This window comes from Chelonia mydas, chromosome 27 (genome assembly GCF_015237465.2).
Source record: "Chelonia mydas isolate rCheMyd1 chromosome 27, rCheMyd1.pri.v2, whole genome shotgun sequence".
NCBI classification, from domain to species: Eukaryota; Metazoa; Chordata; order Testudines; family Cheloniidae; genus Chelonia; species Chelonia mydas.
In genome coordinates, this window is record NC_057860.1 from 10,035,453 (window position 1) to 10,150,745 (window position 115,293).

The 115,293-nt window shown below is 42.7% G+C and overlaps 6 protein-coding genes and 1 long non-coding RNA gene across 11 annotated transcripts; 6 read left to right on the top strand and 1 right to left on the bottom strand.

Annotated features, from left to right (window-relative positions):
* Window positions 1–1,305: 1,305 nt before the first annotated feature.
* On the top strand, window positions 1,306–62,111 carry HOXB3 (homeobox B3). 5 transcript variants are annotated; one of them, XM_027824389.3, is made up of 5 exons: window positions 1,306–1,766; window positions 34,052–34,277; window positions 50,750–50,812; window positions 56,175–56,729; window positions 57,846–62,111. In XM_027824389.3, the coding sequence occupies exons 4-5, from the start codon at window positions 56,294–56,296 to the stop codon at window positions 58,607–58,609; spliced, it is 1,200 nt and encodes a 399-aa protein (XP_027680190.1). In that variant the 5' UTR covers window positions 1,306–1,766; window positions 34,052–34,277; window positions 50,750–50,812; window positions 56,175–56,293; the 3' UTR covers window positions 58,610–62,111. The 5 variants fall into 5 exon arrangements, with proteins under 5 accessions (XP_027680190.1, XP_043392599.1, XP_043392598.1 ...); XM_043536664.1 differs by lacking the exon at window positions 1,306–1,766 and adding an exon at window positions 16,567–16,711 and having other exon boundaries at window positions 57,846–60,217; XM_043536663.1 differs by lacking the exon at window positions 1,306–1,766 and adding an exon at window positions 26,060–26,489 and having other exon boundaries at window positions 57,846–60,217.
* Window positions 6,205–16,717, bottom strand: LOC119564516. The gene is made up of 2 exons (XR_005223480.2): window positions 16,230–16,717; window positions 6,205–6,296 (listed from the first exon to the last, which is right to left on the bottom strand). It is a non-coding gene; the product is annotated as an uncharacterized LOC119564516 (long non-coding RNA).
* Window positions 6,290–10,803, top strand: HOXB6 (homeobox B6). The gene is made up of 2 exons (XM_007061929.4): window positions 6,290–8,564; window positions 9,869–10,803. Exons 1-2 carry the CDS (start codon window positions 8,153–8,155, stop codon window positions 10,126–10,128), a joined length of 672 nt encoding a protein of 223 aa, XP_007061991.1. The 5' UTR covers window positions 6,290–8,152; the 3' UTR covers window positions 10,129–10,803.
* HOXB5 (homeobox B5) lies at window positions 12,435–15,447 on the top strand. The gene is made up of 2 exons (XM_007061928.4): window positions 12,435–13,528; window positions 14,314–15,447. Exons 1-2 carry the CDS (start codon window positions 12,979–12,981, stop codon window positions 14,559–14,561), a joined length of 798 nt encoding a protein of 265 aa, XP_007061990.1. The 5' UTR covers window positions 12,435–12,978; the 3' UTR covers window positions 14,562–15,447.
* On the top strand, window positions 28,364–32,419 carry HOXB4 (homeobox B4). The gene is made up of 2 exons (XM_007061927.4): window positions 28,364–30,441; window positions 31,143–32,419. Exons 1-2 carry the CDS (start codon window positions 30,018–30,020, stop codon window positions 31,454–31,456), a joined length of 738 nt encoding a protein of 245 aa, XP_007061989.1. The 5' UTR covers window positions 28,364–30,017; the 3' UTR covers window positions 31,457–32,419.
* Window positions 62,112–62,627: 516 nt separating the features above from the next.
* On the top strand, window positions 62,628–66,485 carry HOXB2 (homeobox B2). The gene is made up of 2 exons (XM_007061933.4): window positions 62,628–64,109; window positions 65,289–66,485. The coding sequence occupies exons 1-2, from the start codon at window positions 63,731–63,733 to the stop codon at window positions 65,918–65,920; spliced, it is 1,011 nt and encodes a 336-aa protein (XP_007061995.2). The 5' UTR covers window positions 62,628–63,730; the 3' UTR covers window positions 65,921–66,485.
* A 10,012-nt stretch (window positions 66,486–76,497) lies between these two features.
* On the top strand, window positions 76,498–78,309 carry HOXB1 (homeobox B1). The gene is made up of 2 exons (XM_007061934.3): window positions 76,498–77,163; window positions 77,905–78,309. Exons 1-2 carry the CDS (start codon window positions 76,545–76,547, stop codon window positions 78,228–78,230), a joined length of 945 nt encoding a protein of 314 aa, XP_007061996.2. The 5' UTR covers window positions 76,498–76,544; the 3' UTR covers window positions 78,231–78,309.
* The last annotated feature ends 36,984 nt before the right edge of the window (window positions 78,310–115,293 follow it).

Sequence of the window (115,293 nt, forward strand, 5' to 3'; positions counted from 1 at the left end):
TCTCTCTTTCTCTCCCTCTTTTTAACATTTCCAGTGTACGCAATAAACGAACGTATTCTTCAAGTAGGAGATGTACGCAGTTCTAGAAATGTGTGTGTAATAGGAATACGAATATAGCAGACCGCGTGGAATTAGGTGTAGCTGTTAAATGGCTTCTTTCTTTCTTTCTTTCTTTCTTTCTTTCTTTCTTTTCTTTCTCACGGAAGCTGAAAACATTTAATAAAATATCTTTCTTTCATTTTACCCCCAATACACAACACGTGATTTCCACCTATTAATACAGAAGCGTGGGATGCCGAAATAAGAATATTAAAGCTTTTAGATAAAATAATGTAACACATTACTAAAAAAAAAAAAATCACGTTAGGCCACTTATTATGTGGATCATATATTATGGCGTTTACACAGAAATCCCACTTGATCAGAGAATAAAAGGTGAAAACTAAATGTTCCCTTATCAAACCCCCCCATTGTCATGTGTTTTCATACACACTCTTTCCAGAGCGAAAACTGGGTTCCAGAAAATTCCTATTGCTCGTGAAAGGGGTCTTGCGGTATTGGGCCAGATCTATTGTCCCTGGGACATGTACCTCTACAGCGACGGGCATCTCTGAATTAAGGATTTTTTTTAAAAATATTTATTATGCTCAATCTATTGAAGCACATCTTATCAGCGTAGTATCAAATCTTACAGCCCGCCGGTGATTTCCGCACACGAAAATTACCTAGTGTCAGGGTTTCCAATTAACGTTCTGAGTGCGTGGTGTGTTGGATCCTAAATACGTAGTGACACATAAATACATAGGGTTAGATTATGTTCTAGATACAGACAGCATTTCTCTTTCAATATATTTATCTTGCTCTATTTCCAAATTCTCCGACGCCCGCAATGGTTCGTTTTCTGTTTTAGCAGAAGGATTCACAATTACACAGCTAAATAAGGTTAAAATAAAACCCGCTGCTTGAATATCGCCTGTCCTTTAAAAATCTTTTTTTAGCCTTCTGTGTAAGGTCTGATTCTGGCACCTCCATTAAATCCCCCACCAGGGAAAAAAAGAAAAAAAAAAGATCTTTGCATATTCTTATATTTTTGTTTAAAAAATAAAAGATGGCGTCTAAGAAAAAGACTGCCGGTAAAGCAGTCATGAAGAAATGCAATAAATTCCTTGTTGTTTTATGAAAATTTACAACTTTGTGATAGAACTTTATGAGTGGCTGGGTTCTGGGATTGGCCAGAGCCGGTCATGTGGACTGCTAACCGTGAACATGAACTTTTTATGATTTCCCATGTGGTTATATTGCACCATTCTTTTGGCCGCTGTACCTTGGGTCGGATCAGTGTCCTCTATAGGGCTCTTGCTTCTTTACATTGTTTTACTTTCGTGTATAAACTCGAAAGGGCTAAAAGGGGGAGGAGGTGGTGGAGGGGGGTAAACACAAGACACACGCACTCTCACCCCCCAAAAGAGAGCGAGAGAGAGTTAAAAGGTTTTTTTTATTTTAATTCCTGTGTTAATTTGCCTGCTGATTTTGGAGTCTCAGTAGTAATGGAGGGGAAGTGGAGATTCTGTGCCGAGTGGAGGCTGATATTTTTCAAGGAGGGAAGTTACTCCATTTTCTGTGCAAATGACAGCAATGCAAGAAGCTATCACAAGTCAGAGAGACAATCGACGGCTATCAGGTTGGGACAATATTTGTCAGCTAAAAGATAAACAAACGCTACTTGCTTAAAAAAAAACTTATACCACAGAAATGGACGTCAAAAGGTAAGGGAATAAGATATGTTTCTCTTCATTTGATTTTTTTTTTTTTTTTTTTTTTGCTTTGAGAAAATGCAATTATAAAACTCCCTCTCTCCTCCCCCACCCCAAGAAAGAAAGAAAGAAAGATTAACAGAGACAGTAAGACAGTAATATCACCTGGATATACTGTCGTAGATATCTGACTTGGAAACAAGGCTGCTGTGGACTTCGGTGACGGGGTCTTTTAGATACTGCCTTAAAAAAAAAAAAAAAAAAAAAACAGCCAAACCCTACTTGGTTTATTGCCTGGGATATGTTTTATTTTTTACCCCTCCCGAGCAGAATTATCTTGCCATTTTGCCTGTCTTCAGGCGAGCCCAGTAATTTGGCGAAGTTTGCATTGAAGCCAGTTGGGTTTTGTTTTGCTCTCCGGGGTCATTATTACGTGGGTGGTTTCTTCAAAGAGGGCAGTCCACCGCAGTCCTGTAGAATAAGGTTCTGGAAACTAGAAAACATAATGAGAATAAGAGCAACTACAGGGCTGCAACGTTATGATTACGTTTATTTTTAAAGTGAAAGTTCCAAATGAAGGAGGATGCTGGGAGGGAATGAGGATGGGTGGGTTTCATTGCGTTCTGCAATGCTCCTGCAAATGTAACACGTCTGTGGAGCTGTAAATCCCTAAATATCGTTTATTGTTTATTTCTGTCTTCCTTTTCCTCCGCTTGCTACCGTGCGGTGTGAAAACATCCTTGTATTTGAATAGCTTCTCCTCTGAACGAAATGGTTGCTTTGGTTTTAAGAAAATACTTCTTCGTTGAGGCACGTCATTTTGAATGTTCCTTTTCATTATTGCAGGACTAAAAAAAAAAAGACACATGGCTCCTGTTTTCTGATGCTTTTCAAATAACACAGTATCCGAGGTTTATGCATGGCAAGGGATATTGATTAAGGAAGGCACCCATGAGTTAAAACCATTAAAAATAGATGACCAGGCGACTTATATCACCCGGCTTGACTATTCCTGCATATTGTAGGGGCAAGAGTAAATGATAGCAACGGTGGAAATAGCAAACAAAAATTAATTTTCAAAAGATATTTTTGAAGGAGCTATTACGTGTTGATACATAACAGGGGAAAATAAAAGCCAGCTGACGGGCTTTTCCTTTTAAGTCCATAAATGTTATAGAATCCGTGGTTACTGCTGTTCTTTAAAAATAAAAGGGGGGCAAATGATTATTTCATTTCATTTAAGTAACATAATTCCAGAATCTATGTCTGCTGATGTTTTTAAATGCTGTGTGAGAAACCACTTGTAGAAACCAAGAGATAAATGTCACTCCAAGTAAGTCTTTTTAATCACTTTACCCCGGGCACCCTTTAATGTCTGATTGTCTATGAAATCTAAATGTTTTCGCTAGACCATAGATAAGTTGCTAATTAAGGAATTCCTGTAGTTTAAACATCACCTAGCTGTTTATTTTTAAAAACGGAAGGTCTATTTCTCTTTATGTCTTTTCTGTTATAAATTGCTTTCCAGCCCATTTTATGCGGTCTGCTGCCATCTACCGTCCAATGCAAGAAAACTTCGGTTTGCTTAAATATTTCTCGGTGATTAATATCCCTTGAAACTGGTTAACAAATTCCATTTTCTACATTTTTGTTCGAGTAGTGGATTATAAGTGCATTGCAAGTTTGTATATCTCCTGGAAATGGAACAAATGTGACCTCCCATTTGGTACAGGAACCTCAGACCAGATCCATTTTTATTCTGAGGCCTGCTACATTGCCGAGGATTTCAAGTTATATACGTTCATTATCTATACGTTATCTATTATGTAGTACAAAACCAAAAGAGGAAAGAAAGCTGGTTATTTCTTGACAGTACACACAGCAAGTGAGCTTGTGAAATGAGAGCCATAATTAGATGAGGAGACAAGAAGGCAGGAGATTTGAGCTAATTATAAAGTCAATGAACTATTTATTTGTTTGTTCGCTTATTGTTTCGAATGATCATTTTGGAGTGGTCTGTAAAAGGTAGGTCTAGTGGTGTGCACTACACTGAGGTGATGGTTGGGGTTGGGAGCAGAGGGTGAGAGCGTAAGAGGAATCCCTTTTAAGATACAGTAGGCTTTGAAAGGACAATGCAAGCCTGTTATTTTAAAAGCTCTCTCTCTCTCTTTCTCCCTCGTTTTCTCCTACTACCACACAGTTTCCTGGCAACTGTTTATGTCTAGACTAGGGACATTCCCCTATATGCAAGTGAGATGCCCAGAGACTATGTTAAAATAAATAAAAAGTTTCTCCTTTTGACTAATAACAGCCATGATTAACTTGTTCCATTCTGTAACTGCTCACACTCTGTAGCATTCTCCAAGCAACCTACATGCTTCATGCTTTGATTTCTCTTCCACCCGTTTCTGTTCCCCTATTTTTAGTTTCCCTAGCAAGATTTCTTTCCCCTTAACCCTCCCAGGGTTTCCTTTAGCGGAAATAAGGTAATATGGATACATTTTTACTACCCCAAGGTCCTTCCCTCAACCCCTCCTCTCACTTTTTTTTTTTTGTTAATTATTAGCTGCACTGTTTAATGGAACAATGGTAGATTATTATTGCTTCTTTTCAAAGATCCCATTAACGAGGTTATTATGCACTGCACGGGAAGTCAGGTAAATTAAACTTAAATTGCTGGAAATTAAGTTTCAAATGGTTATGTGCGGATGGAGAGAGAATTATTTTTTAAACACCTTCAGGGGTCATTGTTTTAAATATGCCAACAATGTAGAAAAAAATCCTTGTGCCGTTTTTCTAATAGGAATTTGAGCGAGGTTGAGAGCAATCTCCTCCTCTGTTAATAGCTTTATATGTCTAAATACAGTAACAAGGCTTTTCAAATGTTGTCTTAGTGTTAGCTTGACTTTATGGCTGCAATAAGTCCCCTGATTGGGAAGGTCCTGCTGTGTTGTCACTTCAGAAGGCTTGAGAATCCCAACTCGACAGGAAAAAAAAAGGGACCCGTTTTTTACTGGGACCAGCTCCTCTTAACTTTCCACAAAGTTCTTAACTAGCTTAGCTTTTACACAAGCCATGCTCTGTTCTGTTTGCATTTCGAAATATTTGTGTGCTGTTTGAATCCCCTCATTTATCTGCCTCTCTCTCTGCTTTGTGGAGTTGGCATTTGCTAGCAGAAGAGCAAAAAATGGAGAAAAAAGCCCAGCCAGCACTCTCTGAGCCAGAGAGCTGCGAATGTACATGCCGTAAATAAATCCCTTTAATCTTTATTTATACCCTGCCAGTCGAGTTATGTCAATCAGTAGGGAAAGATGGATTCTCAGTGCTAAATGAAACATTTTATTCCTCCTTATGTTGTCTCTTGCAACTACACCGACTAGTGGTTTCTTTTCTTTTTAATAAAACCAAAGACTTCTTAAGTAAACGAGGCCCCGTTCTGAATGAAAATATGCAAAGAAAATACGGTGGAAGACACAGTGACCACACTGCAAGCTGTATCAGCAACCGATATGTTAAGGTCTCTATGTTCCACTCCCCATGCCTGGTTGCCTTTAGAAACATCCTTAGGCAAAATATTTTCCATAAGAAACCCCGCATAGATTTATCTTAAAAGTTTAGCAAGCAACTCAGGGTATAGCCCAAGCATCTTTCCAAACAAAATTAAGGTACCTTTTGAAAAAAGCTATTCAGATGATATTAGAGACCAACTTGACACTAAACACACAATTCTAGCTAGTGATCGAATGCATTCTGAATACTCTGCCGCATGTTACAGATGGTAAACTTGCCATCTTGCAGGTCTGAGTATATGGATGATGGACACTTTAAGATCTCTATATTTTTTTCCAAAATGGAACAAAAGCTTAATTCATGTTTTATACCAAGTTTTCTTCTTTTATATTTCTACCACTAAAAGTCCATAAATATTAAGTGAAGCGCTATCTTCCTTTAGCAGGGCGCGGCATATTATTCCAGCCTAAATAACATCTCTAAATAATCAACAATAAGCAATTAGCGCGAGGCGAGTTTCAATTAGTGAATTTTATTTTTTTTCTTTCACAATAAAAATAAAAATTACTACAGACAAAAGGTAGGACAAGATAGCCTTAGCCACAAGCATGCTAAATTGAGCTGTGTTTCATAGAAACGCTACATCACCATGTGTGGGGGAAACAGTCTTTAAACATGCTTAGGGAAGAACATTTTCACAACTATCATCATTAAAAAGAAGTAAAGAAAACGTTTTCAGCGATTTTACTCACTCATTTAATTATCAGGAATTCATACTTCATAGCCCAGATTCCGCATGCTGTGCAAATCATCCCAGATGTTCCTGATTTTACTCTTACATAAATTTTGCGTAACTTTCTAATCAAATGCCTGAGCGTTTGCCTCCTGCAAAGCAACTAACTTCATTGTGTTCAATGGAGGTTGTTTTTTTCTCCCCAACAGACAGTCAAGTTTCTCTTTTAATCTCATGTTCCCATGCCAATAAAACAGATCTGCGTAGGTTTGGGTCCACTCCATACACAAAGGAAAACTCTGTAAGAACAAATATAATAGATATCAGTCAGAAAGGAGGGGAGAAAAACTACTTCCTTTACATGTTATTTCCTTGAATTATAAAGATTACGCTCAGTCGAGTGCCCATTGCAGTGATGGCATGAAGTAGCCTTAGCTTTACAGCTGAAAACATGATGTTTAAAATAAATTAGCTCCTAATAAGATAACAGTTTCCTAAACACTTAACCCCCATCAGGGAGAATAGGCATTGGCAGTTCTGCAGTGATCATGTAATTATGTGTAATTCTAGACCAGGAGCATACACAAACGTGTATTCATACATACAGGTGTGTACCTTGTGTGGTGTATAAAATTCATTGCATATGATAGATAGGTAGATACATAGTGGGGTGTGTATGGGGATAGATAGATAGATAGATAGATAGATAGATAGATAGAAGTTTAGAAATGCACCTTAAACCAATCAATTTTCAATTTTATTGTTGAGGAAGTTTCTGAAGGACATGACAATTTCCCACAGCTAAAATGCATAGCAAAATATTTAAATCCAACCAGATCTTCCGCGTACAGAAATCTGAAGAGGAGGTGACTAGCCATTGAGAAACACACCTACAGCTAATGAATAAAAGCAGAAACATGAGCCTCCAGCCCAGACCAAACTCATTTCATTTGGTCTTTCGCCCCAGTTTGAGAAAAAAAACCCCGGAATTTCGAGGTTATTCCTTAAGAGGTTTAAACTTTTTTTTAAAAAAAAAAATAGGGACCTTGTAGTGGGGCCAGACACAAATGGAAAGGGTGATAAAATATGAAAGCAGGATCATCGCTCACCTTATAGGCAATAGACACGCCAAACAACAGCCTTTAAAAAAAAAAAATCTTGATCAGTGACAATCAATAAAGACACTTCTTGACCGTAACCGAATGCTGCCTTTAACTGCAAAGGGTCGCACAAAGATTTGGTATTAACAATAAAACGCAAGAGGGCACAATTCAGTACATATATCTATATCTCTATAAGTATTTAGTCCGGAATAAAGGTAATACTTCGATTCCCATCCATCTCATAGATTTGTAGCTCTTTCACAAAATAAATACGAAGCATAGAATTTGATGAGGCAGGCGAGTGATACTTTAAAAGGAAGCCTCTTCTCTGTCAATCTATGATAATTAGATAACCATGAGAAATAAGTTACCAACATTGACTTCTCTTCTCTCCCCCCCGCCCCCCCGCGCCACCACAAACACACTTCCCATCCGAAACCCAGGCTAATTAAACAAATGAGACCTATTTACCCCACCCTCAATAACACCCCCCCCCCAAAAAAAAAACACCTAAAAGTTTTTTTTATGCCAAAAAAAAATATCCTAGCAATATTACCCCAATGGTCTGCAATCAATAACAGGCACCGGGGTTAAACTTTTCAGAATAAAGGGATTTAACTTTTTTCTCTGTGTGTATATATCTCTATATCCACATCTATCGCTCTGTCTGTGTGTGTGTGTGTTTGGTCTATTTTTTAATTATTGTTTTAAAGACTCCAAACGTTTGGGGATTTATCTTTCACAGATGATACGTATTTGGTTAAGGGGGTGAGTTCTGTTGTTTAAAAGCCAGGAAAAAGAGGGGCTGGGTGGTTTGTTCTGGGGGTCCCCAGTGCAATGCAAGCCCCTCGTGGGTGCTATTTTGTAATCTCAGGCTCTTGCTATTGGTCAGTCCATGATCAGATGGTTCTATTTCCTTGTGTCCCTCGCTGGCACCCAGCCATCCCCCTTCAGCTAAAACCCAATCTCCGATATAGTACTAATAGCTAAACCACTTGGACTATAAAACACAACAAATCATAAAGCCAGGAAAGGACGGCTGCCTCCTCCCAATGAGTTCTTATTTTGTCAACTCTACCTTCCCGGTGAGCCTGGCTGCTGGGCAGGAGCCCTTCCTGGGACAAATCCCGTTATATGCCTCAGGATATGCGGATCCTTTAAGACACTACCCCGCTACCTATGGAGCCACTAGCGTCCAAGATAAGGGTTATCCCTCCTCTTCTTATTACCAGCAAGCTAACGGAGCTTACAGCCGGACCACAGCCTGTGACTATGGGTCAGCTGGTTTTTACAGAGAGAAGGACCCTGTCTGTGCCACCTCAAACCTAGATGACCAGGTTCAGTTTGCCCCAGATCAGCGGAAGACAGACTGCGCACAGAACAAAACTGTTTTCGGGGAAAGCGACGACCAGAAGTGCTCCACTCCCGTCTACCCCTGGATGCAGCGGATGAACTCTTGCAATAGTGAGTTACTCTTTTTTTAAAAAATCTCTCTTTATTTATTTATTTCCCGCCCCCACCCCCCCCACCCCCCTTCCCCCTTTTCTTCTTTGCAAAAGAAACAGGAAAAGCTTAGTTGAGATCCAGCTTCCAGCGGACGAGTCAGGCAAAGTACGAGACTCAAAGTTGTTTCTGACACAACCCCAAACTTTATGACAGTCTTTTTCCTCTATCCCAGTTCTTTAGCCAGATCCGTTAAGAAGAAGAGAAAAAAACCAACAAGTTTGTGCCATACTTAGACAGGCACGTATCTTCTTTCTTTTTGCACGCTCTAATTCGTATGTCACTCAGTTACAATGATTTATCTATCTCTGTGTCTTCTACACATACAGAGAGATATCTATTCACAAAAAAAGGACAGGATGACTTCACACACCCCCCACCCCCCCCCCCCACCCCCACCCTTTCTGGAGTTAAATAATGTAAAAGTCTTTAAATATTTGAAAGGCGAGAACTACATTTTTAATGAAACTCACACATAATGAAAAGTCTGCCTGGAGAGATTTTTTTCTCTCTGTGATGTATAGCTGGTTTAAGTGCTATCTCTTCAATCCGAAAGAAAGAAAGAAAGAAAGAAAGAAAGAAAGAAAGAAAGAAAGAAAGAAAGAAGTCATAGTGCTTCCATGTTTACATTCATTATTTGTTGCCTTTTAAGTTCCAAATTGATGTCCATTAGTGCAGGGACATGAAGTGTTGTATCCCCCTTAATGCACAGAGTTTGTCTAGATCGATACACTTCATTATTGCTTAAATGCCCAGATCTATTACTGCTGCCGGTAGGGAGGAAAAATTGAAAGGTGTGGGGAGGAGGGGGGGGGCACCTTGAGATTTTACGTAATGGAATAAGACAGATCTAGCAATCTCTTCAAAGCACGGTCCTGGACTATCTGGCAAGTTCTGCATTAACCCTCCTGCCCAGGTGCCCGTGGAACTTTCTTGCCTTTGAGCTAAGCAGCAGGAAGAAGCAGCAGGCATTGCAGAAACCCAAGACAAATTAGCAACTCTTTCCAAGGCGAACTAGCAAGTCAGGAGGTTTGCTAGAGGGCTGGCTTTGCCAAAGAAAGGAGTCTTGGGCACTTTGGCTGGATGGTTTTTGGTTGGTAAAAGTATTTAGCGGGGAAGGCAAAGGAAGCAAAAGACCACACCACCCCTAAACACACACCCTTGATTAGAGTGCTAAGTGGCCGGCTCCCTGGCATTATTACGCACCTCTTAACTAGAATAAACCTTTGGGTATTTTCTCCCCCCCTCCTTTCCTTGCCTAACAGGTTCATCTTTCGGGCCAAGTGGCAGGAGAGGCCGTCAAACCTACACCCGCTACCAAACCCTGGAACTGGAGAAGGAGTTCCACTTTAACCGCTACTTGACCAGGCGCCGCCGGATCGAAATCGCACACGCACTTTGCCTGACAGAACGCCAGATCAAAATCTGGTTCCAGAACCGGAGGATGAAATGGAAAAAGGAAAACAAACTACTCAACTCCACGCAGCTGAGCGCGGAGGAGGAGGAGGAGAAAGCAGCGGAGTGAAAGTATTATTTAAGAGAAAGAGAGAATATCCCAACAGTTGGAGGAGATAGAGGGTGGGTGGGGCGGGAAAGGGTTGGAGTGGAAGAGAAAATGCACCCCAAGTGGTGCACGCTTTGTAAAATAACCGAGACGGTTTGAAGGTGGCGAGCCACCACCATAAATTTGCACCGTTGGACTCGTGTTCCGTTAATCTGTCGTGTCAAAAAAAACAAAAAAAAACCCAGGCTTCTAGTTGAGTTTTTTTCCCCTTTCTATTCCTCCAAATATAATATAAAATAAAATAATAATAATAATTTGGAACTCTTACCTGTGTTTCTACCCTTGGTGTCACTGTTAGTAACCCGCTAACTCTTGTATTTAATGGAGGTGCTGCAATATATGTCATTTTTGGTGTTAATTGTCTTAATTTTGTAAAATGTTTCATGCACGATTGACTTATAGATTCCCCCTTCCCCGGTTGCTTTTCTTTTGGTAAATTAATCAAACCCTGGGCTCTCTGTAATTAGTTTCATTTTTTAAAGAGAAAACCTACTGAAGGAACAAGTACTACCTAAAAGGATGCAAAAGCAACAACAGGAAAAAATATATTTTATTAATTTTTGTACGTGTTGTGATTGTAGTTTGTCTTAGGTATGGCCATGGAATACTCTAATAAAAGCAAAGTATTCGGACTCATCCACACCCCTTTGGTATTATTATCATTATTATTATTCCTGTCTATGAAAATATGCCATTCATGTGGAGCTGGGGGGTGGTTAGCAAAGCAGGCGCTGCTGCAGTCTGCGTGTGACACTCTCTTCTAATCAGCAAGGACAAGCACCCATGCAGGATACGGAAGTTACAGTTGAGAGATAAATCTGCTTTTCCCCCTTTTTGCCTAATCTTAAATGCAGGACCTTTCACCAACGATATCTCCGAGCTGACATTCTGCTTTAAGATCGCTCTTGTTTATTGTTACAGTCAAAAGAGTTATGAGGAAAAGCTCTCCATATACATAATAAATCAAAGAAAGAGGCAAAAATATGCTCTCATCTATCTACCAAAGATACATAATGTTTGTCTAGCATCTTTCAAACATCTGGTCCCTTATTTCACTTTCCAAAATCAGGGAGATGTGCATTGTAGACATGCACATGTGGTAGGTTTCAGACTTGTTTTGTTTTTAAATTATTTTTTAGTTGAAACTTTTTTCACTCCACGACGATGGGAATTATTTAAGCACGAAAAAAACAAACAAACCCCAGTAAGCTAAGTACAGTTAGATTGTTTCATGTATATGTACACACACCCACACACACCTTTCAGATGGCTCTCTTTACAGTGTCATTGGACTCGGAGGCTGTGAAGCTGGGGGTATGTCTCTTCTGCGCTAAAGAACTAAGAGGTGTCTTGTAGTTGCAATGAAGTAAACTTTTCTTTGATTTTTTTTTAATTAAAAAAAGGAACCAAAAGAAGTGCTTTTCTTCTTGGGATCATCAGATTTACAACAAAAACTTGCTCAGCTCAATGCTAATAAAATGTCTGAAGCTTCACGGGAGAAAAAATGCCTTTAAAAAGAACTACTCCCTTCCCCCCCCACCCCAAAATACCTATGTATGGATGCATTCCCTCATGTCACAAGCTGTTTTAATGCCAGTCACTTTTAAAATCAATTCATGCAGAAGCTCCAAAGCTGTAGGACATTTACTATTATTGCCACTCTTTTCATTGCCCGTAATTATTATAATTATATGTCACTTTCAATATGGCGCATAATTTCCAAGGAGTTGCAGACAAGCATTTGAAATTCCTAAACTGCCTGGGGAAAAAATAGCAGCCTTGCACAAAGCAAAACCCTGGTCAAATTTCAGGTTTTCAGGGCTACCTAATATTTCTTGCAGGTTTGCCTATGGGGGAGTAGGGGGGGGGGGTAGGACAATGTTCTATTTAAAGGGAGTGTGTGTGCGGGGGGCTATTCATGATCAAGAATATCTTAAAAGCAACATTGTCAACCAGTTTCAACGGCTGATCTCCCTTCCCGTCTCTTTTTTCCACACATACACACACCCCCCTCCAGAATTACAAGGTGTTACTGTGTATTTGATAATATGATGAGAAGGTGAAGAAAGCCAAACTTTCATTGTGCCAATGAAAATAAATAAATTAAATAAATAAAGCACACATGGTTTTCTTTCAGCAGGCTCCGGTTTTTCTCCACACACCCCCCCCCCGCCCAAGATATGCAAACACAGAACCTCCAGTTCCAAAGGTGACTTATCGTCCCCCCTCACCCCCACCGCCAATGCCATTATTATAACAGAGTGGCGATCATTTAATGAAGATAACAACCCCCATGCAAAGAGCACACCGCGAAAACAGATTCCCGGGATGAAAATGGGGTATCTGCGTATTTTTTTTTAAAAAGTATTAATATACGAAGAGTGCAAATTGCCAAAAAATGACTTTTTTTTTTTTAATGAAGGGTGGGTAGCCACCCTCCATGCCTGCTAAGTCACCATGTCCCCAGTAGGTGGCGCAGTCCGCCAACATGGAGCCATCTCTCTCTCTCTCACGGATTTTTTTTTTTTTTTTTTTTTGAAGCCTTGCATTGACTTGGGCCTAACGATTCTCAGATCGTCATTATTTGTAACCATAGAGCATGAATTACCTCTTGAGGTCATCAGTGAGAATTTACGACTGGTCAACAAAAGCACGTGATTACCAAACGCACCCCCACCCCCCATATTTGGCCGCATACATAGCAAAAACGAAGTACAGTGCATTGCTATAATTCATTAATACATCATAAATCGTCAAGCACAGGGTTATAACGACCACGAGCCACAAATCAAGCCCTCCAAAATAACCCAAATGAGCTCTTACTTTGTAAACTCGTTCTCAGGGCGCTATCCAAATGGCCCCGACTATCAGTTGCTAAATTATGGGACCAGCAGTTCTATGAACGGTTCGTACAGAGATTCAAGCACCATGCATTCCAGCTCTTATGGCTACAACTACAATGGGATGGACCTTAGCATCAACCGCTCAGCCTCCTCTAGCCACTTTGGGGCTGGGGGAGAAAGCTCCCGCAGCTTCCCTTCGCCCGCTCAGGAGAGCAGGTTTAGGCAAGCGTCTAGCTGTTCCTTGTCCTCTCCCGAGTCCCTGCCCTGCTCCAACGGCGACAACCATGGAGGCAAACCCGCCCCGTCCCCCTCCGACCAGGCTACTTCTGCCAGCACCAACACAAATTTCACAGAAATAGACGAGACCAGCGCGTCTTCGGGAACCGAAGAGGGCACCCAAATAAACAGCAACATTATTCCCAGGGCACAGGCTGAGCCCGTCGCTACATCCACAGCAGCCACAGAAGGGCAGACACCACAGATATTCCCGTGGATGAGGAAGCTTCACATTAGCCATGGTACAGCTGCTTTTTTTATTTTCTCCCTCCCCCCCTTTTCTTTCCCCTCCCTTCTTCTTTTTTTCTTCCTTCCTTTCTTCCCCTGGCTTTATTTGAGGGCGCCTGCTAAGTAATCCAGCTATTTATTGCGTTGTATTTATTTATCTGATCGCTGATTTAAAACAGAAAACTGCCTTTGATGCTTGTTTGGGGGGGGGGGGTGTGATTTGTAACCCCTGCCGCTAAATGTGAGGTTATTTAATATATATAGAGAGGGAGAAAAAAATGTAATTTAAAACTGCGGGGGTATTTGCGGATGGGGGAGGGAAAGTGGGGGGGAGGGTGAGGAAAAGGAAAGGGAAGAACTGATCATTAAAACAGGCTCTCTATGCACAGATGGGGCTCCCAATCCTTTATTTTTACGTTTGGTGTGTGTATTCTTGACAATCTGCTCATTACAAAATAAAAACCAGGAGTAGATCCATTGCACCGGGAACAGGGTGGTTTTTTTTTGTTTGTTTGTTTGTTTTGTTTTGTTTTTTTTAAGGACAATATCTAACAGATCCAAGCACACACACGTAGGAGGAATTATTAGGGTTTTAGGCTGCGAGGTTAAATTGTGAATACTGAATTGTATATGCCGGAACTGGGCGATGGAGGGAGGGGGATCTTACACGTGGGGGAGGGGGTGTTATTTTGAAATTACCAAGTGAACGTTCGTGATTGTCCGGGGAAGGTTAATAATTTGCCTTTTTTTTTTTTTAATAAAAACCAAACCAAACACCAATGTTGTCCGTATTATTCAGACATGACTGGACCAGACGGTAAAAGGGCAAGAACCGCCTATACTCGCTACCAGACCCTAGAATTGGAAAAGGAATTTCACTTCAATAGATATCTCACCCGCAGGAGGAGAATAGAAATCGCCCATGCTCTGTGCCTCTCCGAAAGGCAAATTAAAATCTGGTTCCAAAACAGAAGAATGAAGTGGAAGAAAGATAATAAACTGAAAAGCATGAGTGTAGCCTCCGCGGGCAGCGCCTTCCAGCCATAAATTATAGAAAAGGAATATCAAGGAAAGAAAGAAGAAGGCGAAGAAAGGGGGGTGGGGAGGGAGAAACAGCTGCAGATTTTAGTTTCAGAGTACTGTACAGGAAGGCACCTTTTTTCGGCATGTTGTTGATATTTTAAACAACTCCTATGGTACTGTTATCCCAGGACTGCGTTCCTGCTGTGTTTTAATTTTATTTTTTAATTATTATTATTATTAATTTTTTTTAAAAAAAAATTCCAGATGCTCCTCCACGCTCTTGATGTTCTTATAAATGTTTGTGCCAGTGCTATCTTGATGCTTTCTGGAAAGCTAGCATGTTTCATGTGAGCCCTTTAAATGTTATAACTTATTTATAAATTGATAACAGACACGGTGGTTTGTTTGGGGTTTTGTTTTTGTTTTTTTGTATCTGAGTTTACAGCTATTGGGCGGGAGGGGGGAATTTATTCTCTGCCTAAGCTAAAGTCGGGATTCCTGCTCTAAAATAGCAGGGCGGGGGGGAATCAAAAAACTGTAAAGAAAAAAATAAAAAGCAAAAAAGCTCTTGTATCTTTTTGTCTTAAAAATTGTCGAATCTGTGGTTTAGTTCAAATGTAAGGCCATGCTTTCTAGTCCCAGGCTAATTCTGAGACGTGTTCTTAGACGTGGGTGAACTTCACTATTAAAAAAAATGTATAAAATTGGACCAACCATAAAGTGTTCCAATGTCTGTAAATACTAGGAATATTTCTGATGTGATTAATAGTTGGTAGTGGGCAGAGTGAATGCAGTGTTATGTGTAAAATGGCATCTGTCATGTCTAGCTGCCTGTTAGTATTTTGCCAATAAGCTTTTTGTATTTGTTTTGTAGCTTTACTTCAAGTCAAATAAACATTTCTCCTATTCACAAAGGCTCCCATTCGTATTTTCTACACAACGCTTGAGTCTTAACGCTGAGAGTTCGCAGTGCATTCTAAACACGACTGGCACAGAGCTTGTGCTGTGCTAGGAGATTTGACAAGCACTACGCACTCTTCGCTCTCCTGCATAGCACTTTGGAAACTCTCAGAAGCCAAAAAATGCAAAGTTCACATAATAGAATCTCATTGCTGAGGAGGAAAGCAAATGCTTTCTACAGAGGAAATGCAACCTGTCATAGTTTCCAAACTTTGTTTCGTCAAAAAATAAAAATAAAAAAATACCCAATATCAAATAACGCAGGCTGTTTTAAAGTAGCTTAAGTTACAATAACAAGATATAAATGCTTTGCAAAATATATTTATGTGCATTTGAGGAACGGGCCTATATTACTTTTTGAAAAATAAAGAGATAGATCTATCTATCTATCTATCTATCTATTTATCTATCCATGCGCTCGCTAATCTATAAACACCCCTCCACCCCTCACCCTCAATCTCATGAGCATACTGTTTTTATATCCTACTTTCTGGCTCAACATGTAAATAACAGTTCTGTAACTACTGATAGTCACTACAAAGCCTCCTTTTCGCTGCAAATAATTTAACATAATCAAAGGTGGTAAATGTTTCTATTTTGCTATCCAGGGTTTCTTACAAGGCACAAGATACTTCAGTTAAAGTCTCTCTGTTGGCAAAATGCGACTGACATATTTATAATATAGTTCAGATTTTTGCTCGTATTAAGTAAAGTTGGATCTTATAAACTTACCAAACTTAATCTCCCACTGTTTAGGTACTTCTTAAGTGATTTTGAGAAGAATGTGAGGTGGACTGTCAGATCCAAAACCATTTGCTCGCCTTCCCTTGATATATAGCTCTCTCTCTATATATTTTTACCAATAGCAAACTATACCAAAAGTAGGTATGACATTTAGATGTCAAATGGATAGGGTTTTATCTAGAAGTTAGATCGTAAAAATCGCCCAGACCTCAGACAGATACCCCTCACTGGCTCTCAAAAGTCACGTGAGGTCCATAAAGTTAGTTTTATGGTTTTGGGGAGTTGACAATGTACAATATATTTCACATTCTCTAGAATGTTAAGTGACACTTTAACTGCTTGGTTTGGCTTGTAAGGGGCAGAAATGGGTGAGCACTTTTCCAGATGAGATAAACCCTTGCAATTGCTGGTATCATAACTTTGCTGGTCCAGTGTTCAGTCCAGAGGACCAATAGTTTGGGCTCCTGAAAGTAAGTCCTTCTGAAATATTATCTGATTAAACTATTTTAAGGGTTATATTGCTAAAGATTGAGCGGGGTGAAGGAGGAGGATCTCTCTCTCTCTCTCTCTCTCTCTCTCTCTCTCTCTCTCTCTTTCCAAAGCTTTATTTCTCACTCTGAAAAGTCCAAATTCTTACACTCCCTAGATTTGACGTTTCATTAGGTCTCAGGAAAGCTCTGAGGCCCATATGCAAGCAACGTAAACTTTGTAGAACGAGGGGAAATAGAATTCCGTAAAGATTAATTACGATTGCATTGCAAAAGCCATCCAATCTTTGCCTAGGGGCATATGTACTTCAGACAAACTTTGTTTTATTCTTAGCCACGTCAATAGAGACTCAGTTATTGGAGGCTGCGTTGGTGAGTTTTATACTGATCACAGTCACTAGCAAATATGGGCCAGGCTTTGGCATTTCAAGGCTCCTGTTGTATGTTTACATTCTTGGTTTCATTCACACCCTTTAAGAATTTTAGTTCTTTTTTCACCCTGAGTTGCAAGGAAAATTTTTAGCCTTTTCCTTGGCCTGGGTATAGACCAAAATATTCGTTCTAGGCGTTTTTTCTTTCTGTAGACAGTATCCTAATAGTTCCCTGGTTTGTTTGTACAATATATGGACACTGGATTACTGTCGTTATGTCTTTCTTCAGTATGCCTTTAAGTGACTACAAAAATAATACAAATCAAAAAATCAAGCATGCTGCTGTTTGCATAAAGGGGGTGGATTCGATTAACTTTAAACCCTATATGTGTCAAGTATATGTATTCCTAAGGTATTGTTTCTGCTTTTATAAAGAAGGGACAGTTCTAAAAAACACCACCCTCATTAAAACAGCTTTTTCTTTGAGAAAATAAGCAAGTTATCAGAGAAGGACGAAAAAGAGAGATGCACTGAGTATTTACCAGGGCTGGGACATCAGCTAGCGGTGGAAAAGTCCTGGTGAGGTGTCTATTTTCCTTTATGTTTGTAAGGCTAGAGCCCAAAACGCCTGTCACAAAGTCGCGTTCAGGAATCTTAACATGAAACACTCTGTTCAATTGCATCGAGCCTCGCTAAATTTAGATTGAAAAGATTTTTAACTAACGGGTTTTCCCACCCCAATCAGAATGATTTTTTTTTTTTACCAGCACAAACAAATCCTCAGAGAGCTGAGAGCTGCTTTTTTAATTATTTTTTTGAACTCGAGGGGTTTACATTTACATTGGGGGGAAAGATTCTATACTTGCCCACTCACATCTGTAATTCTGTTCCTGTATCTTTAAAAAGCTTAAAAGAAAATATACTGAGAAGAGGGATTTTTTTTCCCTTGGATCCCAGAATGCTGCAGCAGCCACTAAACGTTCCATTTCCCCTCTTAAGCCGTTTTTTTTTTTTTTAATGGTAGAGCAACATTTGGTGGACACATGTCCGTCTCTTTCACACAGAGCAAAAGAACGCCACCATTTTGCGCAGTTTGGGGATAGTTTTTCCTTCCTTGGGCTGTTTTTCCTGTCCTGGTCCATGTGTCTGATGTTATCTTTATTGGCACAATGTCAACTTCTAGATTCTATCTGACCCAATTGACTGACTATCCTAGAACTCCTGACTAATATTCTGATACAAAATCAAAATTCTGGCAAGGGAGACTTGGGTGATTGGGGGTGGGAGAGTGATAGGTAGTTGAGTCACTTTAATTTTAACATCCTAATCTGATTATCTAACCGAGTCTATGCTTCTTTATCAGTTCATAATAAAGACATTTGCTGGCTTCTAGATACTTGAATGGAATGGGTCTAAAGTGTGAAGTTTGCAACCAACACACCACAAATTACAGAAATCTTGCCTACACAGCAAGATAAATATTTACTGAAGGTAAATAGGGTGTAGGTATGATGGGGTGGTACCAAATTACTGACCTGAACATTCTTTAGCCATCTGGTTTCTACTGATGTTAAGAAATAATGTTCACTGATGCAATTGTTACCAGCAAGCTAGGTGCGTATTGTCATTCACCTACCGTAGTACCTGAATGACAATGTAACTGCAAGGAAATATATATTTGACAATAACAATGTAACTGCAGGGGAATATATATAAATCCAAAATTTTTATTCTATCTATCTATCTATCTATCTATCTATCTATCTATCTATCTATCTATCTATCTATCTATCTATCTACTTTTGGATTAATGTCATATTCCCATATCCTGATTCAAAAGGCAAAAAGGTTACACATTAGGGTTTCAGTATTTGTATATTATCCCAGTCAAACTTTCCTTTAAAATCAGGTCTAATGACCCAAAGCATATAATATATCAACTTAAACTACCACCATTTTTAATTACATGGAATATGCAACGTGTTAATGGGATGGAAAGAACAATCAAAGAGAGATAGGATACATAGAAAGTCCATCTTCACTTAGAAATGCAGACTGAGCCCCAGGTTGGTTTATTCTTTCTGCATAATCTTCCATATCATTACACTGATATTAAGAAGTTTATTTAGCACAGGTAAAGCAGAATGGAAACAATGCTTGTATGATTTCCTTTTTTATCCCAGTCAGTCTTTGCTACAGTAGCAGGTAACCCCATTTATTTCAGGAATCTCAACCTTTTACAAAAGTTTGTAGTGGGTATGGGACTGGGCCTTATTACTTCACCTAAGCATGTTTGAGAAATTATATTCCTGTCATATTAAAATCATGTCCCCTTCTTCTGCACTTTAAAAATTCCTGCTTTCTACCTATATTGCTTTCTCTGTCTCTTACAGGCTGGGTTTATTTGTGTAGTTCTAGTCTCCCCAGCTTCCTGTGTGGCTAATGTGTACAACTGGCTACGACTTTATAGCAAGGAAGGATTCACAGGCTCAGAATCTCTCCCTCCCCCCCCCCCCCCGCCCCAGCGGCCCTACGTCCTTAAAAAAACCACCTCCCTTTGCTGGTGAACTGAGGAAGTATAAGGAGAGGAAACAGGAAAACAGAGCTCTGACCGTTCAGATTGGCAAGGGTTTCCATTGCATTTTTCATCCTTTCCCTCCCTTTAATGGTATGCATCAGACAGTGGAACAATTAGTTCTTCAGCAGCTGTAGAAGATAGAATAAATATGAGATATTTTAATACTCTCTCTCTGTGTGTGTGTGTGTGTGTGTGTATTTCTCATGGAAATGACAACTGATTTGAAAATAAAACAGCCCGTTTATTTTTTTTTAAACTTCCCTTGAGGTTCTTTCTATCTATCTATCTATCTATCTATCTATCTATCTATCTATCTATCTATCTATCTATCTATCTATAGAATATGGTTTAAAAAACTATATATGGAGGTAGTATGCTTGCCAGGAAATAAATATTTGTCTGTTTCACCAACAAATACAGGATCAGACCCAAAACCCACTGATTCAGTGAATCCAGTTGGGCCTATAAGGAGCCCATTAATTTACCACATCCACTGGAAATGTTAACCTAAAAATGGGCAGGTGGGCCTACATTTTGTTTTTTTGATGGGCAGCTTTAGAATTTCTTTCCACTCATGAAGGATCTCAACTTAATTGGGTAAACAAAGTAAAAGTGTTTCCTGCTCTTGAAATAAAACTATTCCTCATATATGGGAGATTAGTGGAGGATCCAGTACATGATAATATATCTGTACCAGTGTCCCTCTTCTGAGAGGGCAATGTTGAACATCTATATTAATTAACATAGCTGTCCCCCCTATGCATACCCTCTCCAAAGTGACTTTTTGGACATAGAGGGGATGTTCAGAATTCTACGCTTCTACATTCTCTGTATAAACAACATAGACAGTCAGACAACCCTTATCTCAGAAAATATCTGCTCTATCCACTCAGCAGATCAATCAGCTATTTAAAAGAGACATGTCAAAGAAAAAATAGACAATAAAGTGAAAATTCAATATTAAAATATCCTGCTAACCTTCTGGCTTTGGTTAAGCAATAAGCAGAAGACCCTGGTAGAAACAGCACTCATTAGATGTACAGATAGATATAGCAATAGAAACCGTTCAAACAAAAGGCAATTCAATATCACTGTGTCCTTTCCAGACTACCTAGAGTATCATGGCATAGGAGGCTTGATTGCTTTAAAACAACAACAACAACCAAGCAAATTCTAAACTAAAAGTTCGATATGGCTTTTTAGCGTTTTCCTGTGGACGTTGTTTATTTGGATGTAAAACGAAAATAATAGGGATGAAATCATTTTATTTCACCCCTTGTTTAAAAAAGCCAACAAACTTAGAAACCAAACAAAACTTACCCAAGGTAACCTAGTTACAGATGTGTATGAGGTCCTATTTTATTCAACAAAAAGTGATTAAAATCTGTTAAAGGGTTTAATTAAGAGAATTAAATGAAAAGGGGGCACAAATGAGTTGGAAAAAAGCAAAGCTATTCTAAACGATTAAATCGCCATTTTAACAGTATAATGGGGTTTGCATACTGAAAAGAGAAATCAGAGCTCATATCTCATCAATAATTCATAGGAACCCGGGATCATTCTGAGGTCAGCAGACTAGCTTCCATCTAGGAGCGCTAAGACACCCTATCAAAATACAATAGTTATATCTCCCACGTACACTGGGGTCTGCAGGTCACAGGTTTAAGAACAACCTAAACTGCTTTTCTGAAAGAAAAATAAAAGCCCGAGAAGAACTCGCGAATCAAATTTATTGGTTGTTAATACCAAAAAGGTTTTGAAAAGAGCCATCAAATTGGAGATGGTCATATTGCTCCCATCTAGCAAGAGCAACAGTAACAAATGTGATAAATGCTTTTTTTGGCAAGCCAACGGGTCATTTTGCAACACACCACCCCAAATTCTCCCTCTCTTTATTAAAAAAAAAGAGAAGGTTGGAATAATATTGTTTTCTATCTATCTGGGCAAAGATAATCTGGAAGGGAGAGGGATGAGTAGCTGTAACTTACTGATTCTTTTTTTTTAAAAAAAAAGATTATCTGTTTGTTTGTAATAGTCTTGCCCAACCTACGCACAAATAACCCTATATCTGAGGGTTTCACATCACTGTTTCACAGGAAACCAACCCCCTTTCGTGAAAGCACTCTCCAGAAAACGCAACAATAGAATTTCAGTTGCAGAAAAATTTCTCGTGTCCTCCCCCCATTTAAAAATAAAATTAATTATTCTTATTATTAGTTAGAACTGAACGGAGCTAAGGAACATAATTATTTAAAATTCACGTGATAAAAGATCGTTCCGCAATTAGGAAACCCAAGAATTGTTGAAGTGATTTCTTTCCGTTTGTATCTTCCTCGGGGGGGGTCTCTGTCAACTCATGGATTTAATTTAAGAATAAAACTTTCTTTAAGAATGCTGGAAAGTTCTGATTATTTGTCTCCAATATCTGACGGACCCTCTATCATCTTTTCTCCCCTCGTGTTAAATAAATGGCCGTTTAAAGGGGGCACAGAAAACTTAGCTAGAGAGGTGTCTACCCTGTGCAGTTTTTCCATGTTCGCTCAGCCTAACTAGCTTAAAAAAGAAACTATTTTGACAGGAAGCGTTGAAAGAGTAAGACTGTAGGAGTTTTCTTTTCTCTCTCCCTCTCTTTTGATGTATGTCATTTTAACATATATAGAGATACATACATATTTTAGCCCTTCATGTCAAAACAAATCACAGCATTTTTTTAAAAAAAGGGAAGATGTAGTTAGCTTAGTGGCAAATTATTTTTAAAAAAAGATCTTTAATTTAAAACAGTATAAATCGGAGGGGAAATGATTTGGGAAGAAAATTTGGTGAAATCTTTGAGCCTGTAACGTCCCCAAGCAACCAGCAGAGCTCGCTTCAGACCAAGTTCACAGTCATGACAGGGTCTCTCTGAGTTGCTCGCTATAGTAGCCAAAGCTTGGCTTTTGGTCTCTGTCGGTTCTTTTTTGTGCCACAGCCCCCCTCCTCCCCGCCCCAAAACCTCCCCACACAAACGTATCTCTCAGACCTCCAGTCCCCCACAGACAACCAAAAGCTCCTCTAATTACCCAGTCCTCCAGCGCGGGGAAAAAAAAAAATTAGAACAGGCTAATTACTGCAGTCAACAACTCACCTAGTCAACAACTCACCTATTTGACATCCCATTAGGCAAATAAAACAGAAATAATTCAAAATGAGATGAATCCAGCTGTGGTTTAAGGGACTTTTTTTCCGCTTGTTCTTCTAAACACACAGAGATAAAAGAAAAGTGTAAAGGGGAAAAAAAAAAACAACCGACAGCCTATGAACCTGGTGACTTGATGTGGAGAAACACGTCTAATGTTTGCAAAGCCTGGACATTTTGTCCCCCCTTGACAAAGAAGGAACCCAGAAATGTTAAGAGGGTTTTAAAAACAGGGAAATCTGTACAGCTTTACTTTCTGAGGACGTAGAAGGTGACTATGGTCTTTGGGGGGCTTGTTAGTACAGCATTATAGCTCAAGGGGTCAAAAAGTTGAGGGTCAAAAGTTTACGCTGTGCGTGACTCAGTCTTGTGTATAGCCTGATAGACTGGATGTCAGTGTTTAAAAAAAAAGGGTAGTGGTTTGGCGAAGGGGGTGGGGTGGAGAGAGGAAGGATCCTTTTCTTATGGGCAGAGATGAGAGAAAATGATAGCGAGGTAAGAGAGAGAAGGGTAACAAGCTGCCAACCTAGAGAGAGAGAGAGGGTGTGGGGTTTAACAATTCGGAATGGAAGCCGGTAGAAAATAAGGTGGATTAATTTGGTTGGGTCTCCAGTGAGGAAATGTGCAGTGACTTCTAAATACTTTGTTTAAAAAGATAACCTTTGAAACACCATATAGAATCTAATTAAAAGAATACAAGGGCAAAATACATGTATTAAATCCAATTACATGGAAGTCCCTATAGGATATTAACATGAGCTGTTATGCATACATATATATATGACTTTAGAATGAACACTCTTTTATATATATATGAGCTTTTATGCGTATATATAAATGTATATATATGACTTGAGAATGAATATTCTTATATATATTTATAAACTTTCATTCTATCGTCACGTATATATTACATATAAACAAATACATTAAGAATGTTCATTTTACAGTCATTTTCATCATTTTAACCTCCAGACTGAATGTTCTAACACTTTAAATATATACTAATGAAAATACTGTTTAAAAAAGATCTAAAGGACAAAATAAACATTATTGATAGTATATACAATAAGTGTTGGCATTTACACCTCAATTGTATATAATCCACAATGCCGCCTGCTATACACCATAAATAGGGTGATAGTTAACAAAATATTAAATGCACATTAAGGCTTTTTGGAAAAGTATCCATTATGCCCTTTAGTCCAGTTTAACGATCTCATTTTGCTCTTCCCTAGACTTTCCTTCTGAATTTGAATTAAATGTGTTATATTTATTGCTAGAAATGAGAATCCATTCTGGCCAGTTGCAACAGTTTAATGAACTGATTTAATAAATATTTCCCTTGGCATTTCACAGTTATTTCAACATTCACTGCTGTACTTCGCATCTCCAAACTTCAAATATTATTTTTATCGAGGCTGGGGGTGCAGAAAGCTACTTTTCAATAGCGTCTAAAGCAAATATTTGAAGCTATGCCGACTCTTAAAAAAACATCGCAAATTTGCTTTTGTTCTCGTTTTTAAAAATCTGCAGTGACTAAATACTTATAACAAGCATCATTTTTCTTGGAAAAATAGAGGGAGAGAGAATGTTAGAATCCTGGGAAAGGCATCTTGGATAACCCATTTGCTTTGCCGATTTGAGTACGTTCATAGAGTGGGTGAAATTCGAGAGATTGTAAAGCTTTTTGTTTCGCGTGATAAGGCGGGATTTAATTAATTACCACGAATTTGCTTGGTATTTATAAAATATCACTATACAAGAGCTACCGTTTAGTGCTAACTTGGGCCATCCATCTTTTCGCTCTTGTAATTATTATACTTATCTCTGTAGAACAGTCATTTCCACTCCAGGTTTATATAACAGGTAATGGATAACAACTGCCATTTGTTGTCGGGATATTAACACAAGCAGGTATAATTTCAAGGCAATCCTAATAATCATAACAACGTTTAACTTTCATTTTAGGAATGCAAATCTCTACTGTTCTCTGGAAGATTCACTTGAAGTAACAAGTTTTTTTAAAAAAAACCCAAGCCAAACCAAACCAAAAAAACAAGGAGAGGAAAGGAACATATTATTTGCAAGGATATTTCTAGTTTATCTACCTTGTTTTCCCCCGTTGCCCCGTGTCTGAGTGCGTGACTTTGTATATAACATAAAATAAGTCGAAATAAAATTAAAGAAGGTGATTTCTACAAAAACAATAGATTAAAGGTGCTTCTAATCCCAATTTACTTTTCAAATTACTTGTTCTGTCATTGGAACAAGCAGGATGCTACATTTAGTGTGTGTGGATAGATAGATAGATAGATAGATAGATAGATAGATAGATAGATAGATAGATAGATAGGACTGTAAACTCCCTGCAGGCGGCTTTAAAAAAATGTATGTAGCCTATATGACTCAGATATCCTAGAGATTATTAACCTTTATCCCCCTAGTAATGCATACTACACCCATCATTTCTATTTGGGTATTTAAAGGATAGGGGGAAATGTTGCACTTCTTTCTTTCAAGTACAAATCTTTGTAAATTTCTGTAAAGCGTTTAAAATAAAATGATCAGAAAACAGACGATTCAAACCTTCAGTGAATCGTTTGCCTATAGAGGAAAAACAGGGGTGAGCTGTTTTCCGTCTAAACTTACACTCACTCGATTTTTTTATTATTAATATTTAACTGTGATCTAGATCAAATTTCCTCTTATTAAAAGTCCCATCCTATAGAATCATCTCAGACCTTCATAGCTTCCCGTTATGTGGAGGAAGTCCCTGCTTACTACGAGACACCAAAATGTTGATGCTTTCGATTGCAAAGAAAGCAGGGACGGCAGTCATAATTACTGGATGACTAGGACTCTTTCAAAAAAAAAAATCTTCAAAGGGAAATTTACAAACACAATGGTGTGCGCTCAGCTCTCTTGGAATTTCAAGCAATCGAGGAAAGGTCTGAATAAAATTCTTTGCCCTGCCATTTTTCTCCAAAGTAATGACCTGGGTAAAATTCAATATGACCGAGAGAACTATGCAAGCGTATTATAGACCAGTGGGAGCGGCCCCCGGAGTGGGGTGAAACTCAGGTCAGAGCGTCTAACAAATATTAAAATGTTCGAGAGACTCGGGACACGCCTAGCTGTTTAACAAAGACTGACAAAGTACGCGATTAATACGAAAACTTGCGGGTTTCCAAACCCAAAATACTCAGAAGGGCCTATCGTTTGCTCCCTGCCAGTAGCAGGGTTTTGTTTGCCTTTAAAGACAATGCTGGGGGAGGCGGGGGGGGGGCGAAAGAGGGGTTCTTATCGAGAAATAATCCCTGTCCAGGGGGAAGATAGCAGAGAGGAACTCGGCTCTCGGGGTTGGGGGTTCTTTTATTTGGTTCTTTTGTGCCCGGGAAAGCGTTACGAACTTTTGTGGGAGCTTCCTCAAACGGTATAGGAGACTGTTTTCAGCTGGGGAGGAGGAGGGGGGGCTTTTATTTTATTTTTTTAAAGGTACATGTTGTTGCGCTTTCTTTTTGCTTTTTTTTTTATTTATTTTTTTTCTTGGCGTTGCACCTAGAGAGAGAGTGGGAACGGGCAGGAAAAGGGGTGGCTTTCAGAGGTCAGACACTCAACCTGTAGAACTGAAAGGTAAGAAAAGCCTCGGGTGCAATCAGGGGGACAAGAGGTGTGGGGGTAGGGGGGGAGGAGAGATCGTGTACCAGTCTAGATGTCTTCTTTATCATTTTTTTCCCCCCAAGGTAGGAGGCTATTGATGGGGTGGGGCAGAAAAGGAGCTGTTTAGGCAGGGAATTAAGGATGCAACTGAGGGGGGGATTTTGCCTTGGCAGGTGTCTCACCACTTCAGCGATCCTCTCCTTTTAAGCTCCTTCTCTCGGAGCCTTCTTTATGGTCTTAATGGTTCCAGCCCTCCCTCCCTCCTGCTTTCCTTTTATTGTACAATATAAATAAACAGTGAGGCGGCAGGCCGACCGTCGAAAGCGAGAGAGAGGTAGGTTTGGATGGCGGCTAAGCGGCTTCCCCCCCTTTGAAATGGAGAGAGAACATTGGCTAGATCTATCTTTCTAAACTTCCGAAACGTTAGACGTTTTTATGAGCGGAATAGAAAGTGTGAAAAAAACTGCAGGCGTGTGTGTGTGTGTGTTGGGGGGAGTGCGGGGCAGTATCGTTGGCTTTTTAATTCGGGATCTGTTGTGTGAGACTTCTGGAGAAAAAAAAAGATTTCTGGCAAACACTAGGGGTGCTGGTGCTGCTAAAACCCCTTTGTCTGTCATTGCAAAGGAAGATTAAAACGGCATGTTTTGGGGAGGGGGCGGTAAGGGAGCGGGGTATCAATCCAGAATAGGCCCTACCTAGCTGTGTATGTTTAAGGTATAGGGTGTACCGGTGTTGGTCAGGATATTACTGCTGTTGGGGAAATTAACAAAAGGACGGGGACAGATGGAACCGAAATATAAAAGTGTAGTCCGACTGGACTGGTTTGGTAGAATTGGTTTATTATCGTTTCAGTCTTTACCTGGTTCTAGCAGATTTCATTTGGATTCTTATGTACCTAGAGCACACTTTCTAGAAGGCGGTCTATTTCAGAGTCACTGTCTCTTCCCCAGTACACTTGAGGGGTCTGAGGCATTTATGCAGGCTTGGGACCTCCTTGTCCGGTGTGAAAGGCATTATAAAGCAACCCCCGAGATCTGCTTGGTGTGCAAGAAACTTTTTGTGAGTGTTAGACGCTGGGGAGATTGCAAAGGGTAGAGTTTGCCAGTTCTCGTTGAGCAGGGCTCTCGATTGCATTACCTTGCGAGCGACACAGTCGACTTACCTTTAAGCAGCCGGAAAATCTTAACGCCTGATGTGTCCCAAGCAAGCGGTGTTCATTCATTCTCTGCCATTACAAGGTCTTTTTCTTCCTTTTTTTTTAAAGCAGTGCTATTTGAAATACGTTTCGATTTGAGGGGAGGGGGAAAACAGTATTTCCAGCCAATGAAGGGGGAAATGTAGCATCTTTATGGCATCGTCTGTGACTGGGTGCTGTTAAAATATGATTAAATCGGAAATATTCGAACAGAAACGTGTGTTGCTCCCTTCTGATCTTTTTTGGGTGGGGTTGGGGTGGAGGAGACTGTTATACTTTTAATCTCTGGAGCTACTGGAATTTTAAACGAAGTGTCAACATGATGTTATTCTCATTCGCTCCGAATCAAGGTTCATTAGCTAGACAGTATGAATATTTTATTGCTTTCGGAAATGAAACTCCTTTGATCTTTTTCTCGGGTTATAAAAAGAATTGCCTGTCATAAAAAAAAAAAAGAAAAAGAATATCGTCCCATCTGCCTTCACATTCTGTATTTATTTTCCTCTGTTTCTCTCCTCCCCCCCCGGCCCCGTAATTTACTTTTATAACAAAAAAACTTTGGATGACCTTCAGAAACTCAACAGCAACAAAAATTCTGAAATGTTTGTCTCTGTTGATCAGTGGATGATATTGAAACGACAGCATTTGGAGCGAACATTAACTATTACATTTACATTTGAAATGAATGATAATTTGGGACTCTACTTATGTTTTTAGATATAGTCCAGGACTCATTTGAGGGGGGGAACATAATGCTAAACTAATGTTCAGTGTATCAATGAATAGGGAGGAACGTACTGTATTACTTTGGTAGCCTAACAATTACAAGCTCTGTATTTCGAATGGGTGAATTTCATTATTTGTGTTTCCTCTGGAAAGTGGAAATTTTAACCATATTTATCCATAGATTAATTCTTTTAGTGACAAATCTCATGTATTAAAAACAATAATACTAATAATAAATTAAATCGAAGAGAATTATTACAGTTAAGTGAAGTTAGAAGATTTCTGACCAAGAAAGATGCATCTGTCTTCTATATGTACCCTGTAGATCCGAATTTGTGTAAAGGAAGTTGTGTCACAAATTCGTATCTAGGGGAATATGTAGTTGACACAAACACTACAGTCATTCTCCCTGAAGAAAAAAAAAAAAACCTAAATAACAGGATGAAAAGAAGCTTTGGCCAGAAGATCGTTTTATAACCGAAAAGAAATATTGGGGGATTTACCTAAACTCCCAACTCTAGTACTCCTGTGGTAAACTTTATCACCTCGTTGTAATAAAAATCTGAGCTGCTAGGGGTGTCAGAAGTCTTACATCACTGAAACTCAGGAGGGAAAACTCTGTTGCTTTAATCTGTATAATTGCTTAAAATACACTAGGTATAAATAATCCAGCCAAACGCTGCCCTGTTTCTTGATTTTTATGAAGGGATTATTAGGTGCTTAGATTTTAAAGACCCGTCCAAATGTTGCTTTTTTAATCATGTTTATTACAATGTGGGAGAAGGGAACAGCACCGAGGCTAGTTAATTTTATCTTTAATTGTCCATAAAGCCCTTTATTTCGTGTTCAGGGCAAGGGCTCTCTTCCACCCATGGCTGGAAAATGGTCAATCGGATCCCGAAGCTAAATGTGATTTAGGAGCCCCGGTACCCCGAATTAGCTGATGGATTTTCTATCGACCCAGAACAAGTCCTATTTATCTCTGCCAGTATCGCAGCGCATAGTCGCTACTCAACCCGCTTCATATCACCTCCATTAAGACCGAAATTTAAACACCAGCCAGAGGGATCTCAATGTATCATCTGCCAGGGCATTCATTTTGATCCGGAGCGGACTTCCCTCCCCATCCTCCCCCAAATTACTGAAAATAATCCTTTTTTTTTCCTGTAACACACAACTAACCCAAGACACACCTACTGGAGGGAGTGGGGTTTTGTTATCCCGAGGGATTAAGTGGTGACATTAGGGGTTTAGAGCCTGAGATGCTAATCCGGGCAAGTAACATTGTGCAGGAGCAAGACATTTCACCCTGGCTGAAAATATGTAAATATTGGTGATTAAAAAAAAAAAAATCCTACAGGAGTAAGAATGCCCCTGTGTGAGCATATTTCCTTATCCGGGAATCGCAGGGAACCTCGCCATTGGCCGCCGGTGTCACATGGATTCCTAACTTTGTTCACTTGACAGTATGTAGGAGGGTTTTACGAAACAGGAAAACGAGTAGGGGGGGATAGGAATAAATTTTAGTATTTGTGTGTGTGTGTGTGTGTGTGTGTGGTGTGTGCAATTCAAAGAAATTAATGGCCATGAGTTCGTTTTTGATCAACTCCAACTATGTGGATCCCAAGTTCCCACCCTGCGAAGAATATTCTCAGAATGATTACCTTCCCAATCACTCTCCGGGATATTACAGCAGCCAGAGGCGAGAGACCACTTTCCAACATGAGGCGATGTACCAGCCACGGTCAGCCTGCAACGAGCCGCCCTACCCAGCTTGTCAGGGCTCCGGCCACCAGCCAGCGGTGCTATCCCCAAGGGGTCACGTTCATCCTTCTGCCGGACTTCAGAGCCACCTCTCAGAGGCAAATCACCACTGTGAGTCGGTCACCCCCAGCCCTCCTCCACCCTCCTGTAGCCAAAACTCTATGAACCAAAGCCCATCTCATTCTTCTTGCAAAGAGCCAGTAGTTTATCCCTGGATGAAAAAAGTCCATGTAAGCACGGGTAAGTGAACTAAAGTGGCTTTTGCTTTATACTAACTAGCACCTCAAAGTCTTGTGGAAAGCCTATTGCACCAGTTGTAAAATAACCATTCGTGGAGATTTACGATCGCCTGTTTGCAGAGCAGTATAATTACATCCTCCATAAATTTTTATGGCTCTACTTGGCCAAGTGCCTTTGAAGTCTCTGTTACCATCCTCCTCCAATTTCTTTCAGGGTACTTTTTTATGGTTGTTGAATCTTCGTAAGTTAAGTTTTATGTTTTTGTAATTTGTATTTAAGTGGTGGGTTGAGTAAACTTTTACTATGTTTCCTCTCTCTCTCTCTCTCTCTCTCTCTTTTGACGTGTTATTACAAAGAGAGGGTGTATGTATGGGGGGGATTTTATGGATTTTAAAGAGCATAGATGGTGTGTGTGTATATATATATATATAATTGCACCATCTATGTTATCGAGGAGAGTATGTAAAATATATCTAGGGAAGTTTAAAACACATATAGACATGGATGTACGTCATGCAATCAGGCTGGAGTGTGGGGGTTGGAGATGGGTTAAGTGTATATTTTTGGACGATCGTGGTGCATCTTTCTGCTTCGACTAGTCTCCCAGCAAAACAGCGTGTGACACTTAAAAAAAAATTAAAAGGGCAGCTCAGTAATTTTTTTTTCTCTTCTCCCCCACTCCCCTCTTTGTGTTTGTTCAGTAAACCCCAGTTGCACAGGAGGGGAACCGAAGCGCTCCCGGACAGCTTATACCAGGCAGCAAGTCCTGGAACTGGAGAAAGAATTCCACTATAATCGCTATCTCACGCGGAGGCGCAGAGTAGAAATTGCCCATTCTCTTTGCCTGTCCGAGCGCCAGATCAAAATATGGTTCCAGAACAGGAGGATGAAATGGAAAAAAGATCATAAATTACCCAATACCAAGATCAGGTCTAATTCTTCCAACTCTTCTGCAAGCCTGCAGATACAAGGAGGGTCTCAGAACCGAGCCAATGCACCAGCCACTGGCCTATAACTGTTTCTTGTGTGTGTGCGTGTGTGTGTGTGTGTGAGAGAGAGAGAGTGTGTATGTGTGTGTAGGAGACACATGATAATTTTTTTATGTTCCAAGGGGCGTAACGGGGGCATACTCTTTATTTATAGAAAAGGAGGGAAACTCAGCTACAAAACAAACAAACAAACAACAGAGATGTGCTTTTGTGCTCCCTCCCATTAAAAGAAGGCTGTGGATAGTAGTTTTCAAATTTGGCTAAGATGAATCCTTGTTTCATCTTTAATCACGCCAAACTCTGCCCCATTTGTCATGTTTACTCTCCCGTACAAAGGATGGACCTTATGCTTGCTATTACCTCGACAACCAGTGTTCACTTTAATAAATGAGGCTCAGTTTCTTCAAGAGGAACTGAATTTTCTTTGCTTTTCTTTTGCTGCCTACCAGCCCCAAAGCGAAAGTTTCTATTCAGATCCCCAAGGGCATAGCAGTTCTGGCAACGGTAACACAGCCCTACAGACCAAAAACAAACAAACAAACAACAACAACCCCAACTCCATGCGCTATGAGGACCAGGGGGACTGAATAGATGTTAAGTATTGTAACGATCAGGGTCATACAGCTGGAGAACGAAGAGATTGGCACAATTTAAAACAAACCGAGTGAAATTTGGGGTGGGGGTGGGGCTGGGAAGGAGACCAACATAATGGAGACTTATGTAAGAAACCCCCTGCCACTTTTGAGTCCAGCAGGTTAATTACCTCACTTGTAAATCTTGGGGGTGGGGGGGGGGGCAACGTATTTAGTTTAGAAAGTTGATGATCAAGTAATGCCACCTGAATTTAAACGTTCTTCAAAGGGGGTGTGGGAAGGGAGGGCTCTTTGTAAAAAGGATGCTTCTCCACTAAGATTCAGTCCATTTTTGTACTGAGAATGTGAATAAAAAATGGAAGCTGGGGATCCCCTTCTTTCTTGATGGAAAAGGGGTTATGAACTTCGAACAGATTTATTTTTTTCTTTCCATGTTCTATAGTACTTGACATTCCGAGCTGATGTGATTTCAAAGAACTTTTGGGATCTTCGTTTCCCCCTTCCAGTTGTTCATATGAATTACCTCCTATTGTTCTTTGTGATATTCATGATAACTTGTACATAGCAGAACGAAAGCAAGTAGAAATAAAATTTTCGTTGTGACTATAAACAGTGTGTGTTTAAAAAAAATAAGTTTTTTTTTTAATTTAAAATGTTTGTTAGTTTTATAAGGATTTCTGTCAATTGCACCTCTCTAATGAGAACAAAATATGTTTGACTATAGGGTATCTCAGCCTTAAGTACTGCTAAGCCTTACATATTGTGATTTATTTATTCTAAGCACATATTAATATGGTTGTATGATATGTTCGCAAACTGGTTTCAACTGTGTTGGGTCATTAAAGCGCTACATTGTATTAAGGAATTAAAGCAGCAGTGTATTCCTCAGGAGAGGCTACTTCATTTTAAAAAATCTCCTTCTCCAAGGTATTTAATGCATTAATGAGTATAATTTTTGCACAGATGTTTCTCGGTGTTTGCAGGTTTTCTGTGTATTTTTATATTACAAAGGAACTGGCTACTGCAATAGCTCAAACCCTGACAAGCAAATAGATAATCAAGAAGACAAATGGCTTCTTTTGTGAGCCACAGCTCCTGTATTAATTTTCATTTTCTTGCTCATAGAAAGTATCGAAAATACTGTTCAGGGCGAAATAACATTCCAGTTCTAAGTTACATTTCAAAAAAAAGAAGAAGAAGAAAGGGGTGGAGTGGGCTTGTGGGAAGGAGGCCTCTAGACCATACAAAGAAAATCATAATTTTCTGAATCATTCCCTATAAGAAAATGGTTTTCGCTTATTTATGAGATTTTATGAATTTGTCTCGGCCTCTAAGTCATGATTAAAATACCCCACCACGTTATTAAGAACAAAGACCTGGCTTGGGATATTTAAAGTGGTAGAATGGCTATTTCTGTTCTTAGGGTACTCAGCAATTTAACTCAGACCTTGCAAACAAACTGCGTTCAAAAGTTGTTCCTTCCTCCCACACCTCAATAAATCGCCCATTACGTCTTTTACTCTGTTGACTTTGTAACAGTTTGTAAGAAATATGTATATGGTCATGTGACACAGAGCCGCTGCACGTCTTGTGTTGGAAAAATGGAGTTGTGTATGTATTTGATTAACTTTTGCCCCTTTAAAGGCAAAAAGAGCAAACCTTCCGAGTTTTTATTTCGATGAGGGGTGGTCGGGACTGCACTTATTTTGATGGCTGATTCCCCCCCCCCCTTTGATCTGCTTCCTATGTAAAGGCGATGCAATTTTCAGATAGAGGCTATGCTCTTAAGGGTACCAAAACAGTTCTTAAAAAGCATATGCTGTTAGGAATGCAACTTCTATAGAACTAAATCAAAGCTGGAAAGTATGAATAGAATTGAAGGGGGAGAAAAGAAGATTTCTATAGGACCTAAAAGTTCACAGCCATTATAAGCAGACAGAAGCCAAGAAAAATGCGAGAATTATACAGAAAATCATTAATCACTTCTTTTCTTTAAATACTTATCCTTTCCCCATTGTTATTCAACAGCAAATCTCCGCAGACCGTCTGTTGGGAAAAAAGTACCCGGAGTCCTACAAAAATCTTCAAGGGGAATAATAACAATAAAAAAATCTGGATCATAAAGTTGAAAACTTTTTTTTTTTTTTTTTGGAAAACAAAATGGAACAAACAACAACTCTCACTTGGGAAGAAACCACTCAAACCATGAATAGCGTCTATTGGGCGTTGGAAAAAGGATGTGGGAATACACAAGGTAAAAGAACCGACTGCTCGGCATGCATTTTTGATCGTTTTATTGCCTTTTTTCAAGAGTAAGTTTTTTTGGGGGGAGGGGGGGGCACATGAATCCTTTACGGGATTTTCCTCCGTTTCCTCATTTTATTTTGTCTGAGGGGGAGAGAGAAAAGAAAGATATCAAATGGATTACATATACAGGGGATGCTAAAAACCCGTATTTTTCCATTTTATGGTGTGAATCCTATAGAGTTTGGCTTTGCTCGGATAATTCTTTTATCTCATGGAATACAGAGGAAAAGCAGATAGCTCAGATATTGGCCTTTTTGTGACCAAGACAGCCTTGCTATTTCAAATTATATTCCTCCATGTTCTATTTTGCCTTCTTGAAGCTTTGCAACCTAAATTAAAGGGCTTTGTACAAACGTCACGTGAGACTATGGAAAGATCAGTCTGGTAGATGATTTCTTTTTTAGTGTGTCAGATGTTCCTTTGAGGAATAACAGTGTTCGAATCCTTTAGCCAAATCAGACTTTTTGAGTTTCTCGTTTCTGCTTAGAAAAGTTGTTTTGTGGAAGGGTTTGGCCTTTAGAGACCGTGTTTGCGTGAGCCGGGCTTGTCTGATTGCTGTTTGTTTCAAGACTTTCTGCATTTTACTGGGGAGGCTGAAAGGCAAAATAAACAAATAAATTGAGGCAAAATTCTGAGCTGCCGAGCACAGATCGCGTAGAGGGTTCACCCAAAGGACACGTTTTCTAACTGATTAGCTGAGTATTATAGCCAAGGATTGACCTCTCAAACCCCTTGACCTTTCCAAGACTGGACATTGTGCTGTGTAACATTTCCAGCGTCGAACTGGACGGGGGCTAAGGCAAACTTTGCACCTCCGGAAAGAATCTTTTAAACCACGCGTGTTCATGGTTGTTTCTTAATGTTTCCATTGCTGGGCCAGCGCGGGGAATGCAGAGGAAAGGCGTCCCAGAACGATCGGATTTTTTGTGTTTGCTTGTTTGGCTTTTAATGTCTTAGTCATTCTGTATTCAATCTGGTCACAATGCATTGTTTCTCTTCCTGGCTTTGGGTTTCATCTCAAAGCACAGAGGGTCTCCACTGTAAAAGACAAAGGGCAGCTGAGTTTTTTAGAGTCGGGAAGCTTGCGGTCAGTGCAAGGGGAAAGATCTCTGGGCTGGCTCGGCCACTTGGGTTTGTTTTGTTTTGTTTACCTCTCAGGAGAGGGCTTTCTAAAAAGGACCCTTACACTACCCCAGCCAAACGCCTCTCACTTTTCCTCAAACCTCAGCTATCTTCTCCCTTCCAGATAATCCTTTGTTTCGGAGCGTCTCCTCTCTCTTCCCCCCCTCCTCCCGCTTTTCCTCCCCCCGCTCCTAGCCCGCAACACTCTCAAAAGCCCTTCACAGCTCGTCTGTATCTGCTAAAGGGGTGTGATATTTGCTGATGCCGTCAGGGATTTCTTTTTGATGGTGGTGGAGGGGAGGAGAGGGGAGCTACAGGAGGGCAGGCGGTAAGGGTGGTTATCTGTGAATGTTGTTGAAACCACCTCGCTCCTTTGCAAATTGTGGCCTTCGGTGGCTCACGGTGGCCCTTAGTCCTGATAGCGAGGAACACTTGTATTGACACGGGACAGCGTTTACACAGTCACTCCGGGGTTTGTTGAATTCTAAACGGCGAGGGATGAAGAACTGTTTTCGGACTGACGGGCTAAAGGCTCCGTCAGACATTTGGTAGCCCTCTCCAGACCTTGCTGGCCACCTAGAACCGTTTCAATAACTGAGTTGACGCCCGCTACCTTTGTTTATATCGGCGCGGTGTTCAGTGACTTAGGGACGACTCCGCTTCATAGCTGTGTCAGGGGCACCCCGGGAAACAAAGCATGAAAGACTCATCGCTCATGGGCAGGTATTAAAGCCACATACCCAGCCAGAGACAGGCCAGGTGTCTTCTGGAGTCTCCGTTTAGATCTCGATATGACACCTGATGGTTCGACTCATCGCTCTGAGATTTTACTCTTCCGACCTAGTCCCTGGTGGAAGAATGTAAATATTTTTAATCAGCATGAGTCTGAAAGGTGTCTCCTTGGGACATGGCCTTTCTGTCCCATGCACTTCTTTGTTCGCTCCGCCAGCGTCTTGAAATCGAAGCCGGACCAAAAGTCTATTGCATCAAACCAACTGGAATAGCTTGTCTAATTGCCACTATGATCTGAGATTTATTTATTTGGAAGCCAGAGCAAATATATATACATATACATGGATACAGGGCATTTTAATCTATCTATCTATCTATCTATCTATCTATCTATCTATCTATCTATCTATCTATCTATCTATCTATCTATCTATTATTAAAATACAACGCGCGAGATTGTCTCTGTATAATATAAATATACGTGGGGGAAGGTATTTATATACAAATACTTTCAAACACACACCGGGAAAATTTCTATGTTGTAGGTGTCTAGGTGTATCGACACCTTGTTGCAGTGTTCGGGTTCCTTCAAATGTTCCTCTTTGAGTAAGGACCTGGGTGGTGGGAGCAGTTTGGGAGTTTCTCTGCCTGAACACCTTCCCCCTGACAGATTTATGATCTCCAATAAAACCGGCGTGTTTAAATTCGTAAATCAATCTTCCCTTCTCACTATATAAACGTTCATTTTATCTCTCGAAAGAAAGCTGCTTTGATGATAGCCCCTCGGAGGCTGAGGGTGCTGTTTATGGCCGCATTTCCTATTCTTTGAACTTTTAGCGAAAGTTGCTCTTCTTAGAAACAAAGGCAGCAGGATTTTTCCTTTTTTGTTTGTTTATTTTGGGGCAAGCAACATTCGGATGCGGGATAGTTTGGTGTTTTTTTTTTAAAGGGCTCCACTGAAGGAAAGTGTGTGGCTTTTCAGTTTACCCCCTCCTACTCTGATAATGTCCCAAATTGAAAAATCATCTAATTTAAGGGGTGAAGGAAGTTTGCTTTATTAGGTAACTGCTCCTCTATCAACATACAGTGACACCGAAAGGATGTTTTAAAAAAAACAGAATACATTCACTGTTCCTTTTCTGTGTTCCTCTCTCTCTGTATTACACCTTCACCCAGAATTTTTAGCCGAAGGTTTTGGGGTTTTTTTAAGCAATTTCGCGCAATAAGGTCTATGCTTTAAAAACAAGTGTGAAGCTTTTCCAGGCAATTTGCTCCCGTATTCATTTTCTGAAGCTTTAAACAGCCCTTTCAGCCATCACAGCCACTTCAAAATGTTGCCTGGATTGAACGCTGGGTTTGAATTTTCTCACCTTTTATTAATTAGTTTGTAAACTGCACTCTTTCAGGTAGCTGCTTTCCTAGAGAGTGGATTATTAAACTCCGGACAACTCTCGCTAAAGCTCCATGCCTGTCTTTATTTTATCTATGTTTAGAGGTATTCCCAGGCTTGCAAGAGTAGAGCTTCATAGTCAAACGCATTCCACCTTGTCTGTTACTCGAGGTCTCACACGGTTCTATTGTTTGATCTTCAGTGGCTCCTTATGCCCTGTATCCATTCTATTGTTTGAGGAGGTGAGACCGTCATCCTTAGCACCTGAAAAACAAGGATGAGGGACCCCTACGCTAGATTTGTAAAAAAAATCTTAGCTTCCTTGCAGGGCTGAAAGAAAACCGGTGTCGTAGCTATGTCTGTACATGCGTGTGCCTGTGTTTATGTAAACATATATAAGTATGTTGCTACATACAGACGTGCGCACATTGTTTTGTGTCAGTGAGGCATTGCCTGCTTGGGATTTGGTCCATAGGCAGCTTCTTGTAGATTCACTATAAGCAGCTTCCTTTGTTGGCCAGGATTCCGTTTTGGGGCATCTCAGCTCAGAGCCAAAACTGACTTCAAAAATGCAATAAAGACTCACAAAACAATAACAGCAGAAGCTCTCGCCCTGTATCCTAATGGGAAATTCTTAAAAAAAAAAAAAAAAATCTGGATCCATGAGCATAAATATCCTCGGAGGACTTTGGAGCCTAAAACTGTTGTTCTAATCAGTGTAATAAAATGTCAGGGAGAAAAGCATTATGTGCCTAGCAGGGCAAAGAGGCATCAGGGTTGGGGAAAGTGTTTAAATATTCTAAACTTCGAGGGGAGTGGGGGTGGACACCCTAACGTTGCGTCCTTTACCAGACGTATGTATATTACTGTATATTGTGCTGTGCATACACTCATCCCACGTTCACACGCCTGTGCAAGTATGCATATGTGTTTATAGAAATAACTAGGTAGCCAGAATATCTCTGTAGATCTAGAATGTTACTTTCAATTCTAAACTTATTTTTTTGGGGGGATAAACACTGTTCCAATGGAAGGTCACAGTGGTCCTTTGAGTATGAAACTGAGAGACCCCCTTCCCCCTTCCAGATCACGTGATTCATTAAATAATTAATGCAGAGGTTGCAGAATAGATATGTATTCGTCAGGAACATCGCAGACATGGTCTCCTTGTGTCTGACGTGAAATTCAACTGTCCTTTAAAAAACAAGCCTATAGCAGAGGGGGGGAAAAAGAGAGAGAGAGAGAAAGGGAGAGAGAGAGGGAGAGAGAGAGAAAGGGAGAGAGAGAGAGAGGGAGAGAGAGAGAAAAGAGTCTTCAATAAAACAATTCTCAGGAAGAAAGAAGCCACGCCGAGGGTTGGATTGTTGTGAGTAGCAGGGTCTTCCCAATTCCTAGCGTGTCTATATGTCCATGTAAATTTATTGTTTGTTATTAATGTTATTGTCGTAAAATGTGACAAATAGCCGTCTTCATTTCCTCCCATTTCTCTTCACATGGTGGTATGTGTGTTAATACCCATCGAGGCATTTCATTGATATTTTTAGGAATATTCCTTTCTCTCCCTCTCTCTCTCTCTCTCTCTCTCTCTCCTCACAACCTTTCTCCCTCTCTCTCTTTTTGAAACCCCCTTTCTTGATTTATTACAATAAGCATGTCAGCAGCAGTGCGGCTGCCATTGTGTGTGTGCGTGTGTGTTTGTGAGAGAGTTGTGTTGTTTATGGCGGTGTCCAAGATAAATCATTTCTCAAGTGAAAATGATGTGCAAGCGATGATATTTTAGAGCGAGAATTTCTCTCTGCTCCACTCCCTGGAGTTGATTATTTCAGACGATTTACAGTAATAGATCAGCAGCTAATATGAAAGCTCTATAGCTGGGGGTCTTAAATTACAGCATCTGTGATTACCAATTAAGGAGAGATTTGTATAAATTTGGTAAACCGGGAACGCCTCATTGGCATATAAACCTAGTAAAAGACCAGGACCTTAATATAAAAATTACTGCTAGGAGTCTTGTATTGCAGCATCACTTTACTAGCTATTCCTCATTTTTTCACCATCTTGTCCCCTCTCCCTCTCTAATAAGGACTTTATTGCACCATAAACACAGGTTGTTGAGGCGTGTTTATGCTTGTTTGAGGCTTTTTTTATTTATTTTGGTTTGGTTTGGGATTTTTTGTTTGTTTGTTTGTTTGTTTTTTTAAGCCTGAATGTGTCCCATTGTATGCCAGCTGATCAGGGGGGAAAAATCAAATAAATAACTAAATTTGAAAATGAAAATCAAATTGCTGCAGGGAGTCAAAATGTGCGGCTGCCTCTTAAATAGGGATAGCGTTTGATCACAAGCAGAGAATGAAGTTACTTTGTCAGTGGAGGACAAAACAATAGGTGAGCTTCCTTGCCTTCCAAACTAACGACACGGGTTCTAAGCTAATGGAGCGATGTTATGGGTTTCGTTCCGAAACCTGAGCATTTTACCCATTTATAATTACCAAAGACTGTTAACAAAAAGGCAGCGAATCCGTCCCCAAATAATTCGTTATTCTTTTTATGCAAAGAGGAAATAGTTTGCACCGCTTCATTGCTGCAAGATCTTGCTATGATAAGTAGGTAGGTAAATAATGTCCTTAGGATAAAAGTTTCAGGAGTTTAGATAACAAAGGACATTTTGTTAGGAACGGAGAGCCTGCTTTCTGTGATTTAGACTGGTGTAAATTCGAAGTAAACCTATTGAGGGCAATGGAATTACACTGATATAAAACTAGCGTACAGGAGAGCAGAAGCTTGCCCAAGTCCTCAAGAAACTAAGATAGGCATAGCTTGCCAACAGATGTTAGCTTTTCACTGGCACTTGATATATAGTATATATATGAACTATAATAAGTAAATCCCTTTCAACCAATTGAGGCAGCCCAGTAAAGTTAAGACTTTGGGGAGCAGATTATTCTCCTAAAGAGCAGAGTTGATGGGTAAAAGACATAATGTTACCTGTTTAAAAAGCAAGAGTGTATATGAATGAGAATTCGCATCCTTGATAGAAAATGGAAGGTCAGAAGTCAACCACTTAGAATTTCCATTTTAAAACTTGACCAAACAGGTTAAAACCGTGATTGTTGAAAGGGAAGGAGGAAGCGGGAAATAGCATTTTTAAATATGTAACATGCAAGGAGTCAGTAAAACAGACAACAGGGTTGCAGATTAAATGTTCACACCGGATTCTCAAAAGAGACTCCAACCACATTTTCCGCGCTTCCTTTAGCCCCCGTGAGCCAAGTTTAACACCGTCATGAGGGGTGATATTTAACTCTGTCTGCTACGGTAAACCTTTATGTAGTAAAATTAGAGGAACTCAGCGACTTTCATTAAATATTAAGGGAGATCCGGGGACGGTGAACAAGCCAGGAATGCAACATCATTCTTTGTCAGGCATATATTAATTTAAATCGTTGGCTTCCAATTGATTTTGACCACTTGTTTTTTAGGTCTGAGATTCTGAGCATGAAAAATTAGCCCACTGAGGAAGGCTCCTGTAGTTACGAAGTTGGAAGGAGCGAAAATATTAATTTCGCTCTCATTATCGTTATTATTACGGCTCCTTTGCTGTCATTAAAGCTTCAGACAGTGCACCACACATAACTCTATCGTCCAGCCCCCATGCATTAGTCGCATTAAAGGGGGGTATAAATCAATAGCAGGGGGGTTATTCGGTTCTGGTTCCAGACGCCATTGTGCAAAAGTCTCCCTTAAATAAGTCAGATGTCAGGAAGAGCTTCGGGTCCCGCAGGATGTTGAATCGGACAAGGCGGCAAACATTTATGCTTTTGACACCCTTGGCTATAATGAATCCCATTTCCCCATTCACCTGGCACCATATACTCTCCGAATCCATTACTGATATCGCTATCTCTATCCCTAGCCTTTTGATTTAAGGTGGGGGAGGGGGGAAGATGCCTATTTCAGATAACACTTACATTTCTGCCTTGCCTTTCCAGCTGGTTTCTAGCAGGGTGGGGCAGAATTGTGATTTATCTGATGCAAAGATTTTGGCTTGAGATAAGCCTGGCTGTAGGATCTATCTTATTGGTAATGTTGCCTCAGATCTTCTTCGCTTCTATACTTAGATTTTTATCAATGAGCCCTTTAAATAAACAAGGCGAAAGTTTCACAGTGCTCTTTCTTTCTTTCTTTCTTTCTTTCTTTCTTTCTTTCTTTCTTTCTTTCTTTCTTTCTTTCTTTCTTTCTAGAAATTTGCCACCGTTGTATCAAGCTGGTATTTACCAAGAACGGTTTATTTCTGCCTGGAGCCTTCTCAATAACTAGTCTCTGTGTTTTTCTCGCTCTCTCTGTCCCTCCGATGGCTACCGATTATTTAGCATCGGATGACGTAATACAATGAAAAGGGTTTCGTTTTGTCCAGATTTGGGCAACCAAAAGAGCTCTCATTGTTCCTTTGGTTGGTCAAACAACAGCAGCAAAAACTCCTCTTACCCAGCCATGATCTTTGTAACTCCCTGCCATACCTACCTCATTAAATCACACATATTTTCCCATTGTGTTCATTATTGGTTTATTTATCGATCAGGTAATATAACTTCGGTGATTAGCTCTCTCCTACGGACTAAAACTATGTGTAGATCGTTAAAAAAATGTTGTCTATATTTCTTTATTAACTCGGTTAAACTGAATGCATCAGGAAGCAGCGGGTGGAATATTCTTCCTTGTGTTATAGTTATAAACGATATGAATAATATTTAAAATACTTGATGAGCTATTGATCTTGTCATTAAAATAGTTCAGGTTATTATTGTTTCGCTCATTTCTTTGCAATAAGCTGTTCTTCTTGTCTACCACCGTTTCAGAAAAGTTTGATCCACCAGTATGAAGAATCAATATTTACGTTATCATATGCCATTTCCAAAGGCAACTTTTCTCCCCCCATCACACCCACCCTCCCGTACATATACACACACCATTCCTTTCCCAGAGAGGCAGCTATTAAGGTGGAAAATATAAGTCCTTAGTTCATAATTTATTGCAGGCTGTAAGAGAGTGTTACGTAAGATCAAAGAATTATGGAAGGATAGGACTCTTCGGAACTGCTATGTAAGGAGGCCGGTAGCTAATACAGAACAGGGTAATACCTGCAGTCAGTACATAAGCTTGTAGACTCAACAGATGAGGTCTCAAGTATATGAACAATGCATTTCCAGTATACAGTATTATAACTCTTATTCCTTATACACTGTCCAATTTCTGTTTTAAAATACATAAGATTCAGGAATCATTCACGGGCCATCCATTTATTCCGGCTGATCACTTCTAAACAAAAGGATTTAAAAAGAGGTTGATATTACATTGTAAATGCAAGATGACCATTGTTCGTTAAAATAACTGGCCCCTACACCAATAACTGTGGCCCTGTCAAAGGGAGTGAATTATTTTAACAAATCGTATTGTCTAAAAGAAGAAAAAGAAACAACAAACAGATAAACATGCATGCAGAGAGGAATAAAGCAATTAATGTCCGAAATAAGTATAGGCTATACAGGCCTTAAAAACTGCCGATGACCCATAGCGCACTCCCCTGCAACTTGGCTGATACATTTCTGTTTAAAAAGAGATTGGGACGAGATTTATTTGGAGCAAAGACAAAGGGAAAGGAGACCCTGGTTTTCTGTTAAAGAGGCAAAAGGTTGGATATAATGATGGTGTCCTTTGAAGTTCCGGGTGGTTTTTTTTTTTGCTGGGGGTGGAGTGGGGGGCTAATAACCACATTTCAACACTTGACTGCGATAAACCAAATCAGGTGCTATTTCAGAAAATCAGAGCCATAAATCAGAAGGGTTTGATTCCTTTTTGTTTAAAGACAGAGAGGGGTTAACTAAAGAATTTTCGTTCAATAGCATTGAATATTTTGGGTTAAATCCGATACCTCGGCCCTTCTTGGCAGAAGGATCTCGAGATCGGAAGAGAGGGCGACAAAAAATAGGGTAACAGTCTCTCCACGCTGGCACCAATGAGCTCAACAGGGGTTTCTGAAGGGAGACTCTGGCAAGTCAAATGGCCAGCTGTGTCATGACATTTTAATAGGCAACTTTTGTCCTTTCCTGAAAATCAGCCCAGGCCTTTCCATTCTCAATAGCCGTAACACATCAACACTCAGTGATCCCCAAGAGCCGGATCCAAAGCCCATTGAAGTCAATGGATGTTTTCCAATTCAGTCCAGGGGAGTGACTCCATTAGGCCAATAGGACATCAGTGATGGAAGGCTCAGAATCTCCCTGATTAAAAACAACACAAAACAATCGGTAAGGAGACTTTCCCCCTCTCTCCCGCCCCTCCTTCCCCCCCACCCCCCCGTTTTGGTGTGCCAAAGCCAGACGATGGCAAACCTTACCCCTCTCATCCTTCAGATAGATTTTTGTTCACTCTTCAATTTTAGGAGAGGTTAAAAATACCATACAGGATCATGTCCATTGACTTCTATTACTTCCCAACCTCAGTGATTAAACTCAAAAGTCTGATAGGCTAAGTTGCAATTCACAAATATCGAAAAGGATCGCAATGACCCCCCAAAAATGCCGAATGTATCGCTTAACTTTTTTTTTTTTTTTTTTTTTGGTCGAGACATATGGAATCAATTTTGAATCTTGACATTGAAGACTGGCCAATTCCTACTGGCCTCTAAAACCAGAATCCAGTTGGTTCTCCTCTCTCCGGCACCTCTTGTCACTCAGTATTATGCCCGTCTTGCAACATTTTAAGTCTTTATAAAGAGAAATAGCTTTTCAGAGAGGTGCCAGGGATTCCTCCCCCCCCCCTCCACAACGGGGAAAATAAGTACAAGACCCGCACTCCCCCACCCCTCCCACTATCTCTGGGCATTCTGGAAAGGGGTCTCCATCCTTGCAACACTTAACGCGGTTTTGGAAGGTTTTTCTTCAGTCAAGGCAGTTCCGTTCGAAACGAGTGAGTCCAAAAATCAAAGCATCTTTGGGGGGGGGAGGATAGGGGGGAGGAAGGGAGAGAAATCCGTCCGACAAAGCTGTCAGCAAGATCCACTGGGGTACAATAAAGTAGTTTCTTTTCTTCTCTTTAATTTGCTTGCTTCAGTTCAGACACTTGCAGCAGCCGATTTCCCCCCTTCTCTCCTTCTTCCTGAAGTCCTTGGTGGCGAGCTAACACAGGTAAGCGGTAAGGAGGGGGGGGGAATTGATGCAACTTTGCCTTTCCGTACTCTAAGAATTCCAGCGCTCTGAGATATAATTAATCGCTCCCAAAGCTTTGACAGGCCAGAGGCTTCTCCATTGGTCAACGTGAACTATAGCTGACTTTCCCTAGTCTCAAATTAAGACTGATCTTTCCGAAACATAGCCAGGGAAGTTGAAGATGAGCAAGAAAAAAAAAAAAAAAAAAAAAGAAAAAGGGAAAAGTTGCGTGATTCATACCTAGACGGGATACAGAAGCTTTCTTTAAAGTCCGTGTTTCCCAGCTAGGTTTCCCTGGGACACATTTGTTAAAGCGTTAGCACCTCTCCGCTGTTTGGAAAAAAACTACAAACGCCGCTTTGGAAAAGCGGAGTGTTAAACTGAAGAATGTATGTGAGCGTGATTTATGGCCCTCAGAAGTTTTGTTTACTTGGAGGAGCTCCTAATTGCAAGTCTTTTTCTGGAAGCCCATGTCTTCTAAAAATTCCACGACGCTGATAGTGGGTTCCCTCCCCACCCCCCTCAAATTCTGCTTTTATTTGCCAGATGTGATTAACAAACATCTGGCCAGTTTACTTGTTTTCCCCGATAGCTGACCAATTAATTTTGGTGGCATGGGTAAGTATGCGAGCCTTCAACATTTTAGATAAGAACAGTCTTTTATTATGAATCCCACCAGCTAAAATGTTTTCAGACCATGAAAGGAGCTCCAAATCTGCTCGGGGTTTTGGAGAATCCACAATAAAGATTTATTTTTTAAATGTAATTTCTTCAATGAGCTCCATTTTAAAAGGAGGGGCAGGAAAACGACTCATGTTGGAATATATGACACAATATTTACTAGTGCTGTTTCGTCACTCATTCTGGGGCTAGGAGTCGGAAGAATTGGTCTCTTTGTTAAGGCCCGATGTGTATTTTAAGAGTGAGTTGCAACACAACGAAGTTTATGCGGAAGACAGGAAGACAAATGGGATTAAATTTGAAATTCACTTTTTTTTTTAATGTGCTCCCTGTTCAATTTGGCTGGTGTTTGTTTGTATCCTTTTGTACTCTGATAATAACTCAGTTCCTGGGACAATTTGTTAGCTAGAAAAATGCCCCCATACCTTGTAAAACCGCAAAAGTTTAGACTCAATGTCTAATATTTCCCGAGGCAAACTAGTGTATATTGGCAGAGAGCTACACAAGCGCCGGATTTTTTGCTGAAAATTGCCTTGCATTAAATTTCCTCAGATCCAGAATTATCTTTACTCGCCTCCAGCGAAACTTGAAATGTTTTTTTTTACCAAGCGCTTGGTCTGTTGGCGAATAAAATCTGAGGGGAACCACAAGGCCCTAAATGACAGTAATTTAATTGATTTTATCATAAATCATCAACTCCGTGAAGAACCAAAGTTTTCATTGAAGTAAATTGATATTAATGGACGATTTTTGAAATTCCAACTCTCTCTCTCTCGAGTTGGAATAGATTTTTGGTGCGCCTGTATCTCTTGGTTTGGATTTCATTCTCGCCACCACTCTCACGACAAACTCATTATACATTTTGGGGACCTTATTTTTCTTGCTTTTGTAAGGATCAAGTCTTAATGAGGCAGCCGGGCAACGTTCAAGCACAGAAACACCACGGATCGGATTATTCTCGGTAGATGGTCCATCAGAAGAGAAATATTTTTTTTCAGAGAGTCGTCCTTAAAGTATGGTTTTGTCTGGATAGCATGTGTGTGTGTGGGTGTGATTATAGCGAGATCCAGTAGCCCTACATTTGTGTTAAACATCACTGGGAAGGACATTGTTGCATTCCAAATCACACATTCATTTCATTGCTAAGCATGCATGAGCTAGAGGAGATTTTAAAACAGAACTATGATCTCGGGTGCCGAGTTCCATCTAAATATCCCCCACAATAACGACACTGAAACCCTGTTAAACATTGTTGTTCCGAATTCTTTCTCCTCTAATTAAAAATTAACTATTTACTGCACTAAGAGACTGTTATGGATGATAGCCTTTTGATATGTTGATGAATATGAGAGACCAAAGACCCTTACAATATTACAGTATTTTAGCACTGCCAGTGATGGATTGATCTATCTATATGGATCACTGGTCATGCTATGTGTATACACACACACATATATATGCAAATTCATGTGTACATCTACATGATATGTGTCTACTACGTGTGCTTGTATAGTGTATTTGTAGTGTATAATAAATACACTATACAATGAGAATGTAAAATAAAAATATGTTCTCATTGTATCTAATTATACAACATCTATAGAATGCTATACATGTGTATTTGTAGTATACAATAAAAAATTATAACAAGAGATTGCAAAAGGAAAATATATTCTCATTGTATCTAGTTAGACAACACACTATACAAACACGTAGAGACCCAGAAATATGATTCCTGAACATAACGCTCTCTCTCTCTTTCTCTCTCTCTCTTCTCTCTGACATTCCTCCCTCAGAAATTGTTACCTATCTGTATGTGACATCAAATGAAGGCAGGTAAAATGGACCCCTTGTGCATCCCTCCTTCCCACCCATCCCCCGCCCCGCATCACGCTTCCTTTCTTTTCTTTCTTTCTTTTTTTTATTCAGAGGAATGTAGCTATAAAGTAACGGAATGCCTTCATTTTATAACAGAAACTGCCCAGTCAATAGATATTGGATGCTATCCAGGAATCCTTTCTAGAGGAAAAAAATATATATATCCTCATTTTCCCTCCAGATTTTTTATTTTTTTTAAAGTGACTTAAAATCTGGCTAGCCCATAAGCAGATCAGGGGGGCAGCCAGTGTAGAATCTACCGCAGTGGAACACGCGTCCTCTTTCCAGGGGTCGAGAAAGGCTTTAACTGTAAATCCACTCGGTTAAGAGAGGGAGCGTGGGGGGTTAAACTGCTCCAGCAGCCACCCCAGCCCACAGCGTCTCTCTCTAGTAAAGTGCAGGAGCAGGTTATCAGCAGCAGATTCAAAGCTGAGGTCTTCGGAGATTGTGGCTGCTGTCGCTCGGAGCGGAGCAATCATCTTCCTTCAGCCATCCTCTTTCTTTCTTTCTTTCTTTCTTTCTTTCTTTCTTTCTTTCTTTCTTTCTTTCTTTCTTTCTTTCTTTCCTTCCCCTCTAGTTCCTTCCACCTCTTCTGGCATTTGGCTCGGAGCTGAGACTTTGCAAGCTTGTGGTTTTGGTGAAGACTTCGCACCTCCGTTTTCCTCCTCTGCTTAGAGGACCGAACAACAACAAAAAAACCAAAAGCAAAACAAAGTATCTGAGGGGAATGACTGGGGAGGTGGGAAAAAAGAAAGCGACTGCTGGCAACTAAGTTTAGAGAATTCACTGGAAAGGGGGGGACATGCTGTGTGCGGGGGGGGGGGGGAGAAGTTCATTTAACAATTCTGTATAAAATGGGTAAAAGGTTGACGTCTACCAGTCACGTGAGCGCATAATTCAAGTCATTATTTTGGCATTTAGAAAGGGTGGGGGGAGTGTATGTGGGAGAGGGCTTCTGTCCTCTCTAGTCTCGCTGGTCACTGGCTTCCTAAATATCTATTTACAGCACTCTGGTACCCAAACCCTTCCCCCACTCCGAAAGGGAAAAAAAATTACAGTATAGCAACATGTGTGGGTGAAAGACTTTTGGCGACCAGAGATTTATAGAAGAGGAGAGGGCTTCAGGGGGTGGGGGGGGGGGGGGGGAAACGGCCAGGAATAGTGGGCGCCCTGGTTTTGTTGTTGTTTTGCATTTAGGAGGTAATTCAAAAGCACTTCCGCCGATTGATCATTAACCCGGTGAGTTATTACTCTTGTAAGCAAAGGTCATGGAGAGAAAGAGGGCTAATCTCTCAAAGACACCGTACACTCCGTTTCATTTTGATTTCTTATCCGGAGCTGGCTTCTGTTTAGACTTTTTGTGTGTGTATGAGACAGAGACAGAGAGAGAAAGAGAGAGAGAGAGCCCTTTTCGAGTGTCCCTAATCCATCCCTCCTCAACCTCAGCATTCCTACCCCTCACCTTCTTAAGAGAGGAGACGGGTTGGCCTCCATAATTCGGATATTGACATCCTGTTACAAAGTAAACAAAAGGAAACGGAAGGGGATAGTGACCAGTCTTGCAATCTATCTATCTATCTATCTATCTATCTATCTATCTATCTAGAGAGAAAGATAAATGTTCCTATTAAGATTATAGTGCCTAATTTGAGAATACCCATAATTCACCACTAATATCTTTTAATAATGGTACATAATGCATGAGCCTATTGTTGGCAGTGAGGTAAAGAGGGGAGGAGTGGAGGGTAGTGATTTTATTTTTAATCCGGGTCCCGCAAAAAGTAGCAAAAACCACTTTTGCTGGCGTCACTAAAAATCTTTCTCGGAGCCTTTATTTATTTTGTTTCTGTTTTCCCCCGCCTTCTCTAGTCAAGCCAAAAAATGCGACTTTCCTCCTCTCTCCACCTCCTTTTGTTCATCCCCCATCTCCACTCCCCCTTTCTTCCAGGCCCTAGTGTGGGTGGAACTTTTATAGTCATATTGGGTGCGCTGGGGTTCATACGACATAAAGGGCGGTGGGGTTTTCTTTATCTTTATTGATAATCTACAGAGGGAATTAAAAACCCAAGTTAACGTGGTAAGGCTGTGATGTAAATGGAAGATAGCCAATGTTGTGTATTAAAACGTGTGTGTGTGTGTGTGTGTGTGTAATAATAATCATCATCATCATAAATTATGGCTATAGGCCGCAGACCAGAGAGGTCAGCGTGATGTGTGATTTATGTTCCAGGAATGTTGTCACGAGAAGGATAGAGGTGCGGGAGGAACATTTGATTTGAGATTAATAACGTCAACAGACAGAACGGAAACAAGATTATTAAAGCGAGGGAATGTTTCCCAAAACGAAAATAATTTTAAATGAGTTTCTCCCCCCTTCCCCCTCTTTCTTTCTGAATCAAATCGTGTCAAGGTTTCAGTGATAAATCTCCGACTAGTTTTAAAGAGGTTTAAGCTGGTGTCGTTAATCCTTTTATCGAATAACTTTTGTGTAAATGTTACCTACATATAACATAAAATATCTGCTTTTTTTTTAATGGGGATCATTCAAGACAGTGAACAAATTGGCTACATAGGAAAAGATGTGCTGTAAATATTTAAGCTTCTGTTGTCTTCCAGTAAAATCGTCTGGAGGTTTCCATAAGGCTTTCATACCGCCTTACCTAATTAACTCGATACATTTCATTTTTAAAATGCACTTAACCCGGAATTACCAACCGCCTTTAACTAAAAACAATAAAAGGAGGCAAATGATGGGTTGCAGAACAGCTGATTTTTTTTATTAGTATTTATTTAAAACCAAAATTCACCAACAGGAAAAATACGTTTGCATTTCACTACAGCTAATTTCTACCGATAACTATTCTAATGCAAAGCTTGAACAGACACAACTGGTAAATAATCTCCTTCAGAGACGGTTTCCAATGAGCAAGTGGCATCCAAATGTTTGAGAACCATAGAAATGAGAAATGCTAGACATTTACAAGTGAGCTAATACTAAAATATCTGAGAGGGCCATAATGAGGTTGCAAGAATTGTCTTGAAACTGCTTCATATATGAACCCAGTTATTTTTAAAAAATACTTATCTGAATGTCTGCCTGATACCAGTCCTTCATCTTGATGATACTTGTGTCTGTGTCTGTGTGTGTGTGTGTGTGTGTATATATATACACACACACACAGACACACATATATAAAACAACTTTCGGAAAGTGCTAAAAACTTTGATGAAATGTCTCCTTTAGTTACATTGTTGAAAAAATGCCTCACACAGAACAATGGATTTTTTTGTATTTAATTTTTGTCCATTAGACACTTTTTCCCACCATTACCACTGGAAGAGTTCTCTGTGTAATAAGTCCGATTTCCCATACCGTTGTGATGGAAGTTTTATCACTTTTCTGTTTTACAGTTCTCTTTCTTTCTCAAACCGCTGCGCTGTCTCATTTGTGCTGGACCAGACAACGGAGAATTGGTGAGTGTTATTAAACACGATGCCTGGCCATTAAAAAATGAACTTCTTAGAACCAGAAACCACTCTTTTTAAAAAAAAAAAAAAAACTTGTTTAGTTTTTACTTAGAGCCAACTTGTTTTCCTTTCACCACATTTATAATGACGATTATTGCCTTAACTTTTCTGTGAAGAGTTTTCGTTTTGCTACTGGATTGTCTTTAAACTTTATGGTTTATGGTTATAATTTTGGGTGGACATTTTAAATGGAAAATGTTTTCTGTATTCCCTTTGAAAGGAAGTCTAAAATGACCAGGACTGCAAAATTTGGCTGACCTTGTAATGCAGCTGATACAGTCACTTTTTAAAACAACACAAAACTGCAACAAAAAGTAGAAGCGGAAATACAAGGTGATATGGAGCCTAATATCTACTTACAAGACACTCAGTGTATAGAAATGCAGCTTTGATTTTATTATTTTTTATTCTCCAGTTATTTAAAAAAGGAACCCAAACTTGGTACTTCAGAAAAAGTTCTTTGCAGAGTTCACGGCACCTCTGATGTTCTAGGTATTCGAGCACAAGTCCATGAGGTCCCATTTGCGACAGTCTGTTGACTATTGCAGGGTCTTTTAAAAAGAATAATCCGTGAATCCTATTCGTGTCTCCTCCATGCCGCTCTGTAGCCCTGGTGTTCCAAAATAGACGCCCGCCTGCAGCTGAAGATGTGCGTCCCAGTAGTTCATAAAAAGTTAGAAGGGAAAAAAAAATTCTCAGAGACGATATTTCAGTTACACGGTGGAACCCCCTCACGACACAGGTTTGAAAACTGATGTTAGAACAATAGGTGGAAACACTATCCCCCCTAGTAAGCCTGCAGCCAGCACCTTGAAAGTCTTTTCCACCAGACGCATCCCGAAAGTAAGTTGTTGCAAAAGTAAACAACTTTATTTAGCCCCATTTTCAATGGACACTCATCAAAAGGTGCGAAAGAGTGATGCCAGCGGCACAAGTGGACACACCTTCCAAGCGGGATCCAAACAGCTTTCGTGTCAACCCCTTTCCTTCTCTGCCTACAGTTAAATTCTCCAGTCAGCACTTAACCCAAAGGCGGTGTGGGCAAGAATTAAAGGCGAGGAAGATCATTGCAATCTGGAACAATAACAGCAGGGGAAAGAAAAAAAAAAGTGCAGACACCTAAATTCTTTGCCCTGTCTTCCTCCCACGCTCCCTTTGCAACGCTTCCTTTCCCTGCACCTTCACCAAAACGCATCGGGGAAAGTTTCCGTGTGCGCGCGCCAGGAGTCATAACTCTTGCCCAGTTATAGCAGCAGCGTCTGGCACCATCATCTTCACCATCATATTAATACAAATCTTTATGGTTCAACCCCTCCCGGACTTTGCCTTTCCTATGTGATTTTACTCTCTCTCCCCCTTTAGAAGTGCAAATTCCACCTCCTTCCGTCCACCAACCTACAGTAGGTGGGGAATAGTGTAGCCACCAGCCAGAGAACTTTGACACGCAGACTTAATATTAAAGTTCCCCACGGCTGTAGGCTTTGAGTTGCATCAACACAACGGATTCGTCCTTTTGTCACCCTCTCCTCCCTCCCCCCACCGGTCTCCATTCCCTTTAAAACAAATAATCAGTCCCTGCCTGGCTGATCACCCCCCCCCCTTCCCCCCCCCCCCCCGAAAAGTATATTTCATAATTGTTCCATATTAGGGACTCTTAACAGGAGACAAATCCAGTTGGAGGGAGAGACAAAATATATGCACCAGTTATTGAAAGAAAGACGATTCTAACTGTGGGTGGGAAAGGGGGGGGAGGAGTATGCCTATGTTGAAAGGGTTTATTAACATAAATTGACACCTAATTGTTAAACACGTGAATCAAAGGAAAGCTTTGCTATCTTTCTGTCTAGGCCTCGGTCCACCACGTCTGCAATTAGCATAATTTTTCACTAGTGACGCTGTTTGGAAGGCTGTTGGCTTTGCCCAGCGCTCCAAAGCAAATCTTTAATTTTTTTTTAAATACCACCTAGCTTTATTTCACACACACACACCCCTTCCCCACCCCCCATCCCCTCCACCCTGGCTCATTATTATTACTGTTATTATTTTTAATCCTAGTCCAGCCTTGCCTAGTTAAAGGTTTCGCGTTCAGCTTTTCTTTCTTTCCTTTTTTTCCCTCCTTCCCTTCTTCCCCTCTGCCGTGGCCATTGTTATCAGTGAGCAGGGCGTACCAGTCTATAGGGCAACTAGAATCTCAGGGTTTGTCCATTCAAAGCCCTGAGCTTTTCTACACATCTTGGAAGCTGTAAGCATCTTGCTTTTTTTTTTTTTTTTTTCCTTCCCCAAACGAACAGAGGGAGAGAGAGAGAGAGAGAGAGAGAGAATTTGAGCAGCCGTAACCGAAGGCTACCCTGGCTTAGCCCCCCATCCTTTGGCTTTATTACTGGATTTCTCTCTCTCTTTTTTTTTTCCACGCACACTCACACACTTCTATCTATCTCTATATATTCCTTTAACATTTTTTTAAAGGAAGAGGGTGCAATTCCTTGCTTATTGATTGCTTTGGTGCTGGATGTGAACATACATTATGTCTGCCTGTGCTTTGCTCGTCAGAGACTAAGGTAAGCTGGACTCAAATAGGCTATCACTTTGTGAATGGCGGAGTCTATGTCCCAATGATTTATGACCATATGACTCCAATCTCGGTTCAAGAAGAGTTCACAAGCTTTAAGCTTCCTTCCACGCAGCGACTGTTTTGCAGCCCTCATCCAGGGGCCTTTCTTTCCCCCCTGCTTTTCAGCTGGGGGGTTCTGCTTGGGGGTGATGATGCGGGGGGGGGGGAAGGGAAATTTTAGGAATGTGTCTCTATTTTCCAGGCATATTCACCGCAAGGCAGTCGCTGGAATTTGAGGTGCCTCTCAGCGCCAGCCTATTGTTAAGGGGCATGTCGATAGCGTTCTTATTTTAAACTAAAAACGGGTTTATTCTTTCTTTTCCTCGGTCTGTGAAATATACCTTAGGCGGGGGAGGGGAGGAATGAGCTGCTCTTCCTCCTAAACAGAGTCAGGTAGTGAATTTAGGATTTCCAACATGGAGGGAATCGCTTTAAAGGGAAATAAATAGGCTTAGATCTGTTCCCATCCTCTCACCCAATCTTCCTATGAACCTTTTGACTTAGATCCCTTTTCCTTCTCCATCTCGATATTTCACTGGCATTTTTTTTTCAATCACCTCTAAATCTTTCGCCGTAAAAGTTCTTGTGTTGTGTCTTTAATGTTGTTATCCTTCGCAAAGTGAAACTTGGAAGATGGGGAAACATACTAGACTTGATCCTGCGGTAGTTAATTGGAACATGATATAATCTAATATTTATTATTCTGCCTGAGATTTAAAAAAAAACACACACACACACACACAATTCCTTGGAGTAAATAATTAGGATTCCGGCCGTCTTCGGGAAGATAAATGACCGGCATTTGCGAGGCGTTGAGAGATGAGCTACAAAAGCAAATCTCTTCTGTTGAAGCTCCAAACCAGATAGCTTCGGTTTTTTGGGTGGAGAAGGCGGTACGATTATTGTATGTATTTTTTGAAAATCACCGCTGTTCTTTTTAGCTGCTTTTGATAAGCCCTCGGGCATTTAAAAGAGAAAAAAGAAGAAGAAAAAGAAGATTAAAAAAGAAGAAGAAGAAGAAGAAGAAAGAAAGCCGTGTAAAACAGGAAGGCCTGGGAGAGATTCCCACCTTTTTGCACTCCTCGTCAATTTCAGCCACCCTATTCATAATATATGTACTGCTGGTTGTTAATTAATTCACAGCTCTTCAGCTCGGGTAGAGGAGTATACTTTTTAATATTTATCATGACGAGGAAATAAAACCCGAGTACTCCCTCCAATAATTCTCCGCAAAATTATTCCAGACTCTTTGTCGACAAAATAAATAAATAATATAGCTCTGTGGAAGCTATCGCACCGATTTGGGAGTGGAGAAGTTGATGTATAAAAGCTAAATCAATCTTACATGTGTATATTGGCAGAGAGTGTGTTGTCTGAAGTGCAGTTTGACATAACCACAAACACACAAAAGTCGGGGCAGGAAAAATCGGAGTGTTATTTATTGTAGAGCCGTGCATTGTGTTAAAGCTTTAGTATTTGAAAACATCTCATTAGACTTTATTTACATGCAGTTTATTTTTTAAAAGTGATAAAAATTAAATTTTAAAAATGGCGATAAATATCAAATCCATCCTCGCATAATGTGCATAGTAATGGGGAAAATCCACCGGGTTTTTAAAATAAGTTTGCTGCTTGGTTGATCCCCAGATACCAAATTATTTTCTGATCAGTGTCCATTCTTCTTGGTTTTTTTCCCCCATCCCATGAAGAGAAAGTTCATACTTTGGGCAAAAGGAGGTAGTAAAGGCTGGTTTTTCCGGTTTTCTGGAACTTTTGGGCTTGGATTGGAAAGCAAACCTAAACAGAAGTGGGGGGGGGGAATGATGAAAAGTCAAAGGGATAGAAAGCTAGAACCAAATGGCCTGGTGACAAAATTGTTTTTAAAAAAAACACAGACACACACAATGAAACTGGGTTTGGAAGCAATTCTTTTCAATGGCAGTTCCAGACTCAAGATTTTAAAGAAATGGGGGTGAAGAGTGAAAAGGTACTTGTCCTAAACACAATAGACAAATAGGCCAAAGGAAAAACGTTTTGTTTTTTTAAATGGATGCCCCAATATCTGTTGAAAATATTTTCTCCAGAATTGCAAAGACAACGTGTGTTACTGTGGAAGCAGCAAATAAATCTAAATGAGTCAAGAGACCCTTACCTGGATAAAATATAGAGACTATTTGCCATTCTTGGTTTAAAATCAAAGACTCTGTGAGGCAGTCCTACAATAAAGCAACAAAGTTTTGTAGTATCTGATCCTCCAAACTTTCGTTTCTGGGCACATCATAACCTTCTTTCTTTTATTCTTGGGAACTGCTTATTCCATGGACTGGATTAGGATGTGGGGTAAAAAGGCATAAGTTATATTCGGTTCATGTTTGTGGATAGCAGTGATCCATTCTATGTTCTTGTTCTTATTATATTAATGTGTGTGTGTTTATGCTTATGTATGCATATGAAATCACCAGTGCTTAGACATATTTAGACATACACGGTGCAATGCTGTTCATAAAAATGCATTGACTTTAAAAAATAAACTTTAAAATAGTTGATAAGCTTTGGGAGGAGTAACACAGGACAAATCTGTTCAAAGCATCTGTTAGCCCTGTTCTGTAGGACCCTATTCATGTCATGTGCTTTTCACGACCTAAGATGGATTCATAGCCAGGCCACTATCATTGTGTGTTTCTTCTAACCTTTCAGGTCAACTTCCAATAGACAACTGGAAACGGATTGTCACGTGACCTTGGGGTGCCAATGTTCTTCCATAGGGGTCTCAAGACCCTGGTAGTCGGTAAAAATATTTTTTGGGAGTCCCAGAGATGCAGAAAACAACATACTACGACAGTTCGACGCTGTTTGGAGGTTATTCCTACCAGGGTGCTAATGGGTTTGGTTATGATGGCCCTCAACAGCCTTTCCAGCCTTCTTCTCACGTGGAGAATGACTACCAGAGGTCTGCCTGCTCCCTCCAGTCTCTTGGCAACACTGCCCCACATGCAAAAAGTAAAGACCTGAATGGAAGCTGCATGCGTCCGAGTTTGCCCCGGGAGAATCATCAAGCCCCACCTGTCTCACCACCCCCAAACTCCGTCACCAACCGCAACAGTAGCAACAGCGATAGCCAGTCAGGGAGCAGTAAAGCTGCCCCCAGCAAATCAAATCTCAGTTCAAACGCAACTCTCACCAAACAGATTTTCCCCTGGATGAAAGAATCGAGACAAAACTCCAAACAGAAAAACAGTTCCCCTACCACAGGTATAATGTTCTGCTTTTGTAACCCTCCACTTCCCTAAACAGCGAGGTAATGAAGCCACCAGCCTGAATGCTCTTGTCTGAAAGTGGAAAGATACATGCATTGAAAATACCAAGCCATTCAACCTCTATTCAAGCAAACCTCCTGGTGATTTCAATGGGAGTTTGGCCTGAATAAAGCCTACTGGATTTGGCCCATTATGAAGATTTAGCTGTGTACGCTTGATTTATGTATTTATTTATTTTAAATGCCATAATATTGTAGTAAAATGCACCAAATAAATTGTACATAGCTAAAGGTGTCTGAAGCATTGAATACACATAGTTACTAATAAATGCATATGGATATCCATTGCAGCATATTTATCAATAGTAAAGAAATTCCACAGTATATTCTTATCCATCTATTTATTAATCAACAGATAGATAGATAGATAGATAGATAGATAGATAGATAAAAGAACACCATGGAATTGCTCTTTTATATATAATATAATAATATATAGTTGCCCATACATACACATAAACAGATATACACGTGTCTGTTTGTTATATAAGTGTGTGTGTGTGTGTTTTAATATAGTATTTGTGTTATATATGCATATATATTCTATAAGTGCAATTATATGTATGCATGTACACTGAAGGCACAAATATATGTGTGCCACTATACGCCTGTGTGTGTTATCACCTATATTAAATACACACCCACATTTATACAAAACACACACATATGCCTGTGAGGTATAAAATATACACACATGAAAACGCAATACACACATTGCTGGCATCCTTGTTTATATTAATTTGCTTTTCAAAACACTGCCCCCTGCCAAATTTTATTGTCTCAAAATTATCTACTGAAAATAATCGACTCCTAAATAAATGGCCCTGGAATCCTTTTCTGCGTGACATGATCAAATTTTCATAAAGCAGGGGCAGCTTTGGAGAACAGAACTCTTAATAAATGACATGATTATAGAGTGCAAGCTAATGTGAAGGGGGGGGGGGCAGGGAGGATGGCTGAAATCCGCCTGCCTGTTACAGGATTTATTAGGAAACGGTACATTCAATTTCTGCATGTAAGTAATTATCTTTTATTTCATTTCGGGCCGGTAGAAAGCTGCAGCGGCGAGAGAAGCCCTCCGGGGTCTTCTGCCTCCAAACGAGCCCGTACTGCCTACACGAGCGCGCAGCTGGTGGAGCTGGAGAAGGAATTCCACTTCAACCGCTACCTTTGCAGGCCCCGCCGGGTGGAGATGGCCAATCTGCTCAACCTCAGCGAAAGGCAGATCAAGATCTGGTTCCAGAACCGGAGGATGAAGTATAAGAAAGATCAGAAGTCGAAAGGCATGGGGTCTTCTTCCGGGGGGCCCTCCCCAACCGGCAGCCCGCCCCAGCCCATGCAATCCTCGGCAGGATTTATGAATGCCTTGCACACCATGACTAGTAACTACGAGGACCCATCGCCTCCTTCCTTCAATAAACCCCACCAGAATGCCTATGCCATGTCCACTAACTACCAAAACCCCATCAAAGGGTGCCCCTCCCAACAGAAGTACGCCAACACGGCGCCGGAGTACGACCCCCACATATTACAGGGCAATGGGAGCACGTATGGGACTCCCAATATGCAAGGCAGCCCTGTATACGTTGGAAGCAGCTACGGGGATTCTATGCCTGCTCCGGGCCCCTCCCTTTACGGCCTCAGTCACCTGCCACACCACCAGTCTGCCAGCATGGACTACAACGGGGCTCCGCAGATGCCAGCCAGCCAGCACCACGGACCCTGTGAGACCCATCCAACCTACACAGAGCTTTCCACGCACCACGCCTCTTCTCAGGGCCGAATCCAAGAGGCGCCCAAACTCACCCACCTGTGATAGGGTGGGGGCAGGGTGGGTTGTGGGAGAGCAGGACAGACTCGCGAAGAAGTTGGGGAGCACTGAAGTGAGGGAGTGAATCCGCAGTGGGACCTGGTTCAGAAACATTTGTGTTGCGCCCTTAAGATATTTGTTTGGTGGCCTGTCCTGTTAGCCCTTCAAGTGGAGAAATTTCCTGGTTTTTCCTGATGATTCATTTTATTTATTTGCAAGATGCAGCTCTCAAATCTAATCTAATCTAATCTAATCTATCTATCCCCATACACACCCCACTATCTCTCTCTCTCTGTCTAAACTCTAGATAGATATACCTTCTAATGCTTCAACACAAATGCTTTTGAATATATATCTGGGGTAGTTTTATGGAAATATAGCAAAATACAAAACCAAAAGAACCTGATATATTTAAAGAAGGTACAAATAAGTACAAAGATTATCTGACATTGATAATGACAGCATACTGTCAACCCACCAAATCTGTACAATTGGCCTATCAATAACAGATACATTTTTTAATCTAAACAGATTCACAGAAAACTGCACCCTCCAAATCTCCCCCCAAAGAATCTTACCTTTTTCTTTCCAGTCTAACTCTTGAGATGAAGAACATTTTTTTTGCTGAGTAATTCCTCCCCTCACCCCATTAGCTGAAAATATACATATCTGCCAAGTCTTGGAAATAGTACCTTTCTTCCTCCTCCTCTTCACACGCTCCCCAACTAGGCTGAAGAGCTGCAAAGGTTCTGGAAATAAATTTCTGCCACAAAGCTGATTTTTATATTTTATTTTTTTTTAAAGAGGCCAAAGAGAGGAAGAGAAAGTTGACAGGTCTGGATATTTTTAACCTTTGCCTCTTACGAAGTGAAGTCTCCATTCGGTTACACTGTTTTTGGTTTAGGGTTCATTAACAAAAAAGCAATCTTAAGACTTAGAAATCCTACATTTTGTTCCTCCTTCTCTCTTGACTTAACGTGAAAACAGGGTATTTTTGAACAAACGGTGTGTCCTCCAAAAGAAGCAGAAGTGAATGGACCTTTGGTATTTGCTAATGCTTTCTTGTCTGGACATCTTTGTTGCACTTAGAGTTTACATTGAATGGGTATAAAACAACTTTGAAGGGCGTTCGTCCACTCAATCCTGACGTCTTTCAAAAGCTGTGTGTTCTGGTGAACATTCATATATATTTATTGGTTATAGCCAGTTTAAAATATTTTTCCTTTTTTTGTATTATTTATCCCCAACATCATGTATTTATATGAGAAAAAGAATCAAATTGTACTTTTTTAGTATTTACTTGTTATAAAGGACATTGTGTTTCCTTGTCATTGTACAACAAGCTTATTTTAGTTATTGTAATTTAGGAAGACCAGTAGTTTTATGTTACCCTCGTACTTATGAATAATGTAATTAGTTCTACTGGAGGCATGAGAGCAGAACCAGACTGTAATTGTATAGTCCTGAATTAGAAGAACTATAGCTAATCCCCCCTCCCCGTCACCCCTCCTCTTTGGAGATCTTTCTTTGTTCCTATAGTAGTAATTTCATTTCCTTGCTTAAGGGGTTGTCTGTTGAACAATTCTTGAATAAACTTTCTGTTATCAATTTGGATCTTGTCCTATTAGTCGGATCTAAAAGCAAAAATAACATAAAGACAAAGTAGTCAAAACACAAGCTTAAATATCCCAGAGACTAAAGACAGATAGCTAGATATCTATAGTCTCTCCTCCATGGCGCACCCCTCAGGTTATAATCCTATTTGTTTTAGAGCGCAGGTTATAAACCGTTGACACGTTCCTAGACCACAATATTTAATTAAAAAGTTAATAGCTAGTCTCTATTTCCCTCACCTCACCCCACCCCACCCATTCGCCCCTTGGAAGCCTGTTTAAAATTCTCCCAAGCAGACTAAAGTTCACAGTCCTCTTCTGAGGTTACAAAGAGAGGAGATCACGTGTCATCCGAACGACACAGCCATTGGGCCTAAAATGAAAACAAAGGAAAATGATTAATCACAAAAAGGCAAAGAGGAATTTTAATACTGAAGTGAAATTAAATCACTGGAGAAGCGGAAGAATAAAACCTTGGTGCTGGGAGAGAGATGCTGTGATAGGGTTAAACTGCTAGTGAAAGGTAAAGGGAGGAGGGAGGGAAAGATGTGTGCAGAAGCAAAAGCAAATATAAGATAATGCTGTGGATAATTTGTCTTTTATGCTCCAGAGCCTTAAGAAAACTTGTTTTATAAGCGGTGTGGGTCAATAAAAGTTTTATGATGCTGGAACTGGATATAAACTGTCTGTCAAACACAAAATGCCCCATTTGCATTGCTGTAACAAATAAGCAAGGAGAAAGCTCTGAGAGGGAAGGTGATACTCCTAACACTGTTCTTGGGGAGGGGAGGGGGGGGAGATCAAAAGGCACTGAATACTAACATCATTTCGGTTGGAAACAATGGCTTAAATTTATTAATTAGCGGCGTGTCCTGCCTGTATGTACAGTCTTCTTGACTAGACCACACACACACACTTTGTGTATGTGTATGTATATATGGTTGAATGAAGACTTTACAGTGAGCAATGATTTTCAGTTCATTTTATCTTTGATTTCTTTTTAATAAACGAAAGGCCGGGTTAGTCATTTCAGCCTTTGTGCAATCATAAATAATAATTAACCAAATAAGCAAAAAAGAAAGGAAGAAGAAGAAGAAACTTGTTTTTCTACACAGGACTGTAACTGGATAATATCCAGCCATGCAAGAAGCAATTTAAGATTCGGTGATACTAAAATTTAAATGCATGGAAGCTTTGATTGAGATCAGATCAAATAACAATATTCAAGGTTTTAGGGGCTTCCCCCGAGTATAGTTTTCTCGGAGATGTCACTGAATCTAAAAGAGTGGGCGCCATATTGTTCGATTTGGTGTCACGAAATGCTCCGAACTAGTTTCAAAATAAGTGAAAGTGAATCCAGCAGCAGAATGAAAGACCCAAGTCACATTTCGGGGTTCAGACAGATGTTGTTTCTTCTGTCCGTCCCACCCCCCCCCCGAAGCGTCCCATGTTCTCAGTTTTGATTTTGCACATGACTGTATTAAATAAGAAGACTTGTCTTTGCCTTAAAAAAAAACTTTGCGTTTGCCTTTAATGTTCAGTATACATGTAATGTATTGTTATCTAACAAAAGAAAAAGAAAGAAAGAAAGAAAGAAAGAAAGAAAGAAAGAAAGAAAGAAAGACTTTCCCCTCCAAATAGGGAATGGAAATTTAATATCTGATCACTCCCTGTGAAATAAAGAGCAAGAAATGTTCCCCCAAAAGATTTTATGGCTGTAACTTTAGTGTTAATAAGGAAGAAGAAAAAAATGAAAGACGCCATAGTCACTTTCCAAGTTATTTCAGCATATCCCACACCTCTTATAAACCAATCTGTCTCCCAGGCAGTAGAGAATACTGTCCTGTTTTATTATCACAACTAAGATTCAAATAAAGCCAGATTTTAAATTGTTTTGATTCTGATCTCTGTTCTGATTTGCTAATTGGTTTTGTTTGTTTGTTTCTTTGGGTTTACCTTTTATCCCCTGATCTCAGCAGAAATCCAATCAAACAGAGATGAACGTTTTGGGGAAATACTCTCCCAGACTTTAAGCCCATGTCCGCGTTCCAGCCATCTAATTTCCCACTGTTTTTTTTTTTTTTTTTTTTTCTGCCCTGCAATTCGGCTTGGCTGTAGATTTGTGGGTTTCTCTGTAAATGCTTACCACCCACACGGATGTTTGAAGGGACAAAAGTTTCTAGGCTTTACTGCCTGCCTGCCGTTTGCCAGCCCTTCTTTCCGAGAAGATGCGGGAAAATAGATCTTGAACCAACAAACTAAAAACCTTCTAAGCTTTCAGAATCTTTTATTTTTTGGTCTTCTTTTCCCAGAATTGTTCATTGTCTAATCTTTCTTATTTTGCTCTTCTCTAGGTTAACGTTTTCGAATAATTCCTCTCACAATAACTCTAATAAAAGCCAACTTTCTTTGGTAAGTTGGTTAAGGCCCAGCTGTCAAAAGGCTTTCGAACAAAAGATTGATCGTTTCTCTCTCTCTCTTTTTCTTTTTTGGGTTGTGTGAAGCTGCTGGCTTTAAAAGAAAAATCTTACTGGGAAATGACTTTTAATTTAATTATTTGTTTTCTAAACTATTAAAGGGGAGCTGTTTAGCGACAATTCATTTGATTTCAAAGATATCAGTGACCTTAAAACACGTTTTTCCTCTTGCAGCGAAGTTTAAAGCACTCACTTAGGAGTGGGGGATTAAGGTACTTTAACAAGCTAAGATTTTTCTCTTCAACTTTTAATGCTTGCTTTATGACTTCGAAGGATCTAAAAAGTTCTTAAGAACATCTAACTGCCCCCAAAATAAACCTCTGAATTCAGCTTTCATACTGACCTGAACTTTTTAAAAAAAATCCCAACTGCAGATATTGGTAAATCTGAAATTCCAATTTGCCTCATTGGTTAGGTTTAGCCTTCCCTGGCTGTTAATGAAGACTGCCTCTGCCTTGATTTAGGAAACTTGTTTTCTATTCCTGATTTCAATCCGTTGTCAAAACTTTAAAAAGAGTAATGAGTTTGCTTCTTAACTGCTCCTGTCTTCCAGAATGTGCTCATCAGCCACTGTATTCCCAGGCAGGGAAAGAGTTAAAAAGGCAACTCCTACCTTCATTCCCACCCTTCCCTGCCTTACAGGCATCTCCACTGTTGCAGCATAGAGGTTACCACAATTAAATGCCAGAGCCCAAGTCCTTCTAAAAGGGGGGGGGAGGGGGGGAAAGGGATGTTTCCTAAGGACCATTTTTATTTTAATCTATTAAAGAAAATAATGCTTTCTGTTTTCCAGCAGGCCCCGCCTGCCATTGGCCAAGGCTGGTCATGTGACCAGGAATTTGGCTGCATTTTCGCCCCAGTCTCCAGTTTAATAGAGCAAGGTCCCCATACGCCTGTATTATCAGCAATATAACAATTATAAAAGCCCGAGAATCGTCATCATAACCATAACAATAAAAAAAAACTGGGGCCCTAAGATTTCCTCCCTCCTCCTTCTCCTCGTCCCCCTCCCTCTGCCACTGGGCCCTGGAAAAGCCATGAATTTTGAATTGGAGAGGGAGATCGGGTTTATAAATAGCCAGCCTTCGCTCGCAGAGTGCCTGGCGTCTCTTCCCGCTGTCCTGGAGACATTTCAAACTTCATCAATCAAGGACTCGACATTAATTCCACCTCCTTTTGAGCAAACCCTCCTCAGCCTGAATCCTTGTTCCAGCAACCAGGAGAGACCAAGAAGCCAAGAAAGAGCAACTCATGGCCTGGCCCAGCAGCGCCAAATCCAGTTTGGCCCTTTGGCTGCAGAATTCCCCTGGATGAAAGAGAAGAAATCAGCCAAGAAAGCTACTCAGACTCCATCCTCCTCTTCCTCTTCGCCATCCTCTTCCTCCTTCCCGGGATCTGCAGCTGGATCTCCTGCAGGTTTGTACAATGCAGGGGCGAGGGGGATGGGGGGTGTTTATTGGGATTGGATTCAGACAATAAACATGTTGGCATCATTTCGCCCCTCACCTGCCCCCCCCCCCGCCCCATCCATCCATCCATCCCTGAAACGGTGTTACGCAATAAAATACATCGCAGCGATATGCAGCCTTATTTTTTGGTGTGCCCCCCCCCCCACTCCCGTGCAAATCAAAGAGGGAATCATAGCCGGTTCTGCAATTATCTTTCCGAGGGAATAAGCCTACAAGATTCCGTCTGAATTGGAAGCCAAATTCTAACATGTCAGGGCTCGATTTTCCTATTATTCCCGAAATTCTAGAATTTCCCCCCCCTCCTTTTTACAGCCTGCTGGGGGTGGGGGGGGGGAGAAGAGAGATTTACTGGCGCTTTTGTGTGTGTGCAGGAGGTGGAGGAGGGGGACAGAGACCGAATTTCCCTCATCGGTATCCATTAGGAACATGCAAAAAAATAATAATAAATAATAATAGTAGAAGAAGAAGAAGCCATAGATAGCAAAATAAAGCAACAGTCCTTTAAACGTGTTCTCAATAAAATAATCTTCCACAAAATATGGGTTATATTTTTTTTTCCTGGGGGCCCAAAGGGCAGAACCTTTCTCGGTGTGTTGGGAGTTCTTTCTTTCTTTCTTTCTTTCTTTCTTTCTTTCTTTCTTTCTTTCTTTCTTTTAAAAAAACCAACACCAAACACATTATTTCGGTCAATTATAACACAACGATAACGTGTGAAACGGGCGGTATTTTCCGGTGTCGACTGGGTCCTCCCCCCAGAAAAGGTTTGGAGTTTCCAAACTGTTGGCAACAAATGTAAAAGGGGGACGAAATATCCCCCTTCCATTGACGGCGGGAGGGGCAGGGATATTTTTTTCCCTTGGGGTGGGAGGATTGGGGGAGTGAAACGTTTTCTTTGGGGTAGGGGAAGGGAGCTTGAGAGTGATTTGGGAGGATGGTAAATTCTGTTTTCTCCTGTGGCAGCTTAATTCTGCCCCTTGGTTAGCACCGGGCACCGTTCTGCCCTGCCCTGGAACGGGAAGCGAATGGATTTAGCTCATTCATCACGGTGGCTGTTCCAACCCTCTCTCTCTCTTTTTCCCCCCCTCGTCCCCTTGTAAATGGGCGGTTGTGTGTGTGTGTTGTGAAGACACCCAGGGGCTCCCAGAGACCAGCGCGGGCGGCTCCCGGCGGCTCCGGACTGCCTACACCAACACCCAGCTCCTGGAGCTGGAGAAGGAATTCCACTTCAACAAGTACCTGTGCCGGCCCCGGCGGGTGGAGATCGCGGCGCTGCTGGACCTGACCGAGAGGCAGGTCAAGGTGTGGTTCCAGAACCGCCGGATGAAACACAAGAGGCAGACCCAGCACCAAGAGCCCTCCGACGGGGACCTCGGCTACCCCAACCTGGAGGAATGCAGCGACGAGGCGGACGAGAACTCCCCGTTTGGCCAAGCCCTGGAGACCCCCTGCCCTTTTCAAACCAAAAACCAGGCGAGCCAGGAGCCGCCCAGCGCTCAGCAGCTGCCCCGGAGCCCCGGCTACCCAACGCCCACCGCAGAGCCAGGGTCCATAATGGAGCCGAGCGGGGCAGCGGGCAGCGTGGACAATGCCTTCCCGGAGAGGCAGGAGTCTCCTTTGTTGCCAGATCTGAGCATCTTCGCGACAGATTCCAGCCTTCAGGGCTCCCTGCAGAGCCCCGTCCACTTCTCGGAGGAAGACCTGGACTTTTTTACAAACACATTGTGTACTATAGACCTGCAGCATCTGAATTTCCAATAACAAGTCCCACCAGGGTCTATCTGCCTTGGCTGTGTCGCCCCTTCCACACGCACCTCTACCAGCTCCCCACTTGACACCAGAATATTTCTATAATGTGGCCATGTGCTTTCTCATACCCCTTCTCCCCTCGCCCCCTTTCAAATTCGTTCTAATGTGGAAGCTAGATCATAAGAATGGCCCATCCTTTAAACAGTTATTCCGATAGTCCCAAATAACAGGATCCTCCTATGTGTTTACTAAATTCAGGTATTTAATTATACTTTTATTCTTTCGTATTTATTTAAAAGAAATACACAGGCAACCCCCCTCCCCCCGTCCCGCCCGTCACAACCCTCCACCCCCGAGAGAAAACATTTGTAAATCCTTCAAGTGACTTTCTCAGGAATCCGAACGAAACTTTTAGATTTCTTAATAAAAATAAATAATAATAATTAAAAAAAAAACCCGGAGGAATTTTGTTTCCTCTTTTTTAAGTTTTAGATGTAGACTATTTATTCAAATCCTTTAATAGTAAATGGCAAATTATTTATTGTACATTATTTTCATAGATTAAATAAATGTCTTTATAAAATTAAAACAATGTGTTATCATTTTTATGTCTCGTCTTTAAGAACCTTGTTCATTTCCCCTCTGAAGTTAGAACCTTCCCTTTCTTTCTTTGCAACTATCTACTGGTTTTTATTATCTTGTGTAGACAGGGAGGGTAAGAAGAAATGTGACCTCATAAATCACATTTTTTCATAGAAAGCAGGTCTCAATCAGGAATACTCTATTTATTAAACTTCCTTGTTCGATTTCCCTGCGCTAGTTTTTTGCTCAAAGAATAAAGACCTTCGCTGTGAATTTTAACATATTCATTCTTTAAACACCCCATTCCTATTCTTCGAGCAAAAATATTGTTAGATAAAAATCGACTGACGTAAAATATAAATTCAAAGATCCCGAAGTTTAAAATCTCAGCTCTACACATTACTTTCAAAACCACCCCTCAGTCCTGAGAACACCTACGTCCGGCGCACGCTGGTTAGAAACGTTTGCTGTTTAGAAGTTTGTTATAAATATTTCCCGTCTCCCGTGAGTGTTAACACCACGGCAAATGACAATCCAGAAAGACAAAAGGCAGCCTCTTGATTTTTCCAATCCTCCATTTCTCATCCCCTGAAGCAAAAAAATACCAATTAAAACTGCCCCATGGTACACAAGGGGTGGGGGGAGAAAATAAATACTGTCTAGTTTCAAGAAATACTCCATGGGTGCACCCTGACTACCATATTTGTAGCCAGCAGTTAAATGGTATAAAGGAAAGAAGGGGGAAGACATTAAATTTAAAGGTGGGAGAGTGAAGGGCGGCGGGGGGCGGAGGGGAACACGCCAGAAAAAAACCAGGACTAATAAATCTGGGGTGATTTCGATAGCCATTTGTGCTGGTCTGCCCCGGCTCGCGCGTCCTTTTAGGAAAGCTTTCCGCCAACAAGTAATTTTAAACACAAAACTCATATATCAAAAGGGGGTGGGGGCTTGTTATGAATGAAAAGGGGTCAGCGGAGGAATCAATCGCTGTGACACAAAAAAATAAATCATATTACGTCTTTGCTAAGTCATCGGTGTTTCCCCAGACACGGCAGAAATTTGGTAGGCGTTCAAGTCGAGTTTGTGTGAAAGTAGCATCGAAACCCAGAAGTCTGGGGGGCGGGGGAGAGCGTGGGAGTGGGAAGGGGGAATAGAAGGGGGCTCTTCTTTCTTCCTGGGCTGCTTAAAATGGCGCAGGAATCTGTGGCCACACAAGGAAAACAGGCAGCCATGATAGAAGCTATATTTATACTGGGCAATTTCTGAGGAGCTAAGGGAGGGTGGCAGTCTAGGGAGGTAAATGATCCCTTCTGTCCACGCAGTTGTACTATAGGGGAAGATGGATTTTTCACACACACACACACAAACACACTCGTTGGTACAACAAAGAGCGAACATTCTACCCCACCGGGTCTGTGTCTCTTTTGGATGAAGATTTAAGATTTTGTCTAGCCTTCATTTTGCTACTAGAATCCACATATCAGAAAGATGCAGTAAGACATGTCATTGTCATCTCCCACTGCTTTTCGGGGGGGGGGTGGGTGGTTAAGAACTTCAAATTTAGCCAACCTTCAAACAGTTGGGTACAAAAGACACATGTTTTGAAATTGCTCTTGGAAAAATCCCAGACATTTCTGTCAATTACAGCAGGGAATTCTGCTTTCAAGTCTACGCGGTTTAGTCTTAATACGGATAGTATTTCGCTTTTGCAGAACAAATGCTCAGATATATTTTAAAATGAAAACGCTGCTCCTGCGGGACTGAAAATGTTTATGTTGAAAATCGAAATATATTGCAATTCAAATAATCGACTAACGCTTACTCAACAAATGCAGACACATAAAAACACCGACCCTACAATTAATGCCGTGAGCATCCTCTTCTAGAAGTCAAACATTTCCCAACCCAGCATGTGCACGCCTCTTTTACTAACCACTCTTGTCCGCTCTGAAAGTCCTGAAGTCCCGACAGACCGCGCCTTTCCAAAGTACCACAGAAGGCTATTCATTATCGTTAAGTTTATTTAATATCTCTAGCTTCTGGAACACACTCAAGTACAGTGCTGGCACTGCCAGACGCTGTTTATCAAAGGACCATTTGTTCCAATGCCTCACATATATCCCCCCCCCTCCCCCCAGCTCCCCAGCCCGCAATCCTGCATACAATCTTGCAGGGGAATATTAAGGAATTGGTTATACCTAGTCAATATCATCTGAACTTAGTGAGGAAAAATGGATACATCCAACATATAGAGTAACTTGCCCTATTTAAAAAAATACTAAAAGCATTTTGCGCAGGGAAACACACACACACACACACACACACACACACACACACACACACACACTTTCCCCCATTAGTTCAGCCATTTTCAGTGCAGGAGGTAACACGTTTCTCTGGATCTTTTATGTGCCCTTCCCCATTTGCCTCTCCAGAGAAGGTTGCTCCTCATGCAACATGCGATCTCCAAGCAACTCAGTCATTCAGCTGGGAGGAGGATAGAATAAGGGACATCTTGTGTTGGGGAGGCGGTCTCTCCCCGGGGTTACGTTTTGATGGTGATGGTTATGTTCTTTCCAATATATACCAGGGAGGAGGGGATGCAGGGCTGTGGAGGAGAGAAGGGAGTTCTACAAGCTGGCCAATGTAAATACTGACACCTTATCAATACAAATCTCTAACAATGGCCCTTCTGCAGATCATAATGACTTCTCAAAGTTGCTGCAGGTCTAGAAAACATGCCAGTCACAGTCACAAATCAATTCTACACCCGCGGAAAGTGACTTAATAAATGGGCCCTCGCCAGTTATTATCCTCGTTCACAGCCACCCTTCTTATTTGTCCTAATTAGCAAGACTGAAATGTCGGAGGAAAGAAGGGGAATATTCAATAAAATCTAAGTTATTGAATGACTGTAAGACTTCATCGTTAGTTCAGCCATTCTTTACCTTCTTCAAAATGTCAAACAAACGGAGAATGTGTTTTTTGAAACCTTACCCTTCTGTTCTCTGCAACTGGAGGGCATCTATTAAGCAAATCCTGCCCCTGATCGTTGTCAAAACACTGCAGCGGACTAGCGATTATTAACCTAGAAATATGCAGATGAGATGCGCTCACACGTGTTGTAATGATGCGAAAGTAATATTTATCTGGTGCTGATCTAGTCTGGGCATATGTTTCCTAAAGAGCTACTTGAGGCCCTGAAGATCTTGAGCTAGCGACTATGGTCATGGGAAGGACCAGGGGACAATGCCCCTGGAAACAAAATATGGACTGAACGGCGCACCCCAGGGCGCGGTTATGTGTTGCCATAAGAGGAACAAGGCGAGCCCATTGCCTTATCTTGGGAAATCATCCCAAAGTTCCTCTAAACGGTTGATCCCAGAATCTGAACAAAGCCTAGAAAATCTCTCAAGAGCAGATCACTTCTCTCATGTTATTTAGTTTGCATGGAGTCTGTCTCCAAATAGCCATATCATTACGCATCTATATTTGTATGCAATACAATGCCAATCTGTGCTGTGACATCTGCGTGCAATCCTGGACACAATGCCGCATTGTTTTAAATTGCGTCGGGAGTGTCTAGCATCTCCATTTCTTCCTCTCGACTGTGCCACGGTCACACTGGAATAAACCATCAGGGTTTGCCCACGGCTCCAGTAGTTTAATCCCTGTGCGCTCCTTAGCAGTCAACAGCCATTAAATCCCTTTGCACAGCTGCACCGTTTTCATGTCATGCACCGTTATGACCAACCCAACCGTTTGCTTTTTCCTCTCTTGGATACTTTCTTACCAGACCACGAGAATACGAAAGGAGATTGTATCTGAGCCAAACAAACTCTTTAAAGGACCGATGTGATAGGGCAGGTAAATCCCTGTTGAATCTGTCTTGCAATTCTGGATGGATCCATTATTACCTTTTCCTCCCAAAGAAAATATCCGTATTACAGGTCTGGTTTCAAGACAAACAAGCTCACAGGAGGACCCTGTTCTGCAAGGTGCTGAGCGCTAGTGTAAATCGCACTGAAACCAAGGGGTGTTAAATTCACGGGCAAATTGGCCTCCCCTTACACATACTGGTGAGCAGTCCCATTGAGGTCCAGCCGAAGGGACCAATTCATGTTCTGAGGAAGCGCTCACCAATGAGTGTAAGGGTTGCACAATTATTAATTATTATCACTATTCTAGTACTACCTGGGGACTCCATTGTACTGGGCACTGCACAAACACATAGTAAGATGCCCTATGCTCCTGCCCCTACGCGTTTTACAATTTACTAGAGGGAGGGGAAACAGAGGCAGGGAAAGAAGAAGTGAGTCGCCAAAGGTCACCCAGAAAGTCAGTGGCAGAGGAGAGACTAGAAGGTCTCCAGAGTCCCAATCCTGTTCTCTCCACGGGACTACAGTCTAGTCCCGAAGGAGGGATGCATGGCTCGGCCCGAGTATCAGAGTCTCTCCCACAGGTTGTAAATAGAAACCATTGGCCCAGATACCTACCTACCCCCCTCGCCACTTAACTCTCACCCAGCTGGAAAGTTTTAAAGGCGCCTGACTAGACCCGGGTGCAATTTAAACCGAATTTTTGGCAGCTGTTCTGAGTCCACGGATTTTCAGTTCTGAAAAAGTATCCAGGCTCACAACCGAAGGATGGAGCCTTCTTCTTTTTTCTTGAAAGGTAAATACATACCCACGCACCTCTGGCTCAGATCTTCCACTCCGCAACTTGTCGCTCCTAATATCAACGGCGGGAGATATATTTAATTGTTTGAAGCCTGCCCTTAGGCAATTCAGTCCACAGTTAGTCTTCTCCCCCCCCCCCGCCCCCCGGACTGTTGAGCACCTGTAACTCCCATTAACTTAGCATCTTTGACAATGAGGCCATTTGTATGTAGGTACCTGAGTATGGATTTATATGCGTAACTCCAGTCTCCTGCAGCGACCTCAGTGGAGAGTTGTGTCCATTTATCCCAGCAGCGCAGCTGCAAGGAAATATCAACAGAGAGAATGGAGTTACAGTTATTGATCCATCACCCCAAACACGGTCTCTCTTGAAATCCCCTGGTCTGAATTAATACCCAACCTACACTTGTTGCTTTATGGAGCACAACGGGTAACAATTAAAACGTATCTTCTTCTTCACTCACAACACAATGGCATCGATTTTTAACGGGTAGGGTAATTGACCACTGGCGGTTGTGTCTGATTCTCCATCACTGGCCATTTTTATATCAAGATTGGATTTTTTTTTAATATCGTCTCTAGCTCAAAACCGAATGACTTTGGGGACGTGCTTTGGCCTGTGTTATAGGGGAAGTCAGACTAAATACCACAATGGCCCGTTCTAGTGTTGGGATCTATGAACAGCTGTTCTCAGAGGTTCCCTCCAATATTTCTTTGGATCACCGCCTCTGAAGTTGTTCCCCGCCCCTCCTTTTTGGACCCAAATATCACAATCAGAGGACGTGACGTAAAAATCACCGACAAAATACCTAACTCTAAAAAAAAGATCAAATCAAATATTTTTGTACAGATGTCTGAAAGCTGCTCAATTATCAAGTGTTCCTTATTAATCAAATAATGGAGAAGCCCGACGTGATGTCTCCTGGGGGCGGGGGGGGGAAACAAACTTTCTCGGCTAACCCTTATATTGAGCTTCAAAATAGAAGAGTCTGTCTAAGTGCCCTGGAACCTTGGAAATGTTTAACTTTCGATGGCAGAGCCTCTTTCAAATGGATACCTTTAGAAGACCCGCTCCACTTCCCTTAAGATCTTGCCACAAAAGACTTGGCTATAGATCTTTCTTTCTTTCCGGTATCAAATATGTCAACCAAACTGGTTAAAACCAAGCAATCTCTCACGAAAGAACTCGAAACCTTCCCTTTTCATATCAGCACACCACTAGGTTTCATGGGACCCCTTTTTTTGTGCCTACGGGATGTCCTGTTAGAAAAAAGATTTCTTGTAAGAGCTCCCATAAAGCCTGGGCAATCAGGGATGGCCGGGGATAACTATATGGTTCTCCCTGGCTGGATTTCTTTCCTACACCGTTACAGGGCAGCTGCTGAGGTTGTTTACAACAAGGGAAACCAACCCAATGAGTAATCACAGATGAACTGTCCTGGAGGCTGCTGTAGGAACTCCCCTGCTGCTTCCTGCGCGCCCACAGTATAATATTACGCAGTTATATGCCTTGCGAGTGTGTTTCTGGCCCGGGGGGGATGCGTGCGGTAGAGGGAGTGTCCGCCCCTGAAGAACTCTGCATTGGTCCCTGCTGGAGACGGACCACTGGGGTGTGCTAGGGGAAACCCCCAAGACCGGTCGCCTCATATAAAGCCTATATTTAGGATGAGTCCAGTAGCCCCTGAAAAAACAAGAGACCCGCAGGCCCGGATTGATAAATGAGGAGTACACACTTCAGCTCCTGGGGGGGGGGGGGGAGCTCCTCCTCTGTGCAATATTCAACGCTTACAGGCTGCTGGGGGGGGGGGGGTAACAGAAAGGATCTACCTCAGGGAAAAGGGCTGGAGTCTAGGCCAGCAATTAACACGCTGGTTCCTGTCACAGCCCCTAATCCGGGCTAGCAACCGAAGTGCAATTCTCCTGGTCAGTTTAGACTCTTTCCCCTCCCCCGCACCCGAACGGAAGAATGAAAACGGCCCTTCCCCCATCCTCAAAAATCCCCAGCTAATTTTTGTTGTCGTTGTTTGTTGTAATCCCATCCCGTGAAAGCCAGCGGCATCTGAAAGTCTCTGTCGGTTGTTGTGCTTTAGGGGATAGGACTCATGACAGATGAAGCAATAAATATGGTATCATAGAATTAATTAAGATCATATAATATAACGAAGCAATAAATATCATGAAAGGGTAATGACTAATTAAGTATTTGGGGGGGGAAAAGCGGGGAGGGGGACCGGAGGTTTGATGGAATAAACCACGTTGGCTCATCGCTTTCCCCGGATGGGATCCCACTCTTCTGTTGCTTCAGCAAGTTCTGGAGCCTCCCTTCTCTCAAGAAGAAGCTGCCCATAATATGACCGGCAATCACCAGAGATTGTTTTTGTAGTTACCCATGATCGGATGTCTCCTTTCTCTGATGGGTCTGACGATCTGTCTTGAAGTGGGACCCTCTTTACGTTCTCCACTGGGGGAAATAAAAAGAAGCAAAATGTAAAATAATCATAAATGGTGCGAGGATCTGGAAAGGGAAAGAGAGGTAGGATCTCAAGTCGCGTTGAAAGTCAGGTAGGCGACTCGGAAAGCCCCACTCTATCACTGCATGGGATCCAGTGACCTCGAGTTGGAGTTGAGCTGCAGGCCTGGCTGCCATTTGGTGGAAAGCATACGCCACTTTTTGCTCGCAATGGGGATGAGATTTTGATACGCTTGTACGGACTAGCACCTTCCTTCACGAGTCAATGGGATCCCACGTGAAGCTGGAGGGGTGCCACTAAACTGGAGTTATAGTATCAAGAACTGGCCCCTGGGGAAGGTGCTTTTTCACTGTAGCAACAAACAAAATAAACGCTTATGACAGGGCTATTTTAACCCCAGCGCCTTTGATCTCACCATTAGCCCCAGATATCTATCCGGGACGTTGTGACTACTTGGCACATGGGTTCCAGAGAGCAGATAAGAAGAAAGCGAAGTGATGGGTCCTTGTGGGGGTGACAGTGCCTTGGGTAACAGAGTGGAGCAGATGGCGAGCGGCCAGAGAGTTCCAAAAGGGGGGAGGGAAGGGGGGGGGAAATAAAGATGCAACATCCCCTTTGTCTTAAAGAAAATAACCCTCCCCCCCCCCACAACACCTCACCTTCTTTGCCTTGATTTGAGAATAACCTCCACAAGAAAAGACCTTTCCAGATTGGCTTTGCCTCTGATTCCAGTCAGTTATATTTCCTGTCCCTGTTATATTCACCTTTGCTGAAGGAGCAAGAATGTGGGTTGATTAATATTAAATGCTTTTTCTTTTGTGTCCAGGGCCGGAAGTGTTATACTATAAATGACCATTGCTTGGTCGCAGTAAAAGGGCATTTTAATGTCTTCTCTTAACCTGCCATCGCGACCAAACTCTTGAAAAGTCCAACTCTCAGAGCTGATACTTGGCTTGGTTTTCACTAAAGGAGGTTTCATAGGAAGGGGTTACCGACTACAGCCTGTCTTCCCCGCCACATGGCTGCAATAGTGAGATATCCTTGAGGCAACCTGGGAAACCCCAGAGTGTTTCTATATTTTAAATGAAATAAAACGCACTCTATTTTAGCTCTGGAAGGAGATCATTGAAAATGATCACAGCAGTTCTGTAAAACCGGTTCAGTGATGGAATAGGCTGGTTCTTTTTTAAAAAAAAATCCAGGAGTGATCTATTTTAAGTATTATTTAAATATAATACATTTATTTCCTCTTCCTCCTCACCCCTCACTCCCAAATAAGTGCTATATAATATAGAAAACCACTCCTGGCTTTAGATTAAAAATGCATCTCATTTACAAAACGAATCAAGTGTTAATTATCTTGGGTTTTGATCATTAGTTTGCATACGTGTTATTCAGAAGTCGGATGTTCTAAACACCACAGAACATGAGTAACTCAAAGAACCTGCCTGATACCTTATTATGAATAGTATTCACGAACCAAAAGCTGGTGATGTAGGAAACTTTTTCGTAAGCCCGTTAGTGAACCAGGAGAAATGTAACTGGCTAAAACATTTCATTTGTCTTTGGAGGCTTTAAAGGGAAAGGGACCCTGCTCTAGTCACATCTATCCCTGTTTCTTAACAAAACTGCCCCTGTGTCCAAAAGCGTTGCATCAGCCAAATCTCTGGACTAAAGAACTTGTATATATATGTCTTAAAGTGAACTTTTGGCCTAAAAAACTCCTGATACTTCTTAAGGGCTGAGTAACCAGTAAATATCCTGACAAGTAACAAATGACTGTGGGCGTCATATTGTTAGATGCTCTTGTCTCCCCTGTGCTAACAAGTAAATAAATGTTGCCTACCTCTGTTTCCATTATAGTAACAGTGGAGGGGTAAGTCTGACTTCAGTTTCTTTCTCTTTGTACCTACCCACAATTTGGGTGGTGCCACAAGAAGACCTTAATATAATAAATGAATCAGAAACAGACCAAATGATGTTTGTAACTGAAAAAAAAACCCTGGAATTTATTAAACGCTTTAAAAAGAAACTTCTCTTTTTCTATGATTAGATAGATAGATATTTTTAATCCCATTCTTCATTTTCCTGTACTGTGTACTGTGGTGTTTCTCCAACAAAGACATTCTGTCTTTCAAACTTTATTTCATCAGCTCATTAGAATATTGATTGAATTAAATAGCTTTTACCCACACTGGTTCTAGACACAAAGCTAGTGTAGCAAGATGAAAGTACAGATGGGTTTGGTTTGGTTTGGTTTTTTTAGCCTTTTCATCCAAGCAAACTCCAAACTCGTTCGTGCCACTTTGCAGAGAAAGTTTTAAAATGAAGAAAAGAGCATATTTATAATTGAAAAAGCAGTGAAACCTCCCTACCTTTGTCTCTGTCTGTCTCTGTCTCAGATGGAACTGGGGTTGGGGAAAAAACCTTCTTTTTATTGGGGGGGGGGGGAAGTTCTGATGAAGTTGGTTACATCTTATAATTTGGGGCCTTTTTAACACTTAAAACAGTCTTGAATAATTCTAACTCTCTCCTCCCCCCACCCCCCAACCCCTTCTCTCTTTTAAAGTCTTTGAGGAAAGATTTTGACATATACGTGTTGTTATCAGATTGATGGGCAGGGTTTGATTGAAGTTCCTTTGTCATGCAAATGCCAGGGGCTTGATGGATGAGCGCAGATATCTGACAAACTTCAGGAGGTCTTTGCTCATTGGATTAGTGGCGAACCACGTGGTCCCACCCCCCACTCCCACAACCCCCCCCCCACCCCTTTTCGGAAGGCTCTGGGGGTTCGAAGGCTAGCGATCCATGGATGGAAGTTTTACGGCTTTGACATACTATCTAAAGGTTGTAGGGCAGGCGAAATCCCCCCAAAACAGGTTGACCCTCCTCCATCACTGGCAGATGGACAATACTAGGATGAACTCCTTCTTAGAGTATGCAATTTGTAACCGTGGGACGAGCGCCTACTCACCCAAGGGCTACCATCATTTAGAGCAAGGGACAACCTCCTTTCCCGCTTGCTCAGGTACACCCACCAGTGACAGTTATAACGGAGACGGACGCTTTGTAGTAGCAGGGAGCGCTACCGTGCCCAGCCACCCTGCCCAGCCGAACCCCAGCTACCATCACCCCCACCCTTCAGGGCTTGGCCTCCCCTTCTCGGGCTCTGCATCAGCAGGGTACCCGCCCCAAGCCTGCAACCCCAGCTACGGGCATCACCAGCTCTACCTCAGCCATCAGGAAACGGATGGCGTGTATTTCCAGTCACCAGGGTACTCTGCCCCCGCTGGATCTAACCTCGGTTCTGGGTCAGACGGCTACTGCCCCTCAGGCTCTGGACAGTACCAACACCACCCCTATGGCCAGGAGGCGCAAGGCTACTTGCAGGGGGCTTACAGCCACCTTTCGTCCGCTGTAACCGAGGACAAAGATCACGCCTGCCCATCTGAGCTATGCCCCACCGCCAGCCTCACACAGACCTTCGACTGGATGAAAGTGAAGAGGAACCCTCCCAAAACAGGTGAGTTGGACAACTCGGTGATCGTTTTATTTTAAAGTGTGTGTGTGCGTGTGTGTGTGTGTAGAGAGAGAGGGAGGTGGGGGAAGAAATCTTTTGTGGGTTGGCTATGGGAGAGATCTCCCCCCCCCCCCCCAAGTCACAAGGAAGGAGGTAAACAGCTCAAGGGAGAATGGAGCAGAGCAACATCATGACTGCAGTAGAGGTGGACGGAGGTCCTGAAAGCTGCGCCTTCTGCTGTAATGATGCAGGGCTGCTGAATTTCTGTGCGAGGCCCAGGGCGATTTAAATCTTGCCTCAAGTAGGAAATGATAGTGGCTTCCTGTCCCTCCAAATTTTTTTCCCTTCCACTCCCCTATTGTTCAGCTTCCTTCCCTTGAACCCCCCTTAAATCCCAACCTCCTTCCCTCCCCCACCCACCTTGACAGCTCCATGAAAGTTTTCCGCCAAACAGTGACTTGTAAAAACGGACTATTTGGAAGGGAGCAGGTGAGCCGTTCATCTCAGAAGGGAGCCTTCCGGTGCTGTAGGGACCCGTGCAGGTACAGAAAGCACCCGGGCCCTGCCGTGGATGGAGCTAAGGGCCAGAAACTGGCCCAGATGCTGAAGTGGTGAGTGTGGCGGGGTGATGGATGGCTGGAGAGAGAGCGGCAGAGAGCCTCGCTTGTCATGTGTCGACCCTCCCCACTGCTTTAACGCCTTACGCTTTGCTGCTGCTTCCTGTGTGCGTTTGCTCACTAACAGCTAAAGTGTCGGAATATGGACTGGTCGGGCCGCCAAATGCCATCCGGACCAACTTCACCACCAAGCAGCTGACGGAGCTGGAGAAGGAGTTTCACTTTAATAAGTACCTCACCCGGGCCAGGCGAGTGGAGATCGCCGCCACCTTGGAACTCAACGAAACCCAGGTGAAGATCTGGTTCCAGAACCGGAGGATGAAGCAGAAAAAGCGGGAGAAGGAAGGCCTCGCCCCCGCTCCTGCCCCCAGGGTGGCCAAGGAAGTGAGCGAAGCCTCGGACCAGTCCAATTTCACCTCACCTGAGGCCTCTCCCAACTCCGTTTCCTCCTGAAAGGGTCCCTTCAAGGCCGTCTCCTTGCAAACGAAGCCAAGGCAGGCAGATGGAGGCGCGCGTACCCAGACCATATACACCCCCCACACTTTCATACACACACTCCAGCCCGCCCAGGCTGGCCCACACCCCACTCCACTGACTGGTGCCCCCTTAACGGAGTTGTGATGGTTACACTCCTGCTTCCATTTCTCTGTCCTTCGCTCTTAATTTATGAGACCGTCCTGTAGGAATAGTTCACTCCAAAAAGGAGGGGCTGGCTGGGTCTTTAACCTACATTCCTGGCAAGACCCATTTGTCTCAGGGACGTTTCCACCCCAAGTTTGGGGATTGCACTTTCAACCAGAGAAATTCTTGAAACGAATTTAGTTATTTCCATTCCAAAAAACAACGTGCACAGACTTTGGGCTGCAAGAATTCGTTGCTTAATGTAACTTTTTCCCCCCGTGTCCTTTCTTCCCACAGGATTGTAAAAAGTTATGTTTTCCCCACCCCGGCTTTTAAACTTTGTATATCTTGGAGTGAGACCTACCCTATTAATAAGCCAGAGGCCTTTGAGAAAAGAACACAACCCTTCCCTCATCACTTTGCACTATCGCGGCTTTCCATGCTGTTCCAATGCTTTGTTTTATTTTTTATTTGAACGTGGTTTGTATGCTGCCAGCCACACAAAAAATAATTGAGGAAAAGTTTGACCTCCGGGTACTTTTCGAGGGTGAGTTAGGGAGCGTGCATGCTTCGTGCAACCAGGCTGCAGGGTGGAACCTTGTAAGATTTTGGGTCGTTCAGCTACATGGCTGGATTCAAATGGTATTTATTGTCTATTGTGATAGCCTTAACTCTTAAAGGAAAGTAGCATCTCCCCGTTTCTCTGAGCCCGATAGAAACGCTATTTAACAATGGAAAATACAGTGTAATTATATTCCCCCCCTCCCCCAACAAACTTTTGCATAGACCAACATTGAGAAAGTGGACATTTTTTGCTTGTTTTGTTTTAAGGAGAAAATTACATCGAAAAAAAGCTTATAGGGATTTCCCCTCCCCTCTCCCCTCCCCCTGTATTTTGACATGAAACTACCTCATTCTAATAAAGTTTAATTTTTCATAGTCTAGTCCTCTTGATTGTTAGTTACGTGGAAATATCTCACACCCTGCCAGGTGGAAGGTTTCTTAACGCCGCTAAACCTTTCCAGCGACAGGTCCGATCCTGCTGCCTTTTTAGATCAAATGGCAAATCTCCCCTTGGCTTCGACAGATGCAGGATCGGGCCCAGTAGACACCCCTTTTACCACTTCTAAGGGCCAAACTTAAAGCTGGTGTATTGGGGACCTGCAGAGCGGATCGCTTAACTTCAGTGGAGGCGTTTGGCATCAAGCAACCAGTTTCTCCTGCGGTCACCTAGAACTAGTGATTTAAAAAAAAACCCAACACGTTGTATTTAATCAGTGAACGATCTTTAAAATGATAGAAATGTGTCACAGACACACACACACATTCTAATTTAAGCACACACATTTCAGGAACTATAGGGTACCCACGTTCTTGAAATAGAAGCATCGACTGGAATGAACTTGGGGGGGGGGTGTCATATTTACATAAAGAAGGTTTCTGGATTATTGAAAACATGCTTTAAAGGGGATCCACTGGCCTCAGAAGTAAAAGTCAAGAGGGATATTTCCCCCTTCCCCCGCACGCCCCCAAATGGGGACACCGAATGAGGACTGATTGCTCTCCGAATGAAAAGCAGACATAACTATGCACCACCTTTGGGGGCTGGAGCCTGATTCCACAAGGCGATGGCACATTCCCCCTTGACTTCACTGGGTGCGGGATCGGACACTTTATTCTATGATCTTAAGACTTTTGGAGGAAGAGAGGTTGGTGGGGGTGGAGGTAGGGGTGGGGGAGGGGGAAGGGGACCTTTAGCTCTGACCTTTTTACCTCGAAACGCCTCTGGGATTTCTAAACAAGTAAACAGAGAGGCTGCCAGGAGAATCTATTGTTCTGATCTCAGTTGAAATTTGCAAACCCTGTTTTTTTTTGTGGGGGGGGGGGGAAGAGAGGGGAAGCAACATACCAAAGTACCTGTTGTAAATTAAATGTACGGATTTGCCTATGTCGATGTCTTAAAAGCTGCTTAATGCTGTTTTAAAGAAGTGGGCCCAACTCATCTGAGGGAACTTCCCCTGGCAGTGTAACCACCCTCTTCTCCCCTTTCTAATCGGGATCGTCAGGAACACATCTTGTATGGGCTCTAAAGAAGGTGATTGGAGGTGCAGTTAGTCTAGGGACAGGGCTGGGAGAAGGAATACAATAGCTTAAAAGAGAAGGCTTTTTGCTAAAAGTAATAACTTGCATATCATCTCCTTTGACAGGGGAAAGAAAGCGAGCAAGCAAGCAAGCTAGCTGGATGCTTTGATAACTCATTTGACTGAAGGAAACTTTCTTTGAAAGTGTCCAATTAAAGCCGGGTTTTACTCGTCATAACGTTCGGGCATTTCCACCAGGGAGAATTCTCATGTCTCTTGCATCTGTTTCTAATCGAAGATGTAATGGGATGGGTCCCATTTGCCCACAAGGCTGACAGGTGAGAATGGACGTTAGCCGTTTCCACTGGAGCAGAGTTTGGCAAGCCCGGGGTGGGATGGGGTCCTGCCCAGGACGGGAAGGCTGATGGAGCTGAGCAGAAAGGACAGGAGGTTACTGATATGTCAGGATGTCGGGCACAACAAAAGCCTAGAAAGCTCGCATTTAAAACTCAAAGGCAGACCCCGGAAGAGGCCGCAGCGCCTGTGTTGATGTGTCCTTACATATGTAAACCCCTTCCGACCTATTTCCATTTATGAGAGGGTTCGTTTCATCTTCCCCCCACCCCCCAATTTCGTCCTTCATTCTCACACTGGCTTCAAAAAAATCACCACACACTTTCTTTCGGGTTTTTTCTCAGATTTCTTCACACTTTCTCTTGTTTTTCTGGAAGTTAACAGACAGAAACTCAGGGCTGTGAACTAGAAAACATGGCAAAAATACCAGCTTGGTGAATTAGTTGGCTGGAAAGAAAGAAAGAAAGACAGAAAGACAGAAAGAAAGAAAGAAGAGTCTGTATCTCATATATATATATATATATATACACACACACACACAGAGACATGCATATATGTGTACGTGCTATTATATATATTAAATTACATACATCTCATATAAATACATGTTTATAGATAAACACACATGTAACATTGCATGTACATCTATACATATATGTATAGATTTATCTTATCTGTATTTGTACATACATGTATGTGTATAGTTGTATTTGATATATGTGTATGCATATGATTGACAGATATACAAAGATGTGTATTTATCTATCTATATATACACTCACATATCTCACATCTATCTATTTATCTGTGGAGCATCTGGTATGATATTTTTGTGAGCAGGAAAATCACTCCAGGGTCAATGCAAACATATATATGTAACATATAAGCACACACATCTCTCTCTCTGTCTGTCTATCTACGTAATGGAGATTTATTCTTTTAATATCCCAAAGGAAGAGGACATTTCCCAATTTAGAAATTCTTGTAAATTATTTATGACAATAGCCTTGTTTGAGATAGGTCTCTTCTGCGAGAGGAGGAGATGTTAGGCAAGGATATTGAACAGACTCCTGTCTTCTAGCCATGCTCACAGATAACAGAGCAGGAGAGAAGGCCAGGACTCCTGGCCCTTCTTGGCAGATATTTCAGGGCCATGTGTTCCTTACCCCTTGGTGTGAAATTTTTCTTCTCTCCCTAAAGCGTTTGTTCTCACAATATAAGCCTTTTGATCTCAGAAGAGCACATTCTATTTAAAAAAAAAAAAGAAAGAAAAGAAACCAGAAGATTTTCTTAGGTTCAACTCCATTTTGTTCTGTTATTAACTTTCTCCCCAGAGCTGACGGGGGCTGGAGGTGTGGACGCCCTCTGAAGCTCGTTACCCTGTCTGGGGAAATGACCGTGGGTCTGGAAAGAGACATATCTTTCCTAATGCAAAGCCTCTGATGCCCTTCAAATGAGGAGAAGATGAAAGTTGTGAGCAGTTTCATGTTTATCCAGCCCTCATATTTCACACAGCAAGAACAAGCAGGGAAGAAAAGGGGGGGGGAGGGGGTCACAGCTAGAAGGGACACAAATTCTTTCTTTGAAAAAGAGGCCTTTTTCATTATTTCCTGAAGCAAATCAGAGCTGGTCTCTAGTTGAATTTCACTTTGTGTAACATGATTCAGCAACACCCTGATTCAGCAAGGAGCCCATCTGTAAGAATGTGAGTAACCATCCTTATTCAGCAAAGCACTTAAGCATGTGCTTAATTTAACTTGAAGTATGCCACTGAAATCAATGGACTGCCCAGGTTCTTACAGTTAACTCTGTGCTCTGCTAAATAAGGGTGGAGTTACATGATCATCGAGTCAAGGTGGGTGAGGTAATAGCTTTTATTGGACCAACTTCAGCTGGTGAGAGAAAGAGAGAAACTTTGGAGCTGACACAGAGATCTTCTTCAGGTCTGGGAAACTAACTAGCTCTCTAACATCCTGGGACCAACAGGGCTACCACAGCACTGCCTACATGCTCAAAGGTAAGCATCTGCCTAAGTGCTTTGCTGAATTGAGGCCTAAAGTATTTTTCCTTAATACTTTTAATACAAACAGGTTCAAGTCACACTAAGAAAATAATACAGAGTATGGTGGACCATGCAAGGAACCTGAAGGCTCTAAGTTAGACCAGTTTGAAGGAATGTGCAACCATCCCCAGTTCCCCAGATTTTGATTGTGAGGCAAATTCTGATACCCTCACTCATGTTGGGTAGCACCTTAGGTAGTTGGTAATACCTTAGGTAGTTGGCTAGATCCTGGAGTAAACTGGGCTCCCTGAAGGAACGCTGGAACAATTTTTATAGTGGGGTTACTGAGAGACATTCAAGCAAAATGTAAACCCTTTATAGAATGGAAACCACTTCAAGCCATGGGGCGTGGCAGCACTCGCAGCATGCCTCGTTCCAACGCCTATGGCTCACTGGTGTACCTGAGCAGATCCTTTTGCAGAATCTAGCCCCATGTCCACAGGTAGTCTCACTTACTTCAGTAAGATGCTGTTCAATGTAAATGTATCAAAACCTCTCCCATTCATGTTAAATCAATCATTCAATGAACAAACAAGTTGTATTGTGATTGGGTCTAGGGACTGCAATCAAAGATCATCGTCCTATTGTGCTTGGCACTGTACACTTTTTACTAAAAAGATGGTCCCTGCCATCAAGGGGTTTACGGTCTCACCTGTGATAAAACTTTCAGGACGGGGGCCTTGGCCCATATGTCATAACCCCTGGGTGTAAGCTTGGGGGCCTCTTGATCTGCAGTCATATGCTCTATTATGGAGCTATACCCCCCTAACCATATTTAAAGTGAAATGACCACTCTTCCTTGACCCCTACCAGCTCCTTAGCCTTCCCCACCCAAAAACAAAACAGCTGATCATTTTCAAGGTTGCTTCACTCTTTGAAGCAGGTGAGATGAAGCCCAGGGAGTCAGCTCAGGAGGAGGGGACAAAACTGAAGAAGTATACAAAACATCCCCTTACTTTTCAGAGGCCTCACCTATCCTTTCAGTTTACATGGTCTGACAGCTTCAATTCAACCCCAGCCTTCAAGTGGACTTGTTCAATATTTACTCAGGCTGATAGGTTTGCCCAGAGCTTGCCTCCATCAGCCTTGCCCTGCCTGCTCCCCTTCCCCTCAGGGCCAGGTTCACAGAAAGTTCAGCCTGAAATGAATTCGCCAAAGGATGGGCCCAGGCTGTCCTGAGGACCAGAGATGAGGTCAAGCCTGGGTCTCTGTGCCCCACTAGAGCCTTGCAAGGCCCAGCACTCAGCACTCCAGGCAAAAGGTCTGCTTTGAAAAATTATTTTGGGTTAAAAAAGAAAAGCACTGGCTGGTAAGAAGAGAACACCAAGCATAGCCGGGGTTGGCTTTCAGTGCACAGAGCAGAGGTCAAGCCTTCAGGGAAGGCGAGAATAGTTCATGAACATTATCCATGCCTGGAAGTCGGTATGATACAGGAGGTGTAATCTTGCAAACTTAATAAAACATATCTATTTCCATGGGAGGAAAAGGGGAATTCTATTTTATTTTTTTTTAACTTCAAACCAGAGTTGATTTCAAGCAGAATATTTTCTTGAAAGGTAATACAACTTTGTGTCATGACTAATTTCAACGCTTGTCAATTTTTTAAAAAAAAAATCTTTTGGTATTAAGAAATGTTCTGGACAACAAATCAAACTTGGTGTGTATAAAAATAAAAAAGAGATAGGAGGAGCATTTCTGGTCTGTTCAGAACCTCATGGTTTTGTGGGGCCAAATTTTCCAAAGAGCTCAAGTGTAAAATTTTCAAAAGTGCCTAAGCCCAAGCCTCACTAACTGGGGTCCCTCTGCTGGGGTTGGAGGCTCACTCCCAGGTGCAGAAGAGACATACCCTTGGGGTCCTATTTTCAGAAGTCACTTAGGCTTTTTTAGGAGCCTAAGTCCTCTTGATCTGGAAGGATAGTGAGGAGCCCAGGTGCCTGAGCTAATTTTGAAAATGGGACTTAGATGCTTTTGAAAATTTTAACACAAGGCCAAATTTTCAAAAAGGCCACTTGCATAGTGTCCCTTGGGTCTAAATTTTCAGAAGAGCTGAGCACCGAGTATCCTGAGCTGTTTTGAAAATGTGGCTACTCATTTTGAGGCTTAAATGGGGTACAGTGTAGGCAGAAACCATGAAGGTTAGACACTGGTACCAAGATGAACTTCGGATCATACCCATCTTGGAAGGTGGGAATTCACTGAGAAATTTTATTACACAAGAGAGCTCCATCTAAGGGGGGAAAAAGAGGGAAAAGATAAAATAAAATTACCCAAGCAACAACACAACCACAGACACTGACCACTGTGAGGCCATTATCCCCTCCCCAACCCCCCAAAAGAGGGGGAAAAGTTGCTTTTGGATTCCACTACAGGACCCTTCCATTAAGCTGGTGTAAGTTAAGAGGACGAAGTAGAGAGACTGGAAACAATTTGCTCTGGAACTGAGGACTGGGTGATGCTGCCATGGTCACTGTGTGTGCCTTTTGGAGGGCTCTGCTTTTCAACTGGAAAGTTTTACAGTTGTTCTTGGTAGCTCGGTTGTTTTGGGGGGGGGGGGGAGGACATTGCTGTGTGAGGTGGGAAGCCATAGGCAGTTAGGAAATGGGTTTTTGTTTTTTTGCCAAGGGCCTGATCCAAAATCTAATGACTTGAGTGGACAGTAGACCAGAGGGCAGTCACCTTGGGGCAAACTGAAGGTGCAGCAGTAAATCTGGAGTTTAGATAATACTTTCCAGGGAGAAGGACAGACGTGTGCTGTGCAATATTTCCACGATTTGCCTTGGTCCATGACTCCATTTCTTCAGTAGGGCTCACAGGTGTGTACTGGGGGGAGTTTAAGGGACAGGGAGACACATCTGTCCTGCTGCCCCCTCCAGCCTCCCCTTTTCAAGCTGATGCCCTGGATAAAACCAGCTTCTGTGGTGAGCCTGGTCAAACACCCAGTTAGAAAGAAGTCACCTGCCAGTCCTGGTTGGAGGAAACTCTTCTGCTAATGGCTTCTGGAAGGGAGATTTAACCATGGCCATCTCACCTGGGCTCCTATAGGTAAGGGGGGGGGGGAAACCTTTTAGAAGCACCGGGAACAAATATTTGGAGCGAGGGGGAAATAGAACCGAGAAGGATAATCAAAAAAGAGACCGCCTATTCCTACTTATTGGCAAGGCCTTTGCTTCGAGGAGCCATACCTATGGTACTTCTCTATCTTTTCAACACCTGCACAGACCATCTCCAGGGAGTGGGCCTGTGTGTGTGGACCCCAGGCTCTTTTCTTTAGGGCTGTCCAGTTCAATGAGATTATAGGCGAAGGGTTTTTAGTTTTAACATCTCTTCGAACCTCACACACTAGGAAGGGGAAAGGCTTTTTATTAAAAAACGGCCATAAAGCTAATCCGAAGTGACTCCGGAGACTTGTTTACGGCTGTACAACCGCTGCGGTTATCAGGCTTCTGTTGGTTTAAACAACTGGCTTGATGCACTTTGAGGGCAGAAAAAGGGTCCCCCCATGTTTCAGAGGGGTAGCCGTGTAGGTCTGTATCCAAAAATACACAATCCCCAGGTTGCTCTGCTCCGGGCTCCTTCAGGCGTGGGATCCCCTGCGTTTCCTTTCCACGATTCGTTAGCGGGTTCCTATAATCGCCAAAAGAGTCTTTCTCCCCTTCCAGAGCCTCATTTGGCTCGAAATAACAAGAACACATTCAGAGGAAACGTTTAACAATCGAAAAGAGACAACTGAAACCAACCATTAGAGATAAAAAGCCGATGTTGTCTATTTTAGACGCCCCGAATTAACCACCCAAAATACAAATGAAAGGTTTCTTCCTCTTCAGTAAGAAACAAGACGCTAAAATATAAAATTTTTCCTTTTTTATTTCTAATAATTGGTTTCACTTCGTTCCTTCGGTTAGCGACGGGATACGAATCAGGAAGGAGAAGAAGAGTTTCCCTGAGTATGACTTTTATCCGTGGGAGGATCTTCCCCCTCAAACAGAAATAATGATAATGAGGCAGAAAGGGGGGAGGCGCTATTAACCAATTTCAAGTTGCTGGTGATTTGCTTTGATTATCGATTGCTCTGCTAGAACAAGAAACATCCCAAAATACCCCCAAGTATTAGAGTGAAAAGGTTTCAATTTTTAAAGTTTGGTTTCCAGTTAATTCCTTTCTTAGCTCCTTCTACACAAATAATGCGTCGAATCCTCAACGATTTATTATATTCTGTAGTATACAACCTCCTATCGCCCGAAACAAAAACCCTGTTAATTTATTATGGACAAGGGTGGAAGACAACTGCATTATCAAATTCACGTTTGTTTGCCATGGACTGATCCGATGTATTTCGTGTTTAAATTCTGATGGAATGGAAGACAAAGAAAATATTGTTCTCTAAATAGCAGGAGATTTGGGTTTTGGCTTTCCAAAAAAACCCAATACTCATGAATCCTTCTGATGAAAACAGCTTTGCCCTGACTGCAAATATCTTGGGCGACTGCTTCCGAAGGCTGAACGAGTTTGTGTGTGAACGAAGATGTGTTTGAACAGGATGCTAAAAGGGCTGAAACTCTTTTTTTCAAGTTCTCAAAAAGAACAGGAGGACTTGTGGCACCTTAGAGCCTAACAAATTTATTTGAGCATCAGCTTTCGTGAGCTACAGCCCACTTCATCGGATGCATGCAGTGGAAACCTTTTTCAAGGAAACAATTTAAAAAAAAAACCCAACAACCTAAATTTACCAACAAATGAATAATAGTCATAAATAATAATAACTCCTGGTGATAGAAACACACTAATTTGATCACTTTATTTCCTATGAAAATGTGCCGGTGTATTAAATGTAGTAATTTTTGGCTCCTGAACAGATCAGTCTAAAAATCAAACTTTTAAGTCCTAGTGAAGAAAGTTGGATATTTGACTCCCATATTACAGCACCACAGAGTGGCTATTTACTCTGCCTCTGGGCAGTTGCAAAGAGTTTTAATTCTATACAATATGTTCTCAACACGTGATTTTGTGTCTTCAAACTGCTTACTTTCCTCTTCTGTTTACAGGCTTGAACCGGCCTTTTTAAAGTGTCAGGTGTAGGTGGTTTGCTCCACCAGCTGTACATAACTCATGCTTGAATGTATTGACACGAAATTATATGCCCAGTTTTCCGTTATTTTTATTTTTAAAAAGCAAAGAGAATTACGTGGCTATATTTTGAAGAAGGAAAAAAATCTTTCCCCCACTGAAATGGATGGGTTTTTTTTCTCCCCCTGTCACTTTCCCCTTTAATTTATTATTTTGTGCTATTTGAATGGGAAGATAATGTTGTTTTTTATCTATTAAAAATTGCCATGAGTTATTTCGTAATAGAAGATCAAAAGTCGTTGGGCCATTTGTCTTTCAGCGTTAGTTTGGGAGAGGGGTGTGAATCTGTGAAGGAGGAGACATTTATTAGAATAATTTTCTGAGTTCCCTTTGTCCATTTTCTTTAGTGAAGGCTTCCCCCTTACCACCACACTCCCTTTCTATTTTCTTATTTCTTTTATTATTAATTAATATTTCTGATTCATGGATTTGGCGAGGCTTCCCTGCAGCGGGTAGGAACATGCCAGCAAATGAAAGCCCCGCTTTGATGAATGAAGAGCTGGGCTGTAAATCAGTCCCCGGTGATACAAATTATTTTAATATGCCTCGCGAATGATTCATCGCGATTTTATGAAGCAGTGAGTTACGGAGCAAGACTTGATCGTGGAGCTCGGTTGTCTTGAGGGATGAAGGAGCCTGGTAGGGGAGGGTGTTTTTTCAGGGTACGTTACACATCCAGAGAGTTCACTGCAGCTTGCCAAGCGCAAGACACACGCACCCAGCGAAAGCAGGTCGTCTTTGCTCGTTCCAGTGAGGACGCTCCCATCGGCACATTTGCAGCCTAGTCTTGGGCTCCGTTTCGCCATCCAGAAAACAAATGTTTGGCGCAAAAATACAGTTTCCCCTCCAAAGACCGCAGATAAGGGGAAGAAGCCAAGCAAAGGATAAGGCAAGGCTATCGACCCCTTTGAACGTGCATTACTTTTTAGCATATGTATGGACTAGAAGCTCCAAAAACCACGGCCTCGCTCTGCTAGGCACATATAACAAGGGGCGTGTCTCCACTGTTGGGTTAGCTCGAGGTAGAACTCTAATGTTACCCCTAACCCCATTCCTGTCCACACAGAAAAATCTCTAGCCCAGGTTAGGTGGTGCTTTAAACTCCAGACAGCTGGCCCCTAGCAGCCCCGGTTAGCACAACTCAACAGCTGCAAATCCAATCACCCTGTGTAGCTGGAGGGCTGTTGCGTGTAGCGTAACTGCTCTCACTCAAACCGGGCTAATGTTGCAGCGTGGGTATTTATTCTAGGCTAGTTTGATGCGCTAAGCCTAACTGTTGCAGTAAAGCCGGGCCCAAAAGGACACCCCCTGCCCCCAAACAAATGACAATCTTAGATCTGCGTGTATTCCCATTGGTTTAAGAGCCAAAAATTAGGCCCATGGGTAAGTCTTCGCAGGCTCCGTTGTCTGAGTATATGATAGGAGGCAACAGGTGGTTTCAACATTCCAGGTTGGAGGGGAGCACTGGGCAATAGGGAGACATTGGCAATTAAACTGATAAGAGGAAATACTCCCCCCCCCCCCACGTGTAGACTGTGGAACTCATTGCCACAGGAAGTCGTTGAGACCAAGAGCTTAGCAGGATTCAAAGAGTGGCCATTTGTTGACATGGAAAACAAGACTATCCAGTTATAAAAATTAATACTTTTTTTAAAGCATGTATTTGAAGGGAGATAAAATCTTATATGTCAGGGTTTAAGCCAATCACTAATTATGATATTATGCCACATCTGCCCATTGTGTGGCTTCTTTCACCTTCCTCTGAAGCATCTGGGTCTGGCCACTGTCATATCTAGGATACTGGACAAGATGGACCATAGGTCTGATCCAGTCTGGCAGGTTCCTACTGGTCTGAGAAGCAACTAAAAGCATCAAAGCTCTCTTTGTACTTCCAGATTGACAAGAAAGATTCGGGAGGATCATGGGCACAGCGGAAACATGATCAGAACTGTGCAGAGACACAGGATGCTCCAGTGGCCATCTGGATGGTAACCTGATTGGCTCCCAAGTGAGGAGTCAGGCTTGTTGGTTTTGTTTGTTTTAAAAGTTTTGTATAAAAAGGTCAGCACTTGTTTGTTTCCAGTGATTTTTAGAGAAATCTCCCCCTCTGTAGGCAGTCCCCAATCTAATGTGGAAAAGAAATCTACTTCCAAAACAGCCAGATTCTCACACCTCCTGGAGTTAGAGTTGGTCATAAATTTTGAACAAGGAGATAACCCAGAAAAAAACAACCAAGACAAAACAAGAAGAAGAAGGGAATGGGGGAAGAGGGAATATGGCTCAAATTACCTTCCCTTGTTGGTTTAATAACCTATTTTGCCTGAGTTTCCAGCTAGATTAAGGACCCATTTCAAATCCCCATAGAGAGAGGCAGCGTGGCTAGTGCACTGGGCTGGAACTCAGAAGACCTTGGCTCTACTTTCAGCTGAGCTACTGACTGGTTTTGTGGCCTTGGTTAAGTCATTTTCCCCCCGTTTACCCTTTCTCAGTTGTCTATATTTAGACTGTAAACTCTTTGGGGGGCAGGGACTGTCTTACCGTGTGTGTATAACACCCAGAGCAATGGGACTTTGGTTAGTGTCTCTAGCTGCTACTGTAATTCGAATAACAACAACAGTCTTCTTGTTGACTTCTGGGGGAGTTGGATGAGGCCCTAATTGAAAGGGTTGAGAGAGACAGTTTAAATGAACCCTTGGCTCCTTCCTTCACCAATCCTAGTCTATTTCCCAACATTTCCCTTTGCAGCTGATGAGTATTATCAAGCCTTTAGCTCTGAGAACAGGTCTAAGTATGAAGAGATCTGGGTTCTATTCCTGCCAGAGGCTGGGACTGGATGACAGGGCATGGATCACCCAACCATTGCCCTGAAGCATCTGGCACTGACTGCTGTCGGAAGACAGGATACTGGGCTAGATGGACCATTGGTCTGACTCAGTATGGCTGGTCTTATGGTCTCTTCCAGTGAATAAGCCCCATAAATTATGTCTCAGCTTTCCCACCTGTAAAATGGTGAGGATAATATTTACCGTCCTTTGGCATATTGAGATCTAGCGATGAAAAGCACCATGTATGTGACTGACTAATATTCCTGAGGTGCCTCTCATCAGATTTTGTTCATTTAATACTCGGGCTTTGGCAAGAGGTGTCTACCTGCTGTGTTAAGTATTGTCCAGTCCCATATGAAATAAATCGAGTGCATTGTATTTACTGGTCCGTGCATTTCTGTCATCATCAGCAACTGACATAAATTAATTGCACACTCCCAGCTATGAAGGGTATGGTTAGAACCTCATCTGGCTTGGTTAACTGTCTCTATGTCCCTGATGTGTTCATATTCCAAATGAAATATACTTGTATTAACTGCCTTTTGCAGTCACCAGCTCACCACAGTGAGAAATATTCAAAGCAGCAGAGAACAGAGGAATTTGTCACTAAGCAAACTCATTTGCTAGGTTGAAAGTATCTACTTAACTGGACTTATACACCCTCTTCCCCATTACCCCAGTAGCTGAGCACCTTAGCAGTGTCAGTGAATACATTTTCCACTGAATGCACCCGATGCAGTGAGCTGTAGCTCATGAAAGCTTATGTTCAAATAAATTGGTTAGTCTCTAAGGTGCCACAAGTCCTCCTTTTCTTTTTGCGAGTACAGACTAACACGGCTGCTACTCTGAAACCTAAGCAGTGTCAGTTTCACTTCTTCATCATCACAACAGCCTAGAGTTTGGCTTTCCGCACCGCCTTGTAAATGGGAGTTTAAGATTCAAGTAATGAGACTGGATCTGTGTCAGCCACTCAGATATATGAACTTAACGCTTTTTTCCCAGAGGTCAATGGCGTAGAGCTGGAGTCAATGGGGACTTTGCCTGTAGATTCAGAGCAGTATATCTCTGACTAGCTTTCCTCTTTCTCGTTGAGTGAATGGAGGCTTTCTGAAAGGTACCAGGCCCAGAGACTGAGCTTCTCTGTTTATTCATAAAAACAGGGAGTGGCAGTGAACACTTCTAGCACCCTGCTCTGCAATGTGCCTTCAGCTCCTGATTTCTAGGAGTGGGCGCATCGATGATTCATTTGATCACTGGCCTCTCTGCCACATACTGCCAGTTTTGGTGACACAGACACATGACCCTAGTGAGTGTATGGAGACCTACCATGCTCATTTCATATAGGACATCAAACAACCACAAGAAAAAGTTAACTTTCAGTCACCACCAGCTGGATTCAAGCAGGTGACCAAGCAATGAAAGTCTTCATCCTATCATGCTACCCAGTTCTCTGAGACATCCCGTATGCCACCATATCTGATTTTTGGCTTCTTTTCTTCTTTTATGGCAGTGCTAATATGTAATGGGGGCGGGGGGGAAACATTCCAACAGGAGTTTATTTTTAAATATCCCAAATATGCTCTTTGGTAAATCCTAATGAGCAGAATGGATAGAGGTTCCTGAAAGCGTCACTTAATATTACTGCAAAGAGGAATTTAATAATTAATAATAAATCACATGCAGAGGCTCCCAGGAAGATAAAAATTCTCCTTGATCCAGAGATAGTAAGGAATCAGCAAGGGCTGCAGATAAAAGGATCAGGGGAGAACAGAGGCAAATCCCTTGGATAAAAAGAACAGTGCATTTCTCTCCTTCTCCATCACTTCCTTCTCATAGATATGTCATCTGTCTTGCGATCATGGAGGTAAAGGAGCATCCTGTACAATACATTCCAGAAATGCAATGCTTTGAGATGTGCAATAGCCCAAAGAAAGGCAGGGGGTGTGCGTTTCATAATGCTCCTAGGAGTCTCACCATCTTTCAATTTCTTATCAGTTTGGAAATACGAGGCATGAAGTCTCTACCACCACTGGGACCAAAAGGTTATCAGAGTGCAAATACCTGAGGCTGGAAAGACATGTTTGAGAAAGAACAGATAACATTTTAAACATATTTATAGTCCCCATCCTTTCCAGCTTCCATACCTATTTCACCTGAACTTTCACAAGCAACAGTGTGCTTATAATAATCAAACTGATAAAAACGGTTTATCTCAGAGCAAGAACTTTTGTTGGAAGGTGATAGTGACAGGACCGAGGATACCTATCTTTAGATGCAATTTTGCCTCCCTACAACCCTTTTCATCCTAGGATTTTAAAGAAATATGCAAACGTTAATTAACCAGCACAACAGCTCTGTGAATTAGAGGCTTTATTACACGTGCTACAGATGGGGAAACTGAGGCAAACAGATGGGAAAGTGACTTGCCCTTTGCCACACAGCAAGTCAGTGGCAGAATCAGAAAGAAAACACAGGAGTCCTGGCTCCCAGAAATAACCACAAGACAATGTCACTTCTTAGCTAGATTTTTAGTTCATACTGTCAGTTCCCATAGGGAAGGGGAATAGATCAGTCTAGATAAACCGGTTTCTAAAGGGAAGAGAAGATGTCCCAGTCTGTTAAATGTAAACAAAAGCTAAAAAAGCTGAGAATAATTTCACACTAGAAGCAGGTACCAAATAGCATAGGCTGGATCTTCCAGAGAGAACTCTGTCTAAATGACACTTTCCATCTAAGATCCTGGGTAGGGAAATGGCTTGATATTAACAACTATTTGATTACTTCAATTAAAAAAGACAAGTTTGCAAAGTCAAGGTGGTTTTGATATGAACATTCAGTAGAATTTGGGGGATTTTTTTCAAGGTATTGGTCATGCCATTCTATGGCCGATAATGGCACTGGGTCAGAGGGAAGCCTCTGAATTTAGAATTACAGAGCACAGGCCTCCAAAGATCTGCTCCTACCAGTTGTAAGCAAATCCCATCTCATGCCTCTCAAGAACAGGAAGGCGGCAAGCATAGACAGGCGGCAACTGTGTATTCAGCATGTTGACCACCTTGGTTTAATTGGAGATACACTGATTGACACCAGCTGAGGATCTGGATCATTGAGATGATGATCTATAACACCTACATGGTGCATGGACCTCCTCTAACTTACACTGGGAGCCAGGCAGGGTGTTGGACAGCCCCAAAATATGGGGTGATCAAAGCTAGCTTAAACTCACCTCTGTCCTTTCTCTTCCCGTCCTTGCACCAAGTGCAAGAATGGCGTAACCGAGACTCAGCCCCACAGGGGTTGGATTCTGATCTCACACTGGTGCAACTTCACTGATGTCATTTGCATAAGCACTGGTTTAACTGAGATGAGAACAAGGCCCATAGAATTCAGAGGAAGGAAAGACCTAGGCTGGATGCAACCTCATATCTCCCTGGGGCCAGTGCAGAACTGGTCCTTACGGCATCTTCTCCACACCTGTGCCCCGCCAGCTTTTATCTGTCTCACAATATACATTTTAAAAGGTTCTGCATCGGTCCTTTATGTACAGTAAAGTGTCACCTCCATGGTTCTCCCCGCTCACGGCCTACTAGCCTTGCACAGGTGGGGAGAAAAGAAAATATACATTATCAGGCAAGGGCATCAAATATTTAGCTGCAGAGGTTTCTGAGAGAGTCGGGACTGTTTAGATATCACATGTTCTCCTGCCAGGTCAAATGAACCCGCGGTTGAATAATGGCTCCCTTCCCTGAAGCACCTTTTGCCATCAGTGCATTATCACCGCTGCCCTTTAACTTTCTGGCGGGCGCAACAATAGTTCCCTTAATCCAGCATCTCAGCCTAAAGCTGTTTCAGCTGAGACAGGAGATTGTTTACAGAAGGCCCGCACCTGGTTTCTGTCTGGGCCACATTGGTGGGGATGAGTGATACTTCATTTATCTTGGCTTCATTTCACAGGCCGGCCTTGCTGTCACGGTGCTGTTGGTATCTGGATGTACAGCCTCCCGATAAGCATGCTTCACTCACTGGCCAAGCATCCTCCAGCCAATCAACAGGTGAGCTCTGGCCTGAGAGATACCACCCCCTCGCCCCCACACCATGCACTGTATGTCGCAGGGGCTAATGAGAGTTTATGCAAAAGGGTCAAGTGGTTCTTGTGTTCAAGGGGCCAACAGATACTGAATATGGAGGGTGGGTGGTTTGGTTTTTTTTTTCTCCTTTCTAGCATAGAAAGTAGGCCAATGAGAACAATTGGAAATTGCTGCTTTCTTGGGACCAAATTAATCCTGGTGTAACTCCAGTGGAGGGATGGATTTGGTCCTTTGGTTTTCAACTCATCAGCATCTCAGAGAGAGATGGCGAGGGGGGCTTGGATCACTGGATTTTTTTAACATGAAAATCTGGAGTGGTTGTTCATGAAGGCAGACGAATAATAAAAATCCCAAGCTCTTATCAGTAGACCCTGAACAGCTTTGAAAAGGAGGTCATTATCATTAGCCTCATTTTACAGAGGGGGAAACTGAGGCACAGAGAGGCACGATGACTTGCTTAAGATCACCCACCAGGGCAGCGGCAGAGCTGGGACTAGAACTCAGGTCTCCTGAGTCCCAGTCTAGTGTTCTATCCCCATTTTGATCAGTCTGAAGACAGATAAGTGGAAAGAGAAAGGGGAAACACACACGAAACCTAAGAATTATAAATTCTCATGCTTCAGGTTGTAAGCTGACCTCTGGCTAATGGGTGTCAGGAAGAAAGTTTTCCTATAGGGAGATTATTCCATAAATGCCACTGTGGGGTTTCTTGCACCTTTCTCTGAAGCAGCTGGTAAAGTGCATTATCAGAGACAGGATACAGGAATAGATGGGCCGTTGGTCTGATCCATTCTGGCAATTCCTATGTTCCCACAACATCCTGAAACTCTTGCATCATTTCCAGCCAATCTTTGCTCCTGCTCCTGTCTTCGCTTTGTTGTAAGAACCCCTTACAACATGGGTGATCATTGGAAAACAAGAGTTAACATCCCCCAGTTTGTGCTGTATGTAGGATATCCTTTCTGGGGTGTAACATAGGCATAAACAGTGGGCGACCGTTTGTGTCTAAGAAAAACAAGTACAGTCATGTTTCAGAGTAACAGCCGTGTTAGTCTGTATTCGCAAAAAGAAAAGGAGGACTTGTGGCACCTTAGAGACTAACCAATCTATTTGAGCATAAGCTTTCGTGAGCTACAGCTCACTTCATCGGATGCATGAGCTGTAGCTCACGAAAGCTTATGCTCAAATAAATTGGTTAGTCTCTAAGGTGCCACAAGTACTCCTTTTCTTTTTGCAAGTACAGTCATGTAAACTTACGGGGGTTGATTTTGCCCTCCCCTTCACTTGGCATCATGTACACCTCCTTAAGGCCAGCATCATGCGGATGCACCATGCTTCCAAATCAGAAAGCTTCACTCAAGCTGGTGTGGTAACATTTGGCACCCAAGGAGGCACCATGTGACGGAGAATCAGGCTCAAGGACATTTATATGAATCGACCGGTATCTTAAATATACCTGCCTGTTTTGTCTTGTTGTTTTTCCCTTTTCCCACCAGTGCCCCTGGCTGTTGTGAAGTCAGCTGATGTTTCGAAAGTGGCAAGTGTCTGACATATTCCTTATAGGATCATAGAATATCAGGGTTGGAAGGGACCTCAGGAGGTCATCTAGTCCATCAAAGCAGGACCAATCCCCAATTTTTGCCCCAGATCCCTAAATGGCCCCCTCAAGGATTGAACTCACAACCCTGGGTTTAGCAGGCCAATGCTCAATGTTGGCCTGGCAACATTTTATAGAGGGGAGGTGGAAATATGGATGAGAAGCAGGAAGGAAGTCCAGACTGTCTGCTTAGGTTTTCAAAAATAGGCACATAAGTAGACGCACAAGTGGTGTGAGTGCTTTAACATAGCCATCTTCCTGACTTGAAAATGCAAGCTCAGCTTGTCCTTAGGACACCCATGAGACAAGTCTGGGTGGTCTCAACCTAGTCTTCAGCAGGCATTCATCACCTACGTCCACCTCACAGCGTAATGACCCAGTTGGACGTTGGGAAGGCTCTGCTCACATGAAGCTCATTCGAATAGCAGGGTCAGGATCAAGGTTCCCTCTAATTTTTGACAGGCCACGTGCGCAAAAAAATTTCTTCTGTGCAAATTGCTGTGCTTCTGTGCAAATTGTTGTGTGCGCAGTGTTTCACGTGTGCACAGGGTTTAGGATCTGTGTGCACACGTGCACAGCTTAGAGGTAACAGTGGTCAGGATTCAGGCACATTAGCAGAGAGACTAGGCCAGCCGTGATGCTGCAGGTAAAGGGTGAGGCTCACAGTCAGAGCTGGGTGGGGCAGGCCTGGAATAGCACAAGGGGGCGTTGCAGCTCTGGACTGATGTGCTAGAGGACCGGCAGTGTCAGTCGTCGAGCTGCCTGGGGTCCTAGGACTATCGTAGGTTCAGCTTGAGATGCATTTGTAACACGGCGGGCAGGATCGAACCCGGGACCTCTGGAGCTGAATGCAGGAGCCAAAAGCCACACGGCCCTTAGCTAAGACTGTAGCAGCCTCGTTAATCTCTAAGTGGTCTCTGTGCCATTAGAGGGGACAGAGCACCCCACCCAGGACGTGTGTAGGTTAAGCATTCGCAAGTGTAATGGTGGAGTTTGCAAAAATCACGTCTGTCCCCGCTTTTAGCACTAGAATCTACCATTTTTCTAAGTTGTTATCCCCATCTATTAACTATTTTTATAAAAGGGCAGGAGGATGAGCCACCCTAAAAACTAGAGTCCCTTCTCAAGCTTGACACAGCTGCTCAGAGGAACTCCAGCACCCACCGAGCCCCTCAAAGGCCCCAGCCAAGATGAAGAGACAACAGAGAGATCATTTCTGTATTTTAGGGTTTAATACCATTGCCCATCACTGCAGTGTCTGAATCAATAGCCACAGCCAAGGCCCGAGTGGGCTGTGGAATCTCCGGCGCGTCTCTCTTTCTGGGCTCACAACTCTGCTTGGAGGAGGGGTTCTGATTTTTCTCTTAAAATATTAATTTTAATAATCGTTAAAGATATTAATTAATTTTTTTTGTTTGTTTGTTTGTTTTTTGTTGGTAGACGTTTTGGAGTGTCATTGTGAGTGTCATTCCTAGGGTATTTCTGAGCTGGAGCTGGAGGTGTAATTTCGAGCTGGGGTAGACACAGCCATGCAAACTCTGATCCAGCAAGTGCATTAGAAATGCAGTAGAGTGACCAGAAGTCCCAATATTAGGGGCTTGATCTTGTATATGCAACTATTACCTCCTCCCCCCCCCCCCAAAAAAAAAAAAAAAAAAAGTTTCCTGACTTTTCACACTTGCTATCTGGTCACCCTATGATGTAACCTCAGCTACGCTGCTATTTTTTAGCATGTTAGCTGTATCAGAGCTAGCGTGGGTATGTCCACCCGAGCTGGAAATGATGCTTGTCTAGCTCCAGAGCAGACATTCCCTTCGGCTGGAAAGGCTTTTGCAAAGAGGGAGGTTTTTGCGTGGTTTCCCGGAGACGGTCAGACGTTGGATTCGCCTCGTCTCCTCTGGACGTTTACCCCTTTCCAACCCTGACGGCCCGGCATGCTGACAGGATATAGAATTTGTTTTGGGAACACCTGACTCTGCAGACAAGGCGCAGACAAACAGCGACAGCCCCTCTTAATAAACGCAGCAACAGCTCCAGATAAACTGTCGCCACTTAGGTCACGCCCGGCTCCGGTCTTTCCCTGACGAGGAAGTGTCTCAAAGTTTGTTGAAAACAGATTTCTCCCCCGCCCACCCCTTGAAAATAAAAGCCCAAGAGGCCATCCCTGCCTCATCCCACAAAGAAATAGAGGTGAAGAGGCAACTTCCACTAAGTGTATCCATGCAGCCTTAGGATTCACAGGCCCTGGCTGACCCAAACTGTGATATCTTTCAAACGACTCGTTTTTAAAGTGCAGGACAGCTCTGAAAAGTGACCCTGTAAAAATACCACGAGGGTTCCCGAGTTTGTTGCCTCTCACTGACATTCAAATCAGTGAAAAGATCCCCCGCCGCCGGCCCCCAAACTCCAGCGAGGGGGACAAACTCAAGCTGTGCCTTTCTGGCTTGTCCATAACCACCAGTGTACATTCTGCAGCAGGAATTTTAGTGTCTCTGGTTACCAGTCTCACCTACTATTGCAATTCTGATGCTCCTAATTAGCAATCGTGTTAAAGATGTAGGAGCTGGAAGAGAATCCAGCTCGCTTTCCCTTGGATGCATTATCTTTGCCAGGCTAAGAGGAGGAAAAAATGACCTGTTAAGTCAGCAGATATAACTATGAATATACCTAGGGGCCAAACGCATCTCTGGTATAACTCCACTGACTTCAGCAGTTACACCAGAGATTATTTTGGCCTATAGGGCAGAACCCTTGGGAAAGAAGATCTGCCTATTAATTAAACTATTTATTAATAGTAGGCTCTTATACTGCACCCATCACTGTGGCATGTGAGTGTTTAATACATTAAGCTATAAGCAAATATGGAAAGAGAGTTATTGTGTCCCAAGGAACTTGGAGATCCTTCCATTAAAGGCTTGATAATGTAATATATAAGTATGAGCTTCATTGTTCATGTCTGGAATTTTTAAAGAGGTGTAAGAGACAAAAAACTCTTTAAAAGTCTCAGCCCAGGCACATCCACACAGCACCGGCCAAAGTGCCCAGAAAACTTTTTCCCAGCATGCTCTTTGTTCAGTGTCAAGATGAGTAACACCTGTTTTTATTTTTCCAGAGTTCTGTGTTGTACTTAAAGCGTAGGCTCTACCGTCTTTGTGTTCTGTGTACAGAACCCAGACAAATGGGGTCCCGGTCCTTGGTTGGGTCTGCTACGTGCTACCACAGATTATAACAATAAACAATCACAATAACGGTCAGGAAATTTGGAGGTGAAGTCTCCAGACATTACAGGAACTACTGTGCATTCTGTTAAAGACACACACACACACACGTTAAGATCTGACATTTTTGGACTAAAATCAAGGAAGCTGAGCTGACCACATTTAAAATCCTCATCTGCCCGAGGAGACTCAGCGACCGGTTCTCATTTACACTAGGGCCCCTTTATATAAATTACTTTTACACCCACTTCAAGGTACCTTTGCCTAGCCAGACCAGCATAAAAGGGTCTTAGTATAAATGAAAATCAGACCATCAGTATGAACATTACTCTTGTCTGCAAATATTTGCCAAGCTTTTGGTCCCTTTAGAACATCTGCTGACAAGAGGAACTCAGGAAGCTAAGCAGTTAAGTGTATTATTATTATATGTTTTTTAGCCACATCAAGGTTCTGCTAAGCTTCCCGGTGATGGTTAAGCTTGTTGGCCATCGAGCGCATTTCTTTCGGCATCACAAGGAAATGTGAAACTGAGCAGAGATTAAAGCGCGGGTGGATTTTAACAAAATGCAGGTCTTGGTTTACTGCAACCTGATGGAAATTCTCCAGAGCACTGGGCTTTTTTAGGTCAGTTTATTAAATACCTCAACTAATTCCACTTTTTTCTTTAAAGGGAACTTGCCCCGCTATTTCCCACTGTTCACCAGAGGACAATAGAGCTATACCAATTTACACCAGCATTGGATCTGCCCATCTGAAAGGCACAGTGGTGTCTCATGCTGTAACATGCACTTGAGAGCCATAACATTTTACTGTCTCTGACGAACTCTCAAGGGCCTAAAGCTTCTTGCACCTCTGTCCTGGTTGGTTTAGTCAGTGGTTCTTCTCCTCCTTGTATGGTTCTCCCTTCACTTTGCTTCTCCCGTCTCTGATGCACTGATGTTAGAGTGTTTGGGGCCAGCGTCCCTTCTAGTCTTTGGTCTCCTCCTAGCAGGGCCAAGAAAGCCTTTGTGGCAGGGGCCCCCTGATAATACAAGGACAGGAGAAAGTCCCACCATCTCAATGGGGTTGCCTCTCTCCTGAAGGACAATCTTAACAGGATCAACCATAGGTTTTGTGCAAGACGCCAGGCTTTCTCTCCTTTGCCCCATCTCCACCTCAGGCCCCAGAGCCACAATTTGTCTGGACTCCCTGCCCATCTTTTTAGCATGTAGAGAGCTGGGGGGTATTTTAACAGTGATTCTGCCTAATACCTGACAGCTGCCTCCCTACCCTGCTTGCTACCTCCGTCCCATTCCTCAGCTCTGCCACTGTGATTTGGCGAGTGTCTTAGTCTATGGAGAGGATGGGAGTATGGGCAGACAAAGGAGCCAGCTGCAATGCCGCCATCCCATGAGCTGGGCAGCTTTCTGGAGCACCTCCAGCTGGGCAAGAGACGAAATTACAAGGAAGGCAGGTATGTTACAGCAGGACAGACCTTTAAACACTGGAAACAGGGCCTGTTCTGCTAAAATCTTGCTGGCCTTTTCCTCTTCATCTCACAACACAGCGCTCCTCAAGCCAGACAGTTAAGGCTGACCCAGTTAGGCCTAGGCACTAACTCCAGGAATGCCAAGCACAGGTCCTTGGGTGGTCCTACACTCCATATATGGCTGGGCCAGCTCTGCACCCCTGTTTTCATTAGCCACCCTCCAAGCCTAGACAACAGTTCAAAGAATCCCTGAATGTATTTGCAAGCAACACGGTGACGATGCAGCATTGTGGTATCAACATCTGTTTTGTGGTGACGCAAGCATGGTGGATACGCAAAGGCTAGGTTTTCTGGCATCCCCTCACACGAGCATTGTGAAACAGGCCCAATAATTCACTTAAGCTCCAAGGCATACCTAAAGACGGATTATCCTGATCAAGCCCCTTTCTTTGCTCTGTGGCGTGGGTCCAAACCTAGAGCATTGCAAATGAGCATTTGCAGCCCACAGCTCTTCTTCAGATGACCCTTACAGGTGGGATTATCCAAAGGTGCCCTAAAGACAACTGGAACAGCGGCGGTGGGATTCAGAAAAGTATTGAGGCACCTAACTCCCACTGAATTACCTTAGTGACTCCCTCTGGGTGCCATACTCCCTTAAACTCTTTTGAGAATCCCAGCCACTGTGTGTTTCGACATCACCTCCTTCAGAAAAAACCAAGGGCTCTCAGGCGTTCTTGCCCCCCCGTCCCATCCTTCTGTCTGGGACAGAGATAATGCAAACCCAGGCCGTGCTAGAGGGTGCAGAGCTGTCCAGAGGCCTTCAAAGCATGCACACTGTTTGAGGAAAACCCCTTTAGCTCCTGTCCAGAGAGGGTACACTGCTGCCAACGCCCCATTGCCAGTGATCTTGTCTCGCTCTTTGGCACAGTCACCCACGTGAGCTGCAGCAGGCCTCCCAGCAAGCTATAAATACTCTGCTAAAGCCAAAAAAAAAACCCCAACCCATATCACCTGTAAATCTCCAGACGTGTTGAGTGAGACAGTGAAAAGAGGCATTAAATTAAACCAGAGAATGTATGTGTTGCTGCCGACGAGGGGCGAGCCCGTCTGTCAGTCCGTCTGCTGGGTGTCTCTCGCCTTTACAAATGTTTGCTGTGGATGTCCCCTAACAGCTTTCAATTCAGAAACGGAAATGAGGCAAGGGGTTCTGATTTTAAATGCCTCCAGCCTTTCAAGGGGGCGAAATCACGTCTCCCCATACTCCCTGCCGTGTGGGTGTCTAGGCAAAAGCACTTCTCCCCATGCTCCGGGCTCTGTGTGTGTGTGTGGGGGGGGGGGGCCTATACCATCTTTCCAAAGTTTAAAAAAAAAAAACCAAAAAACCCTCCACAACGCACAAGACATTTCAGAGGTGAAACTGACCAGCTGGCACTTGATTTATGAAGTGCTGAAAAACATCTCTGGAGCTGTCACTTATCTTAAAGCTCTCAGCCTCAATAAACAAAGAGCCCCTCCCTAATTCTAGTTACAGCAGAAATACACCCCAGAGCCTAAGAGCCAACGTCGAAAGGAAGCATCCTCTGGACAGCCAGCCCACAGCTGCACCCTAGTGGATCCACACTTGCAGCCCAGGATGATCCGGCCAACCCAGGCCTTTCCTTCACCCGCCCGCAAGGAAAAAAAATCAAATCGAAAGCAGCAGAGCCATCTCAGCCATTCTGAGGAATTGCAGATTAACAGCGTGATTCAAATGCTAGAAGGAAACTTTGCCCTGTCACTAGGGTGACCAGACAGCGAGTGTGAAAAATTGGGACGGGGGTGGGGGTAATAGGAGCCTATATAAGAAAAAGACCCAAAAATTGGGACTGTCCCTTTACAATCGGGACATGTGGTCACCCTACCTGTCACTTTCATTGTATCCTATCCAAACAGCTTGGTTATTGGGTTTTTTTTCTGTCCCCAGGACCTTGTTAATTTTGGCTGCTGTTTCTTTTTTTATTGCCCCTACCCTGGCCTCTTCTGACCTAGGAGAATTTCTGCTTCTATTTAGCATAAGTGCTATAGAAGTACAGAAGAAACTGAGTCTAACCTGATGGCTGGTTGTTCCCTAGGATTTGGGGTGTTTTTAAAACTCATCTAATAGTTCCTGTAGTGTTGGGGTGAAAATCCACTCTAGAGGAATTCCACCAGCTATGCAGGAATAAATGGGATACGACGAGATGAGGGCAGCAGACTCTGTCAGTGACAGAACAGTTCTTTCTATAGTGGCCTTAATAAGAACCCTTTGAGATACATACAACTGAGGCAAATCTTCCAACACTGCTTCTGGGCCTGATTCTCCTATTGCTTCTACCATCATAAACCAGGGGTAACTCCACTGAAATAAGGAGGCCAGGTCCTCACCTGGTGCCAATTGTCATAGCTCCATTGAAGTATCATGGAGAAGGGTCCATTGTACTCATCTAGTCTGATGTCCTGCATAACATAGGACCTCTCTGAATTAATTTCAGGGAAGCATACTGGAGTTTAGCCTATAGCCTTCCCTACAAACTCACCACTTTTGACCAGCCCTTTCCCGTGTGAAGTTGATATGTCCCTGATAACATCTTATATAGAGCTTTTCACTCTTAGATCTCCAAGTGCTCTACAGAAGAGGTCAGTACTATTATCTCCATTTTACAGATGGGGAAATTGAGGCACAGAGCAGGGCATTGACTTGCCTCTGGCAGGCCAGAGCCAGGAATAGAACCCACATCTTCTGGGTTTCAGTCCAGTAAGCAAACCCAATAGGACACACTGCCTCTCAATAATTCTGCAGGGGGAAGTTAAAAACCTCCTAGACAAATTCCGGAAGAGCTGAAATCACACAGTAACAGATAATTCTGTAACAAGGTTGAGCATTTTGGGAGTCTCCTCGCTGCTTTGGAAGGTCACAAGAGACAACACCATGTGTTTTGTAGAAAACTGGAGCCTTCTCCCATGCATAGATGGATGACATATACTTTTTGATTATGATTTTTGTAGTTACTTATTTGTACCATATGGTTGCATAAAGTCCCTAATTAGATTCAGGGCCTTGTTGGGCCATATAAGACCCAGAGGAGCCTAACACCAGTTGCACATGGTATTCCCCTGGAGAATGTGTATTAAAACAATGGGACCAAAGATTTTCTGCACTGTTGCTATCTGAGCTGATTGGAACCAGCGCCCCGAATGGGTAGACGCTGGTTGGTTCAGGAGACGGGTAGTGAGATAAAAAGGGCCAGTCAGAAGATTTTCCCCCTCTGGGACATTGATTCAAGTCAGATCCAGGTTGGTAGTGAGTCCAAGTGATGACCATCTGACCCGTGTCAGATGAAATGAACCAGTGGTCTTAATCCAGTACATCGGTGTAAACAACGTAAACTCTTTGTGGCAATGCTCATCTTTGCTGACCAGCTCAGCAGAGACACCAAGGATAGAACAGCCCCTGGAGGCTACTCTTTCATCCAGGGCTTAAGGTGAGGAATCTCTTCACTTTATAGTTGGAGTGCATTGGCAGGGTAGTACAAGCAAGCTTACATTGCCATTAAACTTCAGCTTTTCTGTGGTTGTGTAAAAATCTTCAGTCTCCAGTGCTGGGAATCCAGCCTCTTTCCTGGGAAGTAACTGCACTATTAAGCTGTTTAAAAAAAAAAGATGGAAAGACAGATCATGCCCTGGAGCCATTCTTCAATGAGAACCTTACCACCACACTGAATGATAGATAAACAGATCCATTACCTTAAAAGATACATGCAGGCTGCGGAATTGCCCCTAGATATTGTATAATGATTGCTATATGCCATCTTTTCCTGAGGCAGAAATACTGTGTTCTAGCAAACCTGTATTTCGGGTGTAAACTATCTGACAGCATCACTGGAATCTCTCAGTGCATCCCCATGCGCTCCTGTTATTGCTTATTTTGAACACATTCTTATCCAAGCCCTCATGGTCCGCGTTTAGGGCCGGTCAGAAGATTTCTCTCCTCCCCCAGAAACACACACCCCAACCTCCCACCCTGTAATTGCACTTTCTCCAAACTGTATGAGTTTCAGCTCTTTGGTCTATCAACATTGCTAAGACTTTCCAGGCCTTTGATCAATTTATAGCTTCTTTGTACCTTCTCCAGAATTTGTAAATCAGATAACTCAGTATCTAACCGATAAGTGAGTGAGACCAGCCAGACTCACCAAGAAAGCACGAGAGACAGTCTTAGGGATCCCACATGCATGGAATCTGGATGCCTGGCTGCATCAGAAGATAACCAGTGGGTTTGATTTGTTTGTTTATTTGAACAAGAATTTTCTGTTCCAAGTATTTTCATTGATGAGCCACAATTGCATATGCGTTTGAGGGATGGGGACAAAGGGTATTTCGTAGATGTGGTGTATTTAAACTGTGTTAAAATTATAGGCTGTCATTTTCAATTTGGGGGGTTTTTCCTGGTCCTGCTTGCAGGCTAGGGGGCTCTGTAGGGAAGTGTGCAACCTGGGCCTAGCAGTCAATGTACAGACCGTCAGCTTAGAGTAAGGTAGAGTGAGTTGTGCCTCTCTGTTTTAGGGAGCAGCCTGCTTTGTTTCTCTCTGGTATTGGGTTCTTGTGGTATCATTCTGAATTCTAAGAAATAAAGTCATGTTGCATTGCAACCTTCCAGAAAAAGTATTTATGTTTTTATCTAACTTCTCTGTGTGCATGGCGCAAACATCATAACAGATACGGAATAAACTCACACTGCTGCAGAATTTAGGGGATCTTGTAGTGGACTTTGGTCCCGGGGTGCTGTGGGAGAAAGAAAGAAAGTCATTGGATTCTGCAGAAGCCATTCTGCGCTCTTTCGATTGCGTCTTCCTGTAGTTGTTCATGGTCAAGTCTAGTCTACCTATTGTTGCTTAGAGGAGAGGAACAGACGCTTCTCTTCATCCAGAGGAACCAGTTATCCTGGGCGTGGTAGAAACTGCCGCCAACTGAAATCTGTGTTTGGCTTCTCCTCCAGTTGTGAGCCATCTGTAGTTATGACCAGGGCTGCCCAGAGAGGAGGACAAAATCGGTCATTTGCCCCAGGCCCCCCCATTTGACAGGGCCCCCCAACTGAGTGGCATTGTGACCTGATGAGCAGGGTTATGCCACTCAGGTTTGGCCTGGCCACCCCTCTGTCATGATGGAGGGGCGGCCAGGCCAAACGTGAATGGTGCTGTAACCCTGCACACCTGGTTGCAACTCCTGGCATAGGGATTAGGGCCCAGCCCCATGGGACAAGAGCCACCACTGAAGGGTAAGTGTGGGTGCCCATCCCCCGCTCCTTGCAGGGTCTCCCATCTATGGTATTTTTGGAAGGGTGCGGGGGGCGGAGGGGGAGGGGGGAGGGCTCAGTTTCAGATTTTTCCCAAGTCATCACTGATTTTGTATCTGCAATACCTTGATAGCACCGAGGGATGAGAAGTCCACCAGTCAGAGAAAGCCTATTTCCAGGCTGCTATCCAAGGACAGTGCAAGCAGATCAGACAAGGAGGGGAAGCTCACTGCTTCCCATGGCCACGGGGACGGGCCTTGGAGTCACATGGGGCTGCGTCATTCAGGTCATTTTCTGGTGATGGGATGAGCCATGGGGGAGGGTGAGGGGATATGAGAAGAGATGTTTCTGAGAGGAACCCCTGTAGGGCCTGAGCCAGCCAAGCCAGAGCGCATGGGCACATGCTGTGGGCACTAGGAAGGGGATGCCAGGGGAAGCCATCTACTTACTGCAGGGTTCCTCTGAAGCATCAGGTTCTGGATACTGTCAGCGACAGGATACTGGGTTAGATGGGCCTTGGGTCTGATCCACTCTGGCGATTCCTGTGTTCCTGGGGAAGCAAATCCTTGGTGCTCCCCAGCCCCTCCCTAGAAATGCTCCCAGTTAGGCTTGGTGGGCACCAACATAAACCTAATTTAAAATGGAGGGTCCAGGAGGTCCTTCCCATGGAAAACTCTCCTCCTTCCTCTGTTCCCCTCCTTTCCCCTTTTCATCCCCTTCCATTCTCCCATCATCCTTCCCCACTCGCTCCCATTTAGCTCTCATGGTCTCCTCTTCACCCCTCCTAAATTCACTCTCCCACATAGGTGAGGGAAGTAGGGTTGTGGAGGGCTGCTGCAGCACCTCCAGGTTTTATGCGGGGCCACTTGGCCCTGCGCCCAGGGCTCCACTCCCCAGCTCAGGTCCCAGGAGCCGGCTCCGCTACCCAGCTGCTGGCTCCACGCCCGGGGCTGTGCTCCTGGCCCCACACGTGGGGTACCGGCTGCCGGCCCCTGCCTGGGGCTCCTCTCCTGGCCCCATGCCCGCCCCCAGCTGTGGCCACGGACTTGGCACCCTCACCCCTGTCTGGGTTCCCCTATCCCGGAGACACAGCCCTGTTCCCAGCCTCAACTCTGGGGGGCAGGGGACCATGGACAGGGGTAAGGGGGCTGGCTTTCAGCACCCCTACTACCAAAAATGGTCCAGGGCCACTGCTCTCCCCAACCCCAACCCCCCACAGAATGCCAAGAGGAGAGAAGGAGGTGACAGTTGCTCCCCACACGGCAAGCTGACATGTGGGAGGGTCTCCTCTTCACTTTGCTTCTTCCCTTGGAGCCTCCAGGGGCCTCCTTTCTTCCCATGGAGGGAAGGGGGAGCAGGTGAGAGGGCAAATCTTCAGATAAGGGACCCCCATCAGATGCTGAGGATGATCTACAGTCTGGCCGGAAGTGTCAGGAATCCGGGCCTGCAGCAAAGCCGGTCTCTGGACAACCTAATGAGTATAGCTGACCTGTAGTAGGCTGCCGGATTGGCTACACATCCTGATTGGGCGGAAGGGTCCGGCAAAAGCGGCAGTCCAGGGGCTGCTCAAAGCATCTGTCCGTAGCTGTGCTAAATGCCTGCTTGTTTCCAGCCCGGCTCTTGCCTTAGACCCAGCCTTGCTTCACTCTGGATTAACTGGTTTTGACTCTCCACTCTGATTCCTGACCACATGACTCCAGCTCTGACCCTTGGCTCTGGTATCTGGCCTCTAACTCCAGTCCTGACCCTGGGCTCTGACTCCGGTTCTTGTCCCATGGTTCGGGCACCTGGCTATTGACTCCTGCTCGGACCACTAGGCCTGACTGCCCATGCCATGGTCACTAACAATAAGACTAACTTTCAGGAGACTGTCTGGCCAAACACCAGCACCTCCTGCTGTTCCTCCACTTGATGAATCCTCACCTCACTAGGGGGAGAGGAGATGGGAGAAGAGCAGTGGTGTACTGGTAAAAAAATAGAAGTGGATAAACCAATCTCAACCAAACTCTATATTCCCCCAATGAGAAGTGGGTAAACTCAGTTCACTTGAACTTACCCTTGACTACACTACAGGAGAAGAGGGATTAGTGCTCCCATAAACCAGGGAGAGAGAAAAGGAGATGGGGAAAATCTCCTTCGGCTTTTAGCCAAAGAGTGGGTACTCTGCTCCCATTGCTTTCTCTCACTTTTAACACCTGATGCTTAGCCAGGATGGAAAATCTGGAGACTACAAACTCTGGGCCAGACTCTTTACTGCCTCGCACCTTGGGCGATCATTTAGCCTTGTGAAGAATAAGAATGGACATATTGAGTCAAACCAATGGTCCATCTGACTCAATATCCTGTCTTTCAAGAGTGGCAGGTGCCAGATGCTTCAGAGGGAATGAACAGAACAGGGCAATTTATGGAGTGATCCATCCCCTGTCGTCCAGTCCCAGCTTCTGGCAGTCAGAGGCGTAGGGACACCCAGAGTATGGGGGTGTATCCCTGACCATCTTGGCTAATAGCCGTTGATGGAACTTATCCCCCATGAACTTATTTATGCTGACCTGGTAGCATCCACTTTGCAGTGGTATAAATGACAACACAAAGATGCAAGGCAACCGGGAATCAGGCCCTGAAGCTTTTCCCTGCAACAGAACTCAAAGCCATGGCATCTCCCCACCGGTGCAAACTTTGTTCGAGGGAATGCGAAGCATTTCTCAACCTGACACCTCAGGATCCTCCCTTTAGCTCAAACGATTGTTGAGCTTTTCCAGGAGGCTGACTCAGTCACTCCATGAAATCACTAATGCAGAAAGCGCGTGTGTTGACAGGCAATGGAGTAGCAGTTTATAGACCTTCTGGCTCACTAAGAAAAACCGACAACCTTATCATCGTCCGATTCTGCAGTCACTCTGGGTGAATGCGAGGCCTTTCCTAGGGAGGTGTGTGTGTGTGTGTTAATTATGTGTTTTGCTGAAATGAAAGATCTGCATCTCTCAGTAACTTCCTTTGCATTCCTTTTGTTCTCTAGAAGCCTCATTCCACCCCCACTCCCACCCCCCACCCCCGTTCCCCACTAATATTTATTCATGAGGTTTTTTGCTTTCAGAGACTTCAGGAACAGCTGCTCCAGGTCTGATGGAATTCACTCAGAGGCAGAGATGTCTTTTCATCTGTTCATCGGAGCCAGCTTCACCATCAACAAGCATCTGCTGCTCTGGACAGGACTCCAACTCCAGGAGTATTCATATGCATTTTATGGAGTGCAATGGAACACATGTGTGGTGCACAGGCACAGCTTTGCACGGACACACACACACACATGCACAGAGCATCTTCTTGCACCCAGATCCCGCAAGATTAACATGTATTGAGGAAGAGAAATGAAACGCCAGGACTGCGCGCAAACAAACTTCCATTTGTACGCGCAGACCCTTGGGGCAAATTCATTCTTGGTGTAACTCCAGTGTTCAGATTCAGAAGTGACTTTGGTTGCGGGAGGGGTTATATGCTGGGGTGGATGTAAACAGGTTTAAGTTACAGAAGGGGAAGGTGAGTTTGCTGTCGCTGTTTCATCTGGCACATTCTTGCATCCTCCTGGTGGGTGCTATTCCTCCTATATCCGATACCCCCTTTCTATCTCTTTGGTGTGTAAATGTCCCCTAATAATAATACCTCACTCTGATATTGTGCTTTTCATGGGTAGATCTACAAAGGGGATTCGTATCATTATTCCCATTTTATAGATGGGGAAACAGAGGCAAGGTGAAGTGAAGTGACTCAAGATCACTCAGCATGCCAGGGGTAGAGCTGGGAAAAGAACCCAGGTCTCATGCATCCCCAACCAGTGTTCTATCCATTCGGCCACACTGCCTGTCTACTTAACCCCCCTCTATCAATATATTACTCACACCGTCCTTTATGTCACTTCGTTGTATCAAATCTCCCACTGTAAAGAACCCAGGTCTCATACATCCCCAACCAGTGTTCTAGCCATTCGGCCACACTGCCTGTCTACTTAACCCCCCTCTATCAATATATTACTCACACCGTCCTTTATGTCACTTTGTTGTATCACATCTCCCACTGTAAAGAACCCAGGTCTCATACATCCCCAACCAGTGTTCTAGCCATTCGGCCACACTGCCCGTCTACTTAACCCCCCTCTATCAATATATTACTCACACCGTCCTTTATGTCACTTCGTTGTATCAAATCTCCCACTGTAAAGAACCCAGGTCTCATACATCCCCAATCAGAGTTCTAGCCATTCGGCCACACTGCCCGTCTACTTAACCCCCCTCTATCAATATATTACTCACACCATCCTTTATGTCACTTCATTGTATCAAATCTCCCACTGCAGCAATATACTGAATATAGACAGAAGGATACATTTCCCAGATAAAAAAGAACAATATATGTTATAGTATAATGTTAATTATACCAATCACACCATTGTAAATTGGCAGTAAATCCACTGATGGCAATTCAGTTACACCAAGTGTAAAACCAACGTAAGTGAGATCCGATGAAGTGAGCTGTAGCTCAGGAAAGCTTATGCTCAAATAAATTGGTTAGTCTCTAAGGTGCCACAAGTACTCCTTTTCTTTTTGCGGATACAGACTAACACGGCTGCTACTCTGAAACCTGTCAGAATATTAAGAAAGACTCTGTGAGGAAGAAGTCTCTTATCAAAAGGGAACTATGTTAAGAATTCCATAATGGATACGGTACATAGTTCTATCAGTGTCAAGGAATTCTACGTCTTATCCTTCTGATTCTCTTCAAGCATTGACCGGATACAACCACAAGTGCTTTGTGGTAGTCCTTGGATCTTAGTATAGGCTAGTGCTTTTGGCTTTTTAATGAAATAAATGCCCAAGTGTGTGTGTAATTTAGGACAAAAGATGCATTTAATGCACCCGATTTTCACATTTTTATTATAACCACTCAACTGCATTGTTAACCTGTTGTGATGAAACTGGAATAATTCCATTTATGCCATATTATTGCAACCAAAGGATATAGGACATGGTTAGGCACAGAATGGTTTTCTAAACCCATGAGCATTTTTCAGATTTTGAAAACATTTTCTCATCCCAAATCAGGGCAAAATGTCAAAATCTCAGCTGACAAACAAGAACAGTTTCAAGTATCAGAGGGGTAGCTGTGTTAGTCTGGATCTGGAAAAGCGGCAAAGAGTCCTGTGGCACCTTATAGACTAACAGACATATTGGAGCATAAGCTTTCGTGGGTGAATACCCACTTCGTTGGATTCACGTAGTGGAAATTTCCGGAGGCAGGTATAAATATGCAAGCAAGAACCAGGCTAGGGATAACGAGGTTAGTTCAATCAGGGAGGATGAAGCCCTCTTCTAGCAGTTGAGGTGTGAACACCAAGGGAGGAGAAACTGCTTTTGTAGTTGACTAGCTATTCACAGTCTTTGTCTAGAGACAGTCTAGAACAGTTTCAGTTCGAGATAATTGAAACATTTTGTTTTGATCATTTCAAAATGTCTTGTGTCAATGTTAGAAAGATCAAGTGGGTGAGGTGATATCTTTTATTGGACCAACTTCTGTTGGTGAGAGAGACAAGGCTTCAAGCTACCCAGAGCTCTTCTTCAGTGTCAAAAGCACATTACAGCTTATTAACTTAACCAGGGGAAATACGCCCGTCCCTTCAAACACAGCACTGAGTTGGTTTACAGTAAAAATAAAAGACATTTATTAATAATAGGACATAGGTTAAGTGATGCCAAGTCAAAGAAATAAAAGTAGAGGTGGTTACAAGCAAATAAAAGTGAAAACATGCATCTAAAAGTCTAAAATAATCTAGCAAGCTACAGGCTTTCTTCAGGATGGTTTTCCTCACCAGTCATTTTTCTTCCCAGGCATGGCTGATGTTCTCTCCATTAGGACCTTCCACAGAAGCACAAGGGGCTGGTTTCCCTTGTCTTCTCAGGTGAAAGATCTTTGCCTAATCAGGTTTCTCACCTATATTCAGTTTCCAGAGACTTCAACCTTCCCTTAATTGAAGGATCCATCTTTCTCAGCTTGCTAGAGCTCTGGTCCTTTGGGTCTGTGTAGTGATGAACATCAAAGATAGCTTCTGGCTTTACTTATATCTTCCAGCATTCAGTGACCTTGTTTTCAAGAGGCAGAATGATCTCATGCTGTTTTTCCCTCCCTGTGGGCTTTCCATCCTGCTGCTGATTTGAACATAAATGGAGTTTCCATTGTTTTTGGTCACACTTTGCTTAATTTCATTGGAGATAGGTAGATAGCTGTGAGAGTCCCTTCTGTCTGGGAGGGACCTGTTTTTCTCTTTGTTTGGGCATTGACTGTAAAGCCTAGTATCAATGAGTATCAATTTTGACCTTTTCTTTTCTTTTTTTTCATAAATTTAGCAAAAGTTCTAAATGAAAGGTCACTTTGACTCAAAAAAATAAAACTTTCCAGTTTGAAAATGTCAGAACAGGATACTTCAATCATTTCAAAACTTTTTTTCAATATTTTTGCAAGTTGGGAGATTCATTGAAACTGACCTAGTTTCACAAACAGCTTTGGTTTTGACAAATTATCATTTGCTGGTGCAAAAATAGTTTGTTGAAAAATTCTCGACTAGCTCTACTTAAGGACCTGATAGTGCGCTGTATATTGTTTTGTTCATACTACACGCAAGAGAACATGGAGTATGTCAACAGAAAATTTTGGGCTAAAAAGTTCAAACTTTAGCATGTAAAGTTTGGTACCATTATTTATTTATTTTGTCTAGAGGCACTACCCAAGACTGGATCCTCATTGGGTTAGGCAGTGTACAAGCACATAATACAAGACAGTCCCTACTGCAAAGAGGTTACAGTCTAAATTTCCAAGATATAATAAGGAAGGCAAACTGGATTACTATGTGTATGTATGGTACTGTGATTGGGTTTAACCCCCATCACTTGCAAAGGCAAGGGCAAGAACCCCAGTTAGTCATGCTCTGCACCTGGTGGGTGTTAACTAATTGACCAGACAAGGCAGAACTAGGCCTTATAAGTAGACTGAGGAATAGCAGTCGGAGGGACACTGTAGAGAAGACAGGTCTCTCTGGCAGAGAGAAGCCCTGGGAGAGGGTTTAACCAGACAGGAAACAACAGAGGAAGAACACTACAGGGAATGGTTAGGCTGCTACAGGGGAAGCCCTGAGGTAGACCCAACAGGGGCAGAAAGGCTGTTAATCTGAAATTTTGTTTGGACTTGTTTGTGCTACCCCAGAAGGGGTTTTGGACGTTTATGAGATCTGGTTGGAGGGCTAAGCCACACAACACCCAGAGGGGGAATCAAGAGAAGATGCAAGGTCCAAAGGAGAGCCCAGTAGGGGGAGCCATAGACTAGGATCCCCTGCAATGCCATGTCCAGGTGAGCATAAACAATTACAGGTACCTAACACATTGGGGTCCTGATCTTGGCTGGGTCTATAGGCACTACTGTAATAATATTTAATAATATAATAATACAGCGAAGTTTCAGCCCTGGCCTCTATTTTGATAGGCCTGGTTTTGCGCATACAATTAATTGCACCTGCAAAACGGGATATTCTGCTGTTTTGCACGTGCACCTCAAGCAGCCAGGTAACCCAAGCCCCCGCTGTGCAGACATGGCCGCTGTGCCACCCTGAAGGGGTGCGTGCCTACTCTAGCAGCTACAGCACAGCAAACCAGAGACGCTGACTAAAAGGTTAGCCTTTTATTCTGATCTCTTTTCTGGGGAATGCATGTGCAACTCCCATTGGTCTGAATCGGTTTTCGCCTTGTCAGTCCCTTGTGCATAAGATCTCCTAATTGCAACCAGCAAAAGCCAGGAAATTCAGAGTTCTGGCCAACCGTCCTTTCCAATTCGACCCCAAAATCTTTGTTATTTGGGCATGCATATGGAATATAACTTGTTTCCCCTGGTGCTGTGACCTTTGCATTATCTAGGTGCAAGGGGGGTAGGTAGAGTTTGGGGAATGAGGCTGGAGTGGCATACCAGCAGCTGTGAATTCTCGACCGCATAGTCTTCAAATGTAGGTAGCGCCTCATACGACCTATATGATATACATCTCTCTTTTGGCTTGTCTTAGAAAAGTCCTGGGGTTTCTCTGACTCCAGTGACACATTTCCAGGACCTCACGAATCAGAGACTTTCACCCAACTCCAGGCTTTGCTTGATTTACCCCATGCCTTGGCTTTCCTAATTTTAGATAGTTGCTTAGGGTCTGATCCACTAAAAATCAGTGGGGGGGGGGTCTTTCCATTGACTTCAGTGGGATTCAAAGCCAGCTTTTAAGGCCGGAGGTGCTGAGCATCCTCTGTCCTCATGATGTCAGTGAGGCCTGGGGTCTCTCAGCACCATGTGGATAACCTAGGGAGGTTATGTACAAAAACCTGCCAGGGATGATCTAGATAATACTTAGTCCTGTCTCAGTGCAGGGGACTCGGTCAAGGTCCCTATCAAGGTCCCTATCAAAGTCCCTTCCAGTCCTACAGTTCCACAGTTCTACGCCTACCCTGCATTTGGGATTCAGCCTGGGTCCACAGATTTGTGGCAGCGGGGCTCAGCCTAGAAATAGCTGTGTGGGTGTCACTTTGATGTTGTGGCTCAGGTAGGAGCTCGGTATCTCAGCCCCGCGCCCCCAGACTTGAGAGCCCCAGCTGCAACATCTATTCTTAGCACACTTGCACAGGTGTGTCACCCTGGACTGGGAGGCTTGCTCGCAGGTGCAGTGCAGACATACCATAAAGATCAGGCCATT

Bases quoted from the DNA above. Each gene is read 5' to 3' on its own strand.
- HOXB6 (XM_007061929.4), top strand. From the start codon at position 8,153: ATGAGTTCTTATTTTGTCAACTCTACCTTCCCGGTGAGCCTGGCTGCT. The intron at 8,565-9,868 runs GTGAGTTACTCT...CTTGCCTAACAG, and splicing joins GCGGATGAACTCTTGCAATA to GTTCATCTTTCGGGCCAAGT.
- HOXB5 (XM_007061928.4), top strand. From the start codon at position 12,979: ATGAGCTCTTACTTTGTAAACTCGTTCTCAGGGCGCTATCCAAATGGC. The intron at 13,529-14,313 runs GTACAGCTGCTT...CGTATTATTCAG, and splicing joins GAAGCTTCACATTAGCCATG to ACATGACTGGACCAGACGGT.
- HOXB4 (XM_007061927.4), top strand. From the start codon at position 30,018: ATGGCCATGAGTTCGTTTTTGATCAACTCCAACTATGTGGATCCCAAG. The intron at 30,442-31,142 runs GTAAGTGAACTA...GTGTTTGTTCAG, and splicing joins AAAAGTCCATGTAAGCACGG to TAAACCCCAGTTGCACAGGA.
- HOXB3 (XM_027824389.3), top strand. From the start codon at position 56,294: ATGCAGAAAACAACATACTACGACAGTTCGACGCTGTTTGGAGGTTAT. The intron at 56,730-57,845 runs GTATAATGTTCT...TCGGGCCGGTAG, and splicing joins AAACAGTTCCCCTACCACAG to AAAGCTGCAGCGGCGAGAGA.
- HOXB2 (XM_007061933.4), top strand. From the start codon at position 63,731: ATGAATTTTGAATTGGAGAGGGAGATCGGGTTTATAAATAGCCAGCCT. The intron at 64,110-65,288 runs GTTTGTACAATG...TGTGTTGTGAAG, and splicing joins TGCAGCTGGATCTCCTGCAG to ACACCCAGGGGCTCCCAGAG.
- HOXB1 (XM_007061934.3), top strand. From the start codon at position 76,545: ATGGACAATACTAGGATGAACTCCTTCTTAGAGTATGCAATTTGTAAC. The intron at 77,164-77,904 runs GTGAGTTGGACA...GCTCACTAACAG, and splicing joins GAGGAACCCTCCCAAAACAG to CTAAAGTGTCGGAATATGGA.